The sequence below is a fragment of the Rhinolophus hipposideros genome, assembly GCF_964194185.1.
Source record: "Rhinolophus hipposideros genome assembly, chromosome: X".
Lineage (NCBI taxonomy): Eukaryota > Metazoa > Chordata > Mammalia > Chiroptera > Rhinolophidae > Rhinolophus > Rhinolophus hipposideros.
In genome coordinates, this window is record NC_138046.1 from 117,629,028 (window position 1) to 117,773,206 (window position 144,179).

General features: G+C 40.4%; 3 protein-coding genes across 5 annotated transcripts in view; 2 read left to right on the top strand and 1 right to left on the bottom strand.

The window, feature by feature from the left end:
* Positions 1 to 2,714: 2,714 nt before the first annotated feature.
* Positions 2,715 to 41,968, top strand: ACE2 (angiotensin converting enzyme 2). Its single transcript, XM_081043603.1, has 18 exons — positions 2,715 to 3,081; positions 9,187 to 9,345; positions 12,503 to 12,596; positions 13,188 to 13,331; positions 14,765 to 14,877; positions 16,592 to 16,697; positions 18,988 to 19,085; positions 21,310 to 21,479; positions 24,057 to 24,283; positions 26,483 to 26,627; positions 28,864 to 28,962; positions 29,675 to 29,797; positions 30,439 to 30,611; positions 31,833 to 31,891; positions 34,318 to 34,418; positions 35,943 to 36,059; positions 37,941 to 38,135; positions 39,901 to 41,968. The coding sequence occupies exons 1-18, from the start codon at positions 2,896 to 2,898 to the stop codon at positions 40,007 to 40,009; spliced, it is 2,418 nt and encodes an 805-aa protein (XP_080899729.1). The 5' UTR covers positions 2,715 to 2,895; the 3' UTR covers positions 40,010 to 41,968.
* Positions 41,969 to 41,991: 23 nt separating this feature from the next.
* On the bottom strand, positions 41,992 to 85,352 carry BMX (BMX non-receptor tyrosine kinase). The gene is made up of 19 exons (XM_081043604.1): positions 85,111 to 85,352; positions 78,651 to 78,797; positions 77,690 to 77,794; positions 75,739 to 75,820; positions 73,551 to 73,670; positions 71,289 to 71,353; positions 66,700 to 66,875; positions 63,966 to 64,037; positions 63,220 to 63,273; positions 60,317 to 60,371; positions 58,895 to 58,974; positions 57,304 to 57,431; positions 54,411 to 54,485; positions 53,534 to 53,705; positions 50,486 to 50,702; positions 49,520 to 49,584; positions 47,551 to 47,669; positions 44,786 to 44,943; positions 41,992 to 42,858 (listed from the first exon to the last, which is right to left on the bottom strand). Exons 1-19 carry the CDS (start codon positions 85,111 to 85,113, stop codon positions 42,784 to 42,786), a joined length of 1,968 nt encoding a protein of 655 aa, XP_080899730.1. The 5' UTR covers positions 85,114 to 85,352; the 3' UTR covers positions 41,992 to 42,783.
* A 9,384-nt stretch (positions 85,353 to 94,736) lies between these two features.
* Positions 94,737 to 144,179, top strand: part of PIR (pirin) — a 91,545-nt gene continuing 42,102 nt past the window's right edge. The window contains exons 1-5 of one of the 3 annotated variants that reach the window (XM_081043608.1): positions 94,737 to 94,954; positions 96,416 to 96,542; positions 105,506 to 105,598; positions 124,477 to 124,560; positions 127,207 to 127,413. In XM_081043608.1, the coding sequence (XP_080899734.1) occupies positions 96,447 to 96,542; positions 105,506 to 105,598; positions 124,477 to 124,560; positions 127,207 to 127,413 (480 nt within the window). In that variant the 5' untranslated portion in view covers positions 94,737 to 94,954; positions 96,416 to 96,446. The remainder of the gene's footprint in view (positions 94,955 to 96,415; positions 96,543 to 105,505; positions 105,599 to 124,476; positions 124,561 to 127,206; positions 127,414 to 144,179) is intronic. The other 2 variants (XM_081043609.1, XM_081043610.1) reach the window with 2 other exon arrangements.

A 144,179-nucleotide genomic window follows, 5' to 3' on the forward strand; every position in this document is an offset into this window, starting at 1 on the left:
TCTGCCCACAACAGTCTTCCCCCAGCTGTCCACATAGCTTTCACTCTTCCTTCAGGTCTTTGCTCAAATGCCATACTCTTAGCCCCATACCATCATTCACCTCCTCCTTTCCTGCTTATTGCAGTCATAGCATTTATCAGCTATGTGTTTCTTGCGTCTACCCACCTCATATAATATGATATCTACAGGAAGTTTTCCTGTCTTGTGAGTGTATATCCAATATCTGGAATAGTGCCTGGCATGTAGTAGGTAGACAATAAATAATTGTTGAACCAAGATTCCTATTGTTTTGGACATGAACTGTTGTTGATCAGAGGACCACTTCATCCTATAGTTTGTGATGGTCTCTGGGACATTTAGATCTATCTAATCGTAGAGCTTTACATTTTGTTAAATCCCTTATTGAAATAGAAGATACACTGTGTCTTTGTTTACTGTTCTTTTATCAGAAAGGAAATGAGGCAGACAACATCTGACTTCTTCCTAGTGAATATATATATATATATATATATTTTTTCCCACCCAGGAGCAAACCACATTCTACAAATTATATTTTATAGCTTTGTGAGGTGTCAAGCTCATGAACTCTTCCCTCTACCCCTTGTGAAATTCACCCTCCAGTCCTTCTGAAAAGTAGAACAGGTTTCCTGCATCTCCAGTCTCCTAATGTTTTCTGGCTCCATTTCTTCTCAAAGACAATCTGTTCCATTAGGCCAGTTGTTTATATGGGTCCCATCCCCTGGGTCTTTAGTGGATTCTTTCAGTTCTCAGAATGGGCTTGGAGAGAATACTTCTGGGTAGCTATCAGAACAGTGGCATCTTCTCAGTGGGGAGTGGATAAGCATTCCACCAATATAGTCACTGCTTGCAGTTGGCCATCATTGAGCTGGTTTTCCTACAGAATTATTGTGGACAGTTCTCCCATTTCCCTTGCTTCTCAAAATTTCTTGCCTTCCAGAATTTTCTTGCCTCACTGTTGTTATCTCAGGCTCCGTGTCCATCTATTTTTAGCTTTCAGATTTTATATCCTGCTTTCTCCATTTCAATTTGATCATGTTAATCTTATTTTCTGCCTCAGTGACTTGAAGTTGGACTACTCCCATTTTTTTTCTAAACCCAAGCGCTTCATTCAGGAAGTGACCTCAGTAGAGTTTTGTTTTAGCCTTTATTAAAGTAATAGTCCAGCTCTTTGTTCAGATCCTCACACGCTATTCTCTCTTCCCTTGCCTGGTTTTTCTCCTAATGCATGTGAGAACTGAGTAGATCTCAGCTTCTTCAAATGTGAGAGTAGCCTTACTGAAACTTCACTGATTCCCCCCCACCAATCTCACTTTCTTTTAACATTCGTTATCATAATTACTTAAATTTGTCAATTACTTTATCTCTTAGAAAGATCGTGTGCTTCAAGTCACATCAAGGTCAGTAAGAATCCGCCTCTTTTTGATGTGGTGGAACCAAATGCATCATTGTCCCTGAAGGCACTGACCCTCTGCCCCTCTTGGTCTATGCCTCCATTATTGCTCTTAGACTACTGACTACAATTGAAAGACCTGTACTCTAGAATCAGGCTGCATGAAATCATGTCCAACCTCTACCACTTCCTACTAGGTGATTGAAGTTTGGCAATTTATTTACATTATTTGAGCCTTGCTTTCATAATCTGTGTATTGGTGGTAAAAACTATTTACCATATTATAATGGAAAGCACTTTGAGCAGTTGCTTATAATTATTTTTTCCCATGCTACAAGAATATGTACAACTTTGGAATAAGGAGAAGTAGTGGAAACTTTTTTTAAAAGCTTGGTGACTGCCATTGCACCTGGACTTGGAAGACTTGTTTATCTGGGTGAAGAAATGTTTTCCCTGTATGAGGGTTTCGTAATCACAGTCAACCAGGCTGATGAGCCTTGCCATTTAAAGTGGTTCCTCTCTTTCTTTCATCTGTGACACCCATACCTACACCATTGGGAATAAGGATATTGATCCAGCTTGTGAGATTCAACAGGATAACCACCGAAGTCTCTTTGAACGCTAGATGGCCATGGTCTCATGGCTAAGGATGACCAGAACTTGACACGGATACTCCTTGAATTTCATACCATGCAGAGGCATTTTTATTTCCTTGTGACCTTGACTGGGGTTTGAACAGGTAAGTGAAAGGGAAGGAGGCACACAATAGAGTCAGCCAAAGAACCAGCATTTAACATGGTCAGCTAAGAAATAGAAAATGAATCTTTTTAAGGTTTTTCCAAGCCAGATCTGGAGAGTTAACTTGTGGAGGGGAGAGTAGTAGTCTTATTATTTTTAAAACTGATCATGAAAATTAAAATTTATCAGAAAAAATGAATTCCATAAAGACAAGGGAAAAGTCATTTATTTAGGAAGGGAAAATGTTACCCAAGTAGAGAGTTTCTGTAAATATGCACTTAAAATAAAAAGAGAGATAACCATTAATGGAATTGTCTGAAAAACATACAAGTACCAAAATTACTCCCATGATGGCTAATTCTAGGCTTCTTTGGTCACTGTAAAATTATAACACCTTCAGTGTATCTTTAACAGCTTTTTAGGAACTTATTAACCAAATGTACAAGTTTTGATTTGGCCATAAAAACTAGGAGAACTATGATTCTCTGGGATTAATGAATAACATTTGTTTATTTGATTTACTTTAAAAATCATTCTAAAATATGCTTACATATCTGTCCTTTCCAGGATGAACTTTATATTGGTTCAGCAGATTGTTTACTGTTTCTTCTTCTTTTTTTTTTTTTCTGTCTTCCCTGCTCAGTGCCCAACCCAAGTTCAAAGGCTGATGAGAGAGAAAATCTCATGAGGAGGTTTTACTCTAGGGAAAGTTGTTCAGTGAATGGGGTTTTGGCGCTCAGGGAAAGATGTCAGGCTCTTCCTGGCTCCTTCTCAGCCTTGTTGCTGTAACCGCTGCTCAATCCACCACTGAGGACGAGGCCAAGAAATTTTTGGACAAGTTTAACTCTGAAGCTGAAGACCTGTCTCATCAAAGTTCACTTGCTTCTTGGGAATATAACACCAATATTAGCGATGAGAATGTCCAAAAGATGGTGAGTGCTCATGGCTACATAGGGGTACTTGTTGCTTCTTAAAGGTTAGATTGCTGCCCATACACCTGAAAAGGGAAATCAAAGATATGCTCTGAGCTGGGAGGTTGGATATTTGCCTCAGTATTTCTGATTCTGGAGTCCCAGATGACTAAACTGAATTGACCTTGGGGTTCATTTGGAAAATTGTTACAAAGTAACTCACTGGTCTCAGTCCAGATTCTTGGAAACCAGTGAACGTGCTACATATAATTGCCACAATAATTCTTATCATAGTTGGGGTTTCGAAGCATTTCATGGAAATGCTGTAAGTGAATGAATTAATAATTTCCCCAAGCCCACAATGTCAACCAGGAATAGCTAAAGACTCTCTAAAATAATATATTAACTGAAAAATGCAACGGGAGGCTTAGTGAAAGGGCTAGCTAGTAATTATCTAACCATTGGTCGGGTGAGGCTAGACTTGGGAATTTCTTCCTTCACTGTCACAGAGCTCTGAGGGACTTCCAAAGGTCACAGAATCCATTCAGAGCCCTCCAAGAAAAAACCATAATTAAAGCACTTCTGAGAAATCTCAGAACTCTCTGGGAAAGCAAGATGCTTTGTTTGACGAGTGCAAGGGTTTAGGGTTTCTTCTCTCACAGATCCCAAAGCAGTATCCTTACACATTTGGTGCTGGAAATTGAGCAACACTATTTAAGAAAAGATTTTTGTGGCACTCATAGAGCAATACATTCCTTCAAAAATGTAGCTCAGAAACTTATCTTTTCAAATGATTAGTAGCTTGCATGTTTAAATTAAATGACTGACATGAGCTCGCAGATCAAATCTGGACCTACTGTCTCATGTGAAATCCCCTAAGAGATTTTTTGTTGTTGTTGTCTATTTTTCTAAAGCTCAAAGAAATCCAGGAGATTTTGACAGCCCAATGTTGTCATAAATCATTTTTTTCCTGTCTCATATTTTGGTCTTACCTCTTTTCATCTCTTCATTGTTGCGTTTTTCTCACTTGTTATTTGGACTTGGTTGGAGGTGCCTGTAGTGTATTGTGTATTTGTTTTCATGCTCAGCTGAATGGTCCTGTGTGGGGTGTGAAGGGATACCAGCATCGTGCCTGAGAGCTCTGGACCCAGCCTGCCGAAGTCCAAATCCTGGCTCCAGTACTTTCTAGCTGGGTGAATTTGAGCTAGTTAATTAACCTCTCTGGATCTTAGCTTTTTTGTCTGGGAAAACTAACATAGTGTTCATATCTGCCTCATAGGGTTGCTGTGACGACTGAATTAATACCCCAGAATCAGGCTTGATGCTTGTGAGCGTGGGAGAACAGTAAGATATCGCTGTTATGAGTGGAAGAGGGAGTTAGAATCGCTGAAGAGACTTATAACAGTTATCTTGAGTGCCCAGATGCTGAGAAAGCCTCTGAGAGAAAGAGATGTAGTGATGTTTACTGAAATCATCTCTGGAGCATGAAGTGGTATCACTTTTGAATTACACCGGTTGATTAGAACAAAGGCCAGAAATGAAAGGGCATAAATGAAAGTGGCCAAACTGCAGAAAGCTGGGGCCTTTTAAAGGAAAGTGAAAATATTTGAATGCAAGAAGCGAGCAAGGAGCCCCGGAGCTTCTTCCGCAAGCAGTGGTGAAGGGTGCATTAGTGAACTTAGGTGCACCTGTGTGGGTTTACCTGGAGAGGGGGCAATGGGTAGGGAGGGAAATGGCCCTTCTATCCTCTTATCAATATACTGATATCCCCTAATGAAACAGGAGCTGTGGCAGGTGCTGTGAGGTACCAAGATGAGCAGGACACTAAGATATGGTAGGCTACTGGTGGCCATGCTTAAAGAAAGACTTTTAGAAATGGAGGATGTTTCCCAAAAGGGAGCAACTGAATGACTTAAGGGGATCAGAGAGAGTTAGGAGGGAAAGTAGAATTCGTTGTACAAAGCCTGACTTAGAAAGAAAAAAAAAATAGCCTGAGATGGAACAAGAAAGGATAGCACATTCACAACTGAATTGGCCAAATCTCTTCGTACAGAACGGTGGTGCCTTTGAAAGATCAAAAGAGATGAATTTACAATAAATAGAAAGAGGTGCTATTTACATTACAGGTGGTAAAACTGGTAAGACTTGTAAAACGAGGCCATTTTCCTTCCCTTTTCTCCCCTACGTCTCTCCCTTTTGGCAACCATCAGCTTGTTCTCTGTATCTATGTGTCTGTTTCTGTTGTATTTTTTCATTTATCTTGTTTTGTTTAGATTCCACGTGTAAGGAAAATCATATAGTATTTGTCTTTCTCTGTCTGACTGACTTTACTTAGCATCATATCCTCTGGGTCCATCCATATTGCTATAAATGGCAAGATTTCATTCTTTCTTTTATTGCTGAGTAATAGAAAAACCAGGCCATTCTTTTAAAAAGCGAGACATTAAAAACTACAAATAGGATCTTGAAGTATTTGAGCAAATGTAAGACCCATAGATCCACTGTGGGTGAGGAAGTATGGTCAAGTGCACTAATGGACCCAGTTCTTTACTCTTCCCTATATCAATGCCCAAGGCTGTGTCACTTTGCAGTGTCATCCCACTGGAGGGGATGTGACTCGGTCCTTCATCATGTGACTTTTAAAAAAAAATTTTATTGGGGAATATTGGGAAACAGTGTGTTTTTCCAGGACCCACCAGATCCAAGTCAGGTCGTTGTTTTCAATCTAGTTGTGGAGGGTGCAGCTCACTGGCCCATGTGGGAATCGAACCGGTGACCTTGGTGTTATGAGCACTGCGCTCTAACCACTGAGCAAACTGGCCGCCCGTGTGACTTACTTTTAACCAATGGGATGTTAGCAGAAGTGACAGAAGCAGAGGCTTGGAATGCACTTGAACAATGGGGCTTCTCTTTGGTACCATTGCCTTTGCCATGAGAACATGCCTGGGTAGCCAGCTAAGGAATGAGAGACACATGGAGTAGTGGTCCCAGCAGAAGTCAACCACCCAAAGTTGTAAGCCAGTCTTGTCAAGCTCAGCAGAGCTGCCTGGCAACCTCCAGTGAGTCTAGGCACGTAAACAATAAACACATGCCACTGAGGTGTTTGGTAGTTTATTACGTAGTATTAGTGCAGCAATAGATAACTAATACAGTAAGGGAAAGTTGGGCCATATTTCAGAGTCGGAATATTGGACTTGTCAGCCTATAGATCTGACCTAGCATGGCGATTTTTAGATCAAGTTGTGAGACTATACCTTCAAATAATAGAAGGCATCAAAACTTGATCAATGTAGTATCCCCAGAGCTCCCTACTTGGGAGAGGTCCATCTGCTACAGACAAGGAGAAAAGCTTGGTTCAAAACAGGTTTCCAAATAGTTAAGAAATTCAGTGAAAACTAATTACCAAACACTTGTCATATCCTATATAATAAATTGCCCCCTTACTTTATAGCAAATACAGCTCTCATGTTTGAGATGGAATATTCACAATTAAATTGTAATTATCTTCTCAGTTAAATTATATTACTTTTTTTTTTTTTTTTGCATTGCCCCTTCTTTGTAAGTTTATTGTTGGCTTGACTTTCGAAATAGGGTCCTTTGTAAATTTTGTAAAAATCTTTGTAAAAAAAAAAGATTTTGTTTTTTTTTTTGCAAAGTCAGAAGCTCTTTAGCGATATAGGAGGTTCACGGAAGAGAGTTTTATTCCTGGAAGAGAGCAAAACGATCCCATTGTGACAGAGGCATCCTGGTTCATTGTTCCAGTATTTGGCAGTAACTATTACAGCTGCCTCAAACAACCTTCTGTGTAGCTGAAGTGGGTGTTGCAGAATGCCCTCGGAGCCCTGGAGATCTCCAAGAACACTTCATAAGACTTGGTGAGGTGTCAGAAGCTGTGAAGAGCTTTCTTTTATAGCTCACTTGTTCCCACTCACGCCTGTTAGAGAGAAAACTAGAATGTGTCAAATATAATCTGTAGTCAATGGTTAAAGAGCATTAGCTTTGGAGGTAAGTACATCTGAGTTGGCACCCTGGCTCTTCCAATTACTAGCTGTGTGACCTAGGGAAAGTTACTTACCCACTCTGTGCCTTATTTCCCTCACTGGTGAAGCAGAGAGAATCACAACTACCTCACAATATTATTTATGAAGATTAATTGAGAAGCAGTTCCTGAGGGGTTGTGTGAGCTCAATAAAGAGCTAAATCATTTTCATTTCCATTGCCACTATTCTAATCATCTCTTGTCTGATCCATTGTTGTCACTTCCATGCACCACTTCCATCATATCACATGCCTGCTTGGGACCCCTAAGTGACTCTCTAGTACTCATAGGGTGAAAGTAAAATTCCTTGGCCTGGAAAGTGCAGTCATGCCTGGAATCTGTACTACTTATCTATTGTGTATAAAATTGCCGTAAGCTTAGCAGCTTAAAGCAACACACATTTATTAACTCACAACTTCTGTGGGTCGGGAGTCCAGGCAAAGCTTAGCTGGTTCCTCTACTTCAGGATCTCATAGGTTGTAATCAAGGTCCTGGCTTAGAGCTGTGGTCTCAGCTGAGGCTTGACAAGGGGCGAATCCACTTCCAAGCTAATGTAGTTAGTGGTAGCGTTCAGATCCTTGTGTGCCACCGGACTGAGGTCCTTAGTTTCTTGCAGGATGCCAGCCAGAGGCTATCCTCAGTTCCTTGCCATGTGGCCCTTTCCACAGGGTAGGTCAGAACATGGCGTCTTGCTGCATCAGAGTCAGCAAGGGAGACAGTCTTCCAGCAAGCTATTCTGCTGGTTAGAAGTGAGTCATGGGTCTTGCTCACGCTCCAGGGGAGAGCACACAAATGTGTCTCACCAGGAAGCAGGGACTGTGGGTGCCGCCTTAGATTCTGTCCAGCACTTGCTTGCCAGATCCTCTGTTTATTTCTGTCAGTCCCTTAATGTACATATGAAAAATGGAGATAGAATGCTTTTCTATCTCATGGGGTTCTTAGGAAGATCAAATGAGGTAAATTACTTTGCAAAGTGCTCTACACACGTCCAGCTCCTACCTACTTTCAGGTCTGTCTTAAGTCCCACCTTCTCCATGAAGGCTTGGCCAAATTGAGTTGCCTGCCCGTCTGATAAAAACAGTAAGCAACTTAAGGACGAGGGCCTTTTCTCTAAAAATAATAAAATAGCTAACTTTTTTGAACACGTAGGATGTATCCGTCACTCTAATAAGCCTTTTCTTATTTGTTAATTCTTCTCATCCTTACAACAACCCTTTGAGGTAAGTCCTATCATTACTCTCATTTTACAGATAAGGTAGCTGCAGCTCAGAGAGGTGAAGTCATTTGCCCAAGGTCACACAGCTAGTCAGAGGTATCTGACTCCAGGAATGGAGCTCTGACTTGCCTCATATGCTACCTCTCTTATATGGTCTAGAGAAGTACAGTGTAGTAAGTAGTTGCTCACTTTAGTCTCTGATAAATGGAAATGAGTTTGTGCGTTGACAGAAGACTATACTGGAGAAGTCTGGAGGAGTCTACTTGCCTACTGATGCTCAAGGTGGGGGGTCCAGTGAGTCTTGCCATCTGATCTGCTTGTTGGTTTCTTATGATGGTAAAAAATCATCATGGCTGCCAAATGGCCATATTCTAGGCAACCTTCTTTGGGGAACATAACTTAAGATCGGAATCTCTGGTCAGTCATGGAGCCATGGAGCTTATTGCAAACTGGTGCTCATTTTTCATGGTTCTCATAGTCATGAGGGGCTGTATTCCCACTAAGTCCACTCTGAGCTCTACTAGGTTCTCCCTTTAGAGCATTCATCCTCGAATCCTGATCAATGCACTCATGTCACAGTGCTGAGGCCATAAATTCCAGGGCCCCACAATGTGAATCATCTGTGAGAATTCACTTCCAGTTCTGGGAACAGGGCCCTTGGGAAAACTAGGCACTGGGCCAGAAAGAGAGAGTGACCAAGAGTGGCCTGGTCACTCTTAACCTAAGCCTTGACCTTCAGCAAAGTAGAGAACTAAACCACTCAGGAAATACTAGATGTTCCACCAGATGTTCTTTGGATCATATCTTCTGTTCTATCTGTTCAAGCAGTGTCGTTCTGACTTCAATTTTATTTATTTTTTTGTCATTTCAGGATGAGGCTGGGGCCAAATGGTCTGCCTTTTATGAAGAACAGTCCAAGCTTGCCAAAAAGTATCCACTAGAACAAATTCGGAATGACACAGTCAAGCTCCAGTTGCAGATCCTTCAGGAGAGTGGGTCACCAGTGCTCTCAGAAGACAAGAGCAAACGAGTATGTGAGCATTCTAGCACTCATCTCAAGAGTTGGAGTATTGGGGGAATATTACACATTAATATCACCCATGGCTGCTTCCTTTATATGCAGAGTATAACGCTGACATTAAAAAAGGAGCTCTGTGCCTAGGTAGGGTGACCTCATAATTTATCATCCAAACTAAAATCCCTTTGAGAGTGAAAGAAGACACTGGTAATAATTTTGTGAGGAGACAGAGTTAAGGGGTTATCTGGGCCTGGTAGTGTGTATGGACACCCTATAAAGAGGCCACTTTCCTGAGGTCCAGGCGGCCTGAAGAATACACTTAGTCTATGTCCATAGCCCTCCACTGGGGGTGATTTTGCCTCCCAGGGACATTTGACCATGTCTGGAAACATTTTTGGTGGTCACAACTTGAGAGGGGTGCTAGTATTGGCATCTAGTGGGTAGGGATGCTGCTAAACATTCTACAATGCATGAGACAGCCCCCAACAACAAACAATAATCTGGTCCCCTTTCCTCTGAAACCTCTTTAACAAGGGGCTAACAACCTCAGATCACACTGCTTTCGGCATGGGTGAGTCACCTCTTTCCAAGACATCAGTTCCAAATATGGGTCCCTCTAATTGATGGAAAGACACTCGCTCCTTCGACTGGTAAGTGCTTTACCTCCACTGTGTTCTGCCTTCTAAAGCCAGATTGCCCTTTCCTATAATAGTCTTCAAATAAATGAAGGCAGCTAGTCTTTTAACAAGGTGAGTCTTTTTCTCTCCAGGCTGAACATTCTTTACTCTGTCAATTTCCCCCTATGCCATGGTTTTGAGTCCCCTAACCAGTCTTTGGTGCTGTCTTCATTCTGTCCATATCCTGGAACCAAACACAGCACTCTGAATTGGTTCTGGTCTGCACGGAGGTGAGCGGGAATGTGACGTTTTGCACCCTGGATTTTCCATTACTAAGCCAGTCTCAGACTATATTAGGTTTTGTTTTGTTTTGATTTTTGACAAATGCCATGGTTGGCTCATATCAACCCTGTTAATGAAGTATCCAAATCTCTTCCCCCAATGTTTCTCTCAAGTGATACCTTTTAAAAGTGTATTCTTAGGTAGCTAGTTTGTCCAAATTCAAGAAAGCCTATATTCACTCCTGTTAAAAAGCAGCTCTCATCCCATCTCTCTAGCCTAGGAGCCAACAAACTGTTTTCTGTAAAGGGAAAGAAAGTGAATATTTTAGGTTTTGTGGGCTGTATTGTCTGTCAAAATGAGCCAACTCTGCTGTTGCAGTGGGAAATCAGCCATAGCTAATACATAAACAAATGGGCGTGGCTGTGTTCCAATAAAACTTTACAAAAACAGGCTGCAGACAGGACTTGGTCTGCAGATCATAGTTTACAGACCCTTGATCTAACCTATTGAAATATTTTTTATCTAAAATATTTGGCTCTTTAACATCAAAGTCTTCTTTCTTAGTTGCTTGTCCTCTGGAACTCTGTGTTCTAATCTGCATCTGTAAAAAGAAAAAATGCATGATAAGAACAAAGATGAAACCATATGGCACATATCTTCCTACAAGTAGATATTTATTATTCTGCATTCTTTGGATCTAATTATCCAACTAGTTATTAATCCACTTTATCTTATCCATTCCATGCTTCCTAATCTTTTCCACGAAGACACCGTGTGAAACCTTGCCCATTGGTCTTTTAGAGTCTAGAGAGCTGATCTAGCCTCGGTGGAACCTGGAAATTATTTTTTTAAAAAGATTCCAGGTAATTCTAGTGTGCAGCCAGAACCGAAAACCACTGAAATGCATATGCGAGCTTGAAGTGTCTGTGAGGAAGGGAAACCCAGGGATGCATGAATTCAATGGAGGAAAAAGGAGGAGATTGAAAAATACAGGTACAGAAAGAGACCACCAGGGCTTTATGCTGTAAGGAATTTGGGTTGATTCCTTTGGACTACGGGATCTTCTTGAAGATTTAAGAATGGGATCTATTTCACAGTTTAGGATAATGACTCTTATAGCAGAGTGAAAGAATAATGGAAGAAGGAAATAGGAGAAGGGAAAACAGGGTCTTTTAGTCAGTGCTTCTTAAATCATCTGCGGGAGACAACTAGTCTTCCCACCCTCCCTCTGTTTCTCTCTCTCTTTCTTTATTACCAATCCATCACAGATCAGTTAAGTTCACTGATGGCATGCCTAGATGTCAAAAAAATATAAAATGATTTTAAAAGTTTATGAACATTTACCCCCTTAGTTCCTGTACTTATCACAGAATGGGAACAAGCCACGTGCTGACTTGCGCTGATCTCTGGACCATACTTTGAGTAGCACTGCTTTACTCTACTTCCTTTACTCTCCTTTACCTACAGGGTAAAGTTTAAACTTTTCGACATGGCGTAGAAGGTCCCTCATGATCTGGCCCCTGCTTTCCTCTCCATTCTCACGTCCTCCACTTCCCTCAACCCGCACTACTACTGTAGTTTCCGTCAATGTCATCACTCCCTGAAAATGCCGTGTCTTTCCCAACCTCCTTCCACCTTTTACACTCTTCCCTTTATCTCTGTTCTCTACTTGACCAATTTCTACTTCTCTTCCAAGACACACCTAAAATGTCCCCTCCTCTTTGAAGCCATTCCTGAATCTCCAGGTAATTAATTTATCCACTCCTCCCCATACTGCCACGTTACTTTTTGGTGACAGTTCTAGCACTTATCAGTCTGTTATGTAATTATTGATGTCATGGCTGCCTCACTGTCCCATGACTGTGGGGTCCTCGTGGACCAGTGACTTGTTCACATAAGAATTGTCAGAGTGTAGGACATAGTAGATGGTCAATAAATGTGCACTCAGTGAATGCTGAGTGAAACAACAAATGCATTTCTCTGTGCATGCATAGCTGAGAAACATTTTGGGGATTTTGGTACAGCTGTTTGTTTCAGTCTCTCCACATATATTTATTACATGTTTATAAGACTCAGTGCTAGTTGATAGTGGGGATATTTAACTGAATTATTCCTGCCTTACATAAAGGAAGATACTTGGCAAGAAGATGTGAACTGCTGTGTTTTGAGGCATTAAAAAAAAATCACATGGCCAAAAGGACATCTTTCCATTAGCATTCTCTTTAGCATATTTTCCATTTTTAACATCGTTTATTATCTTTAATTTGCAGTTGAACTCAATTCTAAATGCAATGAGCACCATCTACAGTACCGGAAAAGTTTGCAAGCCAGATAATCCACAGGAGTGCTTATTACTTGAACCAGGTAGGCTATTAATTTTGAGCAGTGATAATAAAATTTACTTTTTTATTCCAAGTTTTAAAAATGAGATTAACGTTAGATAATGACATCGTGCCTTTCAGATGGATAATCCAAAGATGATAAGATTCCAAATATGTGTGTTTCAGCACATAGATGAACTTTTCACTTTTAACAAAACTTCATTTTAAAGTCTGTGATGGGTGATGAGGGTAAGGGGGATAAAATATATGGTGATGGAAGGAGAACTGACTCTGGGTGGTGAACGCACAATGGGATTTATAGACGATGTAATACAGAATTGTACACCTGAAATCTATGTAAATTTACTAACAATTGTCACCCCAATAAATTTAATGAAAAAAAAAGTCTGTGGCATGCACATAATTTAATTAAGTTAGTAGTTAATTAAATGATGTCAGTGGTGCATTGTATCTGAAAAAATATTTTGGAACTATAATGAGGATGAGGACATTAATGACTCATGAGATTTCATTTCATAACTTTATGACCTTGATGTCTTCCAGCCTTACTTTTAATTTGTGTAATTGTTTACAAATACAAGTTTATTTCCCTTTGATTGCTTTGCAATAACAGGTTTGGACAACATAATGGGAACGAGCAAAGATTACAATGAAAGACTCTGGGCTTGGGAAGGCTGGAGAGCTGAGGTCGGCAAGCAGCTGAGGCCATTATACGAAGAGTATGTGGTCCTGAAAAATGAGATGGCAAGAGGATACCGTAAGTTTGCTGGTCTGTGGAGGTCCTGAAGCTCTGTTTGGGGCCATGGGGCTATTGCTCATGAATTATCAAGGCTGCCCTTTGATATAATGGGTATCCCTAAATTAATGATCATCTGCTCAACAATTCACGTCGCCTGTCTCAAAGAAGAAACTACTAGGGAATAAGGAAAGATGGATCAACATTCTACAGTTTAAAGAGCTCCGGAGTGAGACTCAAGTACAGCGCCTCAAACAAATCAGTTGTCTGGGAAGTCCCCAAGGGCTTCTGAGCTCATCTGGGGATTGAGTAGGGATTCTATTGTTCAGAAAGGATGGGAGACAGAGACATCATCTCTCACCTAAATTCCCATCTAGCTACAGTTCGTTCTCAAAGGTCACTTGTGTGTTTACCTCAGGGTGGTGCCACAGAAAGAAAAAGAATCAGATCGATTTACGCTGGAAACCCACTATTTTCATCAGTTGTAATCATAACTCGAATCACGTGGTCATCACAATCTTAACGTGGGGAGGAATTTCCGTATCTGTTAACGTATTCTCCTGCCTGAGTAATGAGCTGAAGCCATGGTATTATGAGTAATTTTAGGCTTTGGTGATTCACACCTCCTGGGGTTGAGTGAGGAAGGTTTTTTTTCATCTATTGTTTCTACATGTCTTTCCCTGCCACTTGAACTCACATTCTCAAGCCATAGGCAAACTGGAGACAGTAGCTCATCATCATATCCTTCTGTCCAACTATTTATTTCTGTCCTCATTTTCCTGATCATCCATTGCCACTGTGCATGTAAAAATAGAAATTGTTAAAATACGTTTGTAAACTGTATTAGCTAATACCCTAACACAAGCTCGTGTTTCCTGATGAGATACTACATGAAATACACACAGATGTACCGTGTATACATTTGATTTGCAAAGAAAATACAGGCTCCTGGTGGCAATGCCTAACATGAGTTGGGTTGGATTTGAAACTAGAAGGCCCTGGACAAAATGAGAATTTGAAAAACTCAGATCCCATTGCATGTTTTAAAGCTGAAAATGCAAACTGACTTACGGAGAGAGTAGAGACCCAGGTTAGGAGAGTAGGAGTATAGCTGTGTGCCTTAGCAGCTGTGTGATGTGGACAAATGATTTAACCACCTAAGAGCAGGCCGTTAATCTGCACAGTGGGGATTGGAATAATGTCAACCTTGGAGAGTGTTTGCACTTATTAGATAAAACAATGCATTTCAATTTCTTATACAGAGTAAGTGCTTAACAGACATTAGCGAGTGTTATTATTCACTTACATCCCTTTGAGTTGATATTTATGAGGGCAATAAAAATGTGACAGATCTCTGGATTTTTTAAAAAACTCCCCGGCAAAGCTAATCTATGTATACTGTGCTTTATCTCTTCTTTCCCTTATGTTCTTCTCTTTCTCTTTTTAAAAAACAGATTATGAGGACTATGGGGATTATTGGAGAAGAGATTATGAAACAGAGGGGCCACTTGGCTTTGAGTATAGCCGTGACCAGTTGCGTAAAGATGTGGAACGTATCTTTACAGAGGTAACCACGGAACTGTACACAATGACAGATGTAGGGCAGGGCACGGGAAGAAGGGATAGGGACCAAAGGCATTCTGGCTTGTTCTGAATACACTGGGCAGCCATTCCCAGGCCTCAGAGTTATGGAATATTAGAGCTTGAAAAGATTTTAAAGAATAACAGGGCAGCTCCTACAGATGTTCAGAAATGCTGTGCTTTCCTCCCCTTTTCAGCCACTAACCAGCAACTACCAACAGCAGGATTAAAAGAAGGAAAGATTATAGGAAGGACCGGTTTTTAGGTTGTAAGAAGGGATGGTGTTGGCGGGCTACCTGGAGCCAGCACTGTCTTCCATTGTTAGCAGTCAGAGCCTTTGCTTCCTTCCTCCGGACGATCAATACTATTGTTTTCTTCTCTTTGACTAAGGAAGCCTTCATGGAGAAGGGAGAGTCCATTGAGTAGAAGTATCCCATGGACACTTCTTAGTGTCTCCCTCTTCCCTCATTTTCACCCCATATCTCCGCCTTACCCCTGTGCCTTCAAACTTCTTAGGGGAAGCTACTCTGTCATAGCCATTGTTGGGTAGAGCTATTAAAAATGGAAGGAGAACAATCAACACTCCCGTCAAAGTAATGGGCAAACGATTTGAGTAAGGACATCATTAAAGAAATGGCAAGTAAGTGAGTAAAGTGTTATGAGGAAAATGCAAATTAAAAACATAGTTAAAACAACCACATATCACCAAAATGGCTGTGGTTTGAAAAGACTGACAATACCAAGTGTTGCTGAGGATGTGGAGATCCTGGAGCTCTCATACACTGCTGACTGAAATGTCAAATGGTACAGCCACTTTGACAAGTAGTTTGACAGTTTATTAAAAGGTAAACACACACTTACCATATGGCTAAGGTGTTCCACTCTTAGGTGTGTATATGAGAGAAATGAATACAAAGACTTATACCTGAATGTTCATAGAAGCATTATTCATAATAGCCCCAAATTGGAAACAACCCAGTTGTCCCCAAACTGGTGAATTTTATCCATGAGATATTAAGTGAGTCAAACTCTGATGTAGTCATATAATGAAATGCTACTCAGTAATAAAAAGGAATGAACTACTAACACATGCAATAACATGGATGAACCTAAAAAACATGGTAAGTGAGAGAAGCCAGATACAAAACGTCACGAGTTGTATGATTTTATTTATATGAAATGTCCAGAATAGGCAAAACTATAGAGCTAGAAATCAGTTCAGTGATTACGTGGGGTTGGGGGTGGGAGTGGGATTGACTGCAAATGGGTACCAGGAAACTTTTTGGGGTGAGGAAATGTTCTAAAACTGGATGGTGGTGATGGTTGCTCAAGAGTATAAATTTACTAAAACTCCTGAAACTATACACTTAAAGATGGGTGAATTTTATGGTATATAAATGATACTTCAATTTAAAAGCAAAGGAAGTAAGTAGCATCTTAAAAATGAAGATTTTTTTTTCATCTGCTTTCATTTTGGGATCTGTATTCCTCTAGGTGTGTCTATTGCTTTATGCAGTGGAGCTAGTCATCACCAGTGTCTGGGAAGAAGGAACGCTTTCAAGCTCTCCAGAACATTTGAAAGAAGAAATTAGAACTTAGGGAAATTCTACTTGTCTAAAGAAACTTGTCTTTTTAGTGTTGAGGATTGGAAATTGGAGCAGGCTTCTCTCAGTCTTAAACTTTCTTCCTGGACTTTTCAGATTAAACCATTATATGAACAACTTCATGCTTATGTGAGGGCAAAGTTGATGGATACCTACCCTTTCCATATCAATCCAACTGGATGCCTCCCTGCCCATTTGCTTGGTAAGAAACTCCAGGAATTCTTTGTGTACTTTGCTCTGTGTTATTTCCACCAATAAAGCTGTATTTTGGAGTGAGGCCTAACATAAAACTTTTGAAAAAAAAATCTGTGAATGGAATTAGTAACATTATAGAAATCATATTTGGAAAGCACTGTCTTCAATAGAAAAGTCATTTTAAATCGTTGTCTATTGCATTACTTTATTTTATACATAAACTGTTATTCTGTTGGCCATAATCCAAAGGATAAAAGGGTTATTTAAGATAACTAGAGAAGGAACTCCAAGTTCAAATGAAAGTGGAAATGGGGGTAAAGAAATCTTACTATTCAAGTTGGTTGGCTAGGCTCTTGAGGTAGAGTTTAGGATTTTAGTATCATATTGTCAGAGGAAAGAAGCTTGGTAGGCTGGGGGTGGTCGGTCATGAGAGAGAGTCTTTCTAAAATTAAGGTATAGCCTGAGTGAAAGCTTCATACGTTCATTTTAAACTGTATGAATTATTTTTGCTGAAAAGTACTTGGTTTGGAATCATATGAGTAAAGAATGATGTCTTCATCATGGAGGAAGATGACTAACTTAGGAGGAAAATCAGTCTTCCAAGAACTTTGGATCCTGCTACGGAGCCTTTGTAGACCATGGAAAACCTGGGGTCCTTTATTGAACCTCCTAATTTCTATCCAGAGAATGGCTATCCTCCACTTTCCTCTCTATCACCACAGAAGCTGAGGCCAAACTTAATACACATCTTTGAAAAATTCACATCATACATACATAACGTTCCAGTTACAGTCAAACTAAGTTGCTGGTAGCTGATTCTTCTTCACAGCCAAGCCTCTCTCTCAGAAGGAGAGAATTTGGACAAAGGACCCGTGGAGACTTTTTATTCTAAAGCAATACGTATATAAATACTCTCTACAACCTCTTTAGGCATTCTTTGTAATTCAGTTTCTGCTGAAACTTGTCTGGTGTGATGTGGCTCTTTCTTCCTTCCAAGGTAGACTAATCTATTGCTACTAACTATAAGAAAGTTCTACCTGTGTGGAACTGAATCAACACCCCTCTAATGCCTTCCATTCATTATGCCTAATTCCATGCTATGAGGTTACCCAGGGTATGTCCATTCTTCTACAATGTGGCCTTCCAGATATTTGTAAATAACCATTGTAGAAGACATAACATAGTACTTGGCACAAGAATATGTACTCAATGCATTTTAGTGAGTATTACTGATATCATCATGTATACACTGTTTTCTCGTCTTAAATGTCCCATACAGATTTTTAACCATTCTTTAAAATCTCACTTTTCTAAGTGTTCTCCTTCGGACAAGCTATCTTTTGTTGATGTCCCTCTTCAAATATCATGCTCAGAACTAAACAGTGATTCCAAATGAGATTTGACCAACATGGAGTAAAAATGGTACCATGGCTCCCTTTGTTCTAGAACAATGATTCTATTTATTTATGTTAAGGTCACATTTGGGTTTTGGAAGCCATGCCATAGTGTTGGTTGGGTCCCTTTTGGTCTTTTACATGTGGACTGTGTTTCAGCCTGATGTCACATATCAGATATTTCTATAGTGGATAGATTTTTCTTTAAAATTTAAGCATAGAACTTAAAACATAAGTTCATTGGTATATTCTTTATGTAGTTATAGAGCCCCATTCCTTTGGTGTCACGATTCTGTTCCTGCTATTAGATTGACATTTTTAGATCCATCTTTTCAGGGTCTCTGGCTTTGAAATTCAATTTAACATGTATTTGAGATGTTTGAAAACTCACCCAGTGAAGTGTTTTGCTATAGTATAGTAATAAAACTGGAACTTAGTCACTAGTTAGTAGAGATTCCTGAATGATGATCCTATATGATCTCTTTTGAATCCAACATTAGGGATTACTAATAGTTTAATTTATAGTATTTTGTCCCTTGGATGGTGGATTATATGAATATGTTTCTAATCTATAGTAGCTGTGATGTTCCATATATTTAATAAATTGTGCCTTTCCACTGTAATTTTAAATAGGAGAAACTGAGACGATTTCCTAACAAGTTTTGTCTAACCACAGAATCCTCTGCTGTTTTAACCTTTTAGAAGACGTAGAAAAAGAGGGGACTGTTGAAAATTTAAAATAAGAGAAGAGAAAAAGAGGTAGTGAAAAGGAAACACAGAAACCTGATTAAATCTAGAATACTATATAGCCTGTTTCCCAATCTCACCTCATGCAGTATGTAAATATCAAGTCTATACTTCTATTGTCCATGTCATGTATTAACAAAATCTTTTCTTAACTAGGTGATATGTGGGGTAGATTTTGGACAAATCTGTACCCTTTGACAGTCCCCTTTGGACAGAAACCAAACATAGATGTTACTGATGCAATGTTGAACCAGGTAGGAAGAAGAGGTCTTGAAAATGAAATCTAAATCCTCATTTCTTTTTACGGCATCCTTCTCTTTCTATCTTTCATACATGAAACCATGTAAATATGAGTAAAACAATTTCAAGCTAATTTAAACTTATTTCTTATGTAACTTTCTTTTCATGGAAAAGTGGTTTACGAGGTTAATAACATCAAGTACCTTGAATAACAGGTAAGGTATTGCTATTACTGAGAGATATTAAAAATGGAGATGGCCTACTTTTCCATTAAGAAGTAAGATGTGAAATTATCAACTAGCTGGCATCACTCTTTCCAACATAAGTCATTGCTAAATAATCACTCAGTAATCTCTATAATAGTGAGAAAAAGATATTAGAAGATTTTTGCATATTTAAAAATATTATTTTTAAAAATATGAGAATCTTTAAAATAAGTTTTAAACCACCTTTCTGTTGCCATCTTGGTATAGTTAATTAAATTCTTTGCGTTCCCTTCCATTGATGAAATCAACTATATACTTATATATAATTATGCAGTTTTATAAAAGTTACAAAGTTATAATTATATTTACATATTTTTTTATTCAGTAATGGTCTACGTTTCTGGGTTGAATTCATAGTCATACTTCCATTGGCTATATAAAATTTCTTCAGATAGGTGCACCATAATTTACACTTTAGGCATTGCTGGACTTTTGCTTGTTAACAGTTTTAAATCTGAAAACAGCAATGCAATGAACATCTTCACATATGTAACATACTCCTGGGAAGGGTCCACAGCTGAATAAAAACATGAAGCTACAAGGGCCTACAGACTCCTGCCACTGTTCTAGCCCTGTTTCGTAGTTGAGGAGCAGCAGAGGCCCATCTTTATGTCGCCCCTTAGCCTATCATAGTGCTTTTGCACCCACCAACACTTCTAATGTTATCTTTACAGAAAACCTATGAGACTATCAGGACAGGTATTGTGATAGTTCTATGTTGTAAGTGAGAAAACAAGCTCGGATAAGTGACTTGTCCAAAGTCACAAAGAGTTAGTGGTAACTAAGGATTGAACTCGAGACTCCTAATATTTCCAGTCTGATTTTCTATTCATTTATTCCTCATTCAACAGATGTTAACTGTCTACACTGTTTTGTACTAGTATACATTCATTCTGCTTAAGAATGCCATACTCATTAATATCAACATTGCCCAATATTAAGCCTTTATAGGCCAAAAAAAAAAAAGTTATAGTGTCATATCCTGTTTCATATCTCCAGGGCTGACATAGGAGAAAAACCGGACTTGACTGGTCTTTGAGATCAGAGGAAGTTTTTCTGTGTCATTAAAAGTGATTCATGAAGTATCTGTCAATTATACAAACTTAGTTTGTCTGATGTGGGCCTTAGCTCCAAAGAAGTCTTAGTCAGCTCCAGGGACACTGGCTCCCAGAAGAGTTTGCTGGAAGACAGATACCAACAGCTTCCCCTCTCTAGTTCTAGAACATTCTGAAATTTCGATTCCCATGCAGACTGTGAAGCCAAGGCCCAACTACCCATTGGCTACTGGGCCACATGTGGGCTTTTTTGGTTCCCAAACCCCATGACTTCCTGTCCCCCTCGTATTGTTTGTGTCTTCCACTGAGCCTAATACCAGGGCTTTGCCCCTTGAAGAGCTCAACTAATGATTGTTGGCTTGAGTTAAGCACTTTTTAGCAAAGAGGTCATTGTTATTTATGAAATATAAAGAATAAAAACAAAAACATCACACATAATGTCACCCAGCCTGTTAATATTTTCATGCATTTCCTCATTAAGATTATACTATGTAAGTGGTTTATATGTTCTATTTTTCACTTACTAATTTATTTAGATTTTCCATTCCACAAAGTTGTCATTATTTATTTAACCATTCCAGTGATTGTTTCCACTTTTTTCCATATGAAAAATCATTTTACATGTTGTACATCTTAAATTTACACAATGTTATATGTCAAATATATTTTAATTAAAAACAATAATAAACAAAAAATCATTTTAAATGTAATTCTTTGACCTAATTTATGAGAATTTCCTAGGTTAGTTCTCTAGAGACAGGGTTACCGAAACAAAGAGTATAAGTATTTTGAAAACTATCCATACATGTCGCCAAATTGCCCAAATTGCCAGAAAGGTTATACCTCTGTACATATCCAACAGAAAGAATGCTGCTATTTTAATGCTAGAATTAAATGCTGTTCTTTTTTTTCCCCAGGGCTGGGATGCAAAGAGGATATTCAAGGAGGCTGAGAAGTTCTTTATGTCTGTTAACCTTCCTCATATGACTGAAGGATTCTGGAATAACTCCATGCTAACTGAGCCAGGCGACGGCCGGAAAGTGGTCTGCCACCCTACAGCCTGGGACCTGGGGCGGGGTGACTTCAGGTAACAAGGCGGATACATTCACAGCTGATACTAAAATGGGAAACAATGGAGGCAGGGATAAGGATGAATTCGGATTCCTTCTCTGCTTCTCTGAGCACGGAAGAGATGGATGAATTCTCCTTGAACAAAGGCTGGGAGTCCGTGAGAGCACATCTGGGCTTTCCCAGGAAAAGGAGATTGTCAGCAGGCTCTAACCTGAACCTTTAGACAATTTGCCTCATTTGAAATAATGTGCACACATTATAGTTGCACGGCCATGGGTATGGTGGTGCCCCCATTAGGAAAGTTTGGTGCTAAGATCTATGGAAGATGGATGTGTGAATCAGGCACTGATTCTCCCTCCATGTTTCCCTCTGTAAATGAGACAGGACAGGTGAATAAATAAGCTGGCGTGAAAGAGAGAATGTTGTACATGTCATAAGAGAAACACAGAGAACACTTTAGGGGGAACTGGAAGAGAACCAACCACACCTGGAATAGTGGGTGGGAGCAGACAGGCCTTTCCAGGAGGCATTTGAATTGGACTTGAAAGAAAGAAGGGTTTGGACAGACAGAGCTGGGAGGAGGACGCCGGGTTGGGAGAATAGCAGGATCAAATGCAGAGAGGCGGGACCTGGCATTGTGTCCTGGAGTCAGCAAGTTAGACTAGAATAAAGGGCATGTATAGAAGGGTCTGTGTCATATAGCAGGATGAGCACAGACTTTGGAATCCCAGGTGTCACTTAATGACTAGGCAACCGTGGGCAAGGTATTTAATCTTCTTGGGTTTCAGTTTCCTCATCTATAAAGTGGAATAGAAATCCCCAGCTTGCAGGTTTGTGAGTATCTTCGTGGGGTTCCCTAGCTTGAGATGGGGATTCTTGTGCAAGTGCTGTGCTGAGCGAGAGCTCTCAGGCAAAGGGAAATGAGGGGAGCAGGAGGGGGCAGGGGAAAGGGTTAAGTGGGGATGTGATCTCTGCTGGAGACTTGCCGCAGCCTGATCTCACGTGGCTGTCTGGAGCGTGATTTGTACCACAGAATTGGCCACACTGTGAGACAAGAGGACTGGCCTTTTGTGCCCCGATGTGAGTCAGTCATTGGCTGTGGACTGCCCCAGGGTGTGGGGGGACGTAATCTCCTGACTGAGGCAGTGAAGAAGGAAGCAGCCATTGGCCTTCAATGGCTGTGCCTCAGGCAACTGGGAGATGGGTGGATCTGCCTGGTAAAGCAGGTGTGGGCAAGGCCCCAGCAGCATCCACTAGGGTAGAGGTTGGTAATCCTTTCCTGTAAATGATCGGATAGTAAATACTTCAGCCTTACTGGTCTCTATTCCAACTACTTAGCTCTTCTCTTGTGGCATGCAAGCAGCCCTAGATAATACAGAAATAAATGGGCGGGGCTGTGTGCCAATAAGGCTTTATTTATCCAAATAGGTGCTCAGCAGCAGAGCACAGTTGACTGACTCCAGTACTAGAGTGAGGCTTAAAAGTGAGTGTCTGTACGTTTCCTAGCACAGGATCTTACATACAGGAGACATTACAGATATAGTAGCTATTCTTCTAATTGTTTCAAAAGAGAATGGAGAACAACCAAGTTAGAAAAGCAGGTCCTGCTGGGATGTATAAAAGATGTTGAGTTTATTCTTAAGCAATGGGGAGTCCTTAAAGGGAATTTTATCAGGGAGATGACATGGTCAGAGTGGTAGGAAGATTAATTTGGAAATTTACTAAAATATGGCCCTTATATTTACCCGAATGAAGTTACTTTAGCCAAGTTGAAAAGGACCACCACCTAACTGCCAGACACAATCCTTATTTTGTTGGGCCACAGCAGCATTAGATAATGCTGTCTTTGAAATGTTGTATTTTACTGGCCTCTGTATTGTGACCCTCTTCTGGACTTCTTTCATTTCTCTTTCTGTCTGCTCTGAACCATCTTCCACCCCCCACTCTGTATGTATTGGGACCTCCTAGGGCTTTGTCTTTGGCCCTTTTTTCTCACCATTCTACACCTGCTTCATAGCCCACCACGTCCACTCCCTAACTTACATGCTAATGATTCCCAAATGTCCATTTCTAACCCTTTCTACTACCTCTCTATCCTGGCTATATCAGACTGCTGCTTCCAGTGTCCTAAATGCCACACTCTTCTCAACTGAACACCTCCAGGAATGTCAACCTCTTGTCTCCCCCTGCCATCTACCTGGCAAACTTCTGCGTGTCGATCAAGGTCCAGATTGCTCATTGCATCCTTAGTTATGCCCTTCTTAGTGCATCTAGGGGACTGTGCCTGCATTCACTCATTGTTATGTCCAAAGCCATGTCTACAGATCATATACAGAGTACTCGTCCCAGAATTTTTGTAGTAGTAGACTCTGCTTATCTTTCTTCCTCTTCGTCTGTGGGCAGGGGAGCAGGATTCAGCCCTGCCCATCACTTTATATTGGGCACCGTCTGTAGTTTCTAGGACATAAAAGGTAGGTCCTCAGAATCATTGGTGAATGAATTTTGGGAAGATGATCCATGCTACCAATATCTCATACAACTCTACTCTGATAATTCAATGAAATTCATTTTAATCTTGCCCATGTATGTGCAGGATCAAGATGTGCACAAAGGTGACAATGGAGGACTTCCTGACAGCCCATCATGAGATGGGACACATCCAGTATGACATGGCATATGCCTCACAACCGTACCTGCTAAGAAATGGAGCTAATGAAGGGTTCCATGAAGCTGTTGGGGAAGTCATGTCACTTTCTGTAGCTACACCTAAACATTTGAAAACCATGGGTCTGCTGTCACCTGATTTTCGTGAAGACAATGGTATGGACATTTTTTTGTTGCTTTTTTTTTTGAGATTCTTTAGCCTGATGTGGGCAAAGGTATCTATGATCATGTATAGGATATATTTAATTTTTGCCACATAAAGTATAGGTATTTATGAGTAACTGGGAACTGCTACTGGTAAAATTTTTTTTAAGTGTTTATCATAACATACCAATTTGTGGTTTTGTATCTTTGAAAGGGGCATAAGAGAGGTAACTGAATGAATGGTCTTAGAACTCTAAGAAACATCTAACAGAAGATTTAAAAAATGATGCTCAAACAGCCCCACAGAACTGAAATGGCTTATCCAAGGTCACTTAGCTAATTAGTCAGAGATCTGACTAGATCCCTCTGGTTCTAGGTAAAAACTTCCCACAGTGTTAGAGCTGGAACAGATTCTAAGAACCATTTCGCAGAGGAAGGAAACTGAAGACAAGAGAAGGAAAGTAACTAGCCCAAAGTCAAAAAGCAACGTGGCAGAACCAGAACTAGAGCCCTAATCTAAAGCTTTTCCCATCATATTATACAAAGTAAAGGGTAACTTGAGATTTAGGAACGCTTAAAGAACGGGTAGTGGAATATCAAGATTGGAAGGGACTGAAATGTTCCATTCATCCCATGGAAGCATGAATTTGCCCCTGTAGCATTCCCTCAGATCCATGCTACACTTGATCTTAGCCAAAAGGCCGAGAAGCGATAGATCCATGCTGTTCTTTGGATGAGGCAGACTGTTTCTCTTGGGATGGCTTGGACTTGATAGAACAGGACAAATGTTCACAAGATCCAGATTCTTTAGTGAGGATGCGGTGGCTTTTGATTCTCCCTCATAAAAGAGGGACACTTAGAGCCAAGTATGTTCTTTCCTTTCATGTATTTCTGTCCTCTCATTTTAGTTATTTGGGACATAAACATCAGCTCCACTGGCTGGAAGGTTTGGTCAGTGAGGTCAAGGTCAAGAGCTTCTTCATTCTTGTGTGGGCAATTCACTTTGCCTTGATTTCTGGCCCAGACCTTGGTGATCTCATGAGGGCCTGGGAGTAGGTCAGTGTAAAGCCATCATCATGTCTGAAAAGCTTACTATAAGCAGACCCCGTGGGAAATAAATGAGTAGCAGCGTCCTCCCATGAAGGGAGCAACAAAGGGGAAAGGGCTTTACAATAACCACACCTTTTTCTACTTTTAAAGTGTCATTCTAAAGTCAATTGACAGACAATTATGTGTTTCATCATTTTTTAAAAATATTCCCTGACAGCAGGCAAAGATGGTTGAATCACTAAGCCATTAGTGAACATGATTAAACCTCTGGTTTGAAACACTCCTCTTCTTTTCTTGGCTCTGCCCCTGATCGGTGAATGATGTTAAACAAAGAAGGCCCTTCAGTCCTCCTCTCCCTCTTTCCCTCCCTCCCTCTCGCTTCCTTTTTTCTTCCAAATCTATTTATTGAGCACAAACTGTGCAAGGCATATTTATAGACACTAGAGATAGATTGGTGTGCCAAGCAGATAATGTCCCCCACTTACATTTCAGTGAGTTTCATTTGTACACTGGAGTGAAGCCTACTGCCTTTTTACACCACTAATAAAGGATAAATGAAATAGCATAATTTGTTAAATCACTTTAAACTCAGGTAAGAAAGATGGCAGTACATTTAAAGTACATTGTACTTCTGATTATCCAGTAGATGGTTTCCTCCGGGAAGGCTGTTTTTTATTTGTTTTTTTCCCTTTCTGTTTTGCTGGCTTTTGGCCACATCTGTTTATTATTTGTTTATTTAACAGTGACACAGAGGGCATCATACAGCATACACTGGGATAGGTATACAGTCTTGAATGAAACATTACCAGTCTCTGCCTTCATGGAATTTACAAGAATAAATAGTATGACTGGGAAAGTAGATGAAATAGCCCTAATTAGCTCTGATAAGAGGTACTTAAGGAAGGCGATTGAAACTAATGAAAAAAGTGAGGATATTTTGGATTTATCTTACCTGTTCTAGCCAAAGCTTCACTTTACTGTAAGTCTCTTAACTGAGAAACTGTATATACATATTATGATGCCTACTGTCAATATTTCTCATGTAATCATCCTTATAGTAAGTATATGTTGGGGAATATTTTGAGATTAGGAAATTACCCAACAGAAAACATCCACTGTCATCCTCATCTTAATATTTGTCCTTTTCCATTTTACTTTCAGAAACAGAAATAAACTTCCTACTCAAACAAGCACTGAATATTGTTGGAACTCTACCATTTACTTACATGTTAGAAAAGTGGAGGTGGATGGTCTTTAAGGGTGAAATTCCCAAAGAAGAGTGGATGAAAAAGTGGTGGGAGATGAAGTAAGTCAATGAATAAGCAATCAGTAAAATGTTTTCCCATGAGTTTGCTGTTCACTTAAAAGCATTTAAATAATAACTGGTTTGATAACACACCTTTCGGGATTGTTTTCCTTTCCCTGTCTCATTTCCTCACTCCTTCGCCAATGTTTCCCGGGATCGTTTCCCAGGACCTTGTCTCAGGGTCTACTTCTGGGAGAACCCAATCTAAGGAAACTAGGATTGGGGTTCTCAGTGAATTATTCACAGTCAGAATAACTGGGATTTCAATAGATAAATTTTAAAATCAGGTAATGTGGGGCTAAATACCGGGGGTGCCAAAAAAAGTGTATACACGTGACTTGTATTCATCTTTTGTTATCGGTATATATTGAGTATTACAGTTTTAACACAGTTTTTTCCTTTCTTGAAATGTGTATACATTTTTTTGCATTCTCTGTATGTGAAAATGAGAGAGAAGTACATTAGGGCGGGAAATGCCACCAACACACACACACACACACACACACACACACACACACACTCAGCTGCTTCCATTTAATTTTTTTAGTCTTTATTTGGGTGCCCTCTTCTTAGATAACATCTTTTTGGCTCTGCCCCATCCCACCCAAACAGGGTCAGATGACACAACTTCTCACTCTGTGTCTTCTTAAGTTTTCAGTCACCTATTACACTGTGATATAATTTAGGACATGGTCAATTTACTCATTTTTGTTTGTTCTTTTATTCATTCTTTTAAACAAAAAATATTGACTCCACCTTCTACGCAAAGCACTGGGGATCCAATGCTGATCTTTCAGATGTTCTCCTTGATTTCAAAGAGCTTTACTCTGCAGAGGAATGTGGAAAATGAAACCACTACAACATGCGATGTTGTGATGGGACGGAATGGGGATCCATGGGTACCCAAAGGGTGACCCGAAGCCCAATCTGGTTGGTCAGATGAGGAGAGGCGTCCAAGTTGAGCTCTGAGAAAGGTGTGGGAGTTAAGCAGGTGTGTGTAGAGGGGAACCGAGAAAATTCCAAGCTAGAGAGAGCCTGGCATGTTTGGGCAACAGGGAGTGATCCCTTTCAATGGCTTCAGCACTATGTTTTTGGTCACCATGTCCCAAGCGCCTTGCACAGTGCCTGGCACGTGTGGGTATGAACTAAATGGATTTTAGATGAAAGATTCTGAAAGAAGACAGAATAGCAGGATGGAAGGAAAGAGGGACAGAAAGAGGGAGAGAGTAGAGAGGAAGGGAGGTAGGGAGGAAATGTTTCCCCCCCATCTATTAGACTCCTGTCAATTTTTTTTTCTTGTTTTTCTTTTTAGTCGTGAAGATTTACCTATGCAACATTGAGCCCCATATCCCTAAGTTTAAATCAGTGCTGCTTTTCCGGCAAGATTCTCGTTGTTAACATAAATCCTATTTGGGAGGAAGGAGGTAGCAGCATCTATAATAACTGTTTCTAGAATTTGCGTATTACTGAAATTGTGTCTATAATGATCCCACAATCAGACAAATGTATTATGTTTAAACAATGCCAAATACATGGTTTTCCTTCCTTTTTTCTAAATGAATTACTTTTTGATCACTTTTAGTTTATTTTTAAAGGTACCCTAATGGAAGCAGACCCTTAAGGTGGTTCATTAATGCACTAATTACTCTGTTCATTCAACAAATACACGTGAAGTCTTTCCTTAGCATCAGACACTGTGTTTACATTGGAACTGTAGAGATGGCTGAGATAAGGCACCCTGCCCTCTAGGAGCTCACGTCTCTGGGAGAAGAAGGCGCTGTATGCAAACAATTACAAAATGGAGAGAGAAATGACAAAGGCGGCCCAGCTAGAGAAAACTAAGGGAGCTGGAAGGCTTCGCTGTGCTGGCAGGAACTAACCTTGAAGAATAAGGAAGATTTCAACTTGACAAAATTCTGTCTGCCAGGGCCACATCAGCTATGATGTGCCAGACAGAAATTATTAGGACTTTTACTATATGTTTTTGGCCATGAAATACACTTTATCAAATCAGTGTTTTGAAGACATAGCTATTTTCCAATGGTATAGTCTGGCTGAATTAAAAAGGGAAGAGGTAACCACATAATGGGTTGTACTCTGTCATTTTTGGCACTGTTTCTATTACGTCTGACAACCTATTGCAGTATAAATACCATCTGTTGGTGAAACTGCACCCAACTGTGCCTTCTCATGATAAGTGATCCACAGCTAATGTTTCTTCTTTTTTTCCCCAAAGGCGAAAGATCGTCGGGGTGGTAGAACCTGTACCCCATGATGAAACGTACTGTGACCCAGCGTCTCTGTTCCATGTTGCTAATGATTACTCATTCATCCGGTAAATGACATTCTTCTTCTCACGGTTCAACTTGTAGGCTTTGTGGACAGCCGTGCTAATGGCAAAGAAACAGTGATCTACGAAGTGATGACTGTAATTTCTCTTTCTGTTTCCACCCACCTCCCCCCCAAAACCTCAAAATAGACCTCAAAAATTGTATATCAATTTCCATTAAATTTACCTCTCCATGATTTATTGGGTTAAATAAACATCAAGGAATTTATAATATCCTTGGGAGAAAAACAAACCAGTATTTCTGTTTGTCTTCTTGTTACTGGCAGAGTTCAGAGTGATTGTAATGGAGAGAGTGTTTTTAATGTGAAGTCCAAAACCCTATGTTCTTCACTGATTAGCCCCAGATCGTGAATTTGCTAAGCCTCAGTTTCTTTTTTGTAAAGAAGAAATAATATTAACCTGCCATAAGGATTGATTGACATCATGTATATGGAAGGGCTATAAATCTGTAAAACACAATACGAATGTGAGCTATCATTTAACAAAATAGCACTGCATTTTTATCAGCTGATACAGAAATGCAGAAAGGTAATGATGAGTCTGTAGGTTTCATGTTCGGGTCTTTCTGGACAAAGAGGTTTGACTAGTATCTTTTTGGTTACTAGGATCTAAGAATTTAAATAAATGCCCCAATCTATGACTGTATCACAGTAACTAAATGTGGGCCTGCTTTTTTCTTTCTTCATGTCTTTTACAGTTATTACACAAGGACCATTTTTCAATTCCAGTTTCATGAAGCCCTTTGTCGAATAGCTCAACACGATGGTCCCCTGCACAAATGTGATATCTCAAATTCCACTGATGCAGGGACGAAGCTGCAGTAAGAAATGTTTCAAAATGTTGAACCTCTCCTACTATCCAAAATTACTCATTTCCACGCTTGGGTTTAAATTTTTTTTTTAATTAAATTTATTGGGGTGACAATTGTTAGTAAATTTACATAGATTTCAGGTGTACAATTCTGTATTATGGAAACAACCAAAATGTCCTTCGATAGATGAATGGATAAAGAAGTTGTGGTGTATATACACCATGGAATACTATTCGGCGTTAAGGAAAGATGATATAGGAGCATTTGCGACAACATGGATGGATCTTGAGAGTATAATGCTTGGGTTTAAATTTGATGTCTTTGTTCTACAAAGAAAATTGTTGTCCTCAAAATGTCCTCATCTACCAATTAAATGTTTCTTTTCTGGTCACAGAGGAAGCTAGATCATGTGATGGCTGGAAAGGCTACCTCCTTTCTCCATGTCATAACTACAGCTTTCCCTTTGTAGTACCTGGAAGGGAGGAGAGCTTGAAGGATGTATACATCTGTTAACACACCTTGTTTTCAGATCTGCTAGGAGCAAACTTAGACAAGCCAAAGAGGGGAAACCGTAGATCATACATGTGAATATGTGTCCATCCAGAATCCCTCAGAAGACCCTGAACCCACCCTCCCCTTTGTTCATGTAGGCAGATGTTGAGCGTTGGAAAATCAAAACCCTGGACCTCAGTACTGAAAGACTTTGTAGACTCAAAGACGATGGATGTAGGCCCGCTGCTCAGGTACTTCGAGCCCTTGCATATGTGGCTGAGGGAGCAGAACAGGAAGTCTTTTGTGGGATGGAACACTGACTGGAGTCCATGTGAGTTCATCAAGTTGCCGCATTTCAAATGGCTCCCTTTCTTCTTCCCCGGGTCTTCTGTGGCCCAGGTCTCATGGGTCTCTGACACAGCAGGCTATGTTCTCCCTCTTCTCACTGTGCTGTCATGGCAACTGCCATTTTACTGGGGAGGAAACGCATTATTTCTTGAGTACCTACTAGGTAGCAGTGAGAAATCTCTCTCTCTCTCTCTCTCTCTCTCTCTGCAATCCCCATATTTACAACAAAAGAATATATATAACAGTCCCCAAGTCGCTGTCCTCGAATCCTGCTCCTCAAAGACAAACCCTTCAACAACCTTCATGCTATTATCTCTTCTTTCTGGTAGTTACTTCCATATTTCTAAACAATTTGTATATATTGTTATTTCTTTGTTGGTCAGTTTTAGATATACACTTCTGCCTACTCTTCCACCTCCCCTTCTCATTCTCCCAAAAAGCTTTATAATGACTTTTAGTAAAGAAATTATCATTATTTACATCATTATGTCTGCAGAGCCGAGTAATATAGTATTTTATATCCTTTCTTATGTGGCTTTTGTTTGTCCTGGAGTTCCTACTCCCCCGTTTATTTTTCATGCCTGATTTGCCATATGCAGTGCGTTCATCTTCTCCAACTATTCCGGTATATCTCTTCTTTTCAATCTCATTTTTTTCCTAGACTTTCCTCTTGGAGTCTTATTTCCTCTTGTCTCAGTCTGGACCACAGTCTTCATCCTGAGCAGCATCCCTTTGCTGCTTTCCTGCATCGAATTCACTGCTTCCTAGATTCCATGTCTTCTTCCTGGATTAATTCTTGTTTTCGTGAAACACAACCTCTAAGTAATTTTCTAAGCAAGTGCATATGGGGTAGGAGGATGAACTGTTCCCCAAAGTGGCTTTAACCATACTTGACTTTCATCCCCCTTGTTTTCAGTCCAGTGTCTTCTTCCCACCCCCAGATGTACCGTAATCCCCAGCTTGTATGGGATTTGGGGACTTTTGAGTTCTACACTGCCTCGGTGTACTCATTAGGCCATGGCTTCCTCCCCCTTGACAAAGCACTCAGCACTCCTCCATTACTTCTCATTTTCCAAAAGTGTCTTTATACCTTTTAAATAATTCCTTTAGTATCGGTTTAGTGGGATCTTGGGAGGGGAAGGAAATAAACACACGCGGCCGATCTGTCATCTGTAACAATATTCTGTGATTTCTCTTTAATCAGATGCTGACCAAAGCATTAAAGTGAGGATAAGCCTAAAATCAGCTCTTGGAGAAAAAGCCGTGAGTATTCCACACAGTGCACCCATGACTTTAGTGCACTCCCTTAAATAGAACACAGCAAGCCCATTCCAGAATGGTCTAAATGATGAGCGGCCACGTGGTTCTTCTAAGAACAAGTCCCAGATTCTGGCCTTCTGCTCTTTCACCCCCTCACCCCCCGCCCAGTAACACATTCCTTATTAGATTGGCTGTGTCTACTTATTCCTTGTTACCTTGAAGGTGTTAGGAAGAATGAGAAAACATCCAATCTTAAATAACAACGACCCACCCTTCCAATTTACTCTTATCATCTTTAGTTATACTCAAGGAAGAGAACATGGTTATGTTTTGAGACATGGTTTGTTTTTAGAAGTAGCGTAGGGAGCTTTACTTTGTTTTGTTTAGTCAATCTATATCGTGGAAGCTTGTTAAAAATGCAGACTCTTGGGCCCCAGCCATGGTCCTGCTTAATCAGAATCTGCATTTGCACAAGCCTCCAGGTCATTCGTCTACACAACAAAGGCTGGGATGCTCTGATTCAAAACCCTGTTTCTCAGACCCAACTGCACACTGGAGTCACGTGGGATGTTTTAAAACTATTCCTGTTTGAGTCCCATTCCCAGTGATTCTGACTTAATCGCTCTGGGTGTGGCATCAAGAGGTGGGCGTCAGAGTTTTAAAAGCTCCCCAGGTGATTTTAATTACAAAGTTTGAGAACCACTGATGTAGAGATGCATTTTGGGGTAATAAAACGTTTTACAGAAAATCGTATCACTCACACCTTCATGTGAATTACATTAATCAGCTAATGCTTCTCCTAAACACCTGTTTCCAGTTATCCAGTCTGAAGAAGTAGTGGCTTAGGCTTGGAAAGAGGAAAAGTTTGTCCCAGGCACATGGGGATCGAAGGCCTGGGTGAGGACATAGCACCCTGAAGGCCTTGCAGGATTGAAAGACAATCTGGGACTAGTGGATAAAACAGTGCAGAGTAAATTGTTACTTGCACTGGAAAGATCCAAAGATTGCATGTCTATCCCCTTCCTTTCCTGCGAAGTTAAATATTGTCCCAAACTCCACAGTACCTGTAGTGTAATTTCACAGATGAGTAAGACATCTGAATATAAATAATGTAGTAGGAGTCAAAAATGAACATTTAAGAAAGAAATAATAAAAATGGACGTGAATCACTTCCCAAAAGCTAAAAATTCAACTTACTGTTTCATAACAATCATGGAGTGTCTGTGGGATTATTTCTCTTTCTGTCATGTTTTTATTAGCTCTCCCTTGGCCTAATACATTTTAATCACTTCAAAGTATCCAGCAGATTGGGTTCCCTTTCAATTATCTTCTTTTTATTTTGACGTCTGTGCCATGTGTTCCTTCCATGCAGTGAGGAATTGGTAAATACTCTTTAGAGGGTTTGATGGTGTAACATTCTGAGGCCGATGTACTGAGTAAAAGACTCCTTTGATGAGACCAGAACCATATTTCTAGCACACCTGCTACACATCAGAGGCAGAATGTCTGTCCAGTTCAAGCTATTTCATGGCTAACTCCACCTGGATCTTTTGAGAGAACTCAACCTTTATTTATTTGTTTAATATAGAAATAGTAACCAGAATATTATTAGTAGTGATATTAATAATATTATTACTATTAGAGCAACTTTTTCTCAAACCTGAGTGATATCAAGCTGTAGATAATGTAACAATTCCTTTGAGAAATCTTATAATTGTTTTTCCTGAAAGTCCAGGACAGATGGAAACTTTGTGCCATTCGTTGATCTCTACTGCCATCTACTGGAAGAAAGAGTGAATGCTTGTTTTTCTCTTGAAACAAGTTTTTCAGAGACTATGCAAATACATAAGCCATTTGTTTAGCATTGGAAAACAAGAACAAACAAATTGTCTTGTTATTTACAGTTATTTTTTCCTTTGAACCTCAAGTTTCTTTATCTTTTACGTTATACATATCTGAGGGCTTACTATAAAAATAGTAAAAACTCTGCATATTTGTCTACAGTACATGGACATTTTAACCCAAATCCATGACCTGCGTGACTCCCCTCTATAAACACCCTGCCCTCAGGGTGTTACACCAAACAAAGGCAAAAGAATCAGTGAACCCAGCAGTTCTTAAAGCGTAGTTGCTTGACCGGCAGCATCAGTACCAACTGGGAGCTTGTTAGACATGCACATTCTTATGTCATATCCTAGACCTGCTGAATTAGAAACTCTGAGGGTGGGACCCACTAGTCATTGGTTTAATAAGGCCTCCAGGCAATACTTGATACACACTCAAGTTGGAGGTCACTGACTTAATGAATAGCAAGAATCTTTGGAATATTAGAAAATTTTTAAAAGTGCTTGTAGACTACAATAAAACTTGTAGGTTTTGCATGTATCCTGTGATTCCTACTGAGCAGTGGTTTTCTTTTGAATTTTCAGTATGAATGGAATAACAATGAAATGTACTTGTTCCGGTCATCTGTTGCATATGCCATGAGAGAGTATTTTTTAAAAACCAAAAACCAGACAATTCTTTTTGGGTGAGTTGATTTTCTGTGCTCTCAAGTTATTTCCATCAGAACTTCCCTTATTCTTGGGTCTGAGAAGATATTATGCTTAACCTTTTCTTCAAGTGAAATTAAGAAAAACCTCCTAATATCTTTCAAACGTTGACTTTCTGGAACTTGGATCACTCTATTTAGGGATGGTTGTGACTTATTTGACTTGTAGATTGCAAAGGGCATTTTTCTTATTATGTGCCTTTTCCCCTCCCCTCCCCTCCTCTCTCCTTTTCCTCCTCCCTTCCCTCCCCCAAATGCTCTCATGCACCCTCAGCACTGAAAGAAAAAGGCAGAAAACTTTGCCTTCATTGAGCTTGTGTTCTAATGTGTATGTTTTACTTGTGAGTGTGTGTATGTTACAGATAATCAACAAAATATATAAGTGAAATATAGTAGAATTAGATGGTTCTAAGCGCTAGGGAGAAGAATAGAATAGGAAAGGGGCTGGGGAGTGCTGGTGCATGTGTGTGTGTAGACTTCAGTTTTAACAAAAATGGTCAGAAAAGGCCTCATTAATATTTGAAGGAAGAGCCAGAGCCAGAGGGGGGGTTATCACTGTGTGAGGGATATAGATGATAAATGTCTAACTATTACATTGTTTTATACACCTAAAACTAATTTTAAAAAAAAGAAAGAATTTTCCAAGATCCAAGATTTTTTAAAAAATTAAAAAATAAATATAAATAAATAAAAAATAAAAGCGAGAGAGAGTCAGTAATGACGACAATAGGGGGAAATGTGTCAGTCGGGGAAAATAGCTGATGGAAAGATCCTGAGGAATGACTATCCTTCAGCAGCAAGGAGGCCAGTGTGGCTGGAGCAGAGAGAGCTAATAGAAGATGAGTAGGAGGTACTATGGTTAGGGCGGTACTGGGGCATGGGTGGGAAGGGGAGAAGAAAGTTCACGTGGGCCTCACAAGCCGTTCTAAGGACTTTGGCTTTTGTTCTGAGTGAGAAGGGCTTTGAGCTACATGATCTGCCTTAGGTTTTCCTGGGATCACCCTGGCAGCTGTGAGAGCACAGCCCTGTCACATTGTCCTATGAGCCCCACTCCTCCCCCTCCCCCGTGGGTGTAACATGACACCGTTGTTGGGCGGGGTAGTTTTGGAGGATGTAAATTATCCACTTCTGTCCATGTTACCAAGCCACTGCTGCTCACCAGGTTGTTTATCACAATCCTGGGTCACCAGTGATTTCTCGCTGATTCCTCTGGTGTTTTCAGTTTGAAATTTCTGTATCATCGAAAACAAATGTGGTTCTTATATGGTGGCAGAAGAAATTATGCCAAGACTTGCTGTCACAACTTATGGAGTTGAGTTCATGTGCTTTGGGCAGCGTTAAGCTTTTGGACAATTACATTCTTTAGTCATGGCCCTGCCCCATATCTCCTACTTCGCCCTGTGACCCTCCCCCTAATCTCCTTTTCACCAGCAGCAGAAGTCTTCATTCTCTTTATTGTGTCCTTTCTTTACAAAGGAAGATGTTTCTCTTGTTTGTCCACAGGGAGGAAAACGTGTGGGTGAGTAATTTGAAGCCAAGAATCTCCTTCAATTTCCATGTCACTTCACCTAGAAATGTGTCTGACATCATTCCTAGACCGGAAGTTGAAGGGGCCATCAGGTGATCTTTTACTTTCAAACTATATAAGGCTGAGGGGTTAACAAATGCAATAATAACAATAACTAATAACAAGTGTGCTCTTACTGTGTGCCAGACACTGGTCTGAGTCATTTACATGGTTTAAGTCATTGTAAAATCATGGATTTTAATTCCAGGAGGATATCATAGCAACGGCATTGTCTTGATTTGGGTTCCTTCCGATGCAGGCCCTTAGACAGCATTTGAGTGTGTAAGTAGTTTATTTGTGAGGTGATCTCAAGAGGCACTGACAGAGAAATGTGGACAGGAGACAGACAATGGAAGAATGATAATGCATGACCTGTTATTGAGCAAGTTACCCTTGTTCAATATAAGCTTCATTCTGCTGAGAGTTCTGGGAGACTGTGTAGAATATGCCTTTGAATTGTCCCAGCAGAGCTGGGGTATTTATTCACCACCTCCCATCACTCTTTGGCTGAGAACTGCTTCCAGGGGACGTGAATCCCCCAGAAATTTGGGCCCACAGGCTGGGCAGACTCTTGTGACCCGAGAATGCTCTCCAGCAGAGGCAGCAGGTACTGGCTGAAGAAAGTCTGGCTAGCACTCATGGGAGATGTTTCAGTGCAGAAGGGACATGGGCAGGTATTGATGGCCTTCATTTGCTAGGGGACTTTGATGTAGGAATCATTTAACTAACCCAGGTCTGAAACAAAGTAGGCAAGAATAGGTTTCCTTAGACACTGGGGAGCCTCCACATTAGGAGAGGGACGTGCTGTGCACAGTGAGTGTTTAGAAGCAACACCCTGTACATTTGCCTCAGCCGTTTCCCAAAACAACAAAAGTAAAGAATGGGTAGATGTAGCTGGTTCCCCTTGTGTTAAAAAGCTCAAGATACCCACTGCTGTAGGGAAGCTCAGTAGGTGGCCCCCTTGAGCCACTCTTCATCTTTGGAAGCAGAACTGAAATGTGCTGGGCTGTGTGTGTGTCTAGAAAATCTCACTTAGTTGGGATGGCCAACCCAGCCACGCCCAGAGACTTACTGACTTCCTCCAAATGACTTGTCTCTGTTTGGGGGAAGAGTGCCAGCTGAGATCATCATGAAAGAGCCCGGCCCTCCTGCACACTGCAGGGGACCTCGAACTTTCTGAATGATTTGAGACACTTCCAGGCTGAGGTTGCCAAAGGTTACATGACTAATTCTGCTTTGACCTCTCTCCCTCCCTGGGTGGGCTCTGACCGCCTGCCCTGCATTTTCCCCAAGGGTAGGAGGGTGGGATGCCAGACACTTTGGTTTTCCATCCAGAATATTCTCCATTTCACTGTTGTTTGTTTTGTTTTAAAAATAATCTCCATCCTTTCTTTCTCTATAAAATTCAGCCAAGTCCCATCCTAGTGCTGGATAAATTGGCAAAGGCCCCTTTCCTGTGTTCGTCCCAGTGCTGCCTCCAAAGGTTGACACCTTTTAGTTGGAAAATACAGCTGGGTATAGGACCCGATTCACTGGTAGAAGAGGTGTGCCCATTGTCCTCTTCCATTATTTCATGTAAAGTCATTGTAGACAGACTGACAGAAGGGAAGTTCTTGCCAAATATGCTAACTTTGCCTTTGAACACAATGGTCACAAATGAACAAGTGCAAGCCATTTGCATGTTTCCATACTTGCAAACCACTTTCCAGCGAAGCTGTTGCCAAGCCTAATCCAGGTTGCAACTTGTGAAAGGTGCATCATTGTCAAAACTCATGTCTTGCATTGGACCTGATTTCATTGGTATGTAAGGAGTGCATTCTTAGGATAAGCTTTATCAGATCCTTTCAGGAGCAATGATATATAGAGTAAATAATTCCGCGCCATTTTATTTTGCCTAAGTGTCCCTTTCGCCTGTGTTTTGCTTTGGGGAATAGGATGTCTCGGAGCCGTATCAATGATGCTTTCCGCCTGGATGACAACAGCCTGGAGTTTCTGGGTATTCAGCCGACACTGGGACCCCCTTACCAGCCACCTGTCACCATATGGTTGATTGTTTTCGGGGTTGTGATGGCAGTGGTAGTGCTTGGGATTGTTGTGCTGGTTATCACCGGAGTCAGAGACCGAAGGAAGTAAGTGATCTTTCCTAGACTTAGCTATCCTAAAACAAAGGTTTAGGGAAAACCAACTGGAAAATGTGCAGTCAGTGGCAGGTTGTACAGAACAATGGTCAGATTTCCTCAGCACTTCCCCATCCAGCCCTCCCACACAGTAGGTGTCCAGCCGGGGGTTTACTGGCATGCCTGTGCTGGGAAACTCCATCCTGGCCCAGCATCGTTGCCCTACTGCCAAGAGGCACCGCACACTCAGCAGCAGGTGGGCTCCGAGGATCATTCTTACTGATGCACCCTCCCAGGTCCAGGCAGGACCCTAGACACTGGGTTGGGGAGGGGTTTGGACTGTGAAGTCGCTGAAGAGTGAGCCCTGAGATTTGCTTCAGACTGCTGCTCTTTAATCATCTTCATTCCTCCGTGGGTATCAGGCTCCCTATCATCCCCTCAGCTCATGGGTCAGGCACCCCCTAATTTGTTCTTGAGTCGACGATCCACGTTCCCTGAGGATTTAAATCAGCAGAGGCCTGGTTTATAGTCTTATTCTGCCACTAGGTAGTTTTTCCTGATCTTGAGAAATCATTTACTTTTGTTGGGCTTATGTAACTGAGGTTAATATGTTATAGCGCATAACAAAACTCTATGCACGCACTGTAGGTTATTTAAACATGTTCTTGGTGGAATTTTTACATGCACTAGTCTATTTTGCTCAATTTTCTTCACTATAGAGATTTTCAGTTCCTCAAAGTAGCTTCATTTTTAAAATTAGGTATTGAATAGAATACATTCATATGGTAAAATTTTTAAATGCAAAAGGATACATAGAGTCTCCCTGTCACTCTTTGCTTCCAAGTTCTCTTCGCAAAGCCAACCAAAATTATCAGTTTCTGGGAGACCTATTGAATCAGAACCTTTTTTTTAGTAAGCCCCCCACCCCCAGGTGATTCACGTGCACATTACAGTATGAGAAGCACTCGTCTACATACTAAAAATTTGCGCAGGAGATACTATTCCAAAGTTAATTCATTCAATTATTTGGGGATACTTCCATCATGCCACACACTATGTCAAGGTACACAGAAAAATAAGACCAGCTACTCAGCTCAGTACTTTCACACATTAATGTTCTCAGCAAACCTATGATGTAAATATGTAATTATCTTCATGTATATGTAAAACTGAGACTCAGAGAGGCCAAGTAACATTCTCAAGTTTACACAGCTAATGAGTAACAGGTTGGGATATACACCCAGATTCCAAAGCTGGTTGTTGTGTACTACAAAGCTGTCCTACCCTGATCTTTATACTTTGGAAGTTGCTAATTTAGTAGGGTAGCTCTTTAAAATGAGGCGATTCGCTAAATGACCACTGAGTTCTTAAAAATAATAATAATGGTTAATATTTACTGAGGATTATATGCCAAGTATTGTGACTCCTCTGCCAGCATTATTTCATTGATTCCATATAACTGCCATCATTTTCTGAATAAGCAAACTGAGGCCCAAGGGCCCCCTCTCTCTGACTCCAGAGCTCAAACCTACCCAGTCTCTTACTGCTCTGCCAGCCATCTCAACAATCACAGGGCTAAAGAAGTGAACCCAATGCACTGCAGGTGTTTATAGTCCATTACGAGGGGACTGATATGCAAATGAATACACCAGTGCTGAGATGCTGAGATGTAAAAGACGCCCCATGGAGTCCTAGGGAGGCTATGTCATTGTAACACATTAACATTCTAACATTCTAGTATTCTAACATATTAAGGTGACTTCACTTTATTTAACAGGCAAGATCAAGCAAGAAGTGAAGAAAATCCTTATTCTTCCGTGGATTTGAGTAAAGGAGAAAATAATCCAGGATTCCAAAATGGTGATGATGTTCAGACTTCGTTTTAGAGAAATATATTTTATTTCCTCTTGAGGTGATTTCATTGTATGTAAATGTTAATTTCGTAGTCCAGAAAATATGAGATTATAAAGATATTACTAAATATCAGAACCATGGCTGTGTTCAGGAAAATTGTCCAAAGAAGACATGCCCGAGGAGAGGGCCTCTTCACTTGCATTGATTTTGGTATTTATTTCTGCATCAACATTTGACTTCTTTTCTGTTTCCTAAAAGAGATGTTTATCTTTGAGAATAATAGAGAAAGTGTGTCTTTAGCCTCCCGGGCTGTTCAGGGGTAATGGAAATGGAAATGTCTGTTGTGTTGCTGGAGCTGAAAAAAAGCTACATGGCAGGAGTAAGTGTAGGAGCCTTCTATGGAATCTAGTTGGATGGCTTTTAAGGACAGTGCACGTGAGCTGATGGAGCTACAGGGATTGGGAATGACGTACACTGTTCACTTTCTTTAAATTCACGTGTAAAGGATGATGCGCTCTCTTCACATTAATGTAATCTAAGTACTATACTGATTTGCCCAGTGGTGATTGGACTAGACCATGCCTTCTACAGGGTGACAAGTCTAAAAAGAGAAGAACTCAGAGAGTGTCAGAAGGTGTTGCCTTCTCACTTCCAAGCTGTTTGATCATCATCTCCCAGACAAGATTAAAGTAGCTCCCAGGGCCTCCATGACCCTCACCCCGTACACCTGGTAGAAATTCACTTCTATTGTTCTCTAACTGTGGACTGAATGGAAATCCCAACTGAATATCACCCTCTGAAGTGGGCACCCAGTTTCTTAAATCTTTTGTATTCACTCACAATGTCTGAGCAGTGCTGAGCACAAAGCAGACACTCAATAAATACTAGATTTGCACACTCTTGTGGTGTCCTAGGTACTTACGTGTTGGGGCTTCTGTAGATTCTGTCTGTTTTTCACTTCCAGGGACGAGGTTGCCCTCTGACCGCGTGGGACCCTTGACTTCCCAAGTATCCTAGAATGTATCCCAATTTCTTCAATTGCTTTATTGTACAAAGCAATTGTAAAATCAGCCTAAAAAGAGTGTGTTAAGATGACATACACCCTCAGGTTAGGAACCAAACCTGATGCTGCTTTGACATATTTCAGAGTCCCCAGACCCATTCTGAGCACAGTATCCACTACCTGCCTGAAGACTCACTTAAAATAGGTTAAATGGATCAAAATATCCAAACTCTGCCTGTCAACGCACTCTTTGTGGTGAGCAGCATAAAGTTAGATAACTTTGTTCTTAATAAATTCTTTGTAATTAATAAATTCTTTGAGATAACGGTGATGGGGGATCAGTTAGCAAAGTCAGGGGACAACGAACATTTTCTTCGTTTCCAAGAGAGTGTAGGCAGGCCTCTGGTTTAGAACAACGAGAAATGCCAGATACCACCACTAAACACAGTAAAACAGCATTTTAACAATTATTGTGCATGTTTTAAATAGTATGAGTGTTGTTCCTTTACCTGCCCACCCCAGCATCACTGGACTTATTTCCTGATAAACCTCTACTAGTATCTTAAAGTCTTGCTTGACTTCATTTTCGGAGGCAGGTTTCCAAGCCAGGCTTTGGCCTCTTTTTATAATAGACAATTCTGTATTGTTTGAATTTTTTTCAATGAGTATGTGTTCCTTTAGTTAGAAAGAGGATTGTTAGAAGATCAAATACATAAAAATAAGAAGAAAGGAAAACAACCTTCAAGGTGTGGGGGGAGGGGCACCAGCAAGACCTAGTTTGGGCTTGGGACGTCTTTCTTTGGGGGGTTCACAGTCTGTGCTGCAGTTCCTGGTGGACAGGATGGGAGAGCACAGCAAAGGCTGGCTGCTACCCCCATGTGACTGTGGCCCACTGAGAAGGGGGGCCTGTGTTAATTTCTCCCTGTACCCCCCACCAGGAAAGAACCTGGGACACGGTACAGGCTAAATAAATGCTCACTGAATGTATAAATGCCCTAGTGGTTATTTTTAAAGTTCCATTTATTATGCATTGAGATATGTGTGCCTCTGTAAAAAACAGAAGACTATTATCATAAGGCAATTCTGCTGAAAAGAAAGGAATCATTATTTAAATGTCAAGAAACAAATAACTAAGAGGGCTCATTTGAAATAGTTGGGGGGTGAGTGGGGTGAGAAAGAGTATGAACGACACCCACAGCATAATGAGGTCCCCTAAGGCAGTTCAGACTGCACAGGAACATCTGGGCGCCTGTTAAAAATACAAATTCTCAAGCTTCACTCAGACCTGCTCTACCAGAGTCTCTGGGGTAGTTCCTAAGAATCTGTTTTAGTAACCCTCCATTTGATTCTCACGCATGTACGCATGCTAAAGATTGAGGACATTGAAACATGAAGGCAAATGTCCACATTTCTGTACTTGTTAATAGTATATTTAATTATCATGAGAGTGACAATATAAAGAAAAGAACAAATATCCAACAAGTAATTTTTCAATTCTGTTCAATCTTTACACATGGTATACACCCTCTCTATATTCCAATCAGAAAATATGCTTCTGCTATAGGCTGGGAAGTGTAATACTAAGAACAGCATAAACAAAATTACTAATTTGACCTAAATTTCAAGGAAATCTTTTGTTTCCTACCTTGTTCATTTCTAGGTACTATAACAGATAAACAGCACACAGAATACTATTAAGAACTAGCTAGATTACATTGTTTGTGCCTTGCTACTTTCCTTAAAAAGAATGAAGATGTTGGCCAACATTTACATTCATTCTCATCCGATCTCCTAATTTCTTCTTCAAGGCTTGTCTTTTTCCCGAAGTGGTTCAATGGAAGTTAAGAGTTGCTGAAATGTGGGACGCTTCTCTGGAAGCTAAATAAAAGAAAAACCCAATGGTTTAGTTTCTGAACATTGTAGTTAAAAATAAAATATTTATACCTCAGTCCTAAGCTAGCAACTTTTAAAACACGACAAGCATTTCTACTACTAAAGAGAAAACAACTACAGCCATAAGTATTGAAAAGAAAAAGTATCTTTATTTGCATAAGATATGATTTGTATACCTGGAAAAACTAAAAGAATCAATGATGGAATCAACCCAAAGAATAAAGGAATTCACCAGGAGAGTGGTAATAAAATTAACATACAAAATCAGTAGACTTCACACATATGTACGATAACCAATTAGAAGACATAACGGAAGAGGAAATCCTGTTTATAGTAACAACACCACCAAAATAAAAGACTAACAAAAATGTCCCTCCCAAATGAGGAAAACTTTAAAACACTGCTGAAAAATACAAATTTAGACTTGAACACATAGAAAAATATTTCTTGTTCTTGAATAGGACAAATGAGTATTATAAACATGTCAAATTTCCCAAGTTAAAATGTAAACTAAATATAATCACTTTATAAAGGGATTTTTAAAATCAAGGTGGGGAGAACAAAAATCTGAGAGAAAAAAGGGAAAAGACAAAAGACATAATTCTCAGAAAGATACACAAATGCCCTTACAAATATACCTCACTCATAATGAAAGAGGGACGTGAAAGCTGCACTAAATACCATTTCTCATCTATCTGATTGGCAGGAATTCAGAAGCTTGGCAATGCTTTGTGTGGTGAGACTGTGGGCAAATAGGCACATTGCTGGAGGGGCAACTCCTGCAGAGAGAAATTTGTACGCTACTTTTTGGGTAAGAAAGAAAGGAAAACAAAAACATGCATATACTTACCTACTTACTTTTGTGCAAAGAAGTACAGGAAAGATAAATCAGAATCTAATGAAAATTGTGTTTTTCCAAAAGTTGCAAAATAAAATATAAAAAAAGAGGGGAAACTAAAACGTACAAAATGCTCACTATATGCAGAACCTTCAGTTGGGAATTGTCTCTGTGCAAGCCCCTCTCAATGGCTTCTGCCACAATCCACACACTTTCACGGACCATCTGCCGGAAGATGGCAGTTCCTCCCTGTTCAGGGCCCCCTGTCCGTGGATATTGCAGTCCTAGCCCCAGAAGCTAGAGCAGGAGGGCCGGAGAGGTCCCAGCTGCAACTCTTGTCTGCTCTTCTCCATCTGACAGGTGATGGCAGTAAGTCCGGTACTTGTCTATGTTTCTATTGTGCATGTATAATTATAAACTGCTTGGTGTTTTCAGTTTCACAGTGTGTGTGTGTGTGTGTGTGTGTGTGTGTGTGTGTGTGTGTGTGTGTGTGTGACGACTGAGTTCGGTGAGGGCAAACCAGTCCCCCTGCAATTTCAGCTCCATGTCTACCCCAAAAGAGACTTATTCTCTACCTACATGCCATGCTTTTACTCAGCACTTGGGAGGTATGGGAAGAGAGGACGGAATCATGTCCATTATGTGTTCTGTACACGTGGTTATATGTACTCTGTCACACATTTTCTACTCGAGCAGAGACCATCGTACGGTTAAGAACAGGGACCCCAACACTAGCCAGCCTGCCTCTTAAAAGATATGTGACCCTGGGCAAGTCACTTAACCTCTCTGGGTCTCTGTTTCCTCTTTTGTTAGTTTTAGCCATGATAATATATTAGTATCTACCTCATACGTGTTTCCTGGTGACTAAATGAGTTAATGTTTATGAAGTTTTTAGAACAGTGCCGAACGTAAGTTTTTGTTAAATTGTTGGCACCTGCATTGCTTGTTTTAGATGACAAAGACTTGAGGGCAGAGGCCCAGGGCCATTCCCACCTGACCTGTAGCAGGTGCCTCCCCTCCAAAATGCTTTGCCCAGGGGGACGAAGCCAAAGCTCCCCCAGGTGGTGCACTTGCCTCATGCCAGCAGCTGTACATGATCTGGTAGATGGTGTCCGATGCCAGTTTGGGCCGGTAGAGCCTGTGGCCCTGGGAGACCTTCACAACCACCTGGGAGTTGTCGTACAAGTCATAGGGCTGCTTCCCCAGGCTGTACACTTCCCACATCAGGATCCCTGCACGACGCCGAGGGGGCCGGCGCACAAGGGAAGAGAGCAGATGTCAGAAGGTACGGAGTGTGTTGAATGAGCACCACAGGCCAGGTTAGGAAGGCTATGGGTCAAAGCTAGGGAGCGCTGGGAAATGAGTCCTGGCAGAAGGGACAGGGTCTGGAGGCTGGCTCTGTACCATTACGTCTGGAGCTCAGGGTCTCTCCTCCATGTTCCCTGAGACCCAGACACCCATTCTTGCTGGTAAATGGGGACATGGCTAGGGTAGCTACAGAGGGAGCTACTTGGGGCCAAGATGCTTGGCTGCTTCAGAAAAGCAGCTGGGGCCTCCATCCACCCCAAAACTACCCGGCTCCAGCCCTTAGGAGTGATTGATTGAACTCCTCACCCTCACCTCACTTCCTTTCTCTCTGCCTTGGCCGTGTGTACAACAATTTCATTGTATAATCAAATTACCATTCAGTGAAAATGTATAGATAAAATCATTGACAGCGTTACTTCTTTTCTTACTGCCACAATGGTTCAGAATATTTGGTGGGTCAAGTATCCTTTCGGGAATCTGATAAAAGCCATTGGCTCTCCCTTGGGGCAATAAATGCACAGCATTTTTGTGTTTGATTTCTGGATGTCCACCGTCCCCCATGCAGGGCGTTGTGGATTTCAGGTTAAGAAACTGAGTTGTGGTCATGGTGGTCAATAGGGTGCCATTTGGGGTCAGCCAGATGTGGCCTCTGAGGCCCAGTTCTGCCACTTACAAGCTGGGCAAGTTTCTTAATCTTCTCTGTCAGGTTCCCTGTGTACAATATGAAGATATTCACACATAATGGTGTTGCCATGAGAAATAAATAGGATAAAACACCCAGAGCATTTAACGAAGCACAGGGGCATTTTAACTGCTCTCTAAATGGTTGCCATTTTGCCGTCATACTAGCCAAGCCAGAGAATTTCAATAGTCAGCTTTAAAAGTTCAGAAAACCAGAAATATGTAAGAAGGAAGAAAATTGTTCTAGAACCATAACTGAAGTACTGTCTTCAAAAGTTCTTTGACATTTAGGGCTATGGATTTTGTGTAAATTGTTTACAATAAGGTAATATTACAAGTTGTGGCTGCATTTTAAAAAGAAACCAAACATTCCATAGCAACCACCCCAAAGTGTGTTGCTCTCTTTACAACTCTCTCTTTGGAAGGCTAGCCACTTCTCTCGAGAATAATTTTACTGCTTAAACTATCTTTGTAGCTCTTCTTTGAGAATTGCTTTCAGAGGCCCTTGTTCATTTTGAATGTCCGTATTGCAGAAAAATTATTTAAGAATGGATTTAGTTTTTGGAAACAGCCAGACAATATCGGGAGCCATGTTCTGGTGCTTAAGTAATGAAGCTGGGTAATGCAATTTTTTTGGTCAAAACCAAGGTATAACTATTGAGTAAGCATACTGATTTTTAAAAATATCTTTCATAAGACATATTAACTCAAACAAGGAGATTGAAACTAATTTTGACAAGTTAATCAGCAGAAAGTGACATCAAGTATTTACTGAAATGCCATCTTTGTGGTTTTTCTTTCTGTATATATTGAATTATTATTTTTTTTTACAATGAACAATACCACTTTAACAAAAGGAATAACTATTTTTGAAAATCATGTCATATAGAAAAATCAATGGCTAACTAAATTTTGGGTTTTTTTTAGGCGTCTTAATGGATGTCATGTAGAAAGTCAAATTATTATGCTTAAGGACCAAGACAGGCATGAAATAGGTCTCAGCTGAATTTAATACATTCTATAACTTTGTAATAATTGGGATCATTTATCCTGGATCCATCTGACAGTGATTGTAAACAGGCCTGACATTCCTCACAATGCAGAAAAGTATCAGAAAATCTACAAAATCATTATATAAGAATTATTTCTGTTTTATGTTTACTAAATTTCGATATAGATCTTTCAGTAAAATAGAGGTCAGAAAACTTTTTCTGGGAAGGGTCACACAGTGAGTATTTTAGGTTTTGGGGGGTCATGCAGTGTCTAGTGACTGCTCTGCACAAAAGCAGCCAGAGACAACAGAAATACGTGGCCGTGCGCCAATAACACTTCAGTTACAGGGACAGGCCACTGGATTGGGTCCTGGGCTGTGGTTTGCTCACCCCTGATCTAAATTATGAATTTTAACGAGGACATGGTATGGGCCAAAGACAGCACTGAGTCACATTTGGTTTTTAGACCAGGCATTCTTCCCACCCCAAACTGGTCAATTCAGAAGGAAATGGTTATCATGGCTGCTTTCATGCCAAAAGCCTATGACTCTACTGTAAATCCTTCAATGTTTTGGCCTTCGTGCAAACCTGGTTTTAGTTCTCAATGACTCCTTTATAAACATTGTTGGAAATTTGCAGTAAAATAGCTTTTATGAGAAGGTGATAGCAGGAAATTATACAATATGCGGCAGACCCAAGGAAAGATCGTCTTCTATCTCTTGCTTGTCTCAGGCCATACAGGTAATTTTGTAAGTGCTCAGGGCTTTTGCTAAAAATGGATGTTGCTGCTCTTGTGGTTTCCTGTTGTGGAAGCCAGCTTACAAAATGGGGTTGGGGCCTCTGTGGCCACTTTCTTACCGAATGCCCATACGTCTGACTTGCTGCTGTATTTGAAGTAGTGAAACACCTCTGGGGCTGACCACTTGACCGGAAACTTTGTTCCTACTGAACTGACATACTGGTCATCAAGAACATACCTGTGAGGGGAAACATTGACACACACCATCAGTTGCTTGGTTGTGCGGATGAGAAGACCTCTGCTGCCCACCATTGCCTCCTGGCAGACAGGCTGATGGAGGACATGGCCGCAGCCAGTCTCAGCCTAGTGCCTCTGTGTTCTGCATCTTGTCCTTCCTTTCAATGTGTACGCTTAGCTAGAGGCTGCTTATGACTTGTAAACTTTAAAAAATGATATCTAACTTTGAAAATACCAAAATCCCAATGCAAACTATTTTGTAAATATAGAAAAACACAAAAACATAAAAAGAAAAATCACTCAGAATCCCACTCCAAAGATAACCTGTAATTCTGCCATTCAAGGTACATTTTTTGCTTATATATACTTACATATACTTCCCAATCTTTTTTCTATGTATATATAATGTGAACAAAATTTGGTTTCTGTCGTATTGAGGTTTGTTTTTATTTTTCCTTTAATGCATATCAAGGACATTTTCCCTATGTGGGTTACATTTTCTTCGGCATCCTGTTTAATGGCTGAATTCCCTCTCTGGATTAACATAATTTGTTTTACCATGTAAATGGCTTCCAATCGCCTGCTATTATAAACAATGATAGACAACAATATCCTATGGAGATATCAAGACCATAAAAATATATGTTCAAGGATATTCACTATACTCTTGTTTATAATAATGATAAGAATGGAAGTAATCTTAATGTCCACATTTTGAGAAGCAATTAAATATGATATGGTGCATTAATACAATAGAGTAATATGCAGCCATTAAAAGTGAGATAGCTCTATATTTACCAAAATAAAAAGATGCCCATGATATATGGAAATGTGCAAACGCAGGTATATATAATGCAATTCCATTTTTGTGGAAACAAATGGTAAATGTACTTACTTGTGTAAGTGATTGGGAATACGTACTTAGGAATAGGATGTGGAAGGACATCCACCAAATGTGTTAGCAGTAGGTCCTCCTAGTGCTAAAACTGGGATGAAGGGGTGGGTCGGGGGCAGATTCTCCGTTTGACTTTGTACACCTTTGCTATTTATTTTACAATAAGCACATACTATTTATATAATTCATAGAGGGGAACCCTATATCTTTGCTCACAAAAAACAAATAAATAATGAGTCTTATAAATAGGAAAATAAGAAAATGAATGGAAAGTCCAGCATGTATGTCCTCATTTCCTATGTAAAATCATGAAAATTGGCTTCAAGGCTTAAATACTATGAGGATGCAGAATTAGGAAATGGAAGGCTCTTTTAAACTGTCATCATAATCAAAACGATTTCTCCAAATCATGAAGTGATGATAGAACACCCATCAATAGAATCTCAGAGTCAACTTTCATGCCTACTTGGTGATAAAGGAAGTAAACGTGACAACAAAAATTTTCCTAGTGTTAATGCTCTACCCATTTGAACATATATTAAGAAAAAATCCAGGTAGGGTTAAAGGAGCCTTGATTGAAAATGTGTGTGTGCGTGTATGTGTGTGTGTGTGTGTGTGCACACGCCAAATAATCTGGCTGTAATGTGTTATATTTAAATATTTAGGATCTTGGAATTTATTCTTAAGTTTAGAAAATGTTTATCAGAGTGTTGAAAGAACTAAAAGGGACTGTAGGTAATTTCTGAAGTACAGTTTCATCTTATAGGTGAGGAAATGGGGTGAAACATGTTTCATAGGTAGTCAGAGGTAGTATGGGGGAGGGGATCCAGGTTTCTAAGTCCCAGTTCAAAACACATTCTACGTGTATATATCCCCACAAGGCCATCATCGATGATGGCATTTAAATGTGAATAAAATTACCACTTTCATTGGTTGCCCCTTTGGAACTGGCTTACCTTGTCATTCCAAAGTCAGATACTTTCACAGAGAGATCACTGTCTACTAAGCAGTTCCGAGCAGCCTTTGGAGGAAAAACAAAATTACCAAGTAGTAAAAGTGACCACGAATTTCCTGACATCAGAATCTAGCATTTTGCTTCTCTTTGGAAAAATTCTCAGCAAAAATCTAAGATTGCCTATCAAAACCTAAATGTTGGGAAGTTGTCTATTTTTATATTTGTAATTTTTCGAAATGAAAATGTGCTCACATAAGTAGTCTCACCCAGGCATCCATCTTTGTCAAACAACACGAAAGGTACTAAACACAGAGCCTTAGGTCATCAATGAGAAGGGAAACATCAGTTCTAGAGGCTCCCTCTCTAGCACTAGGGTACTGTGAGGTGACAGGTGCTCTGAAAGCACAAATGTGGCACCAGAGACTCAGAATTAACTTGCCTAGTGTGTCTGGCATGTTTGCTGTTTGGCACAGGAAAATCTCTAAATATAAATACCAGTGCACACCCAGCAGAATACTTCCCACTCCCACTCTGACCCAAAGATACAAGTTGCATTTCTTTCTGGTATTTCTTTGTTCATGTTTGTAGTTTCAGTTATTGTATTAAATGACTGCTTTGGCACTCAGCCCTTCCACAGTAAACGTCAGCTTGGATTTAATGGTTCTAAGACACACTAAATTGACCAAAGCCTTTCCCTTCCATCTCTTTTCCTTCGAACCACAACACAACTACATAGATCTTGATGGTTTCTTTTACTCTTTCTGTTCTTTTTGTACTTCAAATATTTTATTTTGAAATTGTGATTTTTTTTTTTAAATCACAAAAGCGTCATGTATTTAAACAAGTCACAAGTGAGCCAAGTAAAAGTGAAGGTAGCCTCCTCGTCTTTCCACCCAATCTATCACTGAAGGCAGAAACTGTGGATTGCTTGCTTTTCTTTCTTTGATCTTTCAGTGGCTTTGCTTACCAAGTCCCGATGTATGAACTGGTGGCTCTCCAAGAAGGCCATGCCTTCACAAACATCATAGCACATTTCTAAGAGCTGGGAGGGTTCAAGTCCTTTTCCATGACTCTTCAGGTAATTAAGCAAGCAGCCATTGGTTATATATTCAGTCACTATGTATATAGGGTATCTCTTTGAGCACACTCCATAGAATTTTACCAGCTTGGGATGGTTGAGTTTCCTGGAAAGAACAGATTTTCAAAGTTCAGTACTGAATTTCCACACTCCATTTTCCAGATGTCCTGAAAAAGAATCACTCACAGATTTTTGTTTGTTTTAACTTCCCCCCTTCTACTTGAATAGAGAAGGGGAGGGAAATGTTTTGGATCTTATTCTGGGAGTATTAGCCTTTGGAGATGAGAAATGCTGCCTTATATTGGACATCGACAACCCCAGAAGCAGTTTAGAAGTTGTGGGTGTTGTGTTCAACTTTCCTACAGAGAATCAGGGAAGCAGTGGTCTGATGGCAACTTGAGAACTTCCACGACTAATTTGGAGAAAGCTACACCCTAAAAGCACTCACTTCCATTTTAAAACATCTAACTTTCATGTCTATATATTTCATTCTGAAAAAAAGCATTGTATCAGAATATGAAGGGTGTAAGTAAAATGGAAATAGTTGCCATGTAAGGGAAATGAGGTTAGGTATGATTTTTCTTTAGAGAAACTAATTTCCCATTACTGTAACATTATTTTTTGCAATAATACATTTAGAAAATTGTAACCACATGACATAAAACTTCTGGTAGGTCATGACGGATGGACACTCAGCAGTTACTCTGGGCGTAAACTTGTCCTTATGTAATTTATTATCAATTCACAGGATGATTCTTTAATGTTCATATATGTAAAACTCTAATTTTAGCATGTCAACTTTTAAATTTGTTAATAATTGAGGACTTATTAAATATTTAGTTACTTTCTTTCTTCTTGGCTGAACTATATGGGCATGCCTTATCATGTTACTCAGGGCAATGAGCCTGGTTACGCAGCTTTCAGCAAGTGTAGAGACCTGCGTGGTACTCAGCAGTGCTCCTTTGAGAGGCAAGACAAAGGTCTATCACCCAGTAAAAGCTGTTCTTTGAGCAAGTTCCATCATTTACCAGAGGGCACATAGTGGAAAAGAAATATGTTTTAAAACTGCACCAGGACACGGGGGTTGCACACTGAACCTAAGGGATTTTCTGCCAGATTTTTCTGTCTTATGAAAGGAACACAGCAAGGATCTGTGCCCCGGTTTTATGATGGTCCAATTGCCAAAAGCAGAATGAGCTACATAATTTGCAGGAACTAGTGCAAAATGAAAATGCAGGGATTCTCATTTAAGATTATTAAGAATTTCGAGATGGTGACAGCAGATCATTAACCCAAGTGTGGAGGGAGCCCTGCTAAGTGTGGGGCAACTCAAGACTGCAGGTTGCATACATGCGAAGCCAGCCCAGCCACAGGCTTGTGTTCACATAGTCCCTCGCTTCCAAACAATTCTGCAATTGTAAAAGCGATTGTTCTGACTCTCTCGGTACCATTGGTCTTCGTAAAGGAATGACTAAGGAAATGGGCACTGGAATATCTGCCTGAGTTTGCATCTCTGCTCTGCCACTTTTACTAGCTTGGTGACCTTGGGTAAGTTATTGAACATTTCTGTGCTTCAGTTTCCTATAAATCAGATAACAATGGTACATGCTTCACAGGCTTCATATGAGGCTTGAATGCATTATTAATAAAGTGCTCAAAGAGATGTCTATAAACACAATGTAACTGTTTAAGTAAAATTTGTAAAAGGGCTGTTATTCTGTAGCAGGCTAGGATTTATGATTTCAACTATCTTTGACCAAAGTCCTGCTATAGCATTGTTTTTTATACCATGATGTTTTCTCCCTAAAAGGATGACGAGCTGTCACCGTTTGCCTGGGCCTGGGGTTTTTCCCGGGACACAGGACTTTCAGTGCCAAAACCAGGAAAGTTCCAGGCAAACCTGGATGGTTGGTCACCCTTCAAAGTCTCATTCACCATGTTGACAAGAAGAGGTAGAATCATTAAAATAATTCTTTGTACGTGCGTAGATGAGAGAGAGAAAGGAAAGGAGGGGAGGGGACGGGACGGGAGGGGAAGCAAAGGAAAGGAAGAACAGAGAGAGAAAGAGAACACATATGTATTATCAAGAATTAAGGACTGTGCTTGGAACTGAGGACCATTAGGAAGGGTATCTTCATGATAAGTGAGGGAAGAATAGGCTGAGAAAGGCACTTTTATCAGACTGTGTTGAAGGCACCAGGAAGGTAAAGGATATTGTCTGGAGCACGTTCACTTTCAATATGGCCCATGGCCTGGCCATTAGAGGCTCCTGCTGCTGGATATGTGCTTGCAAGGCCCCACTCTGTTCCTCCTTCCATCATGTACCTCCCCACGGGGCAAGGAGGCCAGAGGGCCAAGGAGACATGCCTCCTCAGAACCCATACATCCCCTCCTCTGTCACCCTTGGGGTCCCCAGATTCTGGGATCCCCTGTCCCTGTAGTCCTGAGGCCTCTTCCAGGACCCATGCAGACTCTTTCTGAGCCTGGTCCCCCAAGAGTGAGCCAAGAATGGTATGCCTGCCCCTAACCAAGATCATTAGTCAATAGAGTTGTTTTGTGGGAGACACGGGGAGGTTGGAGGTACAGAATGCTGTCTGCACATTAGTGCTAAGTGTAGTGTAGGACAGAGCAGGGGTGGGAGGAAGAAGGGGAGGGGTGCAGTTTGTGGAGTCCTTGGACCACACGCTGATTTCTCTAAAGAGTCTTGAGAATTCTCAATTTGAATATGACCTTTCAGGTTGTCACAAAGGTGTCCTTGTCAAAAGAAGAGCACAGAACTGATTTTATCTAAGAGTGTTTTCGCTTTATAAGTTCTCAGTATTTGTATCTATGATGTGTGGACTCTTGCTCCAGGCCTTGTGGATGTAGGGCCAGGCCTGTTAGCAGGAATGTCCTCCCATGGTGAGGGCTAAGCTGCCATTTCTCAGGAGAACTCACATCATGGTCTGGGCCTCCTGGAAGAATTCCTCCTCTGACATGGAGCCCTCCTTGATCATCTTAATAGCAACATCATACTGCCCCTTCCACTTGCCCAGATGGACCACTCCAAACTGGCCACTTCCCAGCTCCTTCAACAGGGTAATCTCTTCTCTTTTCAGTTCCCAGATTCCTGATAAGGCAAGACAGACACTCTTAAGGACGAGAATAGAAGCTTTGGGGCTGATAGCTTCCCCAGTGATCTCCTCTCCAATGAGAATTTCACACTGACAATATGAAGAACAGCAAGACAATTTAAGTTGATCACTTAAAAAAAAAAACCCACAATATTGCTCTCGAAGCAGCTCCAGTTATTGATAAGAAACCTTCGAGGATAAATAATTTGCCGACCAGAGGCATCTTGGAAAGACTCGGTGTCAAAATGTGCTTGATGCCCTTAGCTTGGTAAACTATCATTGCATTGTCCTATAAAACAAGTTAAACTGTGATCTGGGGTAGTCATTACTCTAAATACACAAGGTTGAAAACTGGCTCAGAGCAGGCACAGAATCCCGCAAGAAGAAAGAACAGGCAATGAGGTTCCAGAGACTGATGATTGGGTCTAACAAGATGAAAAGTTTTACAATCTTTGTGGTAATACAAAGAGAGATTACAGAGTTAGGTTGGGAGGAGAAAAAAGAACAGGAAAGATTTTTGGGTTTTGTTATTTATTTTTAGAAAATGAACAAATATATTAGAGCGGAAGCCCACCCTGGCACAATGTAAACAGGGACCACCTTCCTGTCTTCCCCCTTTCTTCAGTAAATTCACCACATATGTGTATTTTAACCCCCCATGGTGGGAAATAGAGTTTAAGAGACCAAGGGGATGTCCATACCACTTCCCAAGGACACGGAGCTGGGAACCTTGTTGGCCTTTGTTGACACAGGGTGGCGGAGCCGTGTGATCATGCCTGCAATGGAATCAGCAACACATCGTCACATGTCACCTCATCACATGATATCACATCACATCGGTTCACCCCTCTGCTTATGCTCTCTCCAGAGTAGCTGAAAAAGCAGAGTTCAGGAAGTTGAGATGCTGAGAGAGAATCCATTTTGACCATCCTCATCCTGTAATTGTATTACTTTGTCTGGCTTTACTAATTAGCTCAATGCAAAAATTAAGAGGAAAACCACTTCATGTGACTTTTGAAAAGCCCATCAAAGTTAGTTGTTTGATGGAATCTTTCATTAAAACAAATCCCATTTTTATTTTGCTATCTTTTTATAGTCCTATATTTAAATATGTATACACACAGCAACAAAGAGTTGGTAAGAAATCCAAAAAATACAGAAGGGAACAAAATAAAAAGTAAACCACTTGAATTTTTCAAAAGTAAACCTATTACTAAATTGCATTAAATGGTCAAGTCATTTTAAGTGTTTACATCACATTATGGTAAAGCTGGGTTAAAATAATTATAGTATTTATAATGACTTAACCCATCCAAAAATGGGTTTCTTACCTCAGGGATGCTGTGGATGCCTGGTCATGGCATTGTACACCAGAGGCTGGACATTAATGAATGCCAACTATAATTTTATGTGTATAATGTGATGGCTCGGTGTGAGGTCGGGGTGGTGGTGGATGGGGGGAGGGGGATTCACGGTGTGAGGGATGTAAAAAAATAAATAAATAAATAAATAAATAAAAATTAAAAAAAGCAACAAAAAAACAAAAATGGGTTTCTTAACTAATAATAATGAAAAAAATATGTTTCTTACTTTAAATGTGTAACATTTTCCTAGTCCTGGGAATTATCATACATGTCCTTTTGCTCTCTTTCCTTTTAGTATATTATTTACTTTTTATATGAGTGGTCTCCAAATCTTTTAAATCCTGCACCTTTAATTGGCAAAAAAAATTAGTGCATTCCATATATATAGAGGGTGCCAAAAAATGTATACACATTTTAAGAAAGGAAAAACTATTAAAGTTGTAATTCTCAATATATACCAATAGCAAAAGATGACTACAAGTCACGCTTGACTTCTGCACTTGCAAGAGGTGCTCAAAGTGGTTCCCATCAACGTCCAGACACTTCTGATGACAGCGAACTACTGCTTGAGCAACGTTGACCAAAGTGTCCACTTGTGTACATTTCTTTGGCACCCCTGGTATGTATGTATGTATATTTATATATGTGTATATGTACATATATATATATATACATATGATTGCTGTATTGATATATTATGTGAATCATAAAATACAGTCACAAAGAGAAAACACTATAAGAGAAAGATTTTAAAAACAAATCAAAATAAACATTATTCTCTTGTACCCTGTGGAGTGGCTTGTGTATCCCTCTGGAGTGGAATCACTCCACTTGGAGATGGCTATTTATATAATACATTTCCAAGGGGGTACTTTTGAGGTGCTACAAGATAAAATAAACAATTGAGGAAATCGGGACAAAGGAAAATACAAGTAGGAACCAAAAGCAAAGTGCGACGAAGGCTAATTCACTTATGTGCATGTAATCAGGTTAGGTAGAGGTGCATAAATTTGACACTGAGCCCACAGCTTGTTTTTACTCACTGTTGGAAATTCATCCAGTCACTGTGAGTAAGTGACACTGGTGTAGAAAAGACATTGAGAGGGGATTTCTTTTTTTAAAAAAAATTTTTAAATTTTAAAAAAATTTTTTCCTACGTTTATTGAGATGTTATTGACATATATTACAACATATGTAACTTTAAGGTATACAGCGTGATGATTTTTGATACATGCATGTATTGTGAAATGGTTACCACAATAAGGTTAGTTAACATTTCCATTAGGGATTTCTATATACATTTTCGCCAGTTGATTAGGCAAAATTTGAAAGCAGTAATGGTAGTACCCAGTGTTGGTGAGGGTGAAGGAAATTGCTGCTGGAGGGACTGTACATTTCTCAAAAGCATTTGATGATGTTTAAATTTTAAATGTTCTTAACCATTTATCTCAGAAATTCTACTTCTAGGGAATTTGGCTACAGAAACACTCACACAGATGAACAGAGCTATGTGTGCAGGACTGTGCACTGAAACAGCGATTATAATGGGAAAATATTGTAAATGATCTAACTGCTAATCAGTATAGTGTTAGGTGAGTAAATAGTGGAGTAATTATATAACAGAATGCTCTGTAGCTGTTAAATAGACCACAGTAAGCTGTACGTATTTGCATGGAAAGACCTCTAAAACATGTTGAGTAAGAAAAGCAAGCTGAAAAGTAGTATGTGTAGAATGATCTCATCTCAGTAACAATATAGTGGGGAGATTTTATATATACATATACATATATATATATATATATATATATATATATATATATATATATATATATATATAAAATGAATGTTAGTATCAGCATAGAAAAAAGTTCTGTCAGAACAGACACCAATTTGTATATCATTAGAGAGAGAACCTCCATGGACAAATCTATAATATTTGAATCTTGCAATTGACTTCTAAAAATACCTGCAAATATTTTTATATAGAGAATCTCTACTTCTAAGTCACTCAACTCACTCAACTTAATTTTTTTCTGGCATTATAGTGTGTATAATGTTATATTCCAGGAAATGTAGGTTAAAAAATCACAGTAGGCATAGGGCTTGAGAGCATTTTTTTCTTACTTTCATGGTTCCCTATATAGTCAACAATATTAGGAGGATCAGTAGTATCCAAGCAAAACAATGTTTATCAAGAAGGACCCATAAAAGAAAAACTGAGATAAATTACCTGCTGAATTGTGTTGATGATAGTGAATAAGCTTTGGAATAGAATCAAAACAGTAGTTTTCTGCCAGGTACAGTTTATTCTCAGCATTTGTATGCACATGGTAATGCTTGACGGTTCCTTTTTTATCACTAGTAAGGAAGAAAGAGTGTTAGAACATTTTTAACAAACAACTGAAGCTTGATTAAACAATAGTTAAAAGTAATTAGGTACATTTGCAAATTTTGGAGAAGGAAGTGAGGAAATGTTGTTCAGTCTCGATATCTGGGGTTTTTCTGGAGGTATCCATGACAGTCTGTAAGTATAGAATAGGGCTCCTCTCTGAACTCAGACTATCTTTTGTGCACATGCAGAATTCACATACAATAAAATTCCAACTTTCTAGACCGTTCCTCCCTTAGAAAGTATAAAGCTGCCATCTTCCTCTGACGATTGAGAGCCCTGCAGTTCTTCAGAATCATTATTCTCAACATCAATTCTCTTTTAGGAGAATGAAGATGAAAATGTGGGAGGCAAAGGTGATTAGGCTGTGGGTGCTCTCACCCAGAGCATGGGTGGGAGACTCTTTGGGGAGCGGAACAGGCAGGACGGAGTGGGTGGGGATGTCCTTTAATTCCTCATGTGAACTTGTACCTTTTCCACATAAAACATTTTCTTTCTTTCATTCTATGTTTAGGAAATAGTGGTGAATTCATGCAAATTGGTTTAGGCTAATCAAGAATAATATGCCTGATTAGAAGGAATAAAAGAGCTAACAACCAATGGGAAAATAGCTTGTAAAACTCTGGTGGCGAAGGCTGATGTTGGTAATGGTGACTTACATGAGATGACTGGGGGGCGGGTCTTCTAGGCCTAAGTGTTTGGGTGGGGGCAGTGGAACAGGTAGAATCACTCTTTAACAAGAACATCAGTAATTGCTATTAGTTTATTAAGTGACTGCTATGTGCCAGGCACTGTTCTGATCCAACATATGAATTATCTCACTTTATCCATAGAACATAATAATCATTATTATGTCCCCTTTTCAGATGAGAAAGTTAAGAAACTTGTTCAGTGTCATAAAGCTTTGGAAATGGTACAGTCAGGATTTAGGCCCAGAAGGGTGGCTTCCAATCAGAACTCTTAACCCCACAGAGGACAGCACCCTAGAAGACACTATCGAGGGAACACAGCTACACTGATTCAACCTTCTGCTAGCTCTGCCCTCACTGAAAAGACACTGGGGCAGGTTTCCCAACTCAGCAGGTGGCTAGGGCCAAACGGGTAGAGGCTCCAATGCTATTTCTCTCTTTCTGGGTATAGGACTGAATGAAGGGGAATAACCCAGGATTCCTTTCACAAATGTTTACAGAGGCATGCTGTGCACTGGGCACTCAGCTGCTGCCTGGGATGGTCAGAAGAGGATCACCCGAGAATAGTCTCTTGGAAGTAGGAGAAAATAAAGGCCACTACGAATGGTCTCATTCAACAGAAATATTTTGATCCAAACTCCCAGAATGGAAAGATGGTGTCTTATCCCAAAATGTGACTAAATTACAAGCACATTCAAAGAATGCACAAGAAGATATAAGAAATGAATGCATTTTATACTTACTTCACAGCCTTACTAAATAAGGACACAGTATACATTCCCACCTGGCTGGAATTTCTAACCATAAAAGCTCCTTCTTTTCCCTGAAAAGGAAGGAAAATATGCAAGGAAGAGAAAGCATTTTCATTATCCTTGGAAACGGTTTTTCCTAGTGGATAGTAGGAAAGCAGATCTTTCAAATTCACTTTACATCTCGTTGATGGCACAGGTTATCCAACAGTTGTCACAGAAGGGGACCCACAGTTTAGCTTTCTTCCTTTTCTCAGTTTCTTTATAAATCTGCCTTGTGTGCTTCAACTTTTTCTTTCCAGTTCATTTTTAACCCTCTCTATAATTTTTTCTTTTGTATTTGTGTAAGCCTAATGTTTTAGTCTTTCAGAAATAAAATTTAAAACCACATATCATATCATGCTCTTGGTAAATTTTCGAAAACCAAAGATGCAGAGCAGATCATTTGTTCACGTTCTAAGTTCAACTTGTCCTGCTCAATGTCTTGCGCTAATTCCAAGCAGACCCAGATTTAGAAAGAGCGTAGACTAAATCATGAACTTGAGAAAAACGCCAAGTTAGGTAGTGAAGTCATCACATGCTCACTAGTACCCTCTCAAAGAGATAATTGCTGTGTTTTATTAGGTTGACCTATATCAAAGTGTCATTTTGTAGGTCAAAAGAGTTTGCTATTGGTAATTCTGTACCAATTGATAATGCCATAGAGATTTTATTCCCCATAGAGATTTCATTCCCCATTACATACATCTACTTGATTCTGATTCAGGAGCTAATGAGAAATGACACAGCTGAGGTAGACTGTTTACACAGATGGCCCCAATACATCATCTCTGTATTCATGCCCTGTGTAGGCCCCTCACATTGACTCTGTGCTGGGCCATGTGACTTGCTTTGGCCAATGGGACATTAGGAAACATGACAAAAGCAGAGACTCCATAAGTGCTAGCACCAAACTGGGGTTCATCCTCTTCAAACACTGTCTTGAGATCACCATGCTGTGAGAAAGCCCAAGTTAGCCACGTAGGGAAGAAGTATAACACCCTGGTTGACTGCCTCAGTTAAATCCAACCTCCCCACCCGCCGACTGCATCCACCAGCTAAATGCAGACTCGTGAGTGGCCCTAAGCAAAACCTGCAGAAGAACTGCTGGGCCAGCTGACTCACAGAATTGTGCGAATCATAATCTTGTTGTTTCAAGCCACTACATTTTAAAATGGTTTATTACACAGCAATAGATAACGGAAACAGAGGAAGTGGCTATATGTGGACGGCCTGGTAACCCAAGGCCGGGCCACCCACACTATGATGACATGACTGTTTAATTAGCAATAAGGTTTCTCTCAGAAGCGCGTGACCCTCTGGGCCCAACAGTAGAAAGAAATTCTTAGAGGCTATTTTAGAGACTAGAATATTTACCTTTTGTCTCAGTAACTGCTCAGATTGTGCCCTGGAGATGTTACCTGCAAACCAGCTGCAATAGAAAAGAATTCTGTATTTGAGAGTTAATCATTTTTAACTGCCTAACTTGTTACTTCATTTTCTAACCTGGAAAAGGAGACATTGGCTTCGATCAGGGGTTTCCAAACCTGGCTGCCCCAGAGAATCACCTGAGGAGCTTTTCCAAAATACAGATTCCTGAGTCTCCACCACCCAATCATGATTCTGGGGTGGGCCTGCAGGTCTGTATTCTTAAATGGGCTGGCATTTAGGAAACTTTGGCTTCCTTCTAGGTGATCTCTAAATTCTCCTACCTTTCACCATTTTGAATAAGAGCCAGAGATTAGACCAATAGAGAATATTCCAGTGAGAAAGTCGGGGTTGCCAAGGATGAAAGTTTCTGTCTTTCAACCCTATAATTTTCTTTTAATAATCCAATAGAAACACACTTTACAGCATCTGTTTTGAAAGCAAATGCTTTTCCCAAAAATATTTTTTATTTGCAGGATAGCAATAGATAAGTGTCTATGATTATATGAAGATGGGAACAGTTGCAGTGAACTGAGAAAAAGAAGATGGGCAACAGCCAGGTGTAATCTGAAATATTGTCCTTCTTACTATGTTAGCCAAGAACATCACAGTTTACTTTATATGTGAACCTCAACGGGTCACGGAGCTGTTTCTCATGGGATACCAACAATATCTCTAGCCTTTTGGTTTTGGCCAAAATGTCATACTTAGGAAACTGACAGGGTGGGAGCTGGGATGGGGCATGGGTTTGGGGGTTTGGGAGGATCTTCTGGCTAGAAGATAACACCTGAGGAGGAAAGAAGTACATAGGAGGGTGAGGGTGTCACTTGGTAGGCAGTTCAATGAAGTGGAAAGAGCCTTAGATGTGCCAGCTTGGAGTTTTGGGTGGTAGACATAACTTCCTAATAGGTAGTTGTATGGCTTTGGACAAGCCACTGAGTCTCTTTAGACCTTGGAATTCTGCACTTGTAAAATTAGGATGAGGCTTGAATTTGGTAAGTCTTCTAACTCCACCTTTATAGATAATATATAATTAACACTTGAGACATTAACTGATAATTTTCTTATTAATATTTTAAGCTAATCATAGCTAATCCAAAGACTCTTCAGGTAGTATGATCCAGGATATATGCCCATGGGCGATAGAAGAAAGAGATGATCAGGAATAAGGAAAGAGGGGAGGTGAGATTGTGTGTAAACCTCCACACCTACATACATACTTTGTGTTATAATTTTGCTGAATCCCGGCTGTTTAAAAAAAAATTCAGCATTTCAATGTCAGAGCAGCAGAGGCTTATGCCTAGTCCTATCACATGATCTTCATTCTAAACCTTGGTGCCTCAGTCTTTAATGGAATGGGTAGAGTTGCTCATGAACTTAAGGCCATAAAACAGATGCTTCAGTAGCACTGATAGGGCAGAAAGCTGGGGCACCAAGCACAGTGTGCAAAGGCTGAGCCCAAGATCAGATAGCCCTGTGGTCCTGATCTCTTTGATTTTAAGAGGGCAGGTCTTTCCTGGTCATTTCCCCCAATGCACACCTCTCACACACCATTTGAATCTAGAAACGATGGAGACACAGACTGTGTATATGGTGAGATGTGGGCTTTCTGAATCAAAGAAAGATTTGCAGCTCGCCTAAATGTTAAATACTAAAATCCATGATTGGAAGTTCACGCCTATTTCTTTAAGTCTTTGTCTTCTGCTGAAGTACAATTCTCTTTGGATAATTTTGGTGCTGGTCTGAGTCTTTTGGGTCTTTATGTCTTAGTTTGAAGTATTCCATCAAATGCTTTCCTGAGAGCAGATGTTGGGGAAGAGGTAGGACTAGAGGGTGGGAAGAGGTAGGACTAGCTAGAGGGTGGTAAAGAGACCATGCTGCAAAGGGGTACAGGGTACAGCACGTCTGCCCCAACGTGACAGGTATGCCTAGGGCCAGGCTGGGTTAGAAGGAAGAGGAAGAAGCAAAACAGAGACATGTATTTTATAAAAGCTCTCACTGCACTTCGGGCCAATGAATCAATAACATAGCACTTATACAAGAAAAGAACTAGAAACATGCATAATCCTGTTCAAGGGAACTGGTTGCTGTTGGGAAATAGATGTCTGAGAGGTACAGTATGTCCTATTACTCCCACCTCTCCTTAACATGAGTCTTTAAGTCCAGGAGATTTATTTGTCCTTATTTGTAGGATGATAGAATCTTAGATGTTGGAAAGGACCTTAACAACCACTTAGACCAGCCTAGCTCAGTATAGTTGGGATGATCATGCATTCTTATTTGGTTAGAAGAATCCAGTTAATGCCTGATGTCCAGGTGTAATCTTTAATAGTACACTCTTTCTCTCTGTAAAGTGTCCTAATTTGGATGTTAAATGATAAGGTCACCCTAGGAATAGGAATCTTTTAACATAAATGCTGCCATGTTTAAGTCTCAGTTGTGCTACCTTATAAAATTACTGTATCATAAATAACTTCAAAAATTGGACTCAATGCTAATAAGAGCCTTCAAGCATCTCCCTGGGGAGAGGCCTCTAGGGAAGACATAATCATCAGAAATGTTATACGCAGTATCTATGAAGACAAAGTGAAATGACAGGGACACCAGATATATGATAAATCTAATGAATACATGCAGCCATTTTAGATCATCCAGATTGGGGGAAAATATTTTCATTAGTAACAACCCAGATCATTGTCACCCGTCATCCAGATAACTGGCCCAGAGCCTCACATGAGTTTGCTCATGGACCACAGCTTCCTGAACAAGTGTGAGCCATCTGTTTTAATGCCTTTGGGGACGAATAGAATTGAAACATCTATATCTAGTTTTAGAGGACTTTCAAAACTCACTCATAGTCATCCAGGTTTTCCTCTTCTTCAGATGAACTTGACTCAGGGAATCCCCTGTAGAAGAAAGGAAACAGCATGAATGCAAAACCACCAAGAAGGAATCCAAGTACCTATGGTAGCAGTGTGATAGGAAATCCCACCCTGCTTTCATCCATGTAAATAAAATTTAGCTGTTAGGTTTCCCTTTTTGCACTTGGGAAGGTATCAGCCAAGTGAAGAGAGAGTTGCTCACAAGTTGAGTTCATGTCCAGTTTTATGAGAAAATGGCTGTTTGGTGTAAGTCCCTGGGAGGTCCCCAGGAACATGCATTTCTTTGAGTCTCTCAGAAGAGTGGCTTGTGAAATAGATGATGCCTCCTTCAGGGACAGCTGTAGTATACAGTCAAAAAACTCTCGGGTTGTGTAGAGAGCTATTCTTAGAGAAGAGTTATTGAACTCTAGGTTGTTTTTTCTCCTGCTAGCGGTGCCCAAGCCAGGTACATGCATGTTCATGCTAACACCAGTGTGTCTCAGGAGTGATGGAGAGCAAATGTGATGGAGGGCAGTGTGAGGAAAACGGCAACCCGCAAATCATCAATTCAGACCAACTAACTTAAGGGTTCAGAGACGCAAACTACATGGATTTTTTGGGGGGGGTTATATTTACTTTAAATGTAAAGTCTCGTTGCAAAATTATTGCAAATTTGGTTAGTTTTTCCACTAATGGAGCAAATCCTGGGTGTGAAGGACTATTTGAATTTGATATACCATGACATCTTTGAGGTGCTGTGATTCACGACATTTCTTTCACTTTGGTTACTGCAGGCAAAATCTTCACCGCTACGAAAAAAAGATACATTTTGTAAATTTATGTTTCTTTAGAAATGCTAAATGACAAAAGTAATTTTGTTAGGTATGTTTTAGCTTTACTCAACATTTTGACCCAAACGTTTCACTTGGTTTGGAAATTAAAGCTAATGAATCATATTCTCATTTTGGTCCTTGCAGGGACTCCAACAAAAAGCAGTAGTTTGACAGTACCCCTAAACAAAAGTGAACTGTTAATAATGGTTCGTAATAACCCCAAACAGTAGAAAACTTGGATTAATAAATCATCTTGACTGGGTTTGCCCTGATTTTCTTGTATATATGCAAGCATTCTGCCACATATATTTTAAAATTAGTTATTTGCTTTTTTTGCTGTGGTGATTACAATTGAAAGTCTTGAAAACACTGAATTTTCGACTCCATGTAGACGCAGATGGATAGGCAGGGTTTTCATCATTCTCTACCATGCACCATTTTCTCTCTTTCATTTTGGGTGTTGAGCAGAGCATGAGGAAATGCCTATCTCTCCAAGTTCAAAGCTTGTTTTATTTGGAACGTAGGACCTATTTCCCGTTTGCCTTCATATCTCAGGCTCTTATTCAAAACCACACTTCACAGTGACAAGCTTCCTTAACAAGGAAATGCCTCTCTGGCTCCGGTTCCAGGAGTGCCTCCGTCTCTGCCTTCCTGAAGAGCCTTGCTCACTAGCATAGTTTTTTTACTTCATCTCTTCATAAGAAAACTATTATTTTAAAATGCTAAGCAACCTATTTAGCCTTTTTTTAAAGAACACCTGGACAATGGCCGTCAATAGTGCATTTCTTAGGTTTATCCATGTAATGGAATATATCAACATTCAAAATAGTCAGGTAGATTGTGTAACAATATGAAGTCAGTTAACACACTGAACTGGATAGATACTTAAACATAACTAAGATGGTAAATTTTATGTTACGTTTTACCATGATTAAAATTTTTTTTCAAATTAATAATTAAGTCTATCCTCATGTATTCAAATGGGGAAAATGCCCAAGATGTTACGTGAAAAGAACAAGTACCAAAGAACCCTGTGTGGTCTTCTTTAAGAAGACTGATATTTAAGTTCGCTCTTTATGTAACACATGCATAGAAAACATTTTTAGAGGAATGTACACTGAAGATTCTGCAATATTTGAGTGCTTTTATGGCAGCATGGATTATTTTACTACTCAGAAAAAATAAAGATTAAAAAGCAGATCAGCTGAAGGTAGTATAAATGACAGAAAGTTGACAAAAAGTATTATCTCCTTATATGAGCTGAGAATCATGGCTGCATTTTTAAAATTCAAGCTCCGTGAAGACTTTTTAGCAATTATCATAATTCACTCACAGATGATGTAATGCTACTCATGCTAAGAAGTGATTAATCGATCGTTTGTCCAGATAACTAGCTTTCTGAAGTTCTAGGGAAAAGTCCAGGGTCGGGACTAAATATTGGGTACACAGTTTAAAAGGGTGTCAAACTCAGTAATCAAGATAAATAGTGTTTTAATAAAAATCAACGCAAAAATCCATGGTGAACAAAATAGCCGCATTTTAAATAAAGGTAGGACCTGGCAATCTGTGAGTTGATAGCTCTGCAGCAACCCCAGGTGAATAAATCATGTTGACTACTTATTCGTATACTGCTCCATTCGTTTCACTGCACCCCTCTGAATGAATCACTGGGGCTTCTGGCAGGGAGGGGACCTGGCACAAAATTGACATGACATCTACGCTCTTTGGATCTGAGCTCATCAATTGTCTCTTTCCACGGGAACACTGGCTGCAGGCAAATTAACCCCTCCCCCCTGGCACCAGCTGTAGATTAATACACTTGGATTCTAGCTCTACTTTGGAACGAAAGGTACCATAGCTTGTTATACAGAAGACAACAGCAAGAATACACTTACATTCTTTAAAGTTCCATATGGCCTTGTGGCTGTATTATCGGTACAGCGAGGCATTTACCTTAGGTAATAATGAGGATGGCAAGAATAAAAGAATAAGAGGGCAGGGAAGAAGCAAAGAAAATTGATACATGGTGAGTCAGAGAGATACTCTGCATCCATTGTGGGGAATGATGGACATCCGTACCCTGGGGGAGTGGGCCCATTTGGTGCCAGACACCAGAGAGTCACACGATTTAGGTATTGCCTTCAAGGTAGTTTCAATTTTGGCTTAAGGTAGCATCTTTGGCTTAAAAACCTGAGGAGACTAATCATGTCAGGAGAGGCGAAGGTATACATCCTGAGAAGCCAAGCCACATCTTGCTTGAAATACTGCTCGTCATTTGGCCAGTGATGCCGAAGCACATTACAAAAGCCCACTCTAAGCTCTCTCATGTAAAGGATATATTTTAAAGATTCAGAGTTCTGGAATGTGGGGTATTTGGGGGAATGGGGAGAGAAAAGAGGGAATAAAATGCTCAAGTATTACTTGGATCATTAGATTGGATAGTCTAAATGGAAATACCATGCTGCTCAGCCCCAGTGGGGCCGCTGCTTCTGGCTTCTGGCTCAAGTGTGGAACATTTTCTGAGAGGACAGCCTTACCTCAGCTAAGGTTTGTGTGGATAGCTTTGAGGCTGAGCCCCAAGGCAGTGAGGGAATGTCTATTCTACATGCTGGCAGCAAGACTAAAAGCTGAGGTTTACCTTTTCAGTTTCCTTACTTGCCACCAGTCAGGGTAGTCTTCTCTTGGAATATACCGCATATTGACGTTTGGCTGGGAGCCATAGTTTTTCTTTGTGTCACTGTCATGCTGGGCTAGACTGGTACTTGAAGATGGTTCATCCATTTTGAAAATAGGAATTGCTCGAGGAATCTTTGGCTTTGGAGGACAAGAGATTTTAATATATCGCAGTGAGGCAGGGATTCATGTACGGGTAACTAACAACCAAAGTTTGTCAGACCTTAAATTAAAGAGAAGGGAGGGAGGGAGACAGACAGACAGACAGACAGACACACACACACACACACACACACACACAGAGAGAGAGAGAGAGAGAGAGAGAGAGAGAGAGAGAGAGAGAAGAGAGAGAGAGAGAGAGAGAGAGAGAGAGAGAGAGAGAGAGAGAGAGAGGGCAATGCTAAACATTGTAAAGATCTAGAGCATCTGGAACTCTCATACTTTGCTGGTTGGAGTATGAAGTGGTGTAACCATATTGAAAAGCTATTTACAGAATCTACTAAAGCTGGAAGTGCCCATACCCTGTGATCTAGGAAGTCTATATACATACCCAACGGTGAAATAAAAAGGCATGTAAAAGAATGTTCACAGCAGAATTATTTCAATTAGATGAAAACTTGAAACTACCTAAATGCCGATTGAAAGGATAAAACAATAAACATATTGTGGTTGTAGTAGGTTAAATAATGTCTGCCCCAAAGATGGTCATGTCCTAGTCCCTGGGACCCATGAGCATGTTACCTTACACAGTAAGAGGGACTGTGCAGATGTGATTAAGTATCTTGTGATGGGGAGAGTATCTTGGATTATTGGGGTAGGCCTAATATCAACAGGGCCCTTATAAAAGGGAGACAAGAAGGTCAGAGATTAGAGAGATGTGAGAATGGAAGTAGACATCACAGAGGAAAGAAGATGTTACCCTACTGGCCCTGAAGATGGAGAAATGGGCCAGGAACCAAGGTTCCTGCCCCGATACGTGGCCTCTAGAATCTGGAAAAGGCAAGCAAATAGATTTTCCCCTAAAGCCTCCAAAAGGAACACAGCAGTGTGGACCCATTTTAGACTTCTGATCTTCAGAACTGTAAGAGAATAAGTTTGTGTTGCTTTAAGTCACTAAATTTATGGTAATTCGCTACAGCAGCAATAGGAAACTAATACAATGGTGTATTCACACAATAGAATTCTATAGAGCAATGAGAATAAACTAAAACCACATACTGAAAAATGGGCAAATCCCATATTGAACAAAAGAAGACAGAAAATGAATGACTATATACTTTATGATTCCAGTTACATAAAGGTCAAAACCAGGCAAAAAAAATCTATGATGTTATAAATCAAGCTAGTGATTACTCTGGGTGGGATGTAGTAACGAAAAGGAAACAGGGTACCCCTGGGGTTCTGTGATGTTCTGTTTCTTAATCTGAGTGTGGGTTATACAGATGTGTTCAATTTATGAAAATTCATCAAGCGGGACACTTACCGTGTTTCCCCCAAAATAAGACCGGGTCTTATATTAAGTTTTGCTCCAAAAGACGCATTAGGGCTTATATTCAGGGGATGTCATCCTGAAAAATCATGCTAGGGCTTATTTTCCAGTTAGGTCTTATTTTTGGGGAAACACGGTAGGACTTGTATACTTTTCTAAGTGCATGTTATACTTCAATTAAAAATTCACATAAATATATATATAAGCACTGAATTTAATTTTTTCACACTGTATTTTACTTTTTTCCAGGGATTAGTATCCTGGACATTTGACTTATGCAGCACACTGCTACCGTGTTTTCCCCAAAATAAGACCTAGCCGGACCATCAGCTCTAATGTGTCTTTTGGAGCAAAAATTAATATAAGACCCGGTCTTATTTTACTATAATATAAGACCGAGCCTAATATAATATGATACAATACCGGGTCTTATATTAATTTTTGCTCTAAAAGACGCATTAGAGCTGATGGTCTGACTAGGTCTTATTTTCAGGGAAACAGGATATTTATGAGCTGTGGGGGTGGTTCCCTCCAAAGATAAATGCAGTAGAAAGTTCCCTAATCGGAAATCTGAACAGAACAGCTAGAAAGCAGATTTTTATTTTCCTCAGCTCAGTAAAATAAGTTCTCTATCAAATGCTCTGGTAAAAACAAGACAAAAGAAAACATACATTTCCTGATACTCTCTCTGATCCCTGATCCCTGATCCCTTAGGGCAGCTTAAATCAAAACAGACCTTGGCCACTGATTTGCCTGACTGGCAATTTTCTACTTGTACACATTTCCCTGAGAATTCCATGCCAGAGACTAGATGCGATGGTTTCTGGCTCCTAAATTATCCTCTACTCTTAGATTTGTTTAAAACAAACTTGATTGGAGTATAATGTATGTATCATAAAATTCACCTTTTATAAGTATAGAACTTAGTGACTTAGTAAATTAATCGAGTGGGCTAACCATCACCGTAATTCAGTCTGAGTATATTTCTATAACTTCTATAAGATCCCTCATGCCCATTTTTAGCCAGTTCCCATCCCCATGCTGGCCTCAGGCAACCACTAATCGACCTTTGCCCTTATGGATTTGCTTAGTCTGCACATTGCTCTTAGGTGTTTCATGGGGCCATAATTTTCAAGTTTCAGGATTGGAGCATGTATCCAAATCAAAATAGCAATATCACGATAACAAAATAAAACTCTAAAGCTTTATAATTGTATTAGTTACCTAGGGTTGATGTAACAAATTAGTACATGTGTAGATTAAAACAACAGAAATTTATTCTCTCACAGTTCTGGAAGCCAGAAGTCCAAAATCAAGGTTTCAGCATGGCCATGCTCCCTTTAAAAGCTTTAGGGGAGAATCTTTGCTTGCCTCTTCCAGCTTCTGGTAGCTCTAGGCATTCTTTGGCTTATGGCAGCATGACTCCAATTGCTGCCTAGGTCTTTAAATGGCCTTCTTCTCTGTGTATCTCTGTGTCCTGTCATCTTTTTGTGAGAACACCAGTTGTAGGATTTGTGACCCATGCTACTCCAGTATGATCTCATCTCAGTCCTTAACTAATCACATCTGCAAAGACCCTGTTTCCAAATAAGGTCACATTCTGAGGTTCTGGGTAAACATGAAATTTGGGGGACACAATTCAACCTATTATAACAATGGATTTCTTTTTGCCCTTCATGTTGGTTCACAAAAAATATATTGTTTTTACTTAGGTAGAAAGATAGAAGTAAGTACGTGTGAATGTGTATAGCTAAAAATAACTACCCAAGATACCATAGAGCTGATGGATGGGGAAAGACACCCCTTAATTTCAGGTGAGCTTCTGGAGAACTATTGGGAGGCCATTTTATGTGTCTCCTGGCATTTGAGGAGGCTGATACCTGCCTGGGAAGCCTAAAAGAAGGAGGCTATGGCTATGAACCCAAGAAAGTAGGGAACAAGGAGAACAGCAGCCTTTACTGCAAGAGCAAGCCACATACAGTTTTACTGGCTAAAGCAGTTAAGGTTTTGTTTGTTTTCCTGGAGGCCAACCCAACCCTTGGGAGAGGGTTGGCAGGGAGCCATCTTGAAAGGAATGCTGCCCAAGATTGGTGAATTGACCCAGCAGTAAAGTTGAGGGCTAGAAACGCAAGAGCTAAGGGTCAAGATATTTCCTCTGTCATAAAACTACATTTGGATATGCACCCCAGTGGTAAACCCATGAAAGTCTCCCATAAGATAAAGAATTAGCATTGCAAAACTGTCTCACCCAGAAGCCACCACTACGAAATCATGATGGGACCAACCACGTATAACTGTCTCTTTTATTAGACCTGTTCTTTCTGGGCCCCAACCTTGAAAGGGTCAGAAATCTCAGCCTCTCTAAGACTCCTCCCCCAAAGCAGGCTGCCTTCTGTGCAGACTTGAGCTAGGTGAAGGGGAAAACTTTTAACTTGGAAAGATGTTTGGATTCGTGTGAATGTAACATTGGATGAGAAAGTTTAGAGGCTGTTCTCATGACTACCAGTAAATGGGAAATTTCATGTCACCTGGGAGTGACTAGAAAACTATGGAATCTCCCTGGAACAGAGGAACAGAGAAGAAAGGAACAGAGAAGAAAGCCCACCGAGTGGCTTTGAAGGGATAATGGAGAGAAAGAATTATGTTGTTTTCTGCTAGTGCCCCATGGGGGTCCCATTCCTCACCATTCCTCACCAGCATACTTACCTGAGGCAGTCCTCGCCATGCTGCTGCTGGTGGTAGGAGAGGAATGACAGCTAGTAACAGCTGCCTGTTATGTATGATACCATCTTAAGAACTTCTCCCACATGTACTCATTTTTAGTGACTATTTACATGCTTACAGGTTAGAAAAAGATCCAGTTCTTAAATATAAAAATATAAAATGATATAACGGTTCTGTATTTGCGTTTGTTATTTGATACTGCCATTGCTATTGGTGATAGCTCACAGCTTTTCTCTCTTTGCTGAGCATCTGAATGAAGCCTATATTTTCTAGTCTTGAATCTGGCAACTCTTGATTTATCTAATATATCTTGACTATGAAAAATTTAAATGTTGACTTACCATTCTGTCTGGGAAAGTGGGAGCTCTGTGTTTCTCTTCCTTTGTTGCAATGTGCAGATCAGCATCTGAAAAGTAAAATCAAGCAATATCAGAAGGAACTTTGAATAAAACAAAGCAAAACATCCAATGTCATGACTCAAAAGAAAGAAATAGCTTGTGTGTGAGCAATAGTTCACAATAAATGAATTCAGACACATTTGGAGTGACTCTGCTGCTTTCCTGTATAACACCCAACTCAAACACCACTCTTCCACCATTGATTATCAATATCTTCCCCAAATGGGTAAAAAATTCAAGTTTCTCTAAATCCTAAAAACTTAATGTATACCACATTTCCACCCTGTATTTGAGTAGCATATATCAAATCCATTGGGTTGTACCTATCCATGTCTGATTCCTCTTTGATTGGTTCATACAAGATGCTTATAAATAGCTCATCTATAAGGAACAAACCTATCCCATGATTTTTTTTCCTGTATGATAATTTTTGGTTTCTCTTTCTACCCATACATGTAGATAAATGTCCAGGCTATGAGTGTGAAGCCATTATATACTTTATAAGCCAGGTGGACATATGGTTTATTGACGAAACTGGATCATTTCTGACAGTGACAGGTAGGCTTTTAAAAATTATGCCAGTTCACCAGCTGCAGAATGAGACTGCCCCAAACAAACTGGGGTGTATGGTCCACTTTGTAGGCCACATACCCTGGAAAGAGGGTGGTCCCAGGCATTTTGAAGACAGAAGGAAGCAAAGATACTCAACTGTTTCCTTTCTGTGCCCATTGGCTTCCCTGTAGCTCGGCAGGGGAGGCCGAGGGGATAAATTACACTCGAGGAGATAGACAATATCACAGCTGCTACTGAGCCATAATACTTCTACATTCTGTAGTTTTCTTCAGAGGCTGGCAAAGAGCCTGTGGCACCTGGGACACATGGCAGGTGACAGCCAGACAGATTCTGGAGAGATAATTCCAAGGCAGTGCTCTCTCTGGCCTTTTTCCTGCTCTTCCCCTGGGAGTTAGGGCAAGGTCAGAGCTGGAATCTGTCCTGCTGTGTAATGGTGCTAGACCATAGACAGGATAACTGGGGGAAATGTTTAATGCTCTGAGGCGACATTACTTCTCAGCCCTTCACAGTGGAGAGAAGGTCCACATATAGTAAATTCTGTATAGTTCATCAAATCATTATCACTCGTGAATATAAAGGGCAATATGATCTAATTAAGATGAAGAAATATTCATTGTGTAGTCTAATTGAGATGGAAAACAGTGACTATTCATTGATTTGGGTGTAAAATGACCAGCAGTAACATTAACATAATTGTCACTGCTGCTATGAAGGGGATTTGGATATCTCATGTCTCTGTGTGTCATGAAGTATTATCACATAACAACTGATCTCATTCAATTCTTCAAAGTCATTGAAATACAAGCATATTTTTTTCCAGGCTGGTAAAACTGTTACCAAAATAAGTTCTCCTTTTTATTTATTGATAACTTCATGGTGTTAAACAATGATAAACTTCTAAAATATGTAAGACTGCTTCATGTAAGTATCCTGGTGAAGGAATGGGACTCAAGGGCACAAGCAGAAAATAACATAATTCTTTCCCTCCATTATCCCTTCAAAGCCACTCAGTGAGCTTTCTTTTCTGTACCTGGATAAAGTCTCAAGCAGATTTCCCTAGGAATATAATTCTGGAGAGAATCTGGTTGCATTTAAAGCAAATCCTTTTCTGATGTTATTAAGAAATCGATAAATATACACAGAATGGCAAATCACTTTAAATATATCTTTTAAGTCTTGTCTATCCATAATTTTGTTATATATGGTGATTAAAAGTGTTACTTAAATTTTTATCCTCTGACATATTTTTAAAAAGAATGCTGTTTTTGTCACTTTATGATTTTAGTTTGGGAACCATGCTGACATGTTCACCATATTCCACCCATTTGTTTGGAATTTATCTTAAACCAGGAAGAATTATGAGAGGGAATAAACAGCTCCTTGCTTGATCATGATTCAAATTTAATAGCAGATGTTAATATTATTATTTTAATAAAGATGACTCAATTAACCCTAGAAATAGACTTCATTTGCCAGATAGTATCTTTGGGGCTGGAATTTCATGGCAAACCAATCTGGCACATCTTGTTCTCCTTAACTATCAAGCTGTTCTGGTATGTGGCAGATTTGCCTAATGGAGCACTGTCCACCCAGGGTCCACCCAGTGTCCACCCAATACAGGGGTCACATTACATGCTTCCCAGAGAGTACATCCTGGGGCCGCTTTGCAACTCTGCTGGCAGCACAGGAACTTCCCGTCCACGAAGAACCCACTGTGGTACTTGATCAGCAGGTGGGGGTTGCCCCTTATCTCTGGGGAGCAGGCAGGAAGAAAACACAACATGAGCAAACATTGGCCCCAGAGAAGAAACACATCAGTAAGCTCTGTTATCACAAAACAATGACAACCTCATTTTGCCAGCAATCAGTGTAGAGTAAACGGTTCCCAGAGGATATAAGTCTTTCACTTAGAAGTTAAAAAGCCAAAAAGAAAAGTCTAATCATGTATATAGTGAGAACAACACAATAACTTTTGTCAGTGTTAAAAAAAAAACAAAACTAGTAGTGACAGCACATGGTATTCTCTTATGGCAGAAAGAGGCCGGAGGGTAGGACTAGATCTTAGCAAAAAGAAGAGAAGTTTCTAATAAACATATACATTCTTCCCACTTCTTATTTGGAGACATTTCAAATGTACAGAAAAGTTGCAAGAATAGTACAATGAATGTCCACATACCCTTTACCCAGATTCACCAATTTTAAGTGTTTGCCACATTTGCTTTCTCTCTCTCTCTCTGTACATACATACAAATTATTATGTATATATTTTTTATCATTGTTGCATTTTGCTTAACATTTGAGAGGAAGTTACAGATATTATGACCTAAATAATGTCACCCACATATACTTTAGCATGTAACTTCTGTTAACAGGGACATTCCCTTATATAAGCTTAAAGCAATGATCAAATCAGCAAATTTAACAGATACAACACTCAGTATATTTTTCATATTCAATTTTTTTGTAATTGTTCCAAGAGTGTCCTTTATGATCACTCATTTTCTTCTGCTGTAGGATCCAGTCCAGAATCACACATGGTATTTAGTTATCTAGTTTCCCTTGATCTAGAAGAGTTTCTTATCCCTTGTGTTTCATGACTGACCTGTTTACATTAAGGAATTAATGGTTTATGAGGCTACTTTTCTAGGAATATGGGCATATTTTAAAACCCATGGGAACAGAACAAAACAATCCAAAATAATGAAATTCTAATATTGGAGTGTAATACTGTGCCTATAGCAAACTAGCCTCTCCCAAAACCCAACAGAAAGAACTACAGGTGTTAGAGAATAGTTCAAGAAGAGTCTGGGGGGGGGGCAGGGCTGCTTCTATGTGTGCCTTCAACTTTTTCCTTCTTGATTTTATATTCAACTTGAGGATTTCTTATTTTGCTCCCAGGAGAATTCTGCTCCTCCTTTACAACGCTGAATTGAGGAAGTGTATGGAGGTAATAATAACTACTTTGCTGGGTCATTGAAAGGATATGGGAAAATGTATGTAAAGCATCCAGCACAGGATTAGGCCCAGAGTTGGTGTTCAATGAACAGTGGGCTTTAGAAATATCATTCCCTTAGTTTAACTCAGCTCAGCTTACCTGAGAAGGCTGACATTCAAAAAATCTTAACTATTAATGGAAATTGAAGGGAAATGATTACAGAAATCACAGAAAACAAAAGGAGTTAAGTTTATACAACATTACTTTCTGACCTTATGCTTTCCCAGAAGCCTAGCCTTTATACTGTACTGGGCAAAGAGTTGGATTTGGGCAATTGAATTATGAGTTCTCCATTATTAGGTATGTGACACTGGCCATGTCTCTTTAATTGATTTATCTGAAAACATGGAAAATAGTATGATCCATTTCCTTAGAGTTGTCAAGAGGGTACCCAAGAAAATGTTTTACAGGTACTTGACACAGTAGCTGGCAAATGACCTCCTTAGGAAGTATTAGGCATAACTTTCTATACACATCCAAAGTGCAGTAGCTACAGAACCTGACACAGCCCCGCGAGGACCTAGACTTTGCCCTGGTAAAGGTGAGCACACTGGGTGGGGAGCAGGTGGCCTGGCTTCCTCCAACGCGCTGGGAAGGCACAATAGCCAGCTCTGTGCAGAACAGGAAAGGGAATCTGACCCCCAGGCCTCCCCTATGTAACAACAAGAATGCAAAGTGAGGATGAGCATGACACAGTCTCTGAGGTTGGTAGGAAAATCAGTAGCTACTCTCTTGGCATTGGGTCCTTTTACGGTCATACCTTTCCTCCACCGACTCTCAAAAGAACTCAACCGATGACTCCCTTTTATGACTTTTTAAAATTACCTTTTTGTAATGCTTTCAACCACTGACTTCGGCTCTCTTCATTTGATGCATAGACATAGAGAAGCCCATCTTTATAGACAATCTGGAAATGAAAAGATTTGGTGCATTTGGATATAATGCATCATAGTTCACTCGGGTGCAACGGCAACTTTTCTGTTATCCGAAAGAAACTTGGAGTTTGCTTATGTAATATCCATTAGCTCGGAACTAATGGGGAAAAATATCTAGTTATTTTTATCCTCCACCTTGCAATTTGTTTTATCCCAGACACCGCTACACTCTGGAACATTACAGCGGGGATTCCCTGGGCCTGGAGAATTAGAAAATTATAAAATGTTAGCTATTACATGTGTCTTAGGTGTGTCCTGGTCCATCCACCTGCCCAGTGTGTGACTCTTTACAGCCAGTTTATCTGTTCTAGCCTCAAAAATGTCTTCAGGGATAAAATGTTCTTTACTTTTGCTATGCCATCCTTGCCAATTTTCATATAGGCTGATTGTTGTATAGTTCATGTGTATTTGGGGTAAAAATATGTCTCCCTGTTACTTATTCCCTTGGGATGTGTCCCAACCTAGGAATACCCAGCGTAAGCCACTATTCCTTAAGATACTTGTTTAAATGTTTGAAGATTACAATATCTTCCCCTTATTAGAATATCTTCTAGAATATCTTCTTCTACAAGATCCTCCTCTTGTTTACTCAACTTTTGTGGGTAAATAGTCCAGACCATTTATTAAACACCTACTAGTGTCTTGGCTCTTTCCTATTTTATTATTTTAATTCTATTTCAACTCTATGAAAAATATATGATTATGACCATTTTGGAAGTGAAGAAATAAACGCAGAGAGAGGATGAGTATGTTGTCTATGGCTACACAAGTATAAGCACTGGCTAGGAGCTCTTTGGGGCTCCAAAACCTGTGTTCTTTTGAGTACCCCATGCCACTGTGATACGGATTTGAAGCATTTTCCACGAGCACATGCTCTCCTGGTTTCTTCCAATTGGGTGATGTTCTTTTTTAAAGTGGGAAGTATAGAGTGTTCAGCAATCGGCTATTTTATTTTCATTTTTGGCCACAGTTCTCTCATACTAGCACTGAGTAGTCCAAACATTGGAAGGGTAATCCACCTGCCTTTAGATCAGAAAGGTAAGTATTCATGATATAATAAAAGTAGGGCATGCCTTAGATCAAGCCACTTCCCAAGGGTACTGTGGGCACACTCTCCATAGCATACCATTTAAAAAAAGACTTCAGGGTAAAAGTAAGACTCGCGGCATGCCGTGCAAAGCCCTTCATGATGTGGCCCTGCCCACCTTTCCAGGCTCATCTCTTTCACAGGGCTGCTTTATTCATAAAGACTCTCCAAACCTGCTGGACGATTTCACTGATCAGTGCCTTGATAGCTGCTGTTTCTTTGTTTCGCTGCCCTTCCTGTTTAACTCCATATGTCCTTCCCAACCCACCTCCAGTAGAAAATCTCCCTAACCTCTTGGAGTGAGGGGTGAAGCTTCTGCTTCCTGGGGCACCATGGCTACTCTGCCCACCTTTACCTTACCACTCACCCTCACTGCCTTATAATGATCTGTAAATGTGTTGTTGGGGACAGGGATGTCATTTAATGCCTTAGAGTACGCCTAGCACCTTGCAGCTGACTGGAAATGCCAGATGTCTGATGAAAGAGATTGTCAGAGCCCAAGGCAAGTCAGGCCACTGCAGCTGACGTGCTCACCTTTCTTCCTTTCCCTCTAGGAAAGGCAGATGGGTAGACAGAATTTTAGCAAACTTCCCAACTCCCATCTGGAGATGTTCCAAGCCTTGTCACTGTCTTAATGAATCTAATGAATCATTTCACAGCATCTTTATTTATCCCAGATATATCGAGTTCATAATAGGAAATATTCAAAGAAGAGCCACCCGTCCAATGGAAGGAATGTTGTCCCTCCCCTTACCTGAAATGGGTACTGTCTCTCCACAGGGGTCTGCTCCTCGAGATTGACTTTCTCCACACATCTGATTTTCTTAATGTCGATTGTTCCTTTTCTACTGCCTCTTTTCTGAATTAAACAAAATATATGATGCCTCATGTGATACACGATGGTGCACAAAGAAAAGCATGAAGTTAAGGTATGTTTGGAAGGGAGACTGGAAGATGGGATGGGCATGTGAGAATCATTCCAATTCATCCAGAGTAGTCAAAATCCAGTGACAACAGAATATATTTTTTGAGTGTGGACAAAACTCATATACTCCTCCAAAAGTCTTCAAGCAGCACTTAAAAATTTTGTTTGATAATCTTGAAACACATTTCAAATCACCTGCCATGTGCTTAATCTACTCAGGTACTCAGGAAAATGAAGATTTAACTCCACAAAGCATCTCCATCTTGTTTCAATTTTATGTCAGTATTTCTACTGTGACAGAATTCTCAACTGTGTAGAAATAGTCTTATTTCCAGCATAGTGTTAAGACAGGGTTTCTCACCTTCAGCCCTATTTGGAGCCAGATCATTCTTTGTGGTGGGCGCTGTTCTGTGCATTATAAAATATTTAGCAACGTCCCGGGCCTCTACTGACTAGAAGCCAGTAGCAGACTACCCCCATCCCCAATTATGACAACCAAAAATGTCCCCAGCCATTGCCAAATGTCTTTTGGGGGCAAAATCACTCTTAGTTGAGAACCACTGTTCTAAAGTGGTTTACAATTTTCCTTAGTAAAGTTTATCAATATTTTAAAATCCTTTATCTTACATTAGTTATACCTTGGTTAAGAAAAGACAGTGTGACAAGTGAGTGCAAGTTGATCTTTATAAGCCGAGGAACCTGATATTGTTTCATTATAATTAAGCACTTTGTGGAGGTTTAAGAAAAATAAATAGTATAAAAACAATGGAATGAGTAAGCAGTGTCTCACCATTTTGTCATATTCGTAGTAAGAGAGGTTTGTTTTGGTCAAAACAAAAAGCCGCTCTTTGTAGTTATTTGGAGACATTTTCTTCTTTTGCTGTGACCTTTTCAGAAGAAGTTCTTCTAGAATGGATCTTGTATCCATACTGTCGTCCTAAATAAAATAAAATAATTAAAATGAATGTTTACAGCATCTAGCTAGGTTCTCTTTTACTTTCGTAAATTTTATTCAACTATTTCTCATTCAGGGATAATATAAATACTATAAATTTTTAAAAGTTAGATTTAGGATTTAGGATTATAGAGGAAAGGTAGCTAAGCAGTCCCTTAAATACATACAACAGCACTTTTTTTCTCCTGCTTTGGCTTTGACTTTTATAAATATATTTATTTTTTACAGCATTCTATGCCTTTTACTCACCTCCTCCTCTGGGTCATAAATTCACCATCTTTACCATACCCTCCAGATTACCTTATCAAAATTCTCCTTTATTCTTTAAGCATTCTATAGGCATTTGTTAAATTGAATTGGATATGATCAAACTTTTGAAGATTTCAACTCCAGGCAGTTCACTGTGTCTGAAGTAATTGATCAGCTCAGTTTCTTTCCATTAATGTGACCAGTTGTTTGACTAAATTATCCAAATCACTGTGAGACTCTGATATCATTATAAATTACACCCAGAGCCCCTGAGCATGATCAGATCTTTAACATAAAGAACGTGAGTTTACTTTTCAATGTTTCTGAGAATAAAACATTTAAAAATGATAGCAAAAGAGATTTAAAAGAACTAATAAAAATTGGTACTTTATAAACTAAAAACACTCTTTTCCTTCCCAGACCATGTAAAACATGAAAACTTAAAGTATTTCTGAAAACTAACGCATTCATTTTCTAGTTCTACTAATTCTTGTTTCAACCCTCAGTCTGATATCAGGTCTGATAATGAAAAGTAGTGTGACGCAGTAGGCTACGAACAGTGTGTTCTTTTCTTTGTGAAATCACACCATTAGTAGCAGTCAGATGCCCAATAATGACTATCTTTCTTTGCTTATTGATAATCTGAAGGTAATTAACTTTACTCACCTTACATTGGAGAGAGCCCAAAGTGTGCTTCTGGGTCCTTACCTCAGGCTCTAAGCAAACAGTTACTGCTCTGAGGCACCACCACTCATTCCCTCTGGCTATGCCAGAGTCAGGCAGTAAAAAGAAGATATTTGCATCTTATTTATCACTCTGAATCAGGAAGCATCAACACGGGCATTGCTCAGTCTGGATGGAGGCAGATACCAAGTGAACCTGTCCAATTGCTAACGGGCACGTCTTACTCACCCAGGCGTATGATGGGCCCGTGATGGCAGAGGAGTGGAAAGAAAGGGAGACTAAGAAACACAGCTTGGCACTGAACAAACCAGAGTCAGGCCCCACCAGCTCCCCTCCTGACATAGACCACACCACTCTAGAAATGGGAATCAAAATCAGCTTTTATTATTTATTTACATAGATCAGAAGACAATCCCTCAGATGTTCTCCAAGGGCATCGTTTATTTATAAGCAGAAGTAGTAGAAATCTTATCCATTAAATATAACAGAGTTTTGGTCACTTTTGCTTTGCATATTGTTTTATCTGGGGAAAAAAAGTACTGTATAATTCTTGCATGAAAGTAGAATGGATTTCTTTTGATCACAATGGGTGCTATTCACCATGGTCACTGGTTTCTTTGCCCTGGACTTGGAGACGAGGCAGAGGTCAGGGTGTAGTAAACCCACTGGGACCTGGGAAGGCAGGTAGCAAACCTACCTTTCACCTTTGTCTCCATTATAAACTCTACAACACGCCTCTTCAGATAAGATCATTTTTCTACACCCAAAGTCTATGGCCGGAAGAGAATTTGCTTGAAGACTTATTGAAAAAAACTATGGAAAGTCTACTTTTTGTTTGCTAAAGTGTCCTTTTGGCCATAGGTGTAGGGTACTTTTGCCTTTTACATTAAAAAAGTTGATTAACAAAGCAAAAAGAAAAAACTGTGAAAACTTGTCAAATGTCTTTTATATCCACAGCTAACACATTACTCCTCAAAGCAGAGTGCTAGTTAAATAGATCTGGTTAGTGGAATAAGTTTATTTCTCAAAGTTTTTTCAAATGCTGAATCAATTTCGTAACATTAAGAACAGTGTTTTAAAAATGCAAATCCTGGTCGGTGTTCAAGGTAATATGCAGCCTTTCCCAGTACCCCATGAAGATACACACACTTTTCTGTTTGTAGAACTTTCACATTCATCACGTTCAAGTTTGTTTTTTTTGGGGGGGGTTACCTAAAGATATTAATGATGAGTCACAGAAAGCATTGACAAACGAAATTCACAAAGTTGTTTCCGTCATGCGGTACTGGGAAAGGCTGCATATTGACTAGAAAGGAAGATACCAACTCCACAAGCACATTCTCTAGTAAATCTCCAAGGGTTTATACACATTGTTGTATCTGAAGCAGTATAATTTGTCAGAGTTCAGCAAAATTGTTCATTCCCAAATCCTGCCCTTTGTGAATTTTTTGGCTCATTTTAAAAATTACATGTGATATACTTATTCTACAAAACCAAGAACTACAGACAAGCAAGAGGAAAAGTAAAACTTAACATTTTGGTGAACATACTTATAGATTTTTTCAAATGTATACACGCATGTGTTTATTTTCACAAACACACATTCACATACTGTGTATACGGCTCTGTAATCTGTTGTTCTCATGTAACAAACACTCGGAACCACACGTCTTTGAAGTTCTTCAAACTTTTACTCCCTAAGCTGGATTCTCATGCTTCCGAACGAACTTGAAGAACCCTGTTTAAATGACTCACACTTTTGTCATCTCCAGGTCAGTTTCTTCTAAGATAATGCCTGGTTCCTGCTCAAGTTTGGACCTGCCTTTCTCCTTCTATTTGCTTCTGTCCCTTCCTTGTACTTCTCTTCTTCTAGATTAGCCTAGATTCTAAATTGAAGACATTTCTATGGTCTCGCTTGGTATAGGAGGTGATAGTCAGTGAAGACTAATTTTTAGAAATGTAATATCTCTTCCCTTGTATTAGGACAATAAATCAACAGGGCTCAGGTATCGCTGTTGACTCAAATGCCTGTCCAAGGACCAGCAAACTCGACTCTGCCTACCCGTATTTAAGGGACATTCAGTTGGAAAGGTGAAAAAAAAACTTTCAAAATAAAATGAGATCCTAAAGCTAGACAGTATTAACCAGAAATCTATTTCCATAGAAGTGCTGGTGGGATTTGGCTGGAATCTCATATTATCACCTACATAGAATAGACACATCTATTTGCTTACCAAATAGCCCAGCCCGCCTATTTCCATAAGCACATGAAACTAGAAAGAGATTAAAATACAGGGGAGGCAGAAAAACCCCATAAAACTGGCAGAAATCAATATAATATTTTCTATAAGGAAGCCAGTCAATATTGTGTGTCCTATAACACAAAGGATGCGTGTTAAATTAACATGACTTGGAATCACTAGGGTTACTTAGCATTTATAAGGAAATGATATCATGAGGGTAAGGAGTTCAACTCTGCAGGTCTATTTAGCACACTTGATTTTGAGCCTACAGTGTGCCCTGAATGACAATGAACAAGGTATGAGAGCTAGGTTTCATAGCTAATTTGCTAGGTTTCATAGCCAATTAATATGCAATTTACTGTGGTAGTAGACTTAGAAGGCTTGGAGGAGGTAACAGGGCTGTCATTTGTGAGCTGTGTCACCCTGACCAAGCTTCTGCCTGCTTTCCACTTCGGTTTTCTGACTTTAAGTCACATAAAGTCAAGTGCTAGAGCAGCCTGATCCCAGCAGCCTGAGTGACTTAGCCGGAACTGCCAAGCTGTGACACGAGACACACAGGCTAGGGAGCCAGATTTCTGGTGTCCTGCTTGGAGCATTGTCCACGGCATTAAGGCAATAAAAATAGACTACAAGAGATCTATGTTCAGCTAACCGCACTACAGCCTTGCTAAGGCACGCTGTCTGGTAGAACTAGGCATAAATTTGAGTCTTACCAGATCCATGCAAGCCACCTTTTATTGGAAATATCAGAAAGATGTGACTTATAAATAATCTTTCAGCAGGAACGTCCAAGGCAGCGTTAAATAGCAAAACTCTAGCCCATATTTTGAAAATAGGTAACAGCATGCAACTCAAAAGTTGGAATACATTCTAAGTGGTGCAGAAATGGGGGGCAGAAGGCAAGAAAGGCAGGGAGAAAGGCATATAATAGTTAAATGTGGCCATTGGCTATTTCCCTTAATCAAAAAGTCTATTCCCTGACTGGCTCAGAACAAAGCCTTTAAGGTTTTATTCTTTAGAATTGAGATACGACAGTAGCGATTCCGCACTTCTTCACTTGATTTAGTTATCCTCTCTTACTTTACATGTCATTTAGCTAAAGGTTTGGATAGGTGTCAAGATATTAAAATAATCCATGTTGTGTCAGGGCAGTGGAGGGCGAGGGTGGGAAGGAAAGCGAAGATATTCTAAGTGAGGGGCTCTGAAAGGGAAAATGGAGTACTCTGTGACAAACTTGAACTGTGACAAATATTTGCCTAAGGCCAGGCCTGCTTATCTTCCTGCTAAGTAGCTGAACAAAATATAATGGTAAATTAAACAGGAACAAAAAGCTTAACTCAGAATCAGGTAAAGTGGCTCAAAAATATAACTCTTAAGATGCTAACGACAAAAACCAGCGCCACAGAACCTGCCAAATCCCTGGGTCACATGTTATGCAGGAGAGAGAAAGTTACAAGTGTCTTGACATGATATGGACATAAATCTCTTAACATTGACAGTCAAATTCTCATCATTTGGAAACACCATAACTTAATTGCTCCAAAATGAATGTATGAAAACCAGATGTTTGGGGAAGGTCATTTTTGCATAAATGAGGCAAGTATTCCAATGCCATTCTTGCTGGAGCTAAACTTTGCTTTAGGTGTGAAATTTATCTTCAGTACCCAACAGAGCTTTTTTAAGCCCTTCCTTCTTTTCAGCCACCTCTTTCCTTCTCCTTCCCCTTTGCCCAGGGCACTCCTCTGGGTACCGTCCTTAGGAACAAAGTAAAAAGTGATAAGTCCATGTCCTAATACCTTATCCTGAATTAACACACAGCACTGCTTAGGGGATACAGGTTGATGTGTGCAAAAGTAGCAAGCTTTGGTAGGCTGCTCAAATCCCTATTCTGCCTCTATGCAACCTGGCATGTTACTTAACCCAACAAAACCTCAGCTTCCCCATCTGTAAGGGGAGTAAAACAATAACCACCTCAAAGGGTTAAAAGGAGTCAAGAGAAAATGGCAGTACGATGCCTAGCACCCTAGTAGATGTTCCAGAAACCCATAACTCTTACCCGTGTTACTTTGTAGGCAAAGTTTTAAAAAGATCATAGCAATAAAAATGACATGACCATCAGTATAAAATTTTAGTCCTCACCCCACTGCCCTGAGCTCCTGGGGATAGGCGATAAGGGGAGGCAGGAAGACTCCCCAAGTATTCTCTGGTCAACAAACACCTCCTTTGTAGGTCTGTTACAAGCTTTCAATCCTGGAACTGGTAACCTTAAAATCAGGTTGAGCCACTCCCTTTTTGTCTGTATTTGTGCCACCAGATTTCTTACAAACCAATACATAGATGTTACTCAAAATGGGGGTATCATCCTGGACCATCAGCATTGCCTGGGAGCTTGTTAGAAATGCAGAGTCTCAGGCCGCTCCCCAGATCTGCTGAATCCGAATCTGCATTTTGCCAAGATCCCCAGGTGACCCATATGCATAGGAGAGTTGGAAAAGCGTTGACCTAGACCACATTATAGTGTACTACTTTTTAAAGCCGATGAAATCATCAGGGTCCACAAGAACTTTCAAAATTATATGGATGTGGGAGCAGCTGTATGGTTCACCTCCCTTCCATCTTCCTATCTCCATCTAAAACGCCTCTGATTTAGGGAGACTTCAGAAACCTAAGAACAAACGTCTGTAGCAAAAATAACATCATAAAAAATAAAGATAGAGGAAAGACATTATGAGTAACACTTCTGTGCCTTTCAGACACAGTTCTGAAGCCAATATGAAAAGTCATGGAAGGTCAATGCCTAAAGAATAACGAGGAGAAAACCAGAGGAAACAACACAAAGCTAGAACCAAATGGTGGTGATATACACACCACCTGACAGCTTCCCCAACAAGATTTTAAGGCAGGGGGAATTTACAGTGAAACTACACCAGGCCCCCAGGTTACGTGGTCCCATCTAAAGTCTCCAAAGGAACCCCAGCAATTTCATCTTCATAATTTTGTAGTAATTTTTAAAAGCAGGATCCCCAAATTTTGTGAACTTCAGACTCTACAACACCCGGATCTGAACCTATGTTGCTGTAGGATATGCCATTGCATAGCCACCTGCCACTTAAACGCACCATTTTTGTCTTGTTCCGCCGCCAGGGTCCACCGCGGTGAAGTTAATGTGCTCTTGCAGGAACACAGCCCCAGCTGTCCTCCTTCCAGCAGCAGCAAATTGTCTCACATTTTCCCGGCTGCTGGGTCAGAAATGGCTACATTACTCAGTGCCCCCAAAACGTTTATTGTCCTGCAAGGCCTTACACAATCCCACAGGAAACCACGCTCAACACTTAGCCAACACTTGTTGATCTGATTGAATGCAACAAAAACGGAGACAAAAGCATATTTCATAAAGTTTCCAACTTTGATAACTACGGCTCCTGTTTTTCCCCGGCAGCTCTCGAGTACATGTGATAACTCTGCCTTTGTTTATGGAGTTTGACGCTGGAAAGGAAAAGAAAGGACAAGAAAACATCTCTGCAAAACTCCACTTCTGACGCTGACTTCTCTCACATGAGTCAGGAAACCATGAGGTAATGCCAAAGTGCGCAGAGAATAAGCAATGAAAACTTCAACTCCACGCTGGACAAAGGGAGGCCGGAGAACATATGAGACAGAAGGACAGATAATACGACAGAAAAGGAACACATTTTCACAGCTTAGATTATTAAGAAATCCAGAAATGGAAGTGAGATCGGTTTTGCTAATGTACCATGCACCAAGATTGCAGTGAAAAAGTGTGACTGTCACTTGACATCATTATGACAACATGCCAACTTTGACTGTACTCCTTCCACCGTTTTCTCTGATGCACACTGGCTGCTTGTGTGTAATCAATCTAGTGACTTATTTTAGGCTCTGCTATGGATAGCTGAGGAAACTAATCATCCTTTTGGCGTGCATTGGCACTCTGTGTTAACTTATAAATTGTTGGCTACTTTAACTTATGTGTAAATACCTATGGTGTGATCAAATCTTGGGTTGGCAGAGGAGAATGAAGCTACTAACTTTCAAAGAGGTATTCTTTTGTGTGGACACAGGATTAGCGTCGTTTCTATTCATCCATTCAGTTAGTCAAGTCTTATCGAGACCCTTCCATGTGCTAAGCATTCTATTAGGGGCTGGAGACACAGTAGTAAACAGGACGGAGGCAGCCCACCTCTTCAGGGGGCTTATGTCTAGTGGAGGAACAACCATAGGTAAAGTTTTAATTACAGTAGAGCGTGTGAAAAATAACTTGCAGAGAGATTTTTAATGTTTCTTTTTGAAACTAGACTTTGGGAAAGGGCAAACACTCCTTCAGAAGAATTCAAAAGAGGGCAGATTACACCCTGACAGCAAATGAGTCACTGATGGATTCCAAATAGCTCTTAATCCTCTAGGAATAAAGTCAGCAGTCATTTGAGAAACTGAGGGCAGAGCAGCATAACAGTGTCACAGCAACCTGGCCAAATAAATGAATTCTACACTCAGTTAACATTCTTTCCTACGTGGTGACTTGTATACACTCCACTGTTTAAGCATGGTAGCATGGTACAAGATGCATTCTAGAATGAAAAGTAAATGGAAAGGAGGGGAAGAAGGAAGTGGTAGAACCCTGGAAACACCTGGGCACAATCTCTTGGGATTCCCATCCCTTCTTGGGCCTTAAAGCACTCAAGGGCAGCTGGGAGGAGTGGTTTCCTCTGAGTGAAAATGTCACAGATTTATTTATTGTATTCATTCGCTTCCTCGGCCACTTCTCCTGAGACTTTCTTTGGCTCCGTATTTTCCATGTCTTTAGTTGAAACTTGTTGTGGCAACCAGCTATTTCGATTACAGAAATTATTTGCTCAAATTCTAATCTGCATTGTCACTGCTACCCAGCAAAACCCTTAGGAACTTTTTCCAAAGCATGTTCATGCAAGCTTTTAACAAGCAACAAGCTTCTGTAGGGAAGCAGCGTGGGATAATTAGACTTCATGACATAAATAAGCTTGTTCACTTGGGAGTAATAGTGCTTATATTTTTAGAATAAGAAAGAATCTGATAGGATTCATTGTGTGTGTGTGTGTGTGTGTGTGTGTGTGAGAGAGAGAGAGAGAGAGAGAGAGAGAGAGAGAGAGAGAGAGAGAGAGAGAGAGAGACCCCTTCTCACCTCTATATTTTTCTCTCACTTTAAAAAATTCAGTTGACTCATGGCTTTAAACACTGTAAGCTTACGACTCCAATTTTCGGCCAGTCCTCTCCCCTGAATTCCAGACTTGTATTTGAGAATCAACTTGTCCACCTATACTTGCAATATGTAATAAACATGTCAAACTTGACATGTCCAAAGCTGCCCTCCTGACTAACCCATCAAATTAGTTTCTCCTACAACCTTTCCCTTCTCAGCTAACAGCTACTCTATGCTTCCAGTTGCTTAGGCCAAGAAATGTGGAATCACCCTTGACTTTTACCCTTCGTTCATACCCAACATCCAATCTCTCTTGAGATATGGTTAGTTCTATCTTCAAAATATATCCCAAATTGGCCAATTTTCACCACCTCTACTGCTACCTACTGATCTAAGTTGCCACCATCCCTCACCTGGAATATTGCACATGCTTCCTGACCACTCTCCCTGCTCCTACTCTTGCTCCCTGCAGTCTATTCTCTACTAACTAGCCAGAGTGATTTTTCTAAATGAAGTCAAATCCTGCCACTCCTCCAGTCTTAACACTCCAATGCCCCCCTTCTGATCCCCAACCATCTCTAACATCTCTAACATCTCATGATTCTTCTACCTCACATTGCCATTCCTAAAACTTGCCCTCTTGCTACTCCTACAGTATTCTGAGCACCATCTGCCCCAGGGCCTTTGCATTGGCACTTTCCTCTGCTTGGCAAACTGTCACAGGTATCTGCCTGGTTCATCTCATCTCCAGGCTCTGCTTCAAATGGTATCTTCCTAATGAGCTCGATCTGGACCATCCAGTTGAATACTCAACCCCACTCTACCCAGTGCTCCCAATCTCCCGTCCTCTGTTCTATTTGTTCTTCTGTCCCCTAGCACTTAGCACCTTAAAATCGACTACATGATTATTTATTACCTTTAATGTCCATCTCCTCACTAAAGAACAAGCCCACAGGGCTTCAATAGCTTCTCTCTGCAGCCTGAGCTTTTTCCATGGGGATCTCTTCATTGGGGGCGTCACTCCATTACCTCCTGTACTTATTTGTTCTGGTGCTAAAATAATCGACTTAGAGGTTGGGATTTGATGTAAATTGTTTACACTTACTGGCATTGAAAATTGATGTATCACCTCTCCTGAGGATGCTTGCATCTTAAACCTCAGGAACAAATAGCGTTGTTCCTCATGAAAGGAGGTGGGTGAGTGGAGGGTGGAGGTGGACATGAAAAGTTTTGTTGTTTTGTTTTGTTATGACCTTTCCTGACATCTATGAAATCTTTACACAGACTGTTGGCATTTTGTCAATTTTACCCCTACTTTTTAGTGGAAGTGGGGTCTACTTGGGGTTGGCAAGCTATCACTACCACCTGTTTTTGTAAATAAAATTTATTGGAACACAGCCCGGCCATTTGTGTACATATTGTGTATGGCTGCTTTCATTCTATGATGGCAGAGTTGAGTAGTTGCGACAGAGACCATATGCCCGCAAGTCTCAGATATTTACTATTTGGCCTTCACAGGAAAATTTTGCCAACTCTTGCTCTAGAAGAATCCTGCCAGCTGTGGAAGTGACCTAGTAGCTTGGAATTTAGTTCAACAGCTCAATTCAACAGACATTCACTGAATTGTACTGTGTTCAAGGTGCCAGAGTTAGAAGCAGAAAAGGTAGGCAAAGGGGGGTATCTTTATGTACCCCTTTCAGCCATGATCCTCACTTACATTCAAATTATTTTTTTCCAAAATGTTATCATGAAAAATTTCAAAATGCAGAAAAGTTAAAAAAAAATTGTATGGTGAGCGCCCATACAGCACCATCTAGATTCTACAATTGCATTTGACATTTGCTATGTCAGCTAGCTAGCTATCTATGCACCTCTCTATCTATCCATCAGTCAATCTTATTGGTATTACTTCTACTACTATTACAATTATTGGTTTTTGTTTCCTTTTGGTGCAAAGTAAGTTGCGGACATCAGTATACTTCATCCATAAACACCACAGTGTATAAAATATTAAGTAGAGGTTAATTCAAATTCGCCTTTAATTTTAACTCCAATACTGTGATCTTGAAAGCAGCCTTCATTTGGCCAGAAGACACAACCTTACAAAAGCTGAAAACTGAGAAAGGTTATCAGGGTAACTGAGGTAAGTGTCAGGGGAATCATTCACCTAAATTTCTCTATTTCCTGGTTCAGAGATAAATCCGCCTTTCAGGGATGAGAGCCTTTTGCTTGTGATGAATTCTAGGAAAGTTCTGTGGCTCAAAAAAGAGGGTCAGAAGCTATTCTTTTTGGCATGCTGCCAAAAGCCCACAGGAAAAGCAGGAACATAGTTATGAGTTTTGTGCAACAGTTGATCACATGTAGCTTCTGGGCCAGAACCCTGATCAATGGAACAGACTGGGTCTGTGTAGACTGCTCTCACGAGGCTGGAAATAGTCACGTATACACTTCTGGATATATTTGGATGTTCTCAACAACCAGCACATTAATGGCCTCCATAAACTAATGTTTATAAAATAATCAGTCCCTGACTTGAAACCAATTGATTTCTTGTGTTCAGTGAGTCTGAATCCCTAATATGGAATATTCCAGAAATATTTGTCATTTAATGAACAACAGCTACAGTGTCCTGGGAGGCACATTACCAAAACCTGACCAATTTGCAAGATATAACTTTTGCTTGAAGGAGAAAAATATTGCAAATAATGAAATGTATAATACGTCCATGTATTTCTATAAAATGTATCTTTGAGAAGTCAATAAGTCGTACAGAAGAGGAAAATGTAGTTTTTGATTAAAGAGGAAGAAGAGCCCAAATAAAATATGCAGATAATATGGATGCCTTTAGAGATTATAATAGTGTGATTTGGAATCATTTAGGGAAGGCTTTCTTCATTGTCACGTCAGCATGGAGTTTTCTTTGTGTTTCCCAGGGTTCCAAAGGCAACCATGGTCTCTTTACACACTCATATATCTGCACATTTCCATCTGGGTGGCAAATGACAGCGTGAAAAATGCTCAAAGTTCCATGTACAGGGTCACATTTCTCATCTCAAAAGTGGGCCCTGCTACAGTGAAATGTTACATGCCCCACATTCCATTTGTAAACATTTGTCCCTTCCCACCTTTGTTTTTCTTCATTTTAAGTCTTCTAGCTTTTCAGGCCTGCTCCCCACAGCCCCCTGGTGCTGCAGGAGCCTGCAAATCGAATGTCCTGGCTTGCTTTGACAATGCATGCTGTGGACTTAGCTTCTACCTGTGAGTAGCTTCTCAAAGACAAGAAGGAAGGGAAGTTATCACTTCTGTTACAGTTTTGGAGGTGGAGGGGATTCCAAGTCCCAGAAGAAACTTTGAAAAGGTGATAAACTGAAAACCTCCCCAAGAGTATTGCAAATCTAGTACAGAAGTAGGTGAAAATGTACAGCGAACCCATTCTCTCCTGTTTTACTATGAAGCTGTCTCTGTAAATGCTACTTGTAATAGAGGAGCCTTTCAGGGCACCTGAACTCCAGTGGGATCCAACATTTAATCTCTCAAGTCTAGTTTAATAATTGTCGATCTTGCCTGATGGCTGGTTGCCTTGGTAATAGCATTAAAATGGACACCCGCTTCCTAAAAGGGTAAATATTTGTAAGAATTTTCCTTTCGCCCAGAGAACTTTGTAAATCTCCCTCATCTCTTCTTCACATAAATACATATTTTTCCAGTTATTATCATGAAACAAATGACCTGGAAACTGAGTGGGTTAAACAACCATTTTTATTTGCTCACAATTCTGTGGGTCCAGAAGTTGGGAAGCACACATTTGGGTCTCTGTTCATGTCTTATCCGGGTGCTGTCAGCTAGGTTAACTGGGGCTAGAGGATCTACTTCCAAGATGGCTTCTTTGTTTATATGTCTGGCGCCTCAGTGTCCTTGGCCTCTGTCTCTTTCTTCCCATGGCATTTCTTCCTTTAGGACCTCTCCTCCACATAATGTGGGCTTTTCTTAGAATGGTGGTCTCAACTTCATTGCTCTTCTTATGCGGTAGCTGGCTTTCAAGAGGCAGGAAGCAGAAGCTGCCAGGCCATCCAGAACCACACCTAGAATTGGCACAGTGTCACTTCCATCGTATTGCATTGGTCAGAACAGCCACAAGCCCTGCCTAGGCTCAAGAGGAAGAGAAATAAATTCCATTTGTGATGAGCGGAGTACCAAGGTCACATTGCAGAAGAAGACAGGTGTGATGAGAAATACTTTGGGGCCACCTTCAGCAAATAGAAACTTCCAAAGGATGATAAGCAATGACTCTGGTGAAGAGTGGATAGGTGCAATGATTGGTACATCAAACATCTCTCCCTGACTTGAAGGGGCAGATGGGGGTTTTCCCAGAGGGACTGATATCCCAACTGAGAGCTGAAAGATGAATGGAAATAAGCCAGATTAAGGAGAGAGAAAGTTCCAGACAGAGGCACAGCAAGCCAACAAGAGAGAGAGAATGCACAGTTCAGAGCCGAAAAGAAGTTCAGCATGGTGGAAAGAGGGGGTACCTGTGTGTGTGTGTGTGTCCTTGAACCAGTGTCAGCATGTTGAGGGTGAGGCCAAGTTAATGACATCCTGGGACTTTTTCTTGAGGACAATGAAGGTTTTAGGCAGTTATTCCATTTCCCTCTGACTTGGAGAATAGATTGGCCAGTAGTATGCCTGAAGGCAAGAAGAATGGGGTGGTTAACAGAGAAGATGGATGGTGGCCATCAAAATGGGAAGGACTGGATGTCTTTAAGAGATATCAGGAGCAGAATCCACAGGATTTCAAGGTGGAAGAGTGAGGGAAAAGCATGAGTTACAGGCTCAGGCAGGTAGCTAAATGTTGAACTTTTTGGTAAAGAAGGTAGAAGCATTTACTAAGGATTACAAAGTGCCAGACAGAGAGTCCATGCTTCTACTTTATTTGGAGACAGTTGCAGAAGTAAGTTGGATGATGATATAAGCCACAATGCTTTATTATTTCATGGAACTTTCAATGCTCACATGTATTATTTTATTTAGCCTTGAATCACCTAAGTAAGGTGGGGAGGGGATTTTGAGCCCCACTGACGTATGAAGAATCCAGGGAAAGGTCCTGGTTCCACTACTAACCTTTACTTTTAGAGCAAAGGTCTGCACACTAGGCCTGCAGCCCAGTCTGGTCCACCACCTAGTTTTTACAACCTGCAAGATAGGAACAGTTTTTCCATTTTTAAGTGGAAAATTAAAAAAAATCAAAAGAGGAATAACATTTTGTGACAAGTGAAAACCATATTGTCATTGGAGAGTGAGTCCTTCTTGACACAATATCCAGGTCTTGGCGTCTTGAGCAAAGAATTGAACAAGACAGAAATAAAGTGGTGAAAGAGTAGTTTATTAGAAGAGATAGTACACTTGGTACACTTCAAAGAAATAGAAGTGGACCTGAGCAGTAGAGAATGGCTCAAGGGCCCAAGGTGACATTATTAGGAGAAAAAGTACACTCCAAAGAGTTTGGAGTAGGCCAAGCAAAAGAAGAGGCTCAAAAGGCTCTGACTGGAGAGTTAAGTTAAAGTTTTTATCCTTTTTTTTTTTCTAGAATGGGCGTGGGATTCCTTTCCTGGAGTGGGATCACCTGATTGACACCTGTGATTGACAAGCGGCTATTACCTCATCTTTCTTAAACTGCACAGGTGCCAGTGGCTGGTTTGATCTAGTTAGGTATCTTGTACCCATTTGTTTACAATGGAAAGGGGAAGTTTCGGACAGAGAGGGAAGGTCTTCTGGGCGGTAATGCAGAGACCCCATGCCCATCTCTAACTGCCTGCCTTGTTTTCTCCTTGAGAGACATGATCCCCATAATATCTCTATGGGAAGTTGAGGGACAGAAGGTCTGTTTTTCTGTATCTGCTTCCTGCTGGGCAGGGGTGTAGAGCTGTCCCTACCTATTGTGGGATTCACGGAACTCTCACCCTATCTGATCTCAGATGAGAGGAAGGGATCTCAAGATGCGCCTGGAAGACTGTGGTGCAGGGCGTCCGGCGGGGTCTCTGCTCCCGCTCCCCACATAAGAACGCAGAACACGGTAAGGCCAAAAAGGAACACCCATGGAGCCATAAGTAGGGAAGTCAAACCAATATATTCTCGCTGGCGTCTGGGCTGGAGACACAGGAAGCAGGATCTACATAATCTGCCTAACAGCAGTCCGCGCTTGCCAGCCACCACCTTCTTGCTAGCCCCCATTCCTTCTGCTAGCGTAGCCACGGCAGTTATATTAGTGGCCAATGGCTTACGGGTTACAGCTGACGGCCAACTAGCCACAGCTGCTGGACATCTGATCACAGTTGATGGCCATTTACTACCCGAGCCAGCACCTTTCTATGTGAGGCCAAGAGCCTGGAAACTGCTTTCTGGGGCTTTCTCCCCACAAAGACCATGTTGGCTTCTTTGGTTGCAACTGGCAATATTGGTGGGGTATCCTCTGCATCCCCAAGGCCCCAGAATGAGGAAAAATAGATTTTAATAAATGTGTTAGCTCTAGAGAGCCTGTGGCCATTCAACCAGTCATTTAGGTGGCGTCAATTGTCCCGGAGCTGAGCCCAGAATGGGTTGGAAAGAACATTCAGCTTCAATGATTACAATCAAGTGTACTGGCCTAGGGGAATGTTAAAACGTCTTTGGTTTCTGGAATGGGCAAGTGTTAGGTCCGGAATAGCTTGGGGGATGTTGGAAAGTCACAGGCTATTAAGTAGTTATCTGAGGCCCTGTGAGAAACATCCTGTGATTCAGGCTAGGAGCAATGTTTAGGATTCAGAAACTGATTAGAAGAGTAATCAAACCCCCAGGGTTAAGCGGCTAAGAAACTAAGGGAAAGGAGACTTAAAATTTCTATAGTGAGGGAGGCTTAAAACTTTTGTAGTGTGGGAGCTCTCCCATATCAATATGAAATTCAAATTTTAGTTTCCATAATGAAGGTTTTATTGAAACAGCCACACCCATTTGTGGTGTTTAGAGGACATAAGGGGCAGCTGTGCCTGTACCCCTGGTTAAGAATCCCAGCAATGAACTAGATCCCTTCACTGGCTTCTGCAACTCCGCACTCCCCTAGGAAAACTCTCCAATGCCTCCCCCCACCCCATCCTAAGTGGCAAATAGCGGGCGATTTATTTATGTAGCAAACAACTGTGTAGTGCTTAGGACCTGCCAAACTCATCTAATTCTCGTCACAACCCCGGGAGGTTGTATTGTATTATCACCACCATCCCCATTTTGCAGTGGAGGAACGGAGGCCCAGAGAGGCTGAGCCACCCGCCCAAGGTCACGTAGCTAACAAGTGGTGGAGGCAGGTTCCAACGCGGGTAGACAGGCTCAGCGGGTTGCCTGACAGGCGGACTCCAGTTAAAGACAGGTTTCCTACCGAGTCAAGCGCCGACCCTCACCCTGATCAGAACACCTGCTGGGCCCAAGCAAGGCCCCCACAGGCCGGGGACGCCTCTCTCCCCCGAGGGAGGGGCGGGAGGGGCAGGGGCGCGGAGGCCAAAGGGCGGGGGAGCAGGCGGGGGAGAAGGGAGGGCGGAGCGAATGGATCCACTAGGCCGTGTGTCCATAAGGAGTGTCGCGGTTGCCCAGGGCCCCCCGCCTCCTGCTTTCCCGCAGCAAAAGGCGAAGTGCTGAGTCACGGTGAGGCGGCTCTCCGGCGCCCTCCACGCTGCCTCCTTGCGCTCGCGCCCTCTGCCCGCACCTGCACCGCCGCACAGGCTCCAGCCGCCGCTGCTGTGTGAGTGAGTACCCAGGCGCCCGAGGGGTGCGCGGGTGGGTGCGGGACATCAGGGAACAGCACCCCACCACCTTCCCCAGCCCGCTTTAGACGCCTAGGGGAGTCTCGGAGGGAAATCACTAGAGATGCTTAGTAGTCCTCTGCAATTTGGTGAAAGTGGTAGGCGGCTTTTCTTTCTGCAAAGCACTGAGATTTGGAAGTCAATCATCGGTTCTTCACGTGCGTAGAATTTAATTGTAGGAGTCTGGAAGGACCCAGAAATAGTCCATAGGGGGGTAAAATACATTTGAGTTGCGTGTATGTAGGTGATGACAGTCCCTTAGGGCTTTGAGGCTTGAGCTCATTTCTGTGCCCCACAGTCCAGCACCCAAAAAATATTGGTTAGAGTGCTCCGAATAATAGCAATTGACCTTAGAGCGCTGACTACACTCTTCTGAGGTAGAGGGTCTCGTTTTATTACCCCTGTTTTACAGATGGAAAAACTGATGAACCAAAGGCTTAGCAATTGGCCCCAGGTGACACAGCTGGTACATGGTGAAGCTGGGATGCAAGCCCAGGCTGTCTGGCTCCAGGATCTATGCTTCTTGCTAAAGCATCTCTCTTAGTTTGAGTAGGAATCTTTAAAGGAATGGATTATATTTTGCTTGAAGAAGAACTTTAGGGATTGGGGGTACTGTCTGCAAGCATTTGAAGTGGAAAAGGGACTGATTCTACTGATTATACTTGTTCTGTGATATTCCATTGAGTAGAACTTAGACCCACAGGAGGAAACAGTTTTGAATAATGAACCAGGAGTATAGCTCAGTCCTGAAATCCGGGATGCATTGTCAAAGGCACCTCCTCCATGAGTTTTCTATGCTCTTGAAGACTTAATGAGAAAGCACAAAGATTTCTTGCCAGAAAAGTTGGCCCTGAACTTCAGGGATAGATGGGTCTTTGAATTTGATGACCCTCAAAGATCCCTTTCAATGCCAAATCTTCAGCATTCTGGAGAGTCACAGACCTCTTGGTTTTTCTCCATGTTCTCTATGTCACCATACAAATCTCTCAGCCTCACTGGTAGCACCTGCCTCATGGGGCACCATGGGGTCAGGGGATGGGAGTGGGGCTGAGATTTCAAAAAGGTAAAGCAGATAAAGTGCTCATGAAGCATGGTTAGTAAATGCCCCACAGGCAGATATTACTAAACCTCATAGAAGATGGCTGTAGGGTCACATGAGATAACAATTATAAATAATTAGTGGCTGGGAACCTCGTAAGTACTCACACAGTTCGCCATCATGATTGCTGCTTAAATCACCTAACCCGCATCTTGTACATAGTAAGCACTCAATAAATTGTAGCTGTTAATATTTTGGGCAAGTCTGATCTTAATATTCTTTATTTCGTAGTCCTTGGATGGGACTTAGGATTTAATGACTTTCTCTTTTTTGTTGTCCCTCCTTTTGCCTTCTGTCCTCTACAGATCAGCATCAAAACACTCTTGAGACTTCGACATGGTGTCCTCCAAGAAGGTTACCCTCTCGGTGCTCAGCCGGGAGCAGTCGGAAGGGGTTGGAGCACGGGTACGCAGAAGCATTGGCAGACCCGAGGTATGCCGGTTGGGTGGCTGTTTTGTGCTTTTTTGCAGAAGGGACTGGTGGGACACTGAGGGTAAACTTGGGAAGAGAAGGCCCAGGCCATCATGAGCTGTTCTGTGGGGTGGCATGGAGGCCAAGTCTAAATTTAGCATTTGGGGTCCCTCACAGACCAGCTCCAGCCCAAAGGGGATTTGTATAATGTGGATACCGAGGTTCTGGGCAGAAGGTGCAGCTGACCTTCGTAAAGCATCTCTGCCCCTTCTTCATACCCACATCCCATTCTGGGTGGATCTGTCAGCCTCAGCATGCATATCACCAAACATACCCATCTTATGCCCACAAGTCAAAGCACCAAGGAGTAACTCTGGATCCCAATTACAAATTTCCAGGAGAGAGAATCTGATTGGCTTGGCTTGGGTCAGATCTCTACCCTTGGCCAGTCAGCCATTGCGAGGGATTTGGGCTCATGGAGAGACCGCCGGGACCCAAATCTGTGGACCTCGTGTGGTGGGGGAAAAGTAGGGGCTCTCAGAGAAGGCAGATGTCTTTCAGCCTTAGAGAGCTCTTTTATTTGAAAATTATGGGAGATGTGAGACTTGTGGAAAAGAAAATCTTATATGCACAGAAAGGTATTAAATGATGGTTAGAGCCCAGAGAATACTGTGCCCAGGTTCCAAAAGATACACTTTTTTATTGAGGTATAATTGACATATTAGTTTTAGGTGTACAACATAATGATTCATTTGATATTTGTGTATATTGTGAAATGATCACCACAATAAGTCTAGTTAACATCTGTCACCATACATGGTTACAGGTTTTATTTTTCTTTCTTGGAATGAGAACTTTAAGATCTCTCTTAGCAGCTTTCAAATATGCAATACAGTGTTATTAACTATAGTGATGGTACTGTACATTATATCACATGACTGACTTATTTTATATCTGGAGATTTGTATTTCTTGACTCCCCTTACCCATTTCACTCATCCCCACCACTCATCCCCATCTATGCCTCTGGCAACCAACAATCTGTTCTCTATATCTATGAGCTTGTTTTTGGTTTGTTTGTTTTTATTTTTGCTTTTTAAAATTATTCCACATATAAGTGAGATCACACAGTATCTATCTTTCTTTGTCTGGCCTATTTTACTTAGCATAATGCCCTCAAGTTCTATCCATGTTGTCACAAATGGAGAAATCTCTTTTTGTGGCTGAATAGTATTCTATTGTATATACATACCACACCTTCTTTATCCATTCATTAATGGACAGGCACCTCGGTTTTTTCATGTCTTGGCTATTGTAAATAATTCTGCAATGAACATGAGGTGCAGATATCTTTTTGAGTTAGGATTTTTGTTTGGATAAATACCAAGAAGTAGGATTGCTGGGTCATAAGGTAGTTCCATTTTTAATTTTTTGAGGAACCTCCATACTGTTTTCCATGGTGACTGCACCAATTTACATTCCCAATAACAGTGCATGAGGGTTCCCTTTTCTCCACATCCTTGCCAACACTTGTTATCGCCTGTCTTTTTGGTAATAGCCATTCTAACAGGTGTAAGGTAATATCTCATTGTGGTTTTTATTTGCATTTTCCTGATGATTAATGAAATGCAAATAAATGAAGAAGTATATTAAGGAAATTGATTCATTTTGAGATGTGAAGTTGGTTTGTCCCTCTTCTTAAAATTTGCTCTGATATTCTCATACTCTTTTCACCATTAGCTTCCTCTTTAACTATGAATGTCTTTTGAGATCCATCAAACATTGTTTTCAAAAGATAGATGCAAACAAGATTCTTCTATGGGTTAAATGCACAATGGATGTTGGGAGATGCAGATAGATGTTGTGTCATATTCTACTAGGCCACATCACCAACAGAACAGTTGTAAAGAATTCAGACACCCATCAGTAAACCCATTATTATATGTTGAGGGTAGCTAACACTTTAATTACTCCATCTATCAAGATCATGTCTGCTGAGGGTTTCTTTCTTTTTTGTTTTTGTTTTATAAATCCCTTTGGTGGTCTGGTGAAACCAATCAATTCCTCCTCAAAATAATGAATAAAGTAAAATGTATAGGTTTACAAAGGAAAACTTATATATTGAAATATGGTTAGCGAAATATTATAAACAAATTCATAATGTAATAATTTTACATTAAATAACAAGACTTGGCAGCAGTTCTAACTACCTAATTTCAAAGGTTTGAGGGGCATAAACAATAGTTCAATATACCTGTAACAACTGTAACATGATGCGAAAATAGCTTTGATTTCTATTAGTGACAAAGTCACCGGTACTGATTTACCGTGGCTTTGTAATTACATTTCACAATTGTAGGAAAGGTTACATTTCAGTCTGGAGATGGATGATGGTGACTATTGCATACCAATGTGAATGCACTTAATGCCACTGAACTGTAGACCATGTTTCCCCAGAAATAAGATCGGGTCTTATAGTAATTTTTGCTCCAAATGATACATTAGGGCTTATGTTCAGGGGATAGCTTCTGAAAAATCATGGTAGGGCTTATTTTCTGGTTAGGTCTTATTTTGGGGGAAACACAGTACTTAAAAATGGTTAAAATGTAACATTTATGTTATGTATATTTTACTACAAGAAAAATCCAGAAGAAAAAAGATCAGTTAGAAGTTAGTGAAAATAAAGATGTAATTTTTTTCCCCAACCAAGTTTATACCCACCCTGAATTCTATCCATGGTGCTTAGCGAAGAGTCTCTGGCTGAAAACCTATGCTTTAAAGATTCCATGTAATTGTATATTTTACATCATGGTGATTACACAGAATAAACAGTTTTGTGTCCTCAGTTTTTAATTTAACATGGTAGCATAAGCACTTCCCATGTTATTATAAATTGTCCATAAACATCATTTCAGTAGCTATGACATATTCCAGTGTATGGGCATACCATTAGTCTCTTACTCATGGCCCTACTTTTGGCCATTTAGAGTGTTACTGTTTTGTTTAGCATTCTACACACTACTGACTTGCCAGAAAGTTAGACTCCTAACAGTCCAATCAGCAGAGAAGGAAAGCATCTATCTTACTTCAAGGCAGTTACTTTTCAAACATTTTGCACCAAGGATTTGTCACTGAAGATACGTCTCATAAACTTGGGAGCCGGAGCTATTTTCACATAGAATTTACAACAGGGTTTCACATTAGTGTCCCTAAGTGTCTTGTTCCCTGTGATTGTAAATGTGGAGGTACGGAATTTACAATGCTCTCACTGAGCCTTTCAGTGATGAATGGTCAAGAAGAGATGGAGTGGAGCTGGCTCACTCATTTCATTACAATTATATGTGGGCCAGGCCAGCCAGGCTGGAATTTGTGTGATTGCATAGAATGATGTTAGCGGATTATTCGTCTGTGCTCCCAGCGCATGGGAAACCTGCTACTCATCTGCATTTCCCTCTGTGCCCCACGCCCCCTTCCACCAGACACTCCTTGGTGGAATGTGATTCTTCTGGGGCTGCTCATATTTATTTTTATTATGAAGAATTTCAAACAGAAAAGTAGAGAAAATAGTATACCGGATCTCCATGTACCTAATGTCCATGATGATCAATTTATGGGCAATTTTATTCCATCTCTCACCCCATCGATTTCTTCCTGCGGAGTAGTTTGAAGTGAATCATTTCATTTATAAATATGTCAGTTTGTGTCTCTAAAAGATCAGAACTTTTAAAAATATAACTACAATCCCATTATCACACTTAAAAATTATGAGTGCCTTAATAGCATCAAGTAACCTTGGTTCTGATTGGTAGAGCCTCTGTAGGTGGCACTCTCCATTATCAGGGTCTGTAGGTAGTGAGTCAGGGTGGAGGAGTGTGGAAGTCACAGCTGAAGTCCATTCCGGTTGCATCTACTTCTCAGTCTGGACCATGTGCTGGCAGTTTCCTGTCACCTTCTCCTCATTACCCTCAGGCCCCAGTCTAGAGGCTGAGTAGGCCCAGGAGGTAGGCTGACCCGTTGGAGCTGCCTTTGAAGGGCCTCTCCCTTCTGCTGCTGCCATATTGTCTTGATGTAGGCTGGCCTTTTGTGGGCTATTGGGGGGGGGTCTCATGTATGGATTTGTGTTTCTCTTTTGAAAAGCCAGAACTAGGCAGCCCAGGGTAGTCCTGGACACCCCACACTTATCAGAGACCCACACTCACTCTATCTTATTTCTTCACTCTTAGTACATTCGTAGTGTGTCACCTTATGGCCCAAGATAGCTGTTGGGGCAATAGCCACCATTTGCTTGCTCTCGGACACAGAAGGCAGGAAGGGGGAAAGGCAAAAGGGTACCTGCCAGCTGTCCATCCTCTTTTTATAGGGTATTTGCCTAAAAGTCCCACCCAACAACTTCTACATACCTCTTGTTAGCCAGATTCAGTCATATGACCACATCTAGTTGCCAGGGAGCTAGGCATCTAAACCAGTACCACTTAAGTTGTTTGTGGAATATCTTCTATGCACACAGAATTATTCTAGATTCAGCGGACCATCATCAAAAAAGCATAGTTTTGACCCTATGCCCAAGGAACTGACATTTCTGGTAGCTACTTCTGGTGCTTCCTGACTTAAATAAAATGCCAGGCTGCTGGAGCTTTATTATGGTAGTGCCATGGACTTGGGGGGGGGTGGTTACAAGTTTTGACTTGCCTTCTCGAGATCAAAAGAAATAGCTTGGAAGCTGCCACCTGAATTTGGCAGCTGAAAGATTTAGAGCTGTTTGAAGGAAAGGTAATTCTGATATGGTTCAAAAATTTTGAAAGATCATCAGTTTAATATGTAAAAAGAGAAAGATGTGAATGAGTTGGGGGCCAAGTCAAACATTTCAGGAAATTAGAATGCTCATATAAATCAGATCTTATCTACAGATAACATGTTTCTTTAACAATGTTGTTGAATATTTGCCAAATGTTTAGAGAATTTTAGGAACTTTGATAAGGGCTAATACCTAGCCTGCAAATAACACTTTAGTACAGTAGTCTAATGCAAGATACTCCTGCTTGATGGAGGAAGAATGTCTCTTACACTTAATCCCCCATCCCTTGACCAGTTGAACAGTTCATCTTTCTGATTCTTTCCTCAACCAGCCCCTGGCTTCTGCAGTCTTTTCCTTGTGCTGGCTTCCTTCCTTTGTGTGTGTCCATATGTCATGGATTGGTGACCAGAAGGATTAAATGTGCCATCAATATATGACAAATAGTACTTTCCAAGCAATGAATAACTGCTGTTCTGTGGGTGATGGATGGTGATGAGGGTAGGATTAGAGAAAGTGGACCCTCTTTTCACTATTTAATAGCACGATGTATTTGCTTATATGAACTCTTTGATACCAAGAGGCAATAAATAAATATCTCATCTCTACCCATATTTTAATTCCATAGAACTACAGTAATATAGAACTAAAAAAACCATCTTAATGCTCTAAACCCTTTGTTTTGCCCGTGGGGAAGTTGTGCTCAGAGATTTATAGGACCAACATGATGTAATAGCTACCACCCATCTATGTAGATCCCACAGTGCTTCACACACTGGACCAGATACTCTACTTTTCATTGTTTCCAGTCCTTCAAGGTATATATTATCCTTGAGAAGAAAAATATATATTACAAGGTAGGAGAATTTTCAACCCTTTCTCTTCCAACCCCACTCCCATTCCTAAGCTTTCATTGAGCTGAGATGGAGCTATGAGTGACAGGATAAAATTGAAAGGATCCCAAATCGGATTTTCATGGGAAAGGGCAGAGTTACTGGTGGAAGAGAAAAGAGTAAATTCAGAAGGTGAGGGGGGAAGAAGAGAAAAGGAAAGAGCTGTCTCCAGGTGTTTTGAGGACATTTGAAGAATCAGAATGAGAGAAGATGGAAATATTGGAGGCAGATATATGTTGGAGAGGAGTAAGGGGGATTTTAAATATTATCTTTAAGTTGAAGCCCCCTTTGGCAATTTTGAGAGTGTTCAATAAATTGTTTTTCAATTTTTAATACTGGACTGGATGAAACACTGGGCTGAAATGGGCTACAAAGTGGTCCAGCTTTATATGGGTCACAGTTCACATTTTAAAGAGAAGAGACTGAGACTTGGTTAGGTGAAAAAACTTGCAGTAGATTGTTGTGTGTGTGTGAGTGTGTGTGTGTGTGCAATATACATATATATGTGCATGTGTGTTTGTTTCCATAGAAAGTGAAAATAGAGTCAAAACCAGAGACACAAAAAGAGGGTTTGATACTTTAATTTCTAGCAATATGACAGAGTAGATACCATGAAATAAACAAATAACTTTAAAAATTAGCTGAGCTCACAAGAAGTTAGAGAAATTTATAGAGTCCAAAATCAATGAGAAAGAAAGAAGAAATTGAAAATCTGAATAGTTTTGTAGCCATTAAGGTAATTGAATCAGTATTTTAAAAGTTCATCACAAAGACAACAGGTCCAGATGACTTTACAGACAAATTTTACTGAACATTTAGGGTACAGAGAATTCCAGTAATGCACAGACTCTCCAGGAGGTGAAGGTCCAAGGAGTCCTTAAATCACTCTATGAAGCAGTGTCACCTTGCTACAAGACCAGACAAGGACAGCAAGTAAAAGGATAATTACATCGCATTTATAAATATTTTTGCAAGAATCATAAGCGAAATTTAACTAACCCAGTACAGCATTGCATAAAAAACATATACCATGTCCAAATTTGGATAATCTGAAGAAGGTAAATTTAGTTTGATCTGTTTGTGTAATTTACCAACATTAAGAGATTAAAGCAGGAAAAAAATAAACATAAGTATCTTAATCAGTACAAAAAAAGCATTCAATAAAATTCAACATCTATTTATTCTTTAAAAAATTTAATGAACTAGAAAGAGAAGGGAAATTCCTTACCTTTATGAAAGGAATCTACAGAAAGCCAGCATTAAACCACCTGGTTACCAGTAAAAATTTAAAAAGCAATCTCTATAAAATCAGGGACAAGACAAAGACGTCTATTAACCATCATTTCAACTCAGCATTGTTGTAGAGGTGCTAGCTTGTAAAAAGACAAGGAGAAGAAAAGAAAGTATAAGTATTTAAAATGAAGGGGGAAAAACTGGGTTATTTGCTTATGGGTATTAATTGGAATATTACTCCTAAATATTCACTCCCTCCCTACACTAGGATTATATACCCCCACCCACTTTTAGCTGCATTGCACCTGAGTCCCATAGGAACGGTTTAAGTGCCCTCCTCTCTGACTTTGGTTTTGGTCAGATCACATGCTTTCACCAATGGGATGTGTTAATGTGATTGTGCCCGATTGGTTTGGTTCACTTTTGCTCTTGACCTTGGCTATGAGAAAAGCATCTCTTACATAGTGGCCACTGTTTCAGTTGGAATCCAGAGTGAGAAGACATGTAGAGGCCAGCCAAGCCCAGCAAGACCCAGAAAAACTGCAGCCTGCCACAGCTTTAATCTGATGCAAGCAAAAAAATTGTTTGTGAGCTATTGGGCAAAAGCTTATTGATAAATATACCCGTGCTATGCATGTCTGCAAAGGAAACCCAAAAGAAGCTATGAGTAAATTGCTAAAATTAGTAAGAGTTTAGAAATGTTTATAACTGCCTTTCTATTCACATTTCTAATCCCCAGCTGCAAACTGTTCAAAATCATAATTTTAAAATATTATTTATAATACCATTAAAAAGTATGTTAGCTAGAAAAAATTAAGTATATGCAATATCTTTATGGAGAAAATGACAAATCCTATTGAAAGACATTTTAAAAGACCTAAATAAATGGAGGTAACCATGTTTATGTATAGGAAAACTCAGTATTATATACATGTCAATTCTTCCCAAATTGGTCCATACATTCAAAGCAATTTCAATCTGTTTCTATGTCTCATTTGGACTTGAGATTTATCTTTAGCTGCCTTCTAGCTTTTGCACACCATACTGGATACTAAATATTCAAATTCTACATACAGATAACATGTTGATATCGCAAACTCAGTGTGAACTAAAAGTCACCATGGCTATTTCAAGGCTGCTTCTGTTATATTCCTTGTGTTTCTGGATGGCCCTGCCATCCTCCCAGGCACCATAGCTGGAAGTTTGGGAGTCATCTAATGCTCTTCCTTTTTCCCATTCTTCATCACCACAGCCATTGCATTAATCTTTGTCCTTGCCTGGACTATTGAAATGACCTTCCAAATGCTCTTTGTCTCCTTTCTCTTCCTTTTCCAAACCATCTTCCAAATGTTTGCTGGAGTGATCTCTCTAAATCTGATCATCTCAACCTTTGATTAAAACCTATCTTCTTCAGGATAAAACCCAAACTCCTTTGAGATTTGTCCTCTCTCCTTGGCCCATCTCTCAATCATAATTCCATGTGCAACTTTTGCCCCGATGGAGTACTTTTCTTGCGGTTTTTTCAAACTTGCCAATCTGTTTCTGTGCTCTTTTTCTTGGAATTTTCTTCCTCTTTCCCTTCTACTTGATTAACTCCTACATGTACTGCAAGCCTCATCTTAAGTGACACCTCCCCGGTAGAACCTTCCCTGATCCCACCCCACTCTCATATGGAAGTGTCTCCTTCAGGGCATTTATCACCACTGTACAGTCATTGACTTTCTAGTCTGTTTCCCCATGAGGTGGTGAATGTGTTTAGGATACAGACTATCTAGTTTGTGCTTGACAATTTAAATCTTAGACGATCATGAAATGTTTGTTCACTCCTTACACTTCTCATAAAATGTCAATTCTAACTTAACTAGTGAATGTGTGTGTGTGTGTGTGTGTGTGTGTGTGTGTGTAAGTGTAAGGAGTTCTTTCCTCAAAGCAATTTTCATCGCTAAAAGTTGCACACTGGCTACGTAATTTTCAGTGAGTCTTCCTAGATCTGCTCCTAGGAATGTCGCCCCTAGTAATATGGCTGAAAAGGCATATCTAATCAGCTGAACTTTATTTTTATTTCAGTTAAAAAATCTGGATCCATTTTTACTATTCGATGAATTTAAAGGTGGTAGACCAGGCGGATTTCCTGATCACCCACATCGAGGTTTTGAAACAGTAAGTGATATCATTTGATTGCAAAAGTGTGTATTTGAAAACTTGCCTCTGTTCTTAAATTTAGTAATCATTTCTTATAGAAAATTCAATTTTAGGAGCAATGAATAATAGGCAAAAATTAATTTATCAGTTCCTGGCTGTAGACTGGTTACTAGAGAATTGTACTCTCTATTTTACATGAAGTATACTAAAATTGAAATATTTACTGTTTTTAATATTCTTTGAATTTGTGCCACTGGAGACAGTCCTATTTGAGTAGTTAATAAAGAGCAAGAGTTGACTTCTTAACATATTTATATAATTAAAATTTATTGTAGATAGAAGAAGCAATTTAAGATGTGATTAAAATAATTTCATATAGAAAACTTAGTTTTCTTGAAGACTGTTCAGAAATGTTTAACCTCATGTAATATAATATTTTAAACCCAAAAGACTATCCAAGAACACTATAACTATTTAAACCCAGTTCTAGGGAATTTTGTAGAACCAAGGGATTGAAATAGAACATAGCCTGAAAATTAGGATTTTAAGGTCATACATGTAATTTACAAATTTAACTGTAAAATTTAATAGAGATTCTGCTGCACATTTTGTTTTAAGTTTAGTTAGATACAGAAATAAAAATGTATAATATAATATTATGGCACTTTCAAAGATTCCCATTTCCCACACATACATACTTCTGGAAAAATACAGGAGTGGTTACTTCCTAGTTACAAAGTTTAGCCATCTGCTGCATGAGAAAAATCTGGAATTTTGGGGAAACAGACCAGGGCTTGTTAAAGATTTAGTGTGTCTGTCAAGCCAATTATTGAATGAGTAAATATTGAAAGCTGGTGACATGCAGACATTGGTGTTGGGTGATCTTTTGTATGTTCGGGTGCATGTTTGTGTGTTGGGGAGTGTGCGGAGAAGGCAGAGGAGGGAGGCTAACGAATACCGAGGCCTGACCTTGCCTTGCCTCCAGGATGCAGTCTACTTAGTGAGGCAAAAGATGGACAAGTAAAGAGTTCACCATTGTGGGGCAAAGTTGGAATGAACCAAGAAGCTTCTGGAAACCGTTAAGGACCAAAGTAGTTAGGTCTCTCTTCCTCACTTAGCCATTTGCCTTCCAGTTCTCTTCTCATTTCTTTCACCTACCCTGCATTCCTGCTGGATTCTGACCTGGTTCTAGAACATGTGTCCCCACTGTGCTCTTCTGCTTCTGGTGTTAGGACATTCTCACCAGTCCATCTCACAGTCACCATCATGCTAATCTTTCATAGTTTTCTCAAATATCACTATCTCCATCAAGTTTTCCAGACAGTCACAAGTGAATGCACTTGCTCCTTTATTTGGTCCCCATAGCATTGTATGTTTACCAATCTCCTGCATGTTAGAACATTACACCCCTATGGTGGCCTCAGTCATGTTCTGCCTGTTTTGAATGAGAGTTAGGAATTGCCTCAGTCGCCACCTCCCTGGCCATGCCCCAAAGGACTGTAAATTGCTTCATCTAAGATAATCCCACATATCCCCAGGTTCTCTAGTTGGAGATACTCAGTAACTACTGGCTGCATTTAATTGGATAATAAAAGGAGATGGCTTTTGCTGAAGACAATGAATATATAAAATGAATGATGAAACACATTGCTTTCCTTTCTGTTATGGAAAGGGGGACTGTTATAAATTGTAAACTCAACTTTAAACTACTCTGAAGGAGTTCAGCTGCAGAATATTGGTATTTGATTCTTCTTTTTGAGTAAGAATCTTCCTTAAAACTGGGTAGTTATAGTCGGTCGATCCTCATCATTTTGTGGATTCTGTATTTGTGAATTCATCTACTTGCTAAAATTTATTTATTTATTTATTTTTTAATTAAAGTTTATTGGGGTGACAATAGTTACTAAAGTTACATAGGCTTCAGGTGTACAATTCTGTATTACATCCTCTATGTATCACAGTGTGTGTTTACCACCCAGAGTCAGTTCTCCTTCCATCACCATATATTTGATCCCCTTTACCCTCATCTACCATCCTCCTCCCCACTTACCCTCTGGTAACCACTAAACTATTGCTAAAATTTATTTTTAATCCCCAAATCAGTACTTCTGGTGCTTGCCCTGACATTTGTGGGTGTGCATAGACCTGCCCAATGTGCATGCTCATTCCCTCATTCCCAGAGAAGGGTGAACAAGGTGGTGCTGTTCTGCCTTCTTATTCCAGCTCTCACATTTAAACAAACGTCCTTCTTGAGGCCTATTCAGTGCCACGTTTTTCACATTTTAGTGTTTTGTGTTGGTGATTTCACTGTTTAATGTGGCCCCCAAACTGTAGTGCTGAAGTGCTGTCTAGTGTTCCTATGTGCAGGAAGGCTGGGAGGTGCCTTATGGAGAAAACACATGTGTTAGATACGCTTCCTTCAGAAAAGAGTTAGAGTGCTCATGGCCATGAGTTCAGTGTTAATTCATCAACAATATATATTAAATGAGGTGTCTTTAAACAGAAACAAATATAAAATAAGGTTATTTACTGATCGATTGATGAAAATGTGACCGGAGGGACCCAACCCGGTATTTCTCCAGAAGCAGTGGTTCAGTGTTCGCTAATTCAGTGATCATGACAACTTTATAGAACATAACTCTTGTGAATAACTATAATCACCTATATCAGTATTCCCCAGGAGTGTAGTTCAGCTCTGTCTTAATGTGAACTTTTAAAAGTGTAATTTTGTAATAAGTATGTGTAGTGCCAGGTAGGTACTAGAATAATTGGGGGGGGGGGAGATCACTGAATAAATTATATAAATGTCTAACCACTATGCTGTACACCTGAAGCTAAGTTAAAATAGTATCGCATGTAAACTGTAACTGAAAAATAAAAAAAATAAAACAATAAAGAAATTAAAAAATGAAAGTCTGCAATTTAAAATCAGGTCCACTTGTAAACTCTCATCGTCTCGTCCGTGGAGCATTTTCTACAGACTTGTTATAAATTTTGAAAATGCTAATTAGTACAAGGAAAAAAGTTAGGATAACTTCTTAAGTTATCTTACCATCCAGAAATAGGTATTGTTACTGTTTTGATGTATTTTCTTCCAGTACTTTCTTCTGGTATCATGCTTATGCTAGGTGTGATCAAACAATATGGTGAATGTTTAAATAAAAAAATGTATTACACTAAAAGACACATTACCATTAATCCCCCTCAAAATTTTCCTCTCACTTGGAACACACTTAATCCATTGTTCTTGCCACTTTCTGCAGCAGTTCTGAAACTCCTCTTTTGTGAGCGTCTTTAGTTGTGCTGTCATGTCTGCTTCCATGTCCTGAATTGATTCAAAACATTTCCCTTTCATGGTCATTTTTACTTTGGGGAAGAACCAGAAGTCACATGTTACAGATCTGGTGAATAAGGTGGATGAGGACACACCGTAATGTTTTTATTTGACAGAAATCGCCGTACCAGAAGGGATGTGTGACACGGAGCCTTTCCCCATTGTGATAACAAAATACGGTGAGTACTCCTGCCGAGTGCCATCCAACAGAAAGGCAGGGATCTTCAAGATGGGAAGTGGCACGTGGAACCTTAGTAACAGTGTGTGACAAGTTTCAACTTGTTTGGTGCAATTGGGTGTGAGCTACGGTTGAGCGAGGGTGTGTTTTAAAGTGTGCTATCAGTCCTCCTCCATCATGACAACGCTCCGTGTCACACATTGCTTCTGGTATAAGGCAATTTCTGTCAGATAAAAACATTACGGTGTGTCCTCATCCACCTTATTCACCGGATCTGGCATCCTGTGACTTCTGGCTCTCCCCCAAAGTCAAAATGATTCAGGACATTGAGGCAGCCACGACAGCACAACTAAAGGCACTCACGAAAGAGGACTTCCAGAACTGCTTCAGAAAGTGGCAAGAATGATGGGATAAGCGAGGGGGATTAATGGCAATGTGTCTTTTACTGTAATAATTTTTTATTTAAACATCCACTGTATTTTTTGATCACACCTCATTTGTTTTGTGTCTTTTTAAAAAACTTAACATTATACTGTTAGCATTTTCTCAATACCCTTCAAAAAACTGATTTTTACTGGCTTCATTAAGCATCTGCCATGACGGTTGTACCAACTGACCTTACTGCAACAGTGTATGAGGGTACCTATTTTCCCTCTGCATCACCAATGCAATATATTTACCCAACTTTTATCTTTGCCGTTTTGACCAGTGAAAAATCATGCCTCATTATAGTTTTAATTTGCATTTTTCTTATCTGAGTGAAGTTGATTAAATTTCTATTTTAAAACATTTGTTCACCATACATACAAGTATTTATATCCTTGCGCTATTTTTTTTTCTGTTGGGTTGCTGGTATTCTTACTGGTTTATAGAAGCTCTTTATATATTAAAGAAATCAGGCCCTTTTCAGTGATAGGAGTTGCAACAGTGTTAGGAGAGATTATGCTTGTTTTGCATGACCCCAAAGGCAAACCTTTGGATACAAAGAATAGATACAAACCAGTAGAAGGAAAAACTTTATAACAATTCATTATGCAATGATAGGATTAACCCCCCTGGATTGAAGTGATTTTCTTATTTCTAGAGAAATACAAGTGTGTACTGAATTTTAACATAATGGGTGTGTTACCAGGATCAGTGGTTCTCAAAATGGCTGTGTGCGAGATGAGTCAGTGCTGTGCTGGAATAAAATATTAGAGCTCATGTGAATTTTAAAAAATAAAAATAAAATTATGCTGTATTATCACATGAATATAAAATATAAATAAATGTCCATATTTTGAGTGTACACTTGCATTTCTTAAACTAATAGTGATACATGATCAAAGAATATTATTCTTCAAAATTCTTATTACATCAAGTGTAATCAGTATACTTGCAGTGGTCCCACCTGGTACCTTAGGCTCCACCTGAGATTTACAGAATTAGAATCTGCATTTTAATAACATCTCAAGGGATTGATGTGCACATTAACATTTGAGAAGTGCTCCACTAGAGGTCTGACAATTAAGTTCGCGAACTTGTTGCAGCAATGTTGCTAACCTTTTTTGACATCAGAGGGATTATTCATTATGAATTTCTACCAACTGGACACACAGTTAACTAAGTTTACTATTTGGAAATGCTGAAAAGGCTGCGTGAAAAAGTTAAACGACCTGAACTTTTCACCAGCAATTCATGGCTCTTGTATCACGACAAGGCACCAGCTCACAGGGCACTGTCTGTGAGCTAGTTTTTAGCCAGTAAACAAATAACTTTATTGGAACACCCTCCCTACTTACCTGATCTGGCCCCCAATGACTTCTTTACCCAAAGATAGAGGAAATATTGAAAGGAAGACATTTTGATGACATTCAGGACATCAAGGGTAATGCAACGACAGCTCTGATGGCCACTCCAGAAAAAGAATTCCAGAATTGCTTTGAAGGGTGGACTAGGCGCTGGCGTCGGTGAATAGCTTCCCAAGGGGAGTACTTTGGGGGTGACCATAGTGATATTCAGGAATGAGGTATGTAACACTTTTTCTAGAATGAGTTCATAAACTTAATTGTCCATCCTCGTAGATGAACTTCCAAACCAGAAATATTATAATTCTATGAGATAAGAATGAAAAACTGATTTCACTGAGTTAATGGCTATTTTTTTTTAACTTAACTCTTTGGTTTGGCTAGCTTTATGTTTTCTGTTAAAACCGTGCTTGAAAATTGAGGAAGAAGGAATGCCCCGGAAGAGGCACAGCTGGTGGTCATACAACAAAGGGGAAAATGCATTTAGTATTTCCTGCCAGGAGTTTGGACTCTGGAAAACATTGTTTTCCAAAGGCCTGGGTGGTAAAGGGTGGAATAATTTTGCAGTGACCTATTTCTGGTCAGGCCTGATATCTTGATTTGTTCAGGGCCATTTATAAATGATCAGAAACAAAGAGTGATATTAAAAATTGGGCAGCACTCTTCCCTTTTAAGTCCACGCCCTGCCAAGGTTTAATTTAGCTTGAAAAACGAGTCAAGTTCACACTATTGATGAACGCTTCATGTCCTCTGAGAAGAAATGTATTATTTGGTGCCTTTCAAAATCATCCTTTAAATTATAGCCTCAGGATTTCCAGATTTTAGCACTGAAAGTCCCATGTCCCTGGGAACCCCTCAGTCCTGGGGCAACCAGAATGGTTGGTCACCCCTGCTTAGTTAAATTTAAGAACTGGTAGTTGTAAACTGTCATGGCTACTTCTCAGGGACATTTTAGGATGGTCTTTTTTTAAAAATTGTTTTTTTAGTTACACTTGACATTCAATATTTTATATTAGCTTAAGGTATATAGCACAGTGGTTAGACATTTATATAACTTACACAGTGGTCCCCCTGATTAGTCTAGTACCCACATGACACCATACATAGTTATTACAATATTGTTGACTATATTCTTCCCTCTGTTGTACTTTACATACCCGTGACTATTTTGTAACTACCAGTTTATTATGTTCTTAGTTGAGCTTAGAAATGTTTTCAATTTTTCACTACAAGCCTCAGCAGGTTCTTTGATCAGGAAAACAAACCAGCCTTGTTTCCAAGGGCGTGCCCATCAGAGCAACCACACTCGAATTCACTGGTTGGCAGGCAGCAGAGTTTGCATGCAATGCCCGAACAATATCATGGAGAGGAAGGGAAGGGTCCTGATGACTCAATGGTGATTCACACGAAACCTCACAACTGGATTTGAACCTCCCGTCTCCCACACAGCTTCTTGCTTGCTGTGTGCTTTCAAAACCAAAGCATACCATTGTTGAATAAAAGCCTGATCAGATTAAAACTCAAAATTTTTTTAGGGGGGGAAGAAAACAATACTCTGAAAATTAGGAGAGCAGGATACTTTCTCAAAATTATAAATACTATTGTTCAATGAACATCCTATGTCATATCTCACACTGAGATTTTAGACATAATCCTGTTAATTTGAGAAAAAAGACAAGAATGTCTACCAGCACCATTATGATTTAATATGGTTCTTGAAGCATTGAATCTATTAATAAGAGTTCTACCTATTGAAAAGCAGGAGGAAAATATTTATTTGTAGGTAATATGCTAATAAAAGAAATCCTCACAGTGGCTGCATCCAACTTTGGGTGGCGATGTGACTGGAGGAAGACAGAGGGCACAGGACTTGTCCTGAAGTTGTGGTTACAACATAAAAAGTCATTCCTTTTTATGGCTGAGTAATATTCCTTTGTATGGACATACCACATTTTGTTTATGCAGGCACTTGGGTTTTAGTGTATACGTTTATTTAACATGATTGAGGGTGAAGTTAACAAATTATAGGGTACCCTTTGGCACCACCCCCAAGATACCCTTTGGCACCACCATGCTAAGAATATCAACCAATACACAGATATAAAATAACTATGCAAAAATTACCCTTTTCCTGCATAAAAGCAACAACCAAATATTGTGGGGGAAACATCCCATTTACAATAGCAATAAGAGCCCCATATAATTACAGGAGAAAAAGTTATTCCTCTTTAACCCAGTAATCCTCCTTCCAGGAATCTAATAATTTCCTGGAAAAACAAACCCAAAGTAGGAACAAAAGCTTATTATACAAGTGTTTATTCCAGTGCAATTTTACAAAGTTGAAAAAGAGTCAACCAAGTATCCAAAATAACAAGGGAATGAGTGTATATCTGAAAGTATACATAAGGAAATTGTTATAGATCTGAAAGATGGAATATTATGCAGGGTTATTTATAAAAGAAATATTGCAAATTTAAATGTTCATTACTCATGGACTGTTTAAATCAAGGTTTCTTAACCTTGGCACTTCTGACATTTTGGATGGATAATTCTTTGTTTTGAGGGGCTATCCTCAGATGTTTAGCAGCAGATTCTGCTACCCACCAGATGCCAGTAGCACCACCTACCTCCAGTTGTGACAAAAAACGTCTCTAGACATTTCCAACTGTCTCCTGCAGGGGAGAGGGCTGCCAGTTTGCCCCCAGTTGAGAACTAGTGTCTTAAATATATGTGTCATACAATGGTATACTGCATAGCCATTAAGAAGAATGTCACAGCTTTGTATGTCCTAATATAGAACAATCTCCATGATAGTTGGAAAGTGACAGAGGCGAGGTGCAGAATTGGCGAAGTGTAGGATTTGTTTAAAAAGCAAATATAAAGGTATGGGAAGACTATACCTTTTTTCTTTTTTGATGGTTTATTATCAGTTTTGTTGTGGTGAAGGCATACTAGTTTAGTGACTGATTACTCCCACAGACTACGTTGATACAAAGAAAATTACAAAGTTCATGTTTCAGTACCAAAAGAAGATGGTGCTTAGAGAAAAAACAAACACACAATGACATACAAATATATATTCACAAAGATGTTTTTAAATTTAGTGGTTTTTAGTATATTCATAAGATTGTGCAACTATCGCCACTGATACTAGAACATTTCATCACCCCAAAAAGAAAGCCTGTACCAGTTAGCAGTCACTGCATTCTCACTTCCCCCAATTTCTAGAAAGCACATTTTCTGTTTCTATTGGTTTGCCTATTTTGAACATTTCACATAAAAGGAATCACACCATATATGGTCTCTCATGTTAGCATGTTTTCAAGTTTCATCCACGTTGTAGCACGTATGGGTACTCATTCCTTTTTATGGCTGAGTAATATTCCTTTGTATGGACATACCACATTTTGTTTATCCAGTCATCTGTTGATGGACACTTGGATTGTTTCCACTTATGATTTTATTCTTGGGTATGCCTAAATTATCTCTGAAAGGATACCCAAGAAACTGGTAATGTACCTTCCAGGAAAGATTACTGGGTGATGAGGGAGGGCGGGAAAGAGTTAATTGTCACTCTAACCCCCATTTTTTGGGTACTTCTAGAGTTTCGAACTATGTCTATTGGTTAATTACTTAAAATATATTTTCAAAATGCCTTCTTCATATGCCATATTTTAAAATAAAAAGTATTCTCCTGGTTGTGAAGCTCCTGATGTTCACTTGCTCTCTAAGAACTCTTGCTGAGGCCTTCGACTTGGTTCTGACCCTCCACATAAAATTGACCTGATTTATGTTCTATTCCAGTCAACCAGATAAGCTAATAATATATGGCAATGCATAATGGGGAGGATGACCTAGGGACAGCTTCCTCTAAGAAATATTTGTGAACCATTAGAGGTTCCCATGAAATTTAAAAGCATTCAATTTAAAACCATAACTTTCACCTCTTCCACATATTCCATGGCTGAATGGAAATTAACATTTTGTGTGTGTGTGTGTGCGCGCATGCGCACACACGCTTCCATGTACTTGTGAGTTTAGAAATGGGTGTGGAGACAAAAAAATAAATAAAAAATAAAAAAGCCAATAGTTCGCGCGAGGGAAGTAAGAGAAAAAATAAACATGTGGGATTACATCAAACTGAAAAGTTTTTTCACAGCAAAGGAAACCATCAATAAAACAAAAAGGGATCCTACTGTATGGGAAAAGATATTTGCCAATGATATATCTGATAAGGGATTAATATCACAAATCTATAAAAAACTTACTCAACTCAACTCCAAAAAAACAAACAACCCAATTAAAAAATGGGCAGAGGACTTGAGGAGACATTTTTCTAAAAAGGACATACAGAAGGCAAGAAGACATATGAAGAAATGCTCAACCTCACTAACCATCAGAGAAATGCAAATAAAAACCACAATGAGATACCACCTCACTCCAGTCAAAATGGCTATCATCAATAAATCAACAAACAACAAATGCTGGCGTGGATGTGGAGAAAAGGGAACGCTAGTGCAGTGTTGGTGGGATTGCAGATTAGTGCAGCCACTATGGAAAACAGTATGGAGGTATCTCAGGAATCTGAAAATGGAACTACCCTATGATCCAGTAATTCCACTCCTAGGCATCTACCCGGAGAAATCCAAAACTCCAATTCAAAAATCTGTATGCACTCCTATGTTTATTGCAGCACTTTACACAATAGCCAAGATATGGAAACAACCGAAATGCCCATCGGTAGATGACTGGATTAAGAAGCTGTGGTACATTTATACAATGGAGTATTACGCAGCCATAAAGAAGAAAGAAATCTTATCATTTGCAGCAACATGGATGGATCTAGAGAACATTATGTTAGGTGAAATAAGTCAGAAAGAGAAAGACAAGTACCATATGATCTCATATATGGAATCTAAAGAAAAGACTATGTGAATGAACTAATCAGAAACAGTTTTGGGGACACAAAGAAAAAACCGAGAGTTGTTAGATGGGTGTGGGGGGGGGTTGGGGATAAGGGGAAAGGTGAAGGGATTTGGAAGCAGCTGGTAACCACAAGATGGCCTCAGGGTTTTTTTGAAAATTAATTTGGGGAAGGTATTCTATAATGTTGTAAAGATTTTGTTGGGTATCCGATGGACATGCGTCCTATTTGGGAGACCACCTCAGGGATACTGTGGATACCTGATCATGGCATTGTACACCAGAAGCTAAACATTAATGAATGGCAACTATAATTTTATATATATAATGTGATGGTTCAGTGTGAGGTCGGAGGGATAGTGGATGGGGGGAGGGGGGTTCACAGTGTGAGGGATATAAATGATGAACGTCTAAGTAGTACCTTGTCTTGTACACCTGAAACTAATAAAAAAAAATTCCCAACAACAACAACAACAACAAAATACCAGAAAAAAAGTATTACACAAATTCAAATTCAGCAGCAGCTAGGGTTTGTTTTCTCTCTTTCTTTTTTTAATCTTAGAAATTTCTATTTTGTGTTCTCTAAAGAAGTGGTGGAACATAAAAGTTTAAAGCACACATTTTTAACAGAATTTGTTAACAATTTTACTTAATGTTATAAAAATACAGAATCTACATTTTCAGTATTTTGTAAATCACAAAAACAAATATAATCATGCCCCTTTGTGAGTATCCCAGCTTATTGTTTTTCAGTAAAATATGTTTAACCTTCAAAAAAAAAAAAAAAGAAATGGGTGTGGAGGACTTCTAGTTGGCAGGAAAGTTAGAGAATGTTTAAGGAGGAGCAAGAGACCTCCGGTTAAAGAAGCTTCACATTCTGAGTGGGAAACTAGCACTTCTAACAGAAAGATCTGGGAGGGTTTCAGGGAAAATTTTGCCATTTAGGAAAGCCTTAAGAAATAAATTAGGTATGACTCTCTGGTCAGTTGTGGGAAAGATGGAAGGCATAGTGTGGGGATATACTAGAAACAGTGAGTAGTTCGTGTGCACATAAAAAGTGCATGTGTGTGGGGCGGGTGGGATCTAAGGCTATAGGTTGGGTCACTTATGCAGAAGGCCTTGAAAACAAAGCTCAATCTCTAGTTAAGAATGAATGGCCAATATTTTATATCCTGAAACTCCCAAGTTCAGGCAGTTGTGTTAAATTAGAACCGTATTTAGTCTAAAAGTTCAGCTTTTAGATTGCCAATGTCAGTGTTTCTCAACTGGGGGTGATTTTGCCCACATGTAAGTCATGTGGCAATTTCTGGACACATTTCTGGTTATACCAATAAGGGAGTGCTATTGCCATCTAGTGGGTAGAGCCCAGGAATGCTGCTGAACATGCTACACAATGCACAGACAGTTGCCAATGCTAAGAATTAAGCTCTGGTCTGTGTCAACGAGCATAGGTTACATGAGGGAAAGTAGCAGTGTAACTGAAGTACTCTAAGAAAGTAGTCCATATAAATTCCCAATAAATTTTCCCATATTCCCACCCTCCAATTAACAATTACAGACAGGAACCATTCATGTCTGAGAGACTGCATTCCTAGAGGTTTTTTTTTTTTTTTTAAGATTTTATTGGAGAAGGGGAACAGGACTTTATTGGGGAACAGTGTGCACTTCTAGGACTTTTCCAAGTCAAGTTGCTGTCTTTTCAGTCTTAGTTGTGGAGGGCACAGCTCATCTCCAGGTCCAGTTGCCGTTGCTAGTTGCAGGGGACACAGCCCACCATCCCTTGCAGGAGTCGAACTGGCAACCTTGTGGTTGACAGGACGCGCTCCAAGCAACTGAGCCATCTGGGAGCTCAGCGGCAGCTCAGCTCAAGGTGCCATGTTCAATCTTAGTTGTATGGGGCACAGCCCACCATCCCTTGTGGGAGTTGAGTTGAACCAGCAACCTTGTGGTTGAGAGCCCACGCTCCAACCAACTAAGCCATCTGGCCACCCGGGAGCTGAGCGGCAGCTCATTGACTTCATTCTAGTTGCGGAGGGCGCAACTCGCTGGCCCATGTGGGAATCGAACCGGCAGCCCCATTGCCCAGAGCTCACACTCTAACCACCTGTCCGCCCTCTAGAGTTCTTAAGTAGACAAATTGGAGGGGGGATGTAATTAAGACTATAAACCAGTCATTAAACATTCTTTGATGTCACCAAATATAAAATACTGATTCGTAAGTGAGGCTAAAAGTAAGTCCAAAATAAATTAACATAGATCATTACACAATAAAAAGCTTTTTGCAACTCTTCAATACTATTAGCAAAAGCTGCTTCAGAGTTATCCATCAGTAGACTCTTCGAATGAAATGCCTGACCTTATAGGATTAAACCCGAAGGACATTTGCCATGCAATAACATTAGCTACCAGTTTTATGAGAAACTTCACATGCTTTCTGTACATTATCTCTAAGCCTCACAACAACCCAGAAATGTAGGAATTGTTAGCTCTCTATTTTACAGATGAGGAAACAGAGGCTCTGAGAAGTGGTGACTTGCCAAGCTCACACAGTCCATACAAGGCAGGCTTGGGTGGACCCATCTGAACCCAGGCCCACACTTGACCAGTGTTTTATGCTCCTACTCCTTCTGGAACAAAGTTGCCTTTCAATACATCTGATATTGTCTCAATACATTGACACGTTACTACCATTAGAAATGAGATTGCATGGGTGACACAGATCCACAAACTGAACACCTCATGCTTTCTCTGTTGTTTACTGTGGGACCCAATGCTTTCATGGTTCTTGGTTCAGGGATCCCAATTATCCTGCCTGTCAGTGCAAAGTAACGCTCTCACTTCTCCCAACTTCCCGTATATGGGAAAAGGAATTAGGTTGGTTGACTGCCTGGATATTTAAGGACAATCACTTAACTTCTTGCAGCCACAGGGAGACCATTTGTGATCTAGTAATAACACAGTAATAAAATTGTGCTTTAATTGCTTATGACCTTTTATTACAACCTAAAAATTCTTTTCCTCCTTTTATATACCTTTTTGCGCCAGCCACCCCAGCTTTTCCCCAATATTCCATTCTTTTAAGGACCAGCTGGTAGGCTGCCTCCCCGATTCCTCCAGATTCTCCCTCATCAGAATTAATCTTCTGCGTTTCCACTGGACCTAATTGCACTTCTCTTTAACATTCACTTTTCTTATATGCATATTTTAGTAGTGTTCCCCCTGCTAGAGTGGTAGCTCCCTGAAGGTGGGGAAGGGGTGATCACTGTGTTCCTTTTGGGTGATTTCTAACTTCCTGCTTATGAGTTCGTGATTACATTTTTCCCTTGTGCAGGCTGAAAGGAAAGGAAAAAAAAGGAAAGAAAGACAAACAGAGATTAAGAATTATTCCAAAATATAAAGGTTATTTTAAAAAGATGAAAGACAAAAAACTGGCATTCCCATGTCAGGCCCCCTTATTATAAATTGTGTTATTGCTTCTTGAAGTCCAAAATTATGAGAATTGTGGCCCAATGACATCAAGTACAATGAACACATTCACTAAAAGTTTGAGAAATTAAATCCTTATAATGAATTGATTGAATCAGGGAATAATAATGCACCCATCAAAAAGTATCAGCCACTTAATTAAATTGTTATTATAATGAAATCTTAACAAAATATTAAAACAAGAGGAAAACCTACATGATTCCCTTAAACCTCTCTTTCTGAAAGAGCCCTGTGAGCCCCAAACCTGTCTGGGACCATGTGTGCAAGGGAGCGTTTTCAGGCGCTTCATTCTTAAGTGTCTGTCTTGACAGCTTTTAACTACAGACTGTACAGAGCAGTAAAACCTCCCTCTACACCGCAACACAGCTCGTCCCTTGATGACTAGATGGCACTGTGCCATACAAACACACAGTCTTTAAGCAGAGACACTCGCATATGCTAGAAGACATGGTTATCAGTGGATCTATTATCGAAACATATCAGTGAGGTCTATAGAAAAACAGTGAGAACACATTGTTAGGATCAGCAGAGGGCGCTCTTAAGCAGCAGTACTTCTAACAGCCACCCCGACACCCGCCTCTCCGTGTAGACCCAACACATTTGTATGGGGGAAATTTGGGTAACCTAGAAGTTGGCAAACCATTCACCTGAGGCTCTTTCAGTACAACAGGGAAAATAAAACAATGGACATGAACACCTTGACCACAGACTTACAAGGTGTAGGTGGTATCAGTTAAGAAGCTGGCCTGATGATTACATGGGGAGCCAGGGGTACTTTGTCTGAAAGTAATGTTTTCACCAAAACATTAATTCTGAGTGGGGTTTGAAGGGGAAGGGCATTCCTGGCTCTAGGGGTTCTACAAGCAGCCGGAAGTTTCTGAGGGAGTCTGCAATCCAGCTCGCCTGATAGTTTGGGAAACGGTTGTCAGAAACTTAATGTGCATGTGAGAAATGTTATTCAGAACGAAAAGAAAATCAGTAGATTTGGGAGACTTTTGAGAATAGGAGCAATGGAAAAATATAAAAGGAAAATGGCCTTTCAGTCAGCTGTTCTTTTCTGTGTAGTTAGATATTGTTGAGTAGAACTCTTCAATATCCACACCAAAGAAGGAGCCCATCATGACCTCATTTGAGGATCCTGTGTCTGTCTGTCCTTCCATCAACCTCTTCACTTTGCCCAGGAACGATGAGGCCTAAGCTTTCTGTCTGTGTGTAATAGCACAAGGACCCTTTCTTTGGCAGAGGAGGCCATGTTGCCTTAAAGCCCTCACACTTGAGGCCTTTAAGTCCTAGCTGCTCCTGCAACTCCCATCACATCTCTCCTTGAGGGCTAGCACCATGCTCACAACACATCCATTAATGCCAGAGCGATGTCAGCATTTGTGAGGCAACATGGGAGGGTGAAATAGTTTTATTATCAGAGATGGAGAATGTTAATGTAAGTCCTTGCTCTGCTGTTATTAATGGTGTAACCTTCATCACACCAAGCCCCATGTTTTCATTAATAACATGTAGATAGTAATATATTTCCAGGGTCAGATGCTTTGTAAACGCTGACATGCTATACAAACACAAGATACTGCTATTCATTCATTCATTCATTCATTCATTCAACATATCTTCAGTGCCAGCAACATGCTATAGCCTTCAGGGAGGTAACATTCTCTTAGGAAAGAGACAATAAATGAATAACCAAATATATAATAGAGTGTCCTTACATGAAAAGGCTGGGAAGAAAAAACAAATCAGGGTGGGAAGATAAAGAATAGATTGACCAATATGATGGGGTGGTTGGGGGCGGCCTCTCTTAGGCAGTGGCATTTGAGCAGAGGCCTGAATGAAGTGAGGAAGCAAACCATGAGAATATCAGGGGAAATACATTCCAGAAAGCACGAGTGAGGACCTGAGAGAGGACCCACTAATGGGATCTCTGCCCCACCGGAAGTGTGGCAGATGTGCTAATTCTACAACTCACTGAACACTTGTTATGTGCCAGGCGCTTTGTACACATTACCCCACACTCGGTGAGCTCATCTTCTAGGTCCACGTTTTCACGTACAGCAACTGAGGCTCTAAGAAGTTAATGGACTTCGCCCCACATCTCACACCTGGTAAATGGCAAACCCGAGGTTCCAACTAGGGCCCCAGAGCCCTGAGACAGGGCACCAGGGGGCAGTGTGGCAGGAGTCCCTGAAGCATTGAAGCCTCTGCAGGATTGTGGCAGGAAGTGTCAAGGCAGGACCCATTAGAGCTTTAAAATATTTAAATTTGCCCAAGGGCTGAATACCTAAATCATGGTTTGGTTATCAAACCACCTTTTGGCACTTGTGAAAGTGTTTATGCAGGGCTGGGATTGGATGAGCCAATTTAATGGGGTGATTTTCCAGGTTTCTCAGTGATTGCTGAAGTAATTACAACTTTATTTTCTGTAAAATAAGTTGGGGCCTTAATTGTATAGATTCAAACGTTATGTTTCTGTCTTTGAAGACCAGTTAGCTGCTTTTATTATGCAATATGTTCCTTGCTGGCCTCTTTCATCAGCTATGACCTCAATGCGTTGTTTCTTTCCTCTTTTTCCTACTCAGCTACCAAGAGAAAAAAAAAACCCACCATTTTAGGGCAAATGGAAATTAAAGGAAAACGTAGTTTTATCTATAACATAGACTTTTTGATTTAAAGAATGTCTTGCATCTATAACAATAAATGCGCTTATCACACTCTTCCTTCTAAATACCAGTCAGAAAGGAAACAATAAACTACATTCTCTCTTGTGCTGTAATTCTTCAGAATTAATTTATAGCTCTTTGAGGTACACTTTTCCTAAATTTCACATTGCAAATGACACCTTTCTTTCCTTGCTGTTGTTGGTTTGTGTCCTTCCAAATGCAAACATACAAAGAAATACGAACTGACAAAGAAGCAAAAGTATTTATTATAGTAGAGACCCATGGAAAGTTTAGGAGGAAAGGACGAAGCAGGACCAGGAAGCATGGCAAATCCTTTAAGAAAACACCTGTTTCAGATTACACAATTCTAATTAAACAGGCGCAACTCTTAAATTTAAACATAACACTCCCCAATCCGTTAACCACCCACGGCAATTCTCCAGGTGTTTGCGATTATGTAATGTACTAAAAAATCATCTGGATTGTGTCAACTCTCAAAGTACTGCTTGAGTTTTTAAAAAATCCTTTCCAGGCATCAATTTATACTTAAGATCTCAGTGTAGCATTTATATCACTTTAGCAAAAATAAATAATAAATTTTTAAAAATAATAAAAGTCAGTGGTTTCTTTGGTTTCTGATTTTTCCCCCCAAAGGCTAATAAGTATGGTTTTTGCTTTAAGTAGTAAAAGGTAAGCATTACGGGCTCAGCAAACTTCATTGACCAGACATCTCTAATTCAAATTTTACAGTATTTAGGACGGGAGAAATGATGTTTACTTTTGTATTATTAGGGAAGAGAGGATATTCACACTGCAAAAGTAGAGGAAAAGGGGATAACTGTTTTCTCAGTTTTTAAAAACAGTGTTGGAATTACTCTGAAATAAAATTTGCAAAAAATAAACTTTTCTTGCTGTCCACATAAATATTCATCTTTAAATGAGTCATGCTCACCACAATTTACTTTTTAAAGTTGCCTGACATACTTTGAGATGATTAACAATTTGAAGGCCCCTAGGCTTGGATAATTGAAAAATCTTTGGGGACGGAAAGAATATGATTTGAAAGACTCCTTTGAGAACCCAAAGGAGAGCTTCAGCCCAAACAGAATGAAAATTGCCTTTATTATGCAGTTATTTTAATTAAAAATGCATGCAGAACAGGAAAAGGAAAGCAATTCTAGACACCACTCCTGATAGTTGGGCTGCTTGTTTGAAATTTGGAAGCATTTTGTTTGTCTTCTTAAATTTTCAAGCTTTGTATTGGGTCCTAAGTGCTTAATTCCTATTTTGGCCCTCTATAACAATTCTAGATCTTTTCCACTCAGTAGCATATTAAAGTCAGAGCCAGCTATATTGTGTTCACACATAATATGGAGTTATTCTTCAGATTCTTAATGTTTTCTCTTGTGTCTCACTGCCTTCCTGTCCAGCCCCAGTATACTGAAGCAGGGAACAAATATGTAGGTTTGCCCGCTTCTATGCAGAATAAAGCACATCACTTATTTTCGTTCACTGATTAGTGGCAGCATCTTTATATATTTTTCAAAATAAAAAAAGTTGTTTCCTTTGTAAAAAAGTAAACTATTTATTCCAGATAACCCAAACTATCAGAAAAGTGCAATTCCGTCATCTAGAGATGACCACTGTTCACATTTTGCTGTGGGTCCATCCGGGCATTTCCATGACTGGATACATTTCAATGTTATTGAAATGAACCCATTTAAGTGGATTGTTGCATTTAACCACTTTAAATAAAATTACTGTCCTGTAACCTGCTTTTCTGCTGAAATGATACTTTGTTTTTCTGTGTCAGTAAATAGCGATCTATATTACTTTTTAACAGTTGTATACATAATGTAACTTAATTTAGCTAAGTGTGTCCAAAATCCGTCACCCAGATTGTTCCTGTCTTTTTGCTATTATAATAAGCATTGCAAAGACAGGTTTGTGCAGACATTTTGTATTCTTGTTATTTCCTTAGATTTAAATCTTAGAAGTGTATTTTTTACATTTAAATCCTTCATCTATTTAGAACACGTTTCTGTGGGGGCTTACTCTCTTTTCTCAAATGGTCAGTCATTTGTTCCAGTACCATTTATTGGAAAATGCCTCCTTGCTCACTGATTTGAAATTGCTGTCATCATATGTTAACTTCTCATACAAATGGGTCTCTTCTATTTCTATGCCAGTGTTGCACTGTTGCCATTACTATAGCAAGTTTCCAGGTGGAGGTTTTAGACTTAAAATCTAGTCAGGGTTCTTTAGAGAAAGGGAACTAGTAGGGTATACAGAGATAGACGTAAGAGGAGGTTTATTGTAGGAATTGGTTCAGGTGGTTATGGAGGTGGAGAAGTCTCATGATTTGCCTGCATCTGCAAGCTGGAGACCCGGGAAAGCTGGTAATTCAGTCTGAGGCCGAAGGCCTCACTTGCTAACACTTTTCTCTACACATTTTCTGTGGAAAAGGTGAACTCTTCATCGCTACCCAACTCCTACTTTTTCTTCTGCTTGTTTTTTCAAAGGTATCTTACCTCTTGGAAGGGGGCAGCATGGCCCATGAAGACTTCTGTGGACACTTTGGTCAGTTGAACCCAGGCGACCTGCAGGTATGGCCGAGGACAAGGCATCGCTGATGGTTTAATGGTGTTTGGGTGTGCATGCTTGCCATCACCCCCTGCCAGTACATTCACGCTTTCCTCCCTCTCTCTTATATCTTTGACTTCTCCATTCTTTGGCTCCTCCACTCAACCTAGAAACCTGAACAGGTCTCTTGTATTCCTCTCACTTTTCTTTCAATCACTTTTTAGCTCCCGCTTGCTCTTTCTCTTACGTTTCTCAAAAGAATAATCAAGAGTGACTATCTCAACTTCCTCATCTTCCATTTTGTCCTTCACTCACTGAAATCAGGATTGACCTCTCAGCACCCCAGAACCTTTACTGAAACCGTTCAGGTAATGGTCACTCATGATGTCCTAATTACCAGATTCAGTGCACTGGTTTCAGTCTTCATCTTTCTAGACCTTTCTGCTGCACTTGAGACAATTTACTTCCAGCTCATTTGCAGGGGTAGTTGTGGTCATTTAAGACAATAACCCAAAGCCCGCCACCATTCTATTCTTGTCTGAGACACGAGAATTAAAAATCCCCAGAAAATGCCTGGGTCATCTTTACTGGTTTTGTAAGTCTGAACTCGATATCAGCTACTTTTTGGGATCATTGACATATTTGGTGGAATGATAACTGCAAATATTTGACTCGTGGTATTTCAATGGACATGAAATTTAAAGGCAGAAACACAAAAGGACAAAGAGGTGTGGCCAAAAGTCAACAGTAACCTCGCATTGGAGCAGAACATACAGTGGAGACGGCCTACAAAGGAGGCGATATGATGGCCGGTTGAGTTCTGACCAAGGAAGTGGCAATTGTCCTGCCCTCTGTGCAACAATTCTAAAGTGTGTCTGCATGGATCCCAGTGGGATTGACACCCTGGTGCCCACAGATGTAACTTACCCATTAAATGCCCCTTGCCTAGCACACTTTCCCTACACTTCCCTATTTGTGCTTTCTGTATCTCTTTCCAAATGAACTACCTGCACTGATCCTTGCCTCAGGATCTTCTGTGGGAGAACCTAAGCTGAGATAGGCAGGAAACCTATCCATCGTGTTCCGTCCTTCATCCCCAAAGCCCGAGGTTAGTGTCTAGGGCTGGCCCCTAATATTCTCGCTCTTTTTTAAAAAAAATGAATTTTATGGGGAACAGTGTGTTTCTCCAGGGCCCATCAGCTCCAAGTCATTGTCCTTCAATCTAGTTGTAGAGGGCACAGCTCAGCTCCAAGTCCAATTGCCATTTTCAATTTTTAGTTGTGGAGATCACAGTGGGACTTGAACCGGCAACCTTGTTGGTTAGAGCACGCGCTCTAACCAACTGAGCCATCCGGCTGCCCCTCTGGAAGCTCAGTGGCAGCTTGTTGTCTTCAGTCTAGTTGTGGAGGGCACAGCTCACTGGCCCATGTGGGAATTGAACCAGCAACCCTGTTGTTCAGAGCTCTCACTCTAACCAGCTGAGCCACCCCACTGCCCCCTAATACACTCTGTGTGTGTGTGTGTGTGTGTGTGTGTGTGTGTTTATTGGGGAAGGGGAACAGGACTTTATTGGGGAACAGTGTGTACTTCTAGGACTGTTTTTTTTCCCAAGTCAAGTTGTCCTTTCAATATTAGTTGTGGAGGGTGCTGGGGTGCTGTTCAACTTCAAGTTGTTGTCCTTCAGTCTTAGTTGTGGAGGGCGCAGCTCAGCTCCAGGTCCAGTTGCCATTGCTAGTTGCAGGGGGCGCAGCCCACCATCCCTTGCGGGAGTCGAGGAATTGAACCGGCAACCTTGTGGTTGAGAGCCCACTGGCCCATGTGGGAATCGAACCTGCAGCCTTCGGAGTTAGGAGCATGGAGCTCTAACCACCTGAGCCACCGGGCCAGCCCCCTAATACACTCTTAATAAAGAAATAAAGGAATGCTTGAAGAATCTGTACAATAGTAGAGGCAAGTAGTGAGGGCTCCTTTACCAGAATTGAGCAAACAGAGACTCAAGTCACCCATCCATGGTATAGTAGATACTGTGGGCCTGTGCATGTGTCCTCCAGCTGCTGTGAAAATCATCTGCTGATGGCTCACAACCACATCACACGCTGGACACTGCCCTCCGTAGCAGAAACTGCCTCTCCCAAGGCTGTGCTCCCTACTGAAGGGGGACCCAGAGTCACTGCTGTGCTGATGTGAGGGAGAAAAAAACCTGGCCACTTCCCCGCAATTTGGGGCAATTCTGGAGCTTCATCCAACTCCAGGCCTCCCTGTTGGATTGACCAAGGCCACCATTGTAACTGCACTGTTGGCTGGCTTCTCCCCCTGCCCAATCCTGCTTCTTTCACTTAGTGTGTTCCCGAGAGCACTCCCCAATATACTGTTTGCTTGCATCTCCCCATAATCAGTGCTCAATCAAAGACTCAGGGAGTCCAAAGAGAGGCTTCTTCGATTTGTGTGAATTTCAGATCTGATGCTTTGAGTTCAGATGTGAACAGTAGAACACGTTGGGAAAACTGGGAAAGGTTCTAGTCATTATTGTTTTGTTATTCTGCATGATGCCCAGGGACCATGAAGGAAGCACTTGTAAGGTGCTTCACGCAGTTGCCATTTTGCAATAGTCCCCCCTGCAGACTTGTTCGAGGCTGGGTTACATTTCCCTGTTGGTGTGGTGTTTGCAGTGGATGACCGCGGGCCGGGGCATTCTGCATGCCGAGATGCCATGCTCAGAGGAGCCAGCCCATGGCCTGCAACTGTGGGTTAATTTGAGGAGCTCAGAGAAGATGGTGGAGCCTCAGTACCAGGAACTGAAAAGTAAAGAAATCCCTAAACCCGCTAAGGACGGTGTGACAGTTGCTGTCATTTCTGGAGAAGCCCTGGGTATAAAGGTAAGCCATACTGTTGTGTATTTGTGAAAACTGAGATGGTCATTGACATAAGGCTGGCCCCATCTGGGTTGTCAACTCTCCCTGGGTTTATCAGAGTTCATGTCCCATGGGATGGACTTGCTTCCTGGAGGCAGAAAAAGTGGAACCTAAGGGGACCTCACATTTTTTTTGTCACGTGCAAACTCACAGTGTTAGAAAAATTACAAGAAAGAAAGCCCATATTAAAAATTTGGTCAAAAAGCAATTTTCAAGGTATATTTTAATATGCATGCAGATTTAGCCTCTTTCCTTTTACGTATAATACAGTTTTATAGGTCCTTGGAACTGCAAGATCACCAACTTGAGGAAACAAACAGAAAACAAAGCCAGCTCCACTCCCTAGAGATTTAAATTATTTATGTCCAATTTAGTTAGTAAGGAAAGCACACTGATGCATCATAGAAAGATTCTTTTTAAATTAATTTGAACATTTTTTCATCCCATACATGCTATTTCCTGTGCATTCTTATCAAATGAGACGTTATCACATTTCAGTTTAGGGTCCCACCTTTTTAATCAAATACGATCAATGGAGGCTAAAGATTATGGACAGATTCGTGGTGGGAAAAGGGTATGGGAGCCCTGTGTTAATTGCACACGAGACGTGCTGCTGGGAAGGCCAAGTTCCTCACACTGGGAGGTACTGGACAGCTGGGAAGTGAGCTGGGTGGCTTGGTCCCTTTGGTATCGTTTCCCAGAGGCAGACCCCAAGATGAGAATTCATGTGCAAGTAATTTTAAAGGACATGTACCCAGGGGAACAGAATAAGGAACCAGAACAGGGAAGGGCAGGGAACCAAGCAAGGGTGTCATCTCAGGCAAAGTCCCAAAGAAGACGTGGACTCTGGAGGATCCACTGCCTCCTCCAGGCCGCCCCGCTCCTGGCTAGGCAGTTGCGCTTTCACATTCCATTACCCAGTCATGACTCGTGGCCATTGCATTTGGGGTAAGGGGCAGAGAAACAGTTAAAAGGGATCTGAGGGGGATCTGGGAGTGGCCCCAACACCCAGTTCCACACAGGCCACCTGAAGTTGAGAGCATCAAACAAATTGGGAACCACATTGCCACATTGCCTGTGGGCAACCAGCACTTTATTTTACACACTAATTTATGTAAATCTAAGTTTTGTTTAGGTTCACCCACAGGGATAATGGCTTGGCAGTGGCTACTAGCCAGCCACTCAGTGGGGTGCATTTCATGGGTAACAGATTGGTCGTGATTATTGGTTGGGACTTATGGGGTTACATATTTCCTGCACTATTATCACGGTTCTTTACCTGTACCAGGCCTGTACCAGGCCTGGTGCGTGCATTATTTCGTTTTGTGTTTCCAGTGTAAATAGAAGTAATTGAAGAAGAAAAGAATCAAAATATGCTCCCTATTAAATATAAACATACATATATATATATAAATATTTTCACATTCCTATATACATACATATATACATATGGGGCCAAAAATGTTTACACATTTTAAGAAAGGAAAAATCTGTATTAAAATTGTAATAATGTATACCAATAACAAAAGATGAATACAAGTCACATTTGACTTCTGTAATTGCAAGAGGTGCTCAAAGTGGTTCCCATCAGTGTAATTTTAATACAATTTTTTCCTTTCTTAAAATGTACATCCATTTTTTGGTACCCTCTGTATGTATATATATGCCTGCCTGCTCTCTTTGCCCCACCAGGCTTATGGCTTAGTACTTTGCAGTTAGAAATGCAACCTTTTATTGTGTTTCTGTGATTCATTTCTGTTTTACCAAGTACTGGGCAGTGCTCTCTTAAGATGTATGGTAAGAGTTTGCTTCCCTTCAGCGTCACAAAGGACAATTCAGATTCTGTGGGGTCTTTCTGATAGAAGGCAAAGGATGTCGCTGTGTGTGGAGTCAGGCAGGGCTGTCTAAGGAGAGCTGAATTCATACAGCCAAGAAGCTGCTCACTCTGTTTCCTGTGGGGCTTTTCACTCTGTTTGCAGGACTCAGGTTCTAGGGGCATATTGAAGGATTTCCCCTGTCCACTTCAACCAAAGCACAAGGCTTCGTGCAATTGCTCTTAAGATTTCCGTTATGAAAGAGCTGAATTGTCTGCAGCTAAAATGAGAAATTAGACCACTGGTTTAATAGATAAGTGAAGTCAGCAATATCACGAATCTTAGAGTTTCACAACTGCTTCTCATTTATAGAAAACACAGTGCAATTTTAATGTCCGCACCAATTCCAATTACAGGCAGAAGAACATTTTAAAGCACTTCCAAACAGCAGACCACATGGTCTTGCAGTCACAACAAGAATTAGCGACCAGAGGTAATATTTTTTTTTTCAGTAATTTTTCCTTTTTATTGCTGGTGGTGTTGAGGTAATATTTTAACTTTGTAAAATAACGTTTTAGTACCTGCTGACCTCTATTTTATTGTGTCAAGTAAAATCTCTGAAGTGAATTACATTCTCCTAAGTCTGATCACTATGAGAACATTTTAATAAGGAACTCTTGGAACCCCATTTAGCATTGATTTGAATTTTGAGAGGCAGTGTGCTGCTGTGGGTACCAGTATGAACTCTGGCAATAGATGGCCTGGATTAGAATTCCCACCATGAACTAGCTGTGTGGCCTTGAGCAAGCCTCTTAACCTCTCTGTGCTTCAGTGTCCGCCTCCTTAAAAAGGGTTGCTGTGAGGATTGGGGTTTTTTTTTTTTTATACATTAACCTATCAAAACAGTGCCAGATACATGGCAAGCACCACATAAGTAGTAGCTGTTACTATGATTGTTTTGATTACTTTCTGTTAACGTGGGCAGGAACTGGGCTGAGATTTGTGATTGCCGTCTATGCTAAAAGGACTTGCTGTCGTTTGGGAAAGGTAATTAATCTGCTCTGTAGAAAGACACCAGCGTCGGTCAGTGTAAAGATGGGGGGACTATTGACCATTTTTTTCTGGCTCCCATAAGAAACATAGTTTTCTACATCTGAAGCCTTACTATCTGCTCACCTAAGAATGATTAGACCTTTAAAAAGTCTAGATGTACCATAAAAACAAACTGAAGATTATTTTATGTTAAATTACCAGAGAATATACCTTTTAAGAGATTGATGTGCTTCTAACCAATAGTCAACAGCAACTCCCCTCCTGCAACTAAAATGTCTAGAACATGGAATTAGTGACCATTCCAGCACTTCTCCAACTTCAAAATTCATGATTACCTGGGGATCTTCTTAAAACGCAGATTCTGCTTCAGGTGGTCTGGGCAGAGTCTGAGCGTCTGCATTTCTAACCACTCCCAGGTGATGAGGAGGCTGTGGTCCAGGGACCACTATTTGTAATGCGTGTAATGACTATGGCATCTAAGACACGGGGGATTACTCATCATGAGGACCAGTTTGATTATGCGCCTATAGAAGATGTTTTAAGGTCCAATTCTGTGGCTTTTGGCAAATCTCGTTTAATTTTTCTGGGCTTCATTTCCTATATCCACAAAAAAGATGAGGGGGTTTTGTGCAAAATGCTATAAGCTTTTTGTAATAACTCAACTGTCCTTTTGATATTCCCAAGTGTGACGATGTGTTCCTGCTTCTCAGTTTAGATGTGTCAGCCCTTGGGAAGCTATGGCCAATCTTGAACAAGATGCTGCCAGAATAGCATAGTCTAAAAGTGAAGGCTGAAAGAGGGAAAAGATAAAAATGAGATACTTTGAATAGTTTCTGTCACTTCTGGAAGGTCAAAATCACATGTTTATTTCATGAGACTATGAAATTCTCCAAACCCCATTCCATCCTTATCAGGCAGCCAATCAGCAATATTTATTGCCAGTTCTCTCTGGAACATGACTCTTTTTCCAACAAACGCTGCTGTTTTAAATTCCATTATGTCAGAAGCAAGCCTTAAGGAGGCCTCAGTCCCACTGGGGTCAAAAAAAGGCAATCTGGAGCCAGACTGCTTGCGTTCAAGGCCAACTCCACCACTGACTAACCTTAAAGAAGTCTCAGCGTTCTCATCTGTAAAATGGAGAGAATTATGACCCAGAGGGTCATTGGGAGGATTAAATTGGTTAATGTGTGTAAAGAATTTAAAACAATACCTGGTGCAGAGGAAGCCTTCTATAAATGGCTGTTCTTTTTACTTCATTGCAAAAGCTTTGTATAGTGTTCACGTGGCCTGCATATGTAACAAAAGAATCTTCCTTCTCATGGATAGACTGTATATTCATGTATTGGATGGTAACCCAAAGTTCAAAAATTCAATTTCCAAAAGAGTTTACCAAGTATCTCATGTCATTCATTCAGATCTTGCTCATCATGGTGCCCCGCCCCCCCCCCCCCCCCCCCCCGCACCCGAAACAGTCTGTGATACATAAAGACAACCAGTAAATACTTTCTGGGTGCATACTTGACATCATTAAAATGTAAATGAATGCTGGTATAAGAGAAACTGGGGTAAAGTAGAAAGCAGATAAGACAATATAGGGGTTAAGAATGACTGCAATAAGCTTAATATGAGCTAACTGAAGAGGTGAGAAAGCAATAAAATTAGCTAAATTAAATTTTAAAATAAAATAAACTATTTAAGGGATTAGGAAGTAGGGAAATAAACACCAGATTGATTTTTTTTCTTTAAATTTGAATACTAGGCTGTTTTGCAAGACTCGAAATGTTCCCTGCAGGTTTCTTAAGTTCAAGCAGTGACAACAATGAGAAGCCGAGGTTTGGGGGCTTGTGGTTGGTTCCCCTTGGGGGTCCACAGGCAGGTGTCTTGTCTACTTTAGCATCTTTCCTGTGGGTTTTCAGGGCGTGGATTGATATCCAGTAGGGGACATACTACCTTTCAACAGTTCCCCGCCCCCCACCCCAGGCATTGGAAGACCCCGTGTCCCTCAGGCAGTTCTCTCCCAGTCAAAAAGCAATTTGCCCACTAAGCAGCCTGTACTGGTTATGGGTTGGCACGAGATTTCTAACCAAATCTGCGATTGTCACCTCCAATTTGGAGAGCTGATGGAATGTCCGAGCTGTAGCAGACCATTGGTGTCACACACACACTTTTTCCTAGACCAGGAACAGCCGAGAAACTTGAGAGAAAACCATATTTCCAGCTTTTGTTTTCTCCAGGAAACTTTAAGGGCAGAATGTCATTTGAAACACTTTCTCACCAATATATTATACAATTTTGCTAGTATCCCTTCAATTATAGTTTGATTAAAATATAGAGTTTGTGTGGCTTTCAGGGAAATACTTTTATAGCATGTCCAAATGGCCTTAGGTTTTGGCAATCAGAATACCGGACAGTAAACTTAGAACGTTTTTGCGTTGTACCTATTTCTCTATTTCAGGGGAAATTGGAATTCATTGACTGTATCCACCACATGTTAAATGGATCTTGCCTACTTTGCAGTTAACTCCATATTCTCAGCTCTTCCCTTCACCTGCCCTTTTGAGTTTGCGTCTGTTCACTTTGTGACATGAATAGACCTGGCCCCCTCTCACAGGAGGCCTCTCTTTCCTTCCCAAGCTCAAAGAACAACTTCTCAAAGTAGCATTTAAAAAACTACTTAATCGTAAAAACAGGTAGCACAGGCATACTTTTGTTCCCCCTTTTTTTTTGTCTTTGAAGTATTCCAGCATGTTCATGGGTCTAGTTCGAAAAAGAATGATGCAGTCTCCTAATGGTTGTGTGTGGAGGGCGGGGGCAGTGGGGGAGAGAGAGGGGGACAGTGGGTTTCTGACAAAGGGAGCTTGAGATAACAGGCTCCAGCTGTCCCGAGAGCAAGCAGATGGAAAACAACACTTACTCAGAAAAGAATCCTCCCTTCCAAATGCCTCACTGTTGATATATTTTACTTATAGATCAGAGTACTCTGTGATAGACATAAAATCTTAAGATTTTAAAAATGCTCCTTTTGGGCTGAGGGGTGTGGTAAGGATAGACCTGAGACTTCTCTCAGTATGCCTTTTTTATTTTCTGAAAGATGCAAATATTTACATATTTAAAACATCCAGTTAAACCAGAAAAGGGAAAAAGCCCTCAAATCTGCAAATTAAAAACAAATGGAAACAAATGAAGAGCCTAACATTTGTGTAAACATATCAGCAACATAACCACACAGAGGAAATATTTATTTTAAAGGCTTTTAAACATAATTTTCTGACTGTACATTTTAGTGGGATATAACCTAAAGACAAAAAGAAAGGCATAAAAATTATTAACTTCACTCTGTAGTTTTATTGTTCGTGTCAGCATTACAATTTTAAAAGTTTTGTGTGTATTGTGAAACAAATGAGTGAATTAATATTTTTAGGAATCAGGATTTTCAGTGTAAGAAAAATAAGTTCCAATACAAAACAAAAGAGCTAAGAAAAATTCTGTAATATTCAATGTTACATTAAATATAAATGGACATTTAAAAAAAAATGGATGGCCATTATCTCTCTAAGGCAGTTTCTAGAAACCTAATACATTTGATGATTTGAGGAATCCAAGATTTTTAACAATGCAATTCTATGTTTCTTTCTGATAACAATTTTATTTTCCTCTGGTTTTTATTTCCATTGACTTTTCTTTTAGGGTTCACGTTTAATTAGATGCTATGAGGAATACTAAAAAGAACGTCCTGCCTAAGAAATTCATAATCACCCAAATGAATTCTGGCTGAATTTCCCTTTTGACACAGGGCGAGGGGAAAACGGCACTTGGGGAAAAGGATATTGTAAAGGGCAAAGTCCTATAAAAATGTGGAGCTCAGGATTTCACCAACTCCGTCTCCCTGCTGCTTGTTCAGAAGAGTCCAGCCTACATCCCCTCTCTCTGGTGAAGCCTTCTCAGTTGCCCTACATCCACACAGCCATCTGTCGTCTTCACAACCCATGAGATTTGGGGACTGGCAGTTATTTCATTCACGTGTCCCATTTCTCTATGAGCTGTATTTATTCAGTCATTAGACACCTGCTGTGTGCACATTGTGCAGTGCCCTAGAGATATGCTGTGAATAAGATACAACTACTTTCATCAATTAAAGTCACAGTCGAGCTGGGGAGAGAAACTGAAACATTAGAAGTATAATGTGATACAAGAAATGCTAAAGCAGCAGGAGGTAAAGCTTGCATGGTACTCCAGAGGAGAGACAATTGATTTTTCTTGTGTGGATGGAGGGAGGGAAAGAAGAGAGATGGGGCCAGGGCTCATGTCTTACAATGGCTTGTATAAAAGGCTTGGATACTGTGTTTCCCCGAAAATAAGACCTAGCCGGACAATTAGCTCTAATGAGTCTTTTGGGGCAAAAATTAATGTAAGACCCGGTCTTATATCATATAAGACCTGGTATATTATATTATTATTATTATTATTTTATTTTATTTTATTAAAGGCCCGGTCTTATATTATAGTAAAATAAGACCGGGTCTTATATTAATTTTTGCTCCAAAAGACGCATTAGAGCTGATTGTCCAGCTAAGTCTTATTTTCGGGGAAACACGGTAGTAGGAGTGCAGTAACTATTTGGAGATCATGATGGGCTGCATAGGCCACCAGATCCTGGTGGGGTTGCGACAGGGCAAAAGGAAATGATGCAAAATATTGGGCTGAAGGGAAATCCAAGACCAAGTTTGTCTACTCTTGTAGTTTGCCTAAGGCTGACCTTGGTTGTGTGTATATTCCGGCATTCCTCTCTCCCAGGATTTTTCATAGCATGCTCTGAGGTTAAGGTGGAGCGGGGTGCTGTGTGCAGTTCTGTCTCATCTTGAATTTCACAAAGTAGTTCATTCTGTGGGACCTGCACAACACAGACACTGTACCCTGAGCAGATGATCAGTATCATTCCACAGACAAGTGCAAAACTTGCTTCTGATTCAGGGTTGCGAATTAGGTCTGTCAGTCTTGTTTTGTAAATAGGAGGACACCAGAGAAATGCACCCTGCAACTTCAAAGACTTGTCCTGTGGTAGGCAGCCATAGTTGGCACTTCATTTGCAGTTAGGAATGTTCAAATAAACACTGCTCAGCATCTGATCAGATCAAGGCAGCCCACTCACCCCAGAAATACCATTCTTGGTGTGCACAAAGGGTGCCAGATGTTCTTATTCTTTCAAGATGTCCCTGCTGACCTCATTACCTAGGAAGTACATTCCAGTGGTGTCGACAAGCCCTCTTCTGCCAGTAAAGGAAGAATGGATAGGTGCACTTTCAAAGCAGAAGTTATATCCTGCGCCAGTCAGACATCGTTGGCCCTGGTAATCAGGATTACAAATTAGCAAGGAAATTTTGACTCAGAGGATAATGAAAGCTATAAAAAACCAAGGTGTCACCTTCAGTAAAGGTGAGTGGCTATTTCACATATCAGTATAATAACTTCCATGGCTGCTGACAAGGTTTGTACTTTGGGGATGTAAGCCTTTCCCCACGAACACATTCCGTATTTTTTCTAACCACAGTGCAATATACAGGACAGCTTGAAGGAGCTTCAGAGGCTATTGCATGTTGTGTTAAAAGTTGAGCTCTTGTGGATATAAATGAAGTAGATGTTAGTATTTTAAGAACTGGTATTGGCACATACGAGTATAGAGCTACGCTGTTGATAGCTGCAAACACACTATTTTGACTGAAGCACAAAAATTTTAGTGTGAGCAAACTCACACTAAAATGTGAAAAAATTTGGTGTCAGATATAATTCTGATTACCTGAAGCTTATTTAAGAATTCTGCTCTTGTGGACAGGTATAGGTACTCCGAGATGGACAAGAATTTAAAACTTTCCCATCCAATGGGCTCTATATCATTGCTAGGGATTACTCTGTTGGAAGAGGAGCATGTTGTGGTCTGGTTAGCATTGGGCTGGTTAGCATTCCCTGGGCTTAGTAAAATCAGATGAGGTAACGGAGGTCTGCCATTCTTGGAAGGACTTCCACACTGGCCATGGGGAATTGCAGGGATTTCTCAGAAAGGTATCTGTACCATGACAGTTCAGTTGAGCTCAGCAAACATGTACTAAGAACCAACTGTATACAAGGTCCTGTGAAGGTGTGAGAGAAAAAGATGAAAAAAAGTAAAGGAGCTGGCAGGGGACAATCGAAGGGACAGACACATCAATTGCTAGCACTACTGTACTGTGTGGTCAGTCACCAGACTAGAAAACATGGAGGGGTTTAGGGGAAGGCAGAATAGATAGGAGGCTTGGCCCAATCTGGAGGTTCAGGAAAAGCAAGCATAAGTGTAGAGGAGCCAAATGACCTGGCAAAGAAGGGTGGAAAGAGACTAGACTGTACAAAGGAGACAGCATGAAGCCAGAGAGGTGTTTATAAGGTGTTTCTCCATACAGCTGTGACAGTGTCCAGGGGAATAACTCCATGTTTTAGAAGGCCTTCAAAACATGTGTTCATTGTCTTAAGTATGGAAATTGGAAAAGTTATCATCTCTATCATGTAACACTTTTCTGGTAATTTCTCTCTCTCTTTTTCTGTGTGTTTTAACTCTTTAGTTTCCTTCTCTTTTGTCTTTAGAAATATTTTGTATATACCAATAATGTTTCACTTGGAGCAATTGCTCTTCTGCCTCCTCTGCCTTCTCTCTCTCTCTCTCTCTCTCTCTCTCTCTCTCTCTCTCTCTCTCTCTCTCTCTCTCTTTCTCTGGGTGATCAAAGCTAAAATAGTGCAAAATGACAAAGATACAATGCTCTCATGTCACTGTGTATAGGAGGCATCCATATTCAGAGGGTAGCTGTTACATTTGTAACCCAACATGAATCAATTAAGGTCCAGCTTTTTCCAGGTTCACTGAAAAATGAAATAATGACAATTTGCCCTTTTTTTCCCATGAAACCTCTTGTTCTCTTTGCTTCCATGTAGATGGTCATTTTTAACATTATGGAAGGAAACCATGCTAGCCAAAAATTTTCTTTCCTGGTTCAACTATAAATAGCAACTGGAGAAATTGAAATGCTTCCTTTTAGAGGAAACCATTTTGAAGTCCAGAGCAAGGCTCTTCTTTCCCACCACCTTCAAACAACTGCCTATGGTCAGTTTTTCTTTGATCTCTAGGCTCTGAAAATAATGTTGGCTTCTCCCAATCCCTTCAGGTATTCCCTGATTGCAACAAGGATCCACAAGAAAGTGGGATGGAGGGCTGGGCTGTGAAAAGGAGGAAGAAAAATAACCTGACATTTTTTCTACTCCATCTTGATTCCTTTAGCATTGATTTTTGTGCCTCTCCATCCTTTCTCCACCGGAGGGTTTTCTTGTAGACCTCCATACCCTCACCATCACCATTTAGGGGTTCTGCCAATTGAGTCCTCCTAGCTAAATTCTTTCCCCAGCAGCTTCCAAATGTGGTTGCAGCATCTCTACTTGTCAGGAATTAGTACCCACCTACCTCTTTGTCTGCCCTGGAGACATTCAGTGTCTCCAAGTAACTACTGGTACTTGGCTGGTGGAGTTTTCCAGCATCAGATATTGATTTAAGGCCATCTGTTATTGATTAATCCAAAAGAAGTTTTGAGTGACAGTCCTGATGACTGTGATTAAATGTTTTCATAGGCTTTAACTGACAGAGTCTGTCAGCCAGACAAAAGCACCGAGGACTTAGAATTGGATAGAAGTCAAATGGAAGGAGTTGAGATGGAGGAGAAGACCAAAAGATAATTATCCTTTCTTTCCCTCCAAGTTCCGAATGAATTGACAGGTAGACTCTGAGGAGTTGGCCAGATGGGGATCCAAATATTATCTTTATTGCCCTGTAGAATCTGGATAAGAGCACATGACTTGTATCTGAGACATTTTGGGCTTCTTAATACTGCCCGCCCACTTCATTAAACGTGTCCAGGCAGAACTGTACAGTCATCCTTTTTAGAGGCAGGCTTATTACCTCACGGTGTATGTATCTGTGGGGGGGGGAGAGAGAGAGAGAGACACTGATTGATTGATTTGTGTTCAGAAACAGCTTTTAACTTGGCTAGTGTAGTTGACCTCCTGTATGGGTAATTTACGGGATTCTAGGAAGCCCTGACACATGCCAAAAATTCTCAGTTACGCTACTGAAACTATACCATTATAAAGTGAATTCTTTGATAGTATGATAGATTGAAAAGAGCAGGGACTGTAGAATCAAAGAGACCTGGGTCCAAATTTCAGCTCTGTTTAATACCTCTGTGACCTTGGGGAAATTATTTTTGAACCTTTACTTCCTTATCTGACCAATGGGGATAATGAATAGTCTTTGTATGGTATATAATGTGCCTATTAACATAGAGGGTACTTAACAAATATTTGTTCCTTTTTCTTTATCTGTCTCCCTTTCTGCTCCCACATTCCCTTTTGTCATTAGGCTTTACTGATAGCAAATCTCTAGAACTTCTTGGGAAGGAAAATGGCTGACATCTTTTGTGGGTTTACAAGTTAACTAAATTCTAAGCCAGAGTTGTCCCATGAAAATATAATGGAATCAATATGTAATTTAAAATTTTCAGCAGTTACATTGAAAAAAGTAAAAAGAAACAGGCAAAATCAATTTTAACAATGTACTTTAACCCAGTTATCAAAAATATTTTAACGTATATCAATATTAAATTATAATGAGATATTTTGCATTTTTTGGTCACCAAGTCTTTGACATCCAGTGTGTAGTTTACACTTAGAGCACAGCTCAGTTCACACTGGTGGCCACATTTCATGTGCTTAGTAGCCTCATATGGCCAGTGGTACCTGTATTGGACAGTGAAGTTCTGAGTTCTTTACATGTATCAGTTTTTTCCCTGCTGAGTTAACTCAGGTTCTCTGGAAAACAGAGCCTAAGGCAGGTCTTATTACAATCCCAGGGCAGGGAGAGTAAAGGGAAAGAGAAGTGAGGCAGATGCTTGTTGGTGCATGTACCTGTTCAGAAAACTGTACCTTAGTACTTTCTCATGGAAAAAAAAGAAGGAAGAAGTTTTCTGTCACCCCATATTTTCCATTCCTCTTAGGTCAGAGTTTGCCTCATGCGGGCTAATTCCATGCCATTCTGGATTGTGGCACCTAGCCCCTTCAGGCAGCCTCCGAGGAGGCCACCTACCAATCCAGTGGCTTGGATCTCCATTCCAGTCTGGGCATGGATCCACATCCTCAGTAGTACTGTCAGGCCAAGCCCAGGAGCTGTGGAGCGGCTGTATCTTCCACCACCCTGGGGGCAATCAAAGCTATTCAGAGCTTGCCAGTCAGAAAGGAGCCAAGGCAGCTGGAGATGGCAACAGTTATGACCCAGGAGTCTCCATAAGTGGCCAAGGGCACAGGAGCTAGTCTCTCCACAGGAGAGACTTCGAGGAGACTCATAAAATGTGTCCAATGAAATTCTCACAACAATCTAATGAGGGAGGGAACTGAGGCATAGTGAGATTAGCAACTTGCCCAGGGTTATGCATCTCCTAAGTGACAGAGCTGGAATTCTAACCGGATGGCATCCAGAGTTTGTGCTCTTCACCACAAGCTCACACAGGTCCTTACCAGTTTGGCACAATCCGATACAAATCAGATTTTCTGCTGAGAGCAGGTTTTTATCCACAGAAACTTGAAAGACAGAGGGCCTATGAGGAGATATGGATATGTCAGGGTTCAAAGGAAATTCTTGACCCATCTGTAATTTTGCTCAGGAGCTCACCACTTCTTGCTTGCCGAGGAATCCATGAACCATCGCCTGCCCCAGCTGGAGGATAAGTACTGACCCTTCTATAGGTCCCCAGCCCTTCATTCAGCAGATTCGCTGACCTCTTCAGTTTCTCAGAGCTGTTGCCGTACAGTAGGGAACCCCCTCTCTTCTTGTTTGTGGATAGACAGGAAGCCATATTTGATACTTTGGGAGCCTCTTTGTATACTACTTTATTTCGATGGGTTGGTGTAGTAAGTTTAGGGATTTGGAGATTGATCAAGGAGAAGACGATCTCATGAGAGGCGGTAACATAACACATTTGGGCGGTTCTTGGACAGGCTTGCCTGATAAGGGAAGTCCCTCATAGTTGGAGACCTTCCAGAATAGTTGTGTCAGGCCACCACCCAGAAGGGGAATCAGGCAAGGACCTTCACAGGGGAGTTGGGGAAATCAGAGGGGGCTTACCTGTCTAGGTGATGTCGCTCAGCAACAATGTGGAGGGTCTCTGGGTCAGAGAGCTCCAAAAGGCAGCAGCAGTTTGGGGTCTTTTATAGCTGCAGGATTTGTTATTTATGACTAACAGATGTTGAGCAGTTTCACAAGGTATGCAAGTAGGTAGACTCAAAATGGCTAAAATATGTTTATTTGCAATATATTTAAAACAATTGGATGTGTGAGAATTTGAGTAGGACAGCAGCGGGCTTTGGGCTAAAGATCCTAGCCTGCTGTAAAGAAGTAAACAACAGGGGGCCATTTTTGCCTAATACCCAGGGGCCGTCTCTGGCCCGTTTATATAATAGTTGGACAGGAAACTTTCCATTTATTTACCTCTTCAATTGCTGTAACGGAGTATTAGGATCTGAACAAAGTCCTTAGGGTAGCACAAGTCTAGAATTCCTGATAGTAGGAGATGCTTTTCCGAGCCAACCAAGACCTACTTTTCCTTTTTCTTCTGGCACTCCCATTGGAATCAGAATGTTAGGCAGCCATAGACGTGAGAGATCAGCTGGCCAGCTCCACCACTTTGCAGATGAGAATGCTGCAACCCAATTACGCAAAAAGTCTTTCCCAAGGTCACACAGCTCATTGCGGAAGGAACCTAGACCTAAACTCAGGTTTCCTAATTTTGCCCCATTTTATTTGACAGCACCCTTGCCTTATCACACCAGGCAGCCCTTGTACATAAACTTGCTGAGTGTGTCTCTCTCTCCAGTTTGGGAATGCTTTAGCTCATTTTCATGGAAGGGAGCTTCAGAATGAGGAAAGAAAGAATGTAGAAAGAATGAAACTTTCTACACCAAAAGAGTACCCCCAGGCACGTATCTATACAAGGAGACACCCCTGACAACATCAGAATGTCCTGAAACAATCACAAAGGAGAAGCCCTGTGGTCATAATAAATTTCCTCTTAATCATATCTACACAAAGGTGTCAGTCCCCAGAGCTCTATGAAACCTTATCTTTGCCAAATAGTTTCTCAATCTCAACACACTTTCTCGCAAGAACTCATAAAAACATCTCAGTAAATACCAAATGTGACTAGTAGAGATTTAAAATGTTATGAAATCCTGTGAAGAATATTCTAGCACTGGTTAATAGATTTTCTCACTCCGCCTTGGAACATGTTACCCATGGATGGGTGATAAGGGATAGGAAGGCTCCCTGTTGGCATAGTTGGGGGTTATTTGTAGTTTTATTGTACTGTAGCCTTTGTAGGATTATGGATGGATTGGTTATATAAGAGAGGAGCATTTGTGCTTTCTCTGTTTTTAATTTTCAAAAAAATGAGAACGTCTATAACCCAACTTCAGTCAAGAATGCTGACTCAAAGGTGAAGAAATCAAAGTCCAGTTTCACAATGAACATGTCTATGGTCAAATTTCAGGATGGTGACATTCCCTTCCCTTAGCTTTTCTTTCCTCACTGCCTCTCCCCTAAAAAAAAGGAGAGGGACTAGAATGTTACTGTTGATTAATGTGCTGCTTGAAAAAAGATGCTGTAGACACTAGACTGTAGCATACTTCAGCTACATGCAAAATTCTTGGTCAGCTGGACAGTTTGATGCTCAAGATTTTCCACAATCCTTTATGGTTGACTGAAGTTAAAAATGTTGGCCCACTCTCTCACCCTATGCAGAGTCATTGGCATTTTGCCTAAGAGTTTCTTGTTTTTTCTTTGTGTAGCACTTCATGTATATGTCAAAAATATGATTACAAGGTTTTAATCCTTCCCACTGCAGATATAAACTAATCTCTCCCACTTCTTATCAGAATTCTTTAAAATAATCAAGAATTCAGATATCAGAGTGCTTTGGATTAGGGACAGAAGACTTATCATTTCCTTGAAGAGCATCAGCCTATTCTAAACAGTGAGAGTTGGAAGTTTGCTTTAAATAATGTGGTAAATCTACTTTTAATTTCCTTAAAGCCTTAAGATCTCCACAGGAAAGAGAAAGATAAGGTTCTCCACGCAGTGGCCAAAGGATGTGGCAGTAAATTTCTTTAGCGTGTGTGAAGGTGTAAGTGGTGGGGAGAATGGGTCTGTGCTGATGGGTTGTCTCCCCAATGCAAAGCCCAGCAGACCATGAGAGTGGGAAAGTGGTAGAAGGAAGCTGAGGAGATTGGGAAACCCTGTGGGAGATGTACTAGATGATGACAAGAACTCCTTATGAGTAGATCTATTAGTTGGGGCTCCATAGCTAATTAGTGAAGTTTTCTCCATTGTGGCTCTTCCTTATGATTGACAGAAAGAGAACCTACCTGAAATAGACCCAAGTGTATATGCAAACTTAATAATGATGAAGAAGGTTGTTATCAACTGGGGAAAAGGGAAGACTAAGTCATCTGGGACCACTGGATAACTATTCATGAAATGAAACTAGTTTATCTCATGATCTCACCAGTAATAATAAAATAAATTTGACATAGATCAAATAATGAAATGTTAAAAATGTTGAACTAGATAAATATAGGCAGATATTTAATGTCATCTTTGGATGGAGAGAGACTTTCTAAGTTTAAAAAGCATTGAAAGGGAAAGGCTGACAAATCTGACCCATGTCAGAAATGCTGTAAATGAAATTAAAGGCCAGAAATAAACTGGGAGATTTTTACAACAGATACTATTAAAGGCTAATAGCCTTAATTTATTTTAAAAAACAACAATGCATCTCATAAATTGATAAGAAACGTGCCCAACTCTTGACCCCTACCCCCAGTTCTCTGCTCCCTCCCAGAGTCCATACTTCATGAAAGATATGCCTGCACATGTTGTCTCTACTTTCCCGCCCCTTCTAGGCTCTCAGCCTGGCATGCACCCCATCAGTGCACTGAATCACCACTGACTTCCATGTGGCCAAACCCAAAAGTCTTTTTTTTCTCTTCCTCACGTTACTTCCTTTCCATGCTTCTTCCTTCTCTGCACCTTCTCTCCTTCCTTTGGCCTCTGAGATAATGCATTCTTGTATCTCTGGATACTCCTTTGCTCCTTCTCAGTTTCCTTTCTTTGGGAGGTGCCTTTTCCTCTACCCCAGACCCCTAAATGCTCAAGTTCCCTAGATCTCAGTCCTAAGTCTTCTCTATCATTGAATAGCATCTCTCTAGGTGACCTTATCCATCCCATAGATTTAGATGTCATTTATAGTCTTGTAACTCCCACATTTATATTCACAGCACAATCCTCACCTCTGAGCTCTGTGTACTTGCCCTACTTCACATCATTTGCGTGGTTCCCAGGCATGTCAGATTTTAAATAGCAAAAGTTGAAGTCTTACTCCCCCTTCTCCTGCCTGTTCTGACAACAAACAAAGGAAAATTTGTTTCCCTTCCAGTCTTCTCCATCTTAGTGAATGAATGGCACCGTCACTCACTGTTCATGTAGACACGTGGCAGTCATCCTTATTCCTTTTCCTCCCCCACCCACATCTAGTCCATTAGCAAAACCTTTCTGTTTCCCAAATAGATTTTATTAATAAATCTATCTACCTCTCTCCCATCCCCTGCCCAGCCCTCGCCAGGCCCACTGCAGCAGCCTCTTCAGGGGGCTCCTCTCTCCTCTCCTTACTCCTTTCCAGTTCTCCACATAGTAGCTCAAGACATAGATAAAAGCTCAAGACATAAGATAAAAATTGGATCAATGTG

Coding starts and splice junctions, on each gene's coding strand:
- ACE2 (XM_081043603.1), top strand. CDS start 2,896: ATGTCAGGCTCTTCCTGGCTCCTTCTCAGCCTTGTTGCTGTAACCGCT. Junction 13,332..14,764: donor TGAGATGGCAAGAGGATACC/GTAAGTTTGCTG, acceptor TTTAAAAAACAG/ATTATGAGGACTATGGGGAT. Junction 34,419..35,942: donor AACCAGACAATTCTTTTTGG/GTGAGTTGATTT, acceptor GTTTGTCCACAG/GGAGGAAAACGTGTGGGTGA.
- BMX (XM_081043604.1), bottom strand. Junction 73,671..75,738: donor GTTGAAAGCATTACAAAAAG/GTAATTTTAAAA, acceptor CCTGCTCCCCAG/AGATAAGGGGCAACCCCCAC. Junction 58,975..60,316: donor AGCAGTTACTGAGACAAAAG/GTAAATATTCTA, acceptor CTTCCTTTTCAG/GGAAAAGAAGGAGCTTTTAT.